General features: G+C 35.6%; 11 protein-coding genes, 1 non-coding gene and 1 pseudogene across 21 annotated transcripts; 8 read left to right on the top strand and 5 right to left on the bottom strand.

Moving 5' to 3' along the window:
• The first annotated feature begins 7,436 nt into the window (after positions 1-7,436).
• Positions 7,437-10,873, top strand: LOC140011290 (uncharacterized). Its single transcript, XM_072060072.1, has 4 exons — positions 7,437-7,502; positions 8,021-8,703; positions 9,040-9,312; positions 9,418-10,873. Exons 1-4 carry the CDS (start codon positions 7,437-7,439, stop codon positions 10,871-10,873), a joined length of 2,478 nt encoding a protein of 825 aa, XP_071916173.1.
• A 111-nt stretch (positions 10,874-10,984) lies between these two features.
• Positions 10,985-11,578, top strand: LOC140011289 (uncharacterized). Its single transcript, XM_072060071.1, has one exon. The coding sequence runs from the start codon at positions 10,985-10,987 to the stop codon at positions 11,576-11,578; it is 594 nt and encodes a 197-aa protein (XP_071916172.1).
• Positions 11,579-26,035: 14,457 nt separating this feature from the next.
• Positions 26,036-26,822, top strand: LOC140011288 (cytochrome c-type biogenesis protein CcmE homolog, mitochondrial-like; annotated as a pseudogene).
• A 513-nt stretch (positions 26,823-27,335) lies between these two features.
• On the top strand, positions 27,336-33,083 carry LOC140011149 (psbP domain-containing protein 2, chloroplastic-like). Of its 3 annotated transcripts, none has more exons than XR_011818410.1 (3): positions 27,336-27,862; positions 30,060-30,370; positions 32,793-33,083. XR_011818410.1 is itself a non-coding variant. In XM_072059616.1 (3 exons), the coding sequence occupies exons 1-2, from the start codon at positions 27,359-27,361 to the stop codon at positions 30,318-30,320; spliced, it is 765 nt and encodes a 254-aa protein (XP_071915717.1). In that variant the 5' UTR covers positions 27,336-27,358; the 3' UTR covers positions 30,321-30,344; positions 31,107-31,514. The 3 variants fall into 3 exon arrangements, 1 of the variants encoding a protein (XP_071915717.1); XR_011818409.1 differs by lacking the exon at positions 32,793-33,083 and adding an exon at positions 31,107-31,514; XM_072059616.1 differs by lacking the exon at positions 32,793-33,083 and adding an exon at positions 31,107-31,514 and having other exon boundaries at positions 30,060-30,344.
• Positions 33,084-34,571: 1,488 nt separating this feature from the next.
• On the bottom strand, positions 34,572-42,829 carry LOC113698404 (lipase-like PAD4). The gene is made up of 4 exons (XM_072059615.1): positions 42,617-42,829; positions 42,159-42,489; positions 35,862-36,581; positions 34,572-35,580 (listed from the first exon to the last, which is right to left on the bottom strand). The coding sequence occupies exons 1-4, from the start codon at positions 42,634-42,636 to the stop codon at positions 34,753-34,755; spliced, it is 1,899 nt and encodes a 632-aa protein (XP_071915716.1). The 5' UTR covers positions 42,637-42,829; the 3' UTR covers positions 34,572-34,752.
• A 12,902-nt stretch (positions 42,830-55,731) lies between these two features.
• LOC140011287 (uncharacterized) lies at positions 55,732-56,648 on the top strand. Its single transcript, XM_072060070.1, has 2 exons — positions 55,732-55,824; positions 56,082-56,648. Exons 1-2 carry the CDS (start codon positions 55,732-55,734, stop codon positions 56,646-56,648), a joined length of 660 nt encoding a protein of 219 aa, XP_071916171.1.
• A 1,073-nt stretch (positions 56,649-57,721) lies between these two features.
• Positions 57,722-68,447, top strand: LOC113698317 (polyadenylate-binding protein RBP47B'-like). Of its 2 annotated transcripts, none has more exons than XM_072058926.1 (8): positions 57,722-57,913; positions 58,755-59,244; positions 62,733-62,806; positions 62,877-63,007; positions 63,412-63,508; positions 63,806-63,940; positions 67,982-68,082; positions 68,195-68,447. In XM_072058926.1, the coding sequence occupies exons 1-8, from the start codon at positions 57,737-57,739 to the stop codon at positions 68,310-68,312; spliced, it is 1,323 nt and encodes a 440-aa protein (XP_071915027.1). In that variant the 5' UTR covers positions 57,722-57,736; the 3' UTR covers positions 68,313-68,447. The 2 variants fall into 2 exon arrangements, with proteins under 2 accessions (XP_071915027.1, XP_071915026.1); XM_072058925.1 differs by having other exon boundaries at positions 63,782-63,940.
• A 2,687-nt stretch (positions 68,448-71,134) lies between these two features.
• LOC113697983 (origin of replication complex subunit 1B) lies at positions 71,135-83,321 on the bottom strand. Of its 3 annotated transcripts, none has more exons than XM_027217622.2 (16): positions 79,254-83,310; positions 79,012-79,147; positions 78,414-78,566; positions 78,178-78,318; positions 77,929-78,080; positions 77,753-77,852; positions 77,521-77,643; positions 77,282-77,443; positions 77,110-77,167; positions 76,831-77,009; positions 76,613-76,721; positions 74,119-74,189; positions 73,583-73,678; positions 72,799-72,875; positions 72,162-72,245; positions 71,135-71,490 (listed from the first exon to the last, which is right to left on the bottom strand). In XM_027217622.2, the coding sequence occupies exons 1-16, from the start codon at positions 80,018-80,020 to the stop codon at positions 71,427-71,429; spliced, it is 2,472 nt and encodes an 823-aa protein (XP_027073423.2). In that variant the 5' UTR covers positions 80,021-83,310; the 3' UTR covers positions 71,135-71,426. The 3 variants fall into 3 exon arrangements, with proteins under 3 accessions (XP_027073423.2, XP_027073422.2, XP_027073424.2); XM_027217621.2 differs by having other exon boundaries at positions 76,607-76,721; positions 79,254-83,308; XM_027217623.2 differs by lacking the exons at positions 71,135-71,490; positions 72,162-72,245; positions 72,799-72,875 and adding an exon at positions 72,887-73,464 and having other exon boundaries at positions 76,607-76,721; positions 79,254-83,321.
• LOC113700279 (small nucleolar RNA snoR28) lies at positions 78,429-78,506 on the bottom strand. The gene has a single exon (XR_003450621.2). It is a non-coding gene; the product is annotated as a small nucleolar RNA snoR28 (small nucleolar RNA).
• On the top strand, positions 82,820-84,125 carry LOC140011286 (uncharacterized). Its single transcript, XM_072060069.1, has 5 exons — positions 82,820-82,952; positions 83,007-83,191; positions 83,283-83,555; positions 83,655-83,694; positions 83,779-84,125. Exons 1-5 carry the CDS (start codon positions 82,820-82,822, stop codon positions 84,123-84,125), a joined length of 978 nt encoding a protein of 325 aa, XP_071916170.1.
• Positions 84,126-85,960: 1,835 nt separating this feature from the next.
• Positions 85,961-88,024, bottom strand: LOC140011285 (small nuclear ribonucleoprotein SmD3b-like; the record flags this gene model as incomplete). Its single annotated transcript, XM_072060068.1, has 4 exons — positions 85,961-86,254; positions 86,550-86,606; positions 86,692-86,758; positions 87,939-88,024. Coding segments are annotated over 4 exons (273 nt in total), but the record flags the coding sequence as incomplete, so codon positions are not given.
• A 2,221-nt stretch (positions 88,025-90,245) lies between these two features.
• On the top strand, positions 90,246-95,915 carry LOC113702229 (dolichol-phosphate mannosyltransferase subunit 1-like). Of its 4 annotated transcripts, XM_072059641.1 has the most exons (10): positions 90,248-90,443; positions 90,595-90,672; positions 92,526-92,665; positions 93,658-93,757; positions 93,856-93,889; positions 93,962-94,038; positions 94,809-94,834; positions 94,923-95,087; positions 95,169-95,283; positions 95,518-95,915. In XM_072059641.1, exons 3-10 carry the CDS (start codon positions 92,556-92,558, stop codon positions 95,620-95,622), a joined length of 732 nt encoding a protein of 243 aa, XP_071915742.1. In that variant the 5' UTR covers positions 90,248-90,443; positions 90,595-90,672; positions 92,526-92,555; the 3' UTR covers positions 95,623-95,915. The 4 variants fall into 4 exon arrangements, with proteins under 4 accessions (XP_071915741.1, XP_071915742.1, XP_071915744.1 ...); XM_072059640.1 differs by lacking the exon at positions 90,595-90,672 and having other exon boundaries at positions 90,246-90,443; XM_072059643.1 differs by lacking the exons at positions 93,856-93,889; positions 93,962-94,038.
• Positions 95,916-98,950: 3,035 nt separating this feature from the next.
• On the bottom strand, positions 98,951-102,836 carry LOC140011053 (small nuclear ribonucleoprotein SmD3b-like). 2 transcript variants are annotated; one of them, XM_072059033.1, is made up of 7 exons: positions 102,555-102,836; positions 101,402-101,491; positions 100,959-101,156; positions 99,816-99,868; positions 99,664-99,730; positions 99,522-99,578; positions 98,951-99,228 (listed from the first exon to the last, which is right to left on the bottom strand). In XM_072059033.1, exons 3-7 carry the CDS (start codon positions 101,115-101,117, stop codon positions 99,166-99,168), a joined length of 399 nt encoding a protein of 132 aa, XP_071915134.1. In that variant the 5' UTR covers positions 101,118-101,156; positions 101,402-101,491; positions 102,555-102,836; the 3' UTR covers positions 98,951-99,165. The 2 variants fall into 2 exon arrangements, with proteins under 2 accessions (XP_071915134.1, XP_071915135.1); XM_072059034.1 differs by having other exon boundaries at positions 100,959-101,181; positions 102,555-102,816.
• Positions 102,837-113,783: the final 10,947 nt, after the last annotated feature.

Genomic DNA, 113,783 nt, shown 5'->3' with positions numbered 1-113,783 from the left:
TCTAATGAAAAAGTATTTAGAAACACTTTCTAAGACGTTTTCACTTAACGCTAAGAATTTCGAGTAATACTTTTACAAGTAGTTAATAATGAGATAACTCTTTTTACATAAGAGATGGTAAATTCTTATGGATTATTCACTATCTTTAAGTGTATCATATTATAGTCAGTTACTAACAATTTGAGTCACTCGGTTACGAGAAGCAATCGAGTAGTATTAAAGCATGGTTGTTCATAGTCAAGATACAATGATAATTTTAAATCCTATGATCACTTATACAAACATCACTTAGAGAATAATCTTTTGACACTTAAAGATTTTGCTATGCAGATCAGCCTAGTAAACTTTATCATCTTGTCAAACACTTATATACTAGTTTAGATGTCTCACATCACAATAGATGAGATCTACTACTTATCATATAGAAGAGGTATAGTATATGTCAGCTTAATCATATTAATAATACAATATCTTGTTAATATTTTGATTGGAGATATTTAAGAATAAAAATTAAGTTTGGTTAAATGAACCTCATCATTGTAACTCTTACAATTTTATCAATTAGGTTTATTCTAGGAACTTAATCATTCAAAAGTAAAACATACACAATTAAAATGATAAATTTGTCATTCATTAATATATAAAAAAAAAATACATAGGGAATCCCTAAAAGTCAATTGGCTTTAGGGCATATATACTATTATGAAAGTTATAGATCATTTTTTATTTGTCATAGGGCAAAAATTATATAACTTGGTCAATGCAATAATAATGGTGGATATCCTTATACACATAATTGTCTTGATAAAATTGACTCCAAATGAACGTAAAAACACACAACACGAAGTAGCTAATCACATTCTAACTTTAATTCATCAAAATATAAGCTACTTCCTCCGTCATTTTACGGGACTCCAACTTATTATCAACAGTGTTCAAATTTTGAAGAATTCATCCGTGTTTTCCATTTTGCCCTTTGTTTGAACACAAAAGCTGGACAATGGATGGCCAAAACATGACAGTGGGGTCCACATATTTATTGGTTGGCATATGACTTACTCTAGTTAGAATTAGAGCGTGAAGACATGGAAGGCAATCATTTCAAATTGGTTGGTGCGTGCATAATAATCAACTTAACAACAAAAGTTGTAAGCCTTGATGGAAGAGTTTCTGGCTCTAATAACACTTGCTTTTTAGTCAGGTGAGATAGGGGTAAGCACTGAAAATTATTGATAAAGTTCACAACCATTTTTGGTAAGTGACAAATATTTTGGGACAGACCAAAATGGAAAGCATGACGCTTTCAATGGAACGAAGGGAGTACCATTTTAGATCTTAGAATAAATAGTTTATAATAATGGTCAATTACTTCATTTTTTATTCACATGATTAGTAAATGATACAAATTGTGCAATTAATTTTTACTGAATTATTAGGTTCAATCGTTCCATTTTGGGGTAAAAGTGGAACAATCTTGATGAGTGGGTAGATGTAAATCATTTTTTACTTATCATGGAATAAAACCCATATGACTTGATGAATAAAGAAGTAACTATAGATGCCCTTATATACATGGTTGTCCAGATGAAGTTGAATCTAATTGGATGTAGGACCACATACTATAAGGCAACCAATCATATTGTTACTTTAATTTCTCCAAATGTAAGATGTCATTTTTGTTGAATCACCAAGTATAGTAGTTTCATTTTGTATGAGGAATGACACAAATATAAGTGAGAAAATGTAGATCACTTTTTATTTGTTATAGAGCAAAAGTACATGATATAGTGAATGTAGTAGTGATAGTGGATGTCTCTATTCACTTGATATCATGATGAAAGTATGTCCAGATAGATGTAGGATCATGCATTGTGAAACAACTAACTATACCTCAACTTTATTTGCTCCAAATATGATATGTCATTTCAAAATCTGAGATCCAATGGGTTTATAACAATGGTCAATCATTTTATTTTGATCCAAATGACTATTACAAAATACACGATTAGTTTTTGTTCAGTCACTGAGTGTGATAGCTCCATTTTGGAGGATGAGTAGCACAATATTAATGAGCGGGACTATGAAGAATGTTGATCATTTTGTACTTGTAAGGGAGCAAAAAGTATATGACTTAGTGAATGTGAAAATTAAGATGATACCTTAATACATGCTATTGTCCTTATGAAGTTGGATGTGGATGGATATAGGATCATATACCACAAAATAACTAACCACATCTCAACTATAATTTCACCCACTATCAAATGCCATTTTAAATTTAGAGAGTGTATAGTAATGGTCAATTGTTTCATTTTAATCTAAATTGTTGGAAACAAATAGTACAAATATGTGCAATTGGTTTTGTTTGATCATTTAGTGTAATTTATAGATCATTTTTAATTGATCTTGAAGCAAAAAAATATATGACTTGGTTAATGCTGGGATGCCTTGTACACACAATTGTCTTGATAAAATTGAGTTTGAATAGATGTAGGTCCACACACCACGAAGCAACTAACAATATTTCAATTTTAATTTCTCAAAATTTGAGATGCCATTTCAAATTTCATATTCAGATTGTTCATAAAAATGGTTAATTATTTTATTTGATCTAAAAGATTTACAACAATTGGTACCAAATGTATAATTATTTTATATTCAATTAATGAGCATAGTGGTTCCGTTTAAATGAATAAGACAATGTTAACAAGTAGGAGAATGAAGATTATTTTTTGCTTACCATGGAGTAAAATGTATGTTTTTTGTTGAATATAGTAGTGATAATAGATCCCTTTATAAATATAGTAGTCCTGATAAAGTTAAATGCGAATAGATATTAGATTACGTATCATGGCACACCCCATCGCATTCCGACTTTAATCTCTCCATGTCATTGTGGATCTCAAATTTAGTGAATGTGTAACTATAGTCATTTGCTTTTTTTTTATCTAAATGTTTAGCAACAAATAGTATAAAATGCTTAATTAAATATATAAAAGCAAGCTAAACTGAATGAACAATTCTGAGTGATTGGTCATATTGTGCTATCTTGTTTGATGGTGGGCATTTGTGACATTTAAATTCCATATCTAGGGGTCCTTTAGGGATGCAATGTTTGGATTGGTATTCCTATTGACAAAAGTGAATAGGCGGCTAGTTGAACATGCGGCGTTGAACATGTTCTTTACCTCTTTTTTTGTATTCTAGCTCTCATTCGCAATTAGGGCAACTAGAGATTTTCACTTTAATATGCGGGTTCCTTTGATGGAGAGCCATGCAATTGAAAAGCCCAAAACTTCGTTTCAGTTTGACTAAAAGCTACTGATTGACAGCCATACAATTGCAAGAGTTTGGTCCTAAATCTTTGTTTCAATTAGACTAAAAGTTAGGCAACTTTAGATGTGAGTTCCACTGAGTCACGAAGCTTTACCTTTAGTGTTTATCATTGATTTTGGGAACACTGTGTACTGTTTTGAACACTTTGGCATGCGAGTTTCCTTGATTGAGAGTTATGGAATTGAAATGCCTAGACCCTAATATTTAATTTGAGGTAGATTAAAAGTTATGCAACTTTAACTTCAATATTCATTATTGATTTTGGTAATATCATACGAAAAGAGGCATCGGTGGTGAATATATTCTCTCAAGTCCTATGCTTCTACCAATTCGGTATTCACTCATTTCCTCACTCATTTCAACTCCTGTTCTAATTGTACAACCGCCTCTACCAAAAAGGTAATTATTAATCCATCATCAGACAACCTCTCCCACTACCATCTCTTCTTCCTCCAGCAAAATTTTTCTCCTACCCATCTTTCTCTAATTGCCCTACTGACGCCAGCTCCTAATCCATCATCTTTTCCAAGAAATCTACTACAAAATTCCCTCTTTAAACTCCCCGTTTGTTTTTACTTTACCGTTCAACAAAATCTACTGCGGTTCCTCTCATCAACGTCTTCGTCACATAAGCAGAAGCATTGGCCATTACATATAAGGGTTGGTTTAGCTCAATTTTGAATTTCAGCTTTTTAAATAATTTTCATCATTTGTTTTGTTTCTTGTTTTAATGTTATTTATTCAAAATTTTGTAAATTTTCTCTTTCTGTGTCTCAACTAAAGCACAATTGTTCAAGAACATTCATATTATTTTGTTAAATATTACATATGCATACACAAAGTTGCTTTGATGTGAAATTATTTCAAGTGTTTTAAATTTATTCACGGACATAATTATAATTTCATTCTGCTAGGATGACATTCAAATTAATTTTGAACGATGCAATTTGTGTTAATTTTTAGTAGGATATCCATGATATTTTAGTGAAAAATTTGTCAAACTTTTGAATTTTCAATTTTTTTTTTGTTTTAATTATATTATGATAAACTTTTATTGAAATATTAACCAAAGTATTATATTATATTGCCGAGAGACTAATGAAATTAGCTTAGGTAGTAGACCAACCTACAACTCCTTTAAAATAGTTGATATTAAGAATGGTGAATCTATGCAATGCATTTGGTTTGTTGGTAAAAATGTGGCACACAAATTTTCTCTAGATTGTGTGATACTACGATTGCATGTGATTCTAGGCACATAGAAAAAGATCTAAATGATTGTCTTGTTTTCTTTTTCTATTTATTTGCGTTATTTGACTTTTACAATTTTACTAAACCCCTCTCCCCCCTAAAAAATGTATAGCATTAAAGTATTTCAATTAATGTAATTTGATCTCATTTGCAAGGATATTGGCAGCATTTGAAGCATGGTTGATAACATTCAATTGATAGTTTACCTTGATTAGCCAATATTTCTTCCTATTATAGAGGTAAGGTTTAGTATCCTTAAATTGTCAATGTATTTTTTTGGTTTGATGCATCTTTTTTAGGAATTCTGTTTATTTTGTACAGATTATCATCATGAAATCTTATTTTCACAAATTACTCAAACCTAGCAAAGTGGATTATCCAATGCCCTTTGTCTTCTTTGTTTTAAGTCTAAGGTAATGAAGAAGTAGATTTTGAATTATAGATTATCATTGTTTTTTCATATTAGTTATAACTAGAGCTTTATAGAGGTGTTAGAGGCAATTTGTCTAACTTAGAATGAGTTAGCAAAGATCACTATATGATTTTTTCATTCATTGAAACTGGATGTATTTTCATAGATGTTGCCTTTGATGATTATGTTATTCAAACTAGAATTGAGATGTTTCAAAATGTCAAATTTCGACACCACACTTTTGGATGTAGTATTTCATGTATGAGTTGAAATTTCTACTTCACATGCTAAATCTAAAGTAATAGTATAAATATTGTAGATATTAGCAATCATTAGTGTAAGTGTTTAATGCAAAAAGAGATATGAATTGCAAGATGAAAGGTGTTCTTTTTACTGAATTGTAATTTAATCTACCCAAGTACATGCAAGTTTTGATGTGCATCAACTATCTATATGTGCATGAAACAACTACCAGTTCCTTTTTTCCTCTCTTTTTGAGAGCTTCCCTCTCTACGATGAGAGCCTTGCCTCCTCTTCAGTGGGAGTAGAAAAACTCTTTAGAACTCTTAAACTCAACTCTCATCGGTCCCTCCTCTGTAGCTTTTCAGTAGTTCTTCCAGTTTCAAACAAATCTTCTCTTTATCCTTTTATTGTAGCTGATCTTTGGAAAAAAAAACAAAAAACAAAAACAAAACAAAACAAATCTTCTATTTTTGAAAATGTCTTAAACTCTCTGCTTTTAATTTTTTAATTTCTTACTTTCTTGGCTCTGGGGTTAGGGGGTATATGCCTGACTCAGCATCTTGATTTTGTTTTCCCTGCGCAGGTCGGTAACGTAGCAATTCATCGAGTGAGGTGCCTGGAATACCATTGAATATCACAACAAAATCATGGCGGAAGAACTTGTGGAAGTGTTTGACAGATTTGATCTATCCAACAGAGAAAGCTCAGGAATTAGCTTGGACGGGGTCGATGTGGATATAGGTAAGAAAGAATGTAGGAAAAGTCTCTTTGGAAGAATAATAGGGGAAAGGATCACCAACTTCACAGGAGTGAAGAACTTTGTCAATCAAGTGTGGGGTTACCCAAGGAATTTGGTGGCTGTGGAGCTGGGAGCAAATCTGTTTCAGTTTAATTTCTCCGATGTGATGGATATGGAAAAGATACTGAGTGGAAGACCATACACAATTGACAACCAGCTCCTCAACATCAAGCCGTGGGAGGAAGGCATTGATCGCCAGATGGAGGCATTCCAAAAAGCCCACATCTGGGTTCAACTATGGAACCTTCCAATACATTGGATCACAAAGGAGATAGGGGTTAAGATTGGTGGTATATTTGAAGATGTGGAGGATATCATTATTCCAATGGGTGGAAGCAAAGAAGGGAGACATATAAAGCTGAAAGTGGTGATTAATACATCCCTTCCACTGTTGAGAGGAACGGTGGTGAAATTAGGTGGTCAGAGCATCTGGGTAGAGTTCAGGTATGAAAAGTGCCCGGATTTCTGCTATGGATGCGGATTAATTGGGCACAGTGACAAATCTTGCAGGCACAAATCAGGGACAACCAGGGGCAATTCCAAACCTCAAATTGGACCTTGGATGAGAACTCAAGCCAAGGGAGCATCCCCAAAAAAGAGAACAGAGTATCGGTCTGATACCCCTAGAGATCCAAAAGAATCGATGAATGCGGTTGCACAGAAATTACTGTTCGAAGGAGAATACATAGTTCACCAGTCAAGGGGGCTGGGATCCAGTAGAACTGGCATTGACGAACTGAAGATTGTCAGGAAAGAGAGGGAAGAGGACACAGTCTTGTCAGGCAAAGAGCAGGCTCAAAAAATCCATGATCAAAATTCAAAATTGGGCGCGGCGGAAAAGAAAGTAAGTGAGCTCACCTCTGAAAACACAACAGAACAAGAAGGAGGCAAGTGGGTTCAAGGGGAAGTCAAAAGTAATTTAAGCCCAGGCCCAATTTGTAGCTTGAATCCAAAATGTCCCCAATATAAGCAGGATTTCAAACAGGGCCTGGAGGATCAGATGGACATTTTAGTTGAAACTAACGAGGAAGGAGGAAATAACACCTCTCTCGGACATTCTCCTGGAGATCAATCAGCTGCAAACCAAGGGGTAAGCAACCTAATACCAGCAGGTAGAGAGATGGAAAATAAAGGTAGGAAGCACTTTAAGGTAGCCAGGAAAGATGGTAAAGGGCTACAAGGTCAGCTGGGTAGGCTCCCACTATCAGATATGGACATGAACATTGAAACTACATCAGTAGCTGCAAAGAGGAGATTACCAGAGGAGGAGGAAGAAGCCAACCATATGCAAATTGATGGGGGCCTAGCTAAAAGAGTTAAATGGAAGCAAGATTGCAAATGGGAACCAAATTCTGAGGTCATGGAGGCCAGCCTTAATTGGTCTCCCAAGTCCACATGATAGTTGCGGCGTGGAATTGTCGAGAGGCAGAGAGCTCCTTCACTATTCCCTGTCTTAAGGAGGTAATCCACCTTCACTCCCCTGACATTATTTTTTATGTGAAACAAAAAATCAAAAAAAGTTTTTGAACGGGTTTAAAAGGAAAATAGGGTATGAGGAAATGGTTTTAGTAGAACCTGTTGGTAAAGCTGGTGGGCTTACTGTTTTTTGGAAAAATACCACTAAGGTTTTGAATGTTTTATTTACCCCTTTTACCATTGAACTTCTGTTGAATGATGACAATGATTCTGGTAACTGGTGGTGCATTTTTGTTTATGCTAGTACTGATGATAAAATTCGGAAAAAGCAATGGGATTGTTTGTGTAGTAGGAACAATATCTGGGGTAAAAACAAAATTTTAATTGGTGATTTTAATGACATAATTTCCAATGATGAAAAATGGGGGGGGCAGAACACGACCAAATTGGACTTTCTCTGATTTTAAAGACTTCATTAACAAAAATGAGCTCCTGGATGTTGGTTTTGAGGGCCTCCCATGGACTTGGAGTAACCTTTGGGTGGGGGGGATGAAATTAAACAGAGATTGGACAGAGCTCTTGCAAGTGTTGACTGGTGTGAGGTATTCAAAGATGCAAGAGTGACCCATATTGAGGTTGAAGCCTCTGATCACAATATCATCCTTTTGGAGACAGAACCTAGAATTAGGAAGCCAAAAAGAAGATTTCACTTTGATCCCAGATGGCTACAATATAGGGAAGTAGAAGGCCTAATCCAAGAGGCGTGGGGTAAAAATCAAGTGGGGTCCAGAGCTGTGAGAATCAGTAGGAAGATCAAGCAGTGTAGAATGTCTCTCTCGGCTTGGAGCAGAACACTGAAGCTAAACAGCAGGATGGAAATTAAAAGGATCAAAGAAGAAATTCAAGCTGCGAGGACCAGAAATGGAAGTGATAATAAAGAAACCATAAGGATGCTTAGGAAACAACTCTCTAATGCCTATAAGCAAGAGGAACTTTATTGGAACCAGAGGGCAAGAATCAAATGGCTTCAAAATGGGGACAAGAACACAGCTTATTTTCATGCGGTGGTGAAGGGCAGAAGGAAAAGGAACAAAATTTCCAGACTGGAGAAGGAGCAGGGAGGATGGTGTGCAACTGAGGAGGAAATTGCTCATTTTTACAGCCAGCTGTTCACATCCTCGAAGCCATCAGAATTTGATGAGATATTAAATGGTATTCCTAAGACTATCACGGAGCAGATGAACCTGTAACTTACCAGACCTGTCAATGAGAAGGAAATCAGGATTGCTGTGTTTTCCATGCACCCCAACAAATCCCCTGGCCCAGACGGTATGTCCCCTGTTTTCTTTCAAAGATTTTGGGATATTATCAAAGTAGATGTAGTGGATGCTATTCGAAGCTTTTTTCACACTGGTTTCCTTCCGAAAGCCATCAATGAGACCTTGGTCACCCTTATTCCTAAAATAGACAACCCCCTCAACCTGGTTCACTTTAGGCCTATTAGTCTATGCAATGTATTTTACAAAATCATCTCTAAGGTTTTGGTTAACAGACTCAAACCTTGTCTTAACTCTTGCATCAGTTACTCCCAGGCTGCTTTTGTCCAAAATAGGCAAATTCTGGACAATGTCATAGTAGCTCACGAATACATGCATTGGCTGAAATCAAAAAGAGAGGGGAATGAGGGGTACATGGCCATTAAGCTTGATCTTTCCAAAGCCTATGATAGAGTCGAATGGAATTTCCTTTATGCCATACTTTGTAAAATGGGGTTTGCCCCTCTGTGGATTAGATGGATGCATGGGTGTCTGTCCTCAGTGTCTTACTCCTTCAATGTTAATGGTGTTAAGCGAGGGTATGTTAGTCCTACGAGAGGGATTAGGTAGGGAGATCCCCTTTCCCCGTATCTTTTTTTGTTTTGTACTGAAGGACTTTCTAACCTCCTTAATAAAGCTGTCAGTAATAAACAAATCACAGGAGTCAAGATTGCAAGACAAGGACCCAAAGTTTCCCATCTATTTTTTGCTGACGACTCACTTATTTTTTGCAAAGCTAATGGTGATGAAGCAGGACATATAAAAGCAATATTGGAGTGTTATGGGAAAGCATCGGGGCAGCAAGTCAACATCAACAAGTCTGTGGTCTTCTTCAGCAAAAGTACAGGTAGTAGAAAGAAGGAGGAGGTACTACAAAGGCTAGGAGGAATCCAACAGGTTACACAAGGGAAGTATCTGGGCTTACCTTTAGTTGTTGGAAGGTCAAAAAACAGTGTGTTCAGGTTTATTAAAGAGAATTTGATGACTAAAATCCAAAGCTGGAAAGGGAAACTTTTGAGTAATGCTGGGAAAGAGGTTTTGCTAAAATCAGTGGCTACTGCTCTCCCATCCTATGCCATGTCTGTTTTCAGATTATCCAAAAGCTTGTGCAAAGAGCTAAGTGGGTTAATGGCCAGATTTTGGTGGGGAAATGATCAAGGGGAAAAAAGAATGCATTGGAAGAAGTGGACTGACTTAGCTGAGAGGAAAGTGAATGATGGACTTGGGTTTAGGGACTTACTATCCTTCAATGAAGCTTTGCTAGCCAAACAAGTTTGGCGAATTCTCACTTGTCCCAACTTGTTGGTTAGCAAAGTTATGAAAAGTAGGTACTTCCCTAACTCTAATATCTTTGAATCCAAGGTAAAGGCTAGGGCATCTTGGATTTGGCAAAGTTTGCATAGTTCTTTAGAGATGCTGGATAGTGGGATGTGGAAGCAAGTTGGGGATGGATCCACGGTGGAGATCTGGAAAGATAGATGGGTAGAGTGTTCAAAAAGTGGAAGAGTCTCCTCTCCTAAACCGAATGGTTACCAACTGACCAAAGTTTGTAATTTGATTAAAGGGAGGCAATGGAACAAGGACATCATTCAAGGACTGTTCGCAAAGGAGGAGTCAGAGGCAATCATGTCAATTCCACTCAGTGTATTCCAAATGAAGGACAGGTTCAAATGGAAATATACAGCAAATGTCTGTTATTCTACTAAATCTGATTACGCTAGGGCCAAAGAGCGAATCAAAGAGATCAGTGAGAAGAATAAGGCACAAGATAACTCCAGCACAAACAAAGAGAGATCCAAGGTCTGGAACCAGTTTTGGGGACTGAACATCAAACACAAAATTAAGCACTTTTTGTGGAAATGCCTCCATTGCATCCTTCCAACTAATGAGGAAATTTTTAGAAGGACGGGCAAGGGTGATCCGCTTTGCAAATGCTGTGGGGAAGAACAAGAAACTACTGAACATGCATTACTTCTTTGCAAAGCTAGAAAGTTGGCTTGGGCAACATTCCCTGTTTCATGGGATGGTATTAAAGACTATAGTTGGAACTTTTGGAAATGGTGGGAATATATGCAGGAGGCCAGATCAAGGGAAGATTGAACTAAACACATTGAACTCACAGCAAACTTTCTCTGGCAAATCTGGAAGGCAAGGAATGAGGGAAACTTTCACCAGGCAAGGACAGAGGGGCACCAGATAGCCAAAAAAGCAATGGATGAATGGTTAAAATATGAGGAAGAAGGTAGCAATGCTGAGAGGGACAAGGAAGTTAGTTCCCAAACAGATGACAGGCAGGGCATGTTAACTGGTCTGGTGGAACAGCATAGCTCCATTATGTACACGGATGCTGGAATGAATCAGACCAAGAAAAAAGCAGGAGTGGGGATCATAGCTAAAGATAACAATGGCAGGATCCTGGCAACTTGGTCCATTCCGTATTCAGGAGCCAGAGATGCGGCAGAATTGGAGGCTATTGCTATTAGAACAGCCTTAAGCAAAGCCATAGAGAAAAACATGTCATCCTTGTTGATTCTCTCTGACTGCAAAGCTGTTGTGGACAGAATCAATGTAGGATGTCAAGGTCTAAACTCTCTGGACATGCTAATTGAAGATATAAGGCAACTGAGTCGCTCATTCTGGAAATGTTCCTTTTTTCACATTAGGAGAGAAATGAACCTGTGTAGTCACAGGTTAGCTAAGTTAGCAGTTAACTTGGTACAAGAAACTAGGTGGAAGCAATCCTTCCCTGTGTGGCTTAACAAAGAAGCCCACAATGATTTCCTGGCAGTTGCCAGTCTTTTGTAAATCGCCTGTGCAGACTAATTTGTAACCCTTTACCTATATATTGAAGTTGATATTTGACCAAAAAAAAAAACTATCTATATGTGGCGTAGAAACTATTCAGTTGGTCATAGACATTCCTTTTGACCAATTGATCATGCCAGTATCAACTCACATGATGTATTTATTTGTGTGTCTCCTATTCTATACTTGTCGATGAGTTATTACCTTGCAACTGATATTCCTCTATACCTATTGTTAATGAAGATTAACAGCTCGATTGGGAATTCACATGGTCCAGAGGAAACTTGCTCCGGAAAATCATGAACAACTTGTTCTCTAACGAAAGACACTGTAGAAGTATGTAAGGGCCAGTTAACTATATCAAAGACTTCAACATTAGTAAGTCAACACTCGTTACACTAATTGATGAAAAAAGTAATATTCATCTCATGCTACAATTAGATTCTAAGACGCCAACAAAAAACTATCTCGACACTAGCTTAACGAGTACGGATAGTAGTGGCAAAGATTCATCATTTGCCTCACAAGTCCACAATTTGGAGAAGTAGTTGTAATCCTAGAAACAACATCTAATTTCGACAACTTCTTACCCAGTCATAAGGTAATATATAAGAAACTATAAATATTACATTACGTTACTCAATTCAAATAAAAATTTGAGAGAATTCAATGAGTCAAGGATGCATAAAATTTTGAGTTGGCATGTGTTAAGTGTTGAATGGTGACTTTATCTTTATTCAGAGTATGATGATTGATCTACAACTTATTAGGTATTTGATAAACCTAGTAACGTTAGGATCAAATACATGCAAGTTATTTCTAATGGTTGTCTTTGCATTTGAATATGCAAGTCAATGCTGGGGTTCCTCTAGGTCCTATACAATAAACCTAGATTAAAGAAAAGTTATTCAAGAACATTGAAGTCGTATTATTATTTACTTTTCTATTTGTCACTGTATTTCTTTGTGATTATCTTTCTATACAATCAACTGTGCTATGGCCTTTGTGGTATATAGCACATTTGTGTGTGGTTCTTGCTGACAGTTCTTTAGTGGACGTTATCTTGGTAGAAGTTGAGCAGTTAGATCCTATAGTTTGAATTTCAGCCATTGATTTCATCCTTCAAATGACAATGGGCTACCACTTGTTTACGGCAGATTAACTTCGGTGTTGCCAACTCCTTTAGTCATCCTATCTGCTGTGGTTTGCTTTAGATGCTTTGCTACCCAATTGCTATGTTGAGTTAGGGATAGAGCAACTATGGTTTTGGTTTTGCTAGATTCATGATATGTGACTAGTAATTTATTTGTAATTCCTTTAAGGCAAGTTAAGATTTCTTTAAGCCAAGTTAAGAATTGTTTGTTGGTTGTTTGTGAGAAATTTTTTTTTTTTGCCAAACATGGTAACATATCTTGTATTAAAAAAGCAACTGTACAAAGTTCATAAATCTGGAGCAACTGCTCCTACATCTTCTTTGACTAAAGTAACTAGCCAAACTGGGAAGGAAGACCTCCACTCAATCTCATATGTTATGGTAATGGCAAATTTTGTGAGAATTACTTTCTGATTTTTTGAGGTGTATCAACTTCATTATTTGTAAATTTAAGGCAAATGGAAAATTACCTTTTGTTTCTTTGTAAGAGTTGCACTTGGTTTTCTTGTGAATTACTTTATGGTACTTTTTAAGAGTTGCCCTTTTTCTGTATGTGTGTGTATGAGATTGTGTCACTGGATTTGCTTTGTAGTTGTTTTTAAGAATTACTCTCTGGTTGTTGTTGTTGGTATAGAGATTTTGTTGATTCCTTGTCATTCTATCCGATGATGATTGTTTTGCGGTTGAGTTTGATATAGGGATAATGATTCTATACTTTGCATGTGAAGTACAAAATTAAGACTATCTATTTGATGTATGTCCTCTTTGAAGTGTTAAGATTAAGATATGTGCTTGGTCTTCAATCTCCCATGATTATTTGGAGTTAAAAAAAAAGTAGTTAGCATGTTCTAATTGATTGTGAGGAGTTAAGATATTTTAGTCGGACAAAATTGAGCACTTTGAAACTGATCTAAGTAGATCAATACATATTGCTATCTTTGTAATTCTTATTGCTTACGATTTTGTTTTTAGTTCTTGCTCAGCCTTTAACTGCTTATGATTATTTAGAAAAAAAAAAACCTTAGTTAGCATTATTGTGTGATTGTCGATTGATTATGAGGAGCCAAGATATTCCAGTTGGATAAAGTTGTGCACTTTGAAATTATGCTAAGTGGATCAATACATATTGCTATCTCTCTAATATTTTTGCTTATTATGTTATTTTCAGCTATTGCTCGACATGTATGGGTTGATGTAGAAAGTATGCCACCTTAGAGAAATTATATGCCGAGAGAAACCATAAATGGCCTAACATTGGGTTGCGTCTAGGATTAACAATAAGTAGGATACATGTTTAGATTTATGTACAATAGTTTTAGCAGCTTTCGATATTGAGAAATCCATCACTGCCAGAAGGAGGATCTTGTGGCAATAAAATTACTAGTGTTTTGGCCCTTTAATTGGCTCTTCAAACCAATCACTAATGGGGATAATCAGAGCTAACATTGCTGAAACAATAATTAAGGAAGAACCTGGTGCTAGAGGCACAACTTACGAGAAGGCCAAACTAAGGCCCCGTTTGGGGTTGCAATACTTTTGGTAAAAAAGTACTTTTAAGTGCTGAAAGTACTTTTAAAGTGTTTGGTAAATATCATCCCATAAAATTAGGAGTAAAGCTTTTGGTGTTAAAAGCACTTTTAGAAAAAATTCAAATTTAGTGCTTTTAAAGTAGCTTTTGTGATTTAAAAAAATATCAAATTTAATCATTTTATCCTATATTATGAACCAAACAAAGAGATAAATACTTTTAAAAATTTTCAAATTACATATCATCCAATACAAGAAGTACTTATTGAATTATGTCTCCAAATAATATATTTAAAAGCACTTAAGCAGTTAATAAATACTTTTATTAAAAACTCTACTAGATAAGTACTTTTTAATATTGCGATTGAAGCCTCAAAAAAATTTTAGTTTAATTTTTCTAACTTTTCCATTTTTTCAATACCTTTCCTTACTATCTTACTCGTTTAGTGTTTTTCACTTAGGTAATTTCATTGGTAAAAATTGGTTGAAATTGCCTTTCATTGTATAATTTTTAGTTCAACATAATTCACCTCTTCCTCTCTCTCTCTCAGGTTATTTTTGGATCTTACAATTGTTAAGAATGGTTGAATTTCTGTTAATTGTCTTAAATCTATTTAAAAGTAGAAACTTTGAGGATTATATTTATTTTAGTTGAAACATTAGAAATTAGTTTGGCACACAGATCAAATATTAAGAATCAAAACTGCATTTCTCCCATAAAGAAAATCTATTATGTGTTTAAAATTTTGCAACATAATGGCTTCACAAATTCAAGAAAAAAAATACCCTATTAAACAATTCGACAATCAACACGTAAATATAGAAAATTAAACCACTATAAAAGAACAAGACATATAGAACTCCCAAGATTCAAATGGAAACAAAAGATATCCTACCATAGAATTTGACAAGCAATCAAAAGTAGTTTGTATATGAAACTTTTAAGTCTAGTTATTAAACTTAGCCCGAAATATGATCCGGATAGGGTTGGATGATTCAACCGCACATTGTACAATAGTTATATAATATAATATAATAATATATTTTAAATTACAAAAAATAATAAAATTTTTAAATTAGTGGTTCAACCGACAATTTTTTCCTAGTTCACCGGTTGAATTGCCAGATCGTTGACTAATCAACAAGTTTGTTACTTAATTGATCTAATTAGTGACCTGACTCGACCTTATGGTTGATTCATTAGATTGATCGATTCAACTCCGGACTAGACGGAGTTTTATAACAATGCTTTCAAGTAAAATAGTAACAAGATGTCAAAATCCAAACCTTTACTTATAAACAGTGTCTTTTAGTCTCTTACTATTCACCAAAGAATACATAATTATTTTAAGAACCAACATTACAATTTTCCATGATATGTTGCTTATCTTCCTCCCTCATTATACGTCTTTGAGTCTTTAAAAAGAAAGAGAAATTATTGTAGCAACATCTCTTTTTGCCCTGTGTGTAGCCTCTTCTTTTGACAAATGGCAGTTTTCACTTTTAGTTGAATTTTTGCTCTACTATTTTCTTTGGTTAGCCAAAAGTCAAAAGCATCTCTCCTCCCAATTCTTTTTTTCTTCCTCTTTTTGCCTCTACCTTCAATCCTCATTTCCTTCTTTTTTCTTCATCTTTCATTTTACCCTTTCAAATTTTTTCTTTATAATTAATTATACTAAGATTATTATCTTACCATTTTTAGGTGATTATTGTTAACCATGGAGAGGTAATGCAACAATCAACTACTTTATACTGTCACTTCTTCCTCCATCAATTTTAACTCTTTAATCCAGTATTTTGCTTTTTCCCTTCTTCTTTTCCTTCATCCTAATTTTTCTCTGTCTTTCCTTCTTCCATTCAGTCGATGCATTTTTTTTGCTTTTTCCTCTATAATTAACTGAATGTATGTTTTTTCTTGCGCAAGAATGGATATTTCTTTTCTTTGTTCAAAAATCATGATTCATAATCATCTCTTTTTTTAGTAGAAATATAGACAATAGACCTTTTACCTCCACCAATCTTACTATCTAATATGTTCCATTTTTTTATTCTTATTTTTCCCCTGTTTCACACTGCCAAATTTGGACTTAAGTTTTTTCATTAACTGTATTTTATTTAGCCTTTATCATTTTTCTTTTTTTTTGCCTCTTTATCCTGTTACTATGGTGTATTTATTTATTTTGGTTTGATCTCCTTGATATTCATTAAAGCTTCCATTATTTTGGTTCTACTAGTCGATTCTCCTTTTGTGAGATCTGTCTTAAATCTAATTGCAAAATTTGTATTTTGCAATTATGATGTTTTAGTTCCTTTTCAATGCATCATTGAATCTTGCACTTGCTATGGTAATTCTTTGGTACTAAATTTTTGTACCTTTTTTATGCATTGAAACGCCTTCCATTCGAATTTCTTGCAAGTTGTATTGTGAATTTGTAGGATGGAAGTTTTACATGATGGTGTCTTGTTTGAAAAAGAAATAGTGGTGAAATTTTATGCAGTTATAATTATAACAGCATGATATTTGAGTTTTATGAAGCATATATCATTTATGTTAGCATTTAACTGATTTGCATTTCTCATGTGCTTGGTCTTTCAATTCTTTGTTGTTGTTTGCTTGTATAATACAGTAAGATGTATCACTATTGCATCACAATAAGCAAGTTGGAGAAAACTTTTGGAACATTCCGCTAAATATAATCTTTATTTTTTAGGCTCATTTTTTGACAAGTATAATTGCTCTTGCTTTGAAAGCAAATTATAGTGTGATGATTTTTGGCCAAAATTTTATAGGTGAACCCAGGCTATACTTGCACAACCTGGTTCCTTCTAGTAAATTATATCAATGATCATATAAAACTATACAGACTTAGGCAAACATAACTCATTTTAGTTGTCTTACTGAGCTAGGGGGTCTACTTCAACCTTGCTTTTCATCATTCGATATATATATATATAGACACACACACACACACACGAGAGGTACCATGGCTATGCAAGGCACAAGTAGAGCCCCTTAAAAGCTTAGTTACATAATGAATAGAAATATAGGAGAAAATTGAGTATCAAAATAATTAAAATTTGTTATGAAGTGAAATGCCATTTATGATGTTAGCCCCCAATTTATTGTGATTTGGACAAAGATTTTTTAACCAATATTATGTGTACATAATGATATCAAAAAAGAAGAGAAAGCAAATCCATTATAAGTGCATTGTCGGTTTAATAGTAGCATACTTTTAGTTGTAACTAAACAAAAAGCAATAATAATGTTTCTATAGCACTTTAATAATTAGAAAAAACTTAGAAAGCCACCAACACTTGTCGCAATCTTCAACATCAATAAAAACACACAAACTTGCACATTTTTATTTCTTTTTGAGAGAAAAAAATGAGTTAATCCGTCCATTTAAATCCTGCCTAATAGCATTACAAACAGATGAAAACATTATTCACCAAATAGGTCTATAATACAAATAGTAATTTTAGATAAAAATATGCATTACCATGTTTCCAAATCGACATACACAAATTTGAAACCAACAATTTGTTTGATTAAAAAAATATTTTCTTAATCAAAATTGAATTTTCTAATAATATTTTGTCGAGTAACACTCTAGGCTGAAAGCCTTAATGCTAACTTCCACTACCAATTGCAATCCTTTGAAAACCATAATCATTTTAACTAGTTAAATCAACAAAATATTACCAACTCTTTCAACCAAATAGTGATGATATGTCTAGTTCCATACTTAGCAATCACCTCCAACTCTAATTACATTATTAACCATTAGTGGCAATAAAAAAGGATAAGTGTACGAAGTCATATAAAACTAGTTTAAGCAAAAGATTCTAAAATCTAATTTTACACTTCTTTTATTCTCAGGCTATCATTGCTAAAATTAAAATCCATGAAAATAAATTACCTATCATGAAAACAGGCTAGTAATTCAAAATGAAGAGATATGAAATATTTTCTTCACATCCTTAATTGCTAGCCCCAATAATTATTTTACATACCATCCACCTTATCCAGTAAATAAGCACTTTTCACTATTAAGAAACTTTATATAAATCAAAATATCAAAATATAATTAATTATCCATAAATTAAGAGACTTTGATTAATTTTTAATTCAATAGGCCTCGCCATTTCCTTGCTGATCATCCTTTACCTTGGACTTTCACTTGTCAGATTCCTCCTCCTGCACTCTTGCACTGTCACTCTATTATCAAATAACAATTTTAATAAATAAAAAATTAAAATTGGAATGAATATGTACAATGGCGTTCATTATTTTATGGGGGGAAAGTAGTCACAATTCTTTCATTGTCATCCTAAAGATTCTTCATGTAATCACTATCCATCCTTTTCTCAACATTAGGAAATTTTTTTCCAAAAATGAAAAAGGTCAAAAAGTAATTTCAAAATAAATAAAATTGAAAAAAAAAACACGTTTCTTTATATTTGGGGGGGAAAAGTATTCACAGTATCACATACAAACTTCAACTTGCCTCTTTTAGGGAGAGAAAAAAAGCCAAATGAAAGAGGAAACGGCGAGAAAAGGGATAAACAAAGGTTTCTGATTAGGAGCCAAAAAATAACCAAAAAAAATTAAATAGTACATACTAGAGAGAGACGTTAAGAGTAGAAGATCATGAATCATAATTATTGGACTAAGCAAAAAAGAAATAGCAAACCCATCCTTGATCTCCTGCAACAAACCATTCATTTGGTTAATTACAAACAAAATTGAAAGAAAGTGTATCAACTAATCCAATAGAGAAAAAAGCAGAGTAAACAATTAGGATGAAGCAAAAAAAATAAAGGAGTACAGAGTCAAAACTAAATGAAGAAATTGCAGTGTATATGAGGATTTGTTTAGTTGTCTTTAGCCGGAGAAAGGAAATAAGGTGAACAAAAAAAAAGACAAAAAAGAACAAAAGAAAAAATGAAATGCCTTCCTCGAAAGAAAATTGTGGCATGTAATAGCTTCTTCAAAAGAAGGGTATGGCATGTGTCAAACTAAAAGAGAGCTATTTAGCATTCATTGGGTTGCTACAATAACTATCCACTCTCTTCTTATATAATAACTAGGAGGAGAACACCGTGTGATGCACGGTGTAATTTTCAACCTTGCCAAAAAATGGCCAGTTATTCAAATTTAGATATTAAGTATGAAAAATTATATAAAAATGAACTTAAATCTTTGTGGTTAATTTTTGTAGTTTTATTAAACAGTGAAAATAAATAATTTGTTAAGGAAATGCAAGATAATATAATGAATAGATTACTAAGATTATTAAGATGTCCCTTGTTTTTTGATACAATGAAAAGAAAATAAAAAAAAGGAAAGATATATTTGAGGAGAAACCGATAGTTTTGTTCGTAAACTTTTGCATGATTGAGTTGGATAATCATTTACTTGTCCTGGAAATAAAAGAAATTAGAGGAGAAAAAATGAAGATAGATGATCATGCACTTTAGCTTGACAAAGTCCTCATATTGGCTCCTATAACATGGAATAGCAAATTCATAACATAATTGAAAGGAAAAAAAAAGAAAAGAAAAGTTGAGAAATTTTCATTGTTTGCTCTGACCTCAACAAAAAGCAACCAGTACTCAAGTTTCGCTTAATCTGCAAAACAAATAAGATGGAACATGTAAACTTAAACATTTATTTAATTTTAATTTTATTTAATTGTGTAAGGTAAGCTAAATTTATAATAAAAAGAAAACGAAAATTACATTTCTTTGTACATGCTGAAAGAAATAGGATAAGTGTAAGGAAGAATCATTCTCAATCTAGAAAAATTGGTGACTTTTGAGCAAATAAAAAAAAAATCATGGCCAAAGTTGCTTACCAATATGAGAGTAACCATCACAAATTCGGTGAGTTCAAAGCAAAAGCCCAAATAAGAAAATGAAAAGAAAAGAAAGTCAATGTCAAAAACCAGAATTTGAGGGGAGATCTCTTGGTGATGTCAATAGTTTCTTTTTTCCTTTTTAATAAGAGGAAAAGAGCAAATTAGCAATGCAAACAAAGCAAATATTAAAATAACTAATCTCTAAAGCAGAAAATGGAGAGAAAAACGTCAGAATTATGGAAACTTAGTAAATACTAAAACTTATGGGCACTTAAGCGCTATGGAGATAAACAAACATTTAGATTTTTCAAATTCCTAAATTTCTAGTCACATAAAACATTAGACATCAAAGAAGTAAAAAAAATTTAGCCCAAGCAATCATCAACAAACAAAAACCTTTACATTATATCTATAAACCAGAATTCGAACATATTAAACTGTATAAAAAAAATAAAAGAGAAATTCCACCAGGCATGATATGAAAACAACATATTTAAAAAACTCTAATTATTGCACATTAAATTTTTTCCCAAAAATAATTTAAAAAATGCCTACAAATGTCCTACATCATGCAACCAAGCACAAACCACATATATATGTGTGTGTGTGTGTGTGTGTATGGAAAAAGCTAAAAAATTAAAGGTCAGTAACATAAAAAAGAATAGTCAAAGCAACTCATGACAGAATCCAAACAGAACAAAAAGCTACGAACAATACAAAAAAGGTATAGTGATGCAAAAGTTATTGACAGAAGAAAGGCAAAAATGGGATTTCAAAGTCTTAGAAAAGCAAGAAAAATTTAAACCCACTCAACAGATGCACCAGAAGGAAGAAAAGTAAAGGAAAAAAAAAAGAAAGAGCTAGAAAAATGAAGAATAATCTTCTAGCAACTAATTACTTACCAACAATTGAGCAAAAGAAGATGGTATGCAGAAAGCAGTTCGAGAATAGCAAGAAAAAAAAAAAAAAAGCTCATTGTTTACCTTAGAAGGGAACCAAGAGCCGAAGAGTAGAAAGAAAAATGTAATAGAAGTCACAAATACCACTAATCATCATAATTGTGACTCCAAAATCTGGTTGGTAATAGATGGTGATCTCTGCAATCCTCTCAACCAAATGATAGCTCTCCAATAACAAGGAAGGAATGAAACTGCATAAGCTAAGTCTCTATAGTTGTTGCTCCTCATGCAAAGTCCATAGTCCTGAGTTTTGTAGCATCCTGATATATAGTAGCAAGCTACATACTCAAGGTTTCTGAGCATCATTCCCTGATCAATTTAGATATGATGAATTCAGTAGATATAGCAGAGATAATCATAGTAAACAAGACCTTTTAAGTGTGGCAAAACCTCTTTTAAAGTAATGAGAAAAGTCACTGCAAAAGACACATGTAGTTGAGCTAACCTAGCTACAAAGTTGATCAGCCATGAAAAAATCTTGCATGACCTTGTACAGAGAGGATAAAATGACATTTTTTATTACACAAAAGAAGTAGCAGTAGATTGATTTATTGATAATGTTCAGAGAACACACCAGCATTAATAGAAAAACCTATGGGAAAAACATCATTGTGAAGCGTCTAATCTGAGAAATTATAAATGTAGAAGTATTATTTAAATTATCATGTTATAATATTTTTTATTTTAAAGAGTTTACCAATAATAGAAGGCATGGGATTGCTTGAATTTGAGCATAACCCTTTGCTACGAGTAATAGATGTACAAACAAGACCCCTAGTACAACAATCATTGACGCGGTACAGATCAAAAACACATCTCTATACTTGAGTTCTCTTATTGGGGACCACTCAAAGATAAAGCTATAATCAATACGGGTTTTTCTTCACATGAAAATGTTACATCCATATAAGAAAAAGTGCAGAAAATAGTAGGCTGAACATGCTGCACGAATGTAAACAGCTTTCATATTAATCAGTGAATCTTACAGTGGTAATTGAACGAAAACCATAAACATGTCTTTTGCCTAATGCACAAAATGTATACATCAGGTATGCCCAAACTTGTGAAGTAAATATCCCTCAAATGAAAACTCGTTTATTGTCTTAATAGGATAAAAAAGAAAAAGTCTAAATGAGTAAAAAGATATAGATCAAACCTCTTGAGTGGCAATAGGAATTAAAATGGTTTGCTGCAATAACAGAAAAACTATTAGAACTTTTAATAAAGAAGTTAGTAAGCATTAAGTTTAGCATATTTGTGTAACCCTAATGCTTAACAATAAAAGTCATCCAAGCTTTTTGTTTTCTCCTTTCCTTGGCAATAACCTCAAAAAACATAGACAAGATCACTTCATTTATCAACAATATATCCAAAATAAAAAAAAACTACCTACTTTAATTTAAAATCAGTATCTACCATTCAAAGTAGTGTTAGCAACGTTCAAATAGTAAAGCACTTAGAAAGCAAAAATCAAAGAATTACACTGTCCAATAATGAACACCATGCTTAGACAGTTAGACCCAAAAGCAAAAGAATTCATAGTGCACAATGTTTTCAACATAAAAACTTTCCGATTTCATGACTGGTTTCCGGAAGACTGGATCATTAATCATTTGTTTGCACCTATAACACGTAAAAAACACAATAATAAGATGATGAAATACTAAAGAACAAAAACAAATTTTTCTGAAAATAGGATGAATCCTTGCATCTTTTTGTTATTTTGGCTTAAGAAATTCTCTACAAAGTACTACCTTTTCAATGATTGATGAAATTGAAAAGACTAAAATATTACTATACCCAACAATAAAAAAAATGCAAATAATAGTAAGTCCTTCTTATGAGTTATGAGAAAAAAAAACTCAAATAATAGTAAGCCCTCTTTGTGACCTCTCTCTCTTTCTTTATGCATCATAATAACACAAGACCGAATAACCACTACTGCAGACTACGACCAAATGGGAAAAATACTAAAAAAATACCATTCGTAGCCAAGAAAAAAATACAGAATAAAAGAGAGGATATCCTTACAAAACACCTGATTATAGTGCAAAAGATTGACTTTTTTCCCTTCTGTCCTAGAATGCTAAGCGAGAGTTTGGTTAGGAAGTCCACTGCAACAGGAAAACAAACAATTTTAGAGAAAATGATATTTGCCAGCAATATTCTTGATAATGTTGATTTTGTTCTCTTAAAAATCGTGTTCCAGATAAAGCATACAAGAAAAAAAATTTGGAAAAAAATTGGGCAAAAAAGGGCGAACAAATGTACAACATACCTGGTAAAAAAAAGGAACAAAAAATGGAAGTTTTGAGTGTTGTTAGTTTGTTTCAAAATATTTTTCAGAGAGAAGATCATCTTTTGGAGGAAGCATACCGAGCTTCCTTCCCAGAATGTTAAGTGAGAGTCTGGCTAGAGAGTTCACTGCAAAAGATAAAACAAATCCAGAGAAAGTGACACTGACAAAGAACTTGTTCTCGATAATTTTATTTTTGTTTTGCCATGCTCCAAAAAAAGCATACGAGGAAAAAAATGAGAAAAAATAAACGAACAAATCTACAACATACTTGAAAAAATAGAACAAAAAATGGTGGGTTTTGAGTGTTGTTGGTTTCTCCAGGATAGTTGTTAGAGAGCAGAAAATACTTGAAGAGCATCTTTTGAATAAGCTGTAGTCGACTTCGGATGAACTTTGACAAGGGGGAAAAGGAAGCAGGGATGGGAGGGAATGGAAAGAATGGAGCTTTGGGGAAATTGTTGCCTCAAGCCCACCCCATGATCCATATGCTTGAAAAAATAAGGGGACAACAAACAGGTCTCATCATCACAAGCACCTAATCCTTAGGACTCGGCAGACGAAGTGTACGGCTGGAGTGGGTAGACAAGCAAACTGACTATGAATAATCCAGTCTGGAAGTAGTTTGGAGTGGGTAGAGAAGGACGTCTGGAGCGGGTAGAGCTGGTGGAAAGGCAAAGAGAAAGGCGAAGGTAGAGCTGGTGGAAAAACGGAAGGAAAGACGAAGGGAAAAAAATTTTCACATGCAAGAAAACCAAAGCTGCCACCAATCACGTCGCGCCACGTCACCACGAAGCCAATCACATCTGAATAGGTGGCCGACGACCACGCTAGCACAATTATTGTCACTCTTTTGAGTGGGTTGCATGCAAGCAAAACATTCGGTGGCTCACAGAACAGTCCAATTTGCAAGTGTCCGGTCACGTGCACAGGTCGTGGAGGACGACAACTTTTTAGCCAATTCTGAAATGACACATCAGCCGCAACCACAAACATTTTGGCAAGTTCCTAAGCTCTTAGTCTATATATGTTTGATAACTAGATTCAACCCTATGCATTTGCACAGGCAAATATCTTTGGTTGGAAGCGACGTCATAAAATAAAACATGTCATTCTTATATTTTTCTTTCCATAAATATAACTTAAGACTCATTTGTTAAGAATTTTGTGATCAATCCCCTTGATGTAGGAATAAACAATATTTTTGTCTAACTCTTTTGCTTCTTCACGCTAGCTTTGTGATAACTAAAAGGCAAAAATAATTTAACTAAATCCAGAACAAAAAGCTGGGGAAAAAAAAGCAATAGCGTCACCATGAAAAATTTTAAAAACGTTTTCTAAAAACTTGTATAAATTATTTATGTAAGCAAAATGATTTTCAACCATATCACAGTATAATTTTCTATGTATAAAAAGTTTTATATAATTTCTCTATACCACATAATTATTACAAACTCCAAACTTCAAAACGTCTCCAATGGAATGAAAAATTCTTTATACTTCCAAATGTAATTATTTAAAACTACAATACTTGAATAAGACAGGTTTCGGATTTGCTTACAATTGCTAAGAATTTATAGTAAAAATTATGCAGAGAACTATAAATAAATTTTTTTTTTTGGGTAAGTGGGAGGTGAGGAGGTCTTAAATTTGGGATCTCTCACTTACACCCTTTTCCGCCATACCATCCAATGTATCGCTCATTCGAATGAAACTTCGATGATAGACATGCCTATAACTCCAAAGAAAAAGTATTTGAGCCTGTAATAAATAGAAGTTATATAATAAGGATAATGTTCGTTTCAAAATTTAATTTGAAAAATATTCTAATAGGGTCAATTAAAAATGAGCCATCAAGAGAGAGAGAAATTTATTAGAAGAGACATATCAAGAATTCAACATGACAATACATGTGATAAAGATAATAATAAATGTTGGGGTTGGGTTTTATCCCACCAACCATAAATTTTAATATATTGGTGCAAAGCTTATCCAAAATTGATAGGAAAAAAAAGGAACAAAAGGAAATCGAGAAAAATAATAGCTAATCAAAAAGTACATAGATTTTTTTTTTTTTATCAATTATCATCATCTACATCTACTTCTATTCCTACTCTTAATTTAAGGTCACGAGGAACTGACTAGGACTAAACCACCACCGGATCACATGGATGTAAAACACCCATATGGATCTAAACAAAGCCATATTAAGTGTCAACTTTTTGATGAGATGCAAGGTTTGAACCTTGACCTCCCACCCCATATTAAAGGTGATGACCAATTCCACTAAAGAAAGTTGGTTAAAAAGTACACAGACATTGATAGAACAAATGTGAACTCCCTACATAAGATAGCGATGAACCCAACCCAACATATATATTAGAGTGAATGGTCGAAACGGTCACTCAACTATTCAAAATGGCGCCCTTTGGCCATCAAAATTTTTTTGTGGCAAAAAAGGTCGCTAAACTCGCATAAATGCGCCAGTGGAGTTATTTACCGATTTTCAGTGGTGTCTGATCCGGTTACAAGGGACTTGAGTTGAACGAATATTCTGATAGGGGCAAAAATGTCCAAAAGGTTATTGGGACAAGTGAACCCATAGATTGTTTCCAAATGTACTCTCGAGTAGCCTCCCATCTCCTCCGCCGACTCTGACCAGCCGCCGCCACAACCACAACCACCACCTTCATCCGTCACCACAATTATCACAACTCTTTTAGCACCACCACCTTCTCGAAATCTCAGCCAATATTCTCCCTCTATCCTCCCAGCCACCACAATCTCTCCCTAAACCTCCGCTTCTTCTCCACCAGGCCAACTCTACCTATTCGTCCAAACCGATCCGACATCGAAGCCCAAGCCAGACAACTTCAAACCCATCGGCTATGGACTCATGCCCTGACCTTCTGCTACATCGCAGGGTTTATAGTCATCGTCCTCAACCAATTTCAAGACCAGCTCGTCTTCTACATCACACCAACCGATGCCCTAGCGAAATATTCCCAAAACCCTTCAAAATCCAAGTTCCGCCTTGGCGGGCTCATTCTGGAGGGCAGTTCCCTCGTTGCCGGAGATGGAGTTCATGATCACATACTTAATGACGGATATTTTGGTGAAGTACGAGGGTTTGTTGCCTGATTTGTTCCAAGATGGGCATTCAATTGTGGTGGAAGGGTTTATTAGGGCGTTTCCGAAGAAAGAGAAGGATGAAGATGTTTCTGGGGAGAGAAATAGTAGTAGTAGTAATCATGGGAAGGCGTTTATGGTTTCGGAGAAAGCTAGGAGTAGGAAATGTTATTTTAAGGCCACTGAGGTTTTGGCTAAGCATGATGAGAAATATATGCCTCCAGAAGTGGCGACGGCAATCGAGAAGAATAAGTAGGTTTTGATTCAGAAGCAACAGCAATAGCACGGAGTAGAGGGGAAAGGAGCCGGAGATGGGGCTGTTGGAATTGCAAAGGTTTAGGGGAATTGGTAATGATTTTGATTTTGATGTGAGTTTCTATGGGTTCACTTGTCCCAATAAATTTTTGGACATTTTTGCCCCTATTAAAAAATTCGTACAACTCAAGACACTTTTAACTGGATGAGACATCGCTAAAAATTGGTAAAATGACTCCGCTGACATGTTTACGTGAGTTTAGTGACCTTTTTTACCACAAAAAATGTTTAATGACTAAAGGGTGCCATTTTGAAGGAGTTGACGGCCATGATTAGGCCAAAAAAATTTGTGTGGCTCAGATCACTCCTCGTAACTCGATTTTCACGTCGTGTGGGACTCATAAAAATGTTATTCTAGTGTTATTCATTGTTGTTCTATTGTTACACATTGTACATATAATATTACACTGTGTGCAAATGATGTTACACAGCCGTTCCAGCCCCGGATCCCAGTTTGAATAGCTGAGTCACCGTTCACTCTATATATTATGAATTTGGCATTTGGTAGAACATTCTCTCCACTCCATCCCACCACTAATGACAATGCTGGTGCATGGTCTTACCTTTCCCTTCTCCATCTCCAGCCACATTCAGAATCTCACGATAGCCTCATCCCCTTCTACAAGATCAACAGCAACTCCATCTGCATCCCTCTTTTTCTCTTCAAATTCTGCTTCTCCATGTCGTTCTCACGCTAGCAATGACTTCAGTTCAGTTGTTTTCTTGGGCAGGAGAGTTTTATTGAGCATTTCCTCCTTACTGGTATGTAGCGACCCTTTTTCTAGAAGCTTGTCTATGGCCATGGCTAATCAAGTGTTGACACTGGAAAGATATACTGATTCTAAAGAGGGCTTCACTCTCCTCAGGCCCTCTTCTTGGATTAAAGTAGAGAAAGCTGGGGCGACTGTTCTGTTTGAGGAGGCAAATAAAGGGTCTAACAATGTTGGGATTGTTGTCATCCCTGTTCGAATTTCAAGCCTTAGAGATTTTGGCACTCCGCTGTTTGTGGCAGACAAGCTCATTGAAGCCGAAAGGCGCAAGGTCTGTTTATTTCTCACTTGAATTACTGGTTTTCTTTAAGACAGCTAGAAATTTGTTGGTATTTTTTGAGTGCTTACTTGGATTTGTGGATTTATAACAATTTAGTTTCTTTGGACTGGTCTGATGGAATGGAAGAAGGAAATGCATCGGTGACAAGAAATTTGCTGGGGGGATTATTTGAAAAAGTGTCTAATTGGAAGAAACAAAAACACTGATAGCACAAAAAATTGCACAAGGTGTACATCCAAACACGGTTTGGTGGGCTCCTGCACAGCATGGGAAAATTATTTGGTCCATCAGAGCGGTTAATAGCGCAAATAGTGGTGATTTACAGTGGTCCAGGTCCCTAAACCTGCAGAGTGTGTGATTGTGTACTATACGGGTAGTTGAAGTTGATTTATTACATGCCTTGCCCTGTCAGTATTAAGCTCCTGACATGTTTCTAGGTCAGAGACTCAGAGTAGTGATAGTGCTTTTCTGATTTTCTGTTGCCCATTGAGAAAGAAAGTGGCTGCTGATGGGCATTTGGAGTAGAAATTAGATCTTCTGAAGTGGAGAGTTTATTGCAGTTCAAATGGATTTGCCCAAGTCTTAAGGCAAAGATACGAAGTTTGAGAAATGTGGGATATGATAAGTCATCTGTCATGAAAATGTTGGATATGAAGGGTCACCTGTCATGAAAATGGAACAGCAGTTTTATGAATTTTGGAAATCTATTTTGGTAGGTGTCCAAGTCTGCAAACAGTTGAAGTAATGGTTGAAGTTATAATTATGGCCTGTATTGCCCATGGGAAATTATGTTGGCAAATAAACAGTTTAATGTTAGATAGAAATGTGATTGAGAGAAACCTATAAGAAAGATTGGAAAGTTAATCAACTAGTATTCAATAGGATTAGGAAACTGATACCAAAGAAAGATGAGGACATAGATTGAATATGTTGAGTGATTACCACCTTAGTCTTGGCTAGTTTAAGACACTCATTTTGAAGATTTTATCTGATTTTTTTTTCTTTTTAATACCAGTATGGAAAAATTGTTTCCCAATTCTATGCAAAAATTCTTTGATCCCTTATGGGTTTTACTAGATACAATAGTCAATCTTATGTGTTTTTCCTGCAGCAACTGGCATGAAGCTGAAAGTTGTGGTTCCTTCTTGATATGAAGAAGCTCTTTCTTTGGTCCTGTGCTTTTTAACTATTTGAACATTTTCCATCTGAAACATTAACTTATAGAAGAAAAAGAAATGTTTACTAAATGGATTTTTTCGAAGTAAAATCTGCTGGTATAAACTTCTTCAAAAATCAGAAAGGAGTTCATGCTGCAAGGTGAATGCTTGAACTCTTATATGAATGCAGCCACTGGTTGAGAAACAGAATTTCAATAATAAATAGTAAATGTGGAGAAGCACAGACAAGAATAGTCAGTTGTTGTGTTGACAAATCATGTTTCATCATGAAAATGAAAACAAAGTAAAGGAAGGATGTGAATAATCCATTTGCACCAATCTGGTTTTGGGAGTCTAAACAATTTCATGTATCGGTAGTTTCTAACAATTTAAAGGCATTAAATCTTTGTCCAAAGCTCTTTGTTGAATATTCTTTTCAAAGACATTGCACAATTGTTGTCAAATGGTAGTATGGGCTGTTTGATAATTAGGAGTAGTTCTTTTTTCCCTCGGAAGATTAAAGATATGGTTCATGTTTGTGTCCTTGAAATTATTTGGAATTGACAAGTGTCTGATGTAAATCTGGTCCGAAAATTTTACGAGATCCAGTTCATCTTCAATTACCAGCAACAGGAAACTCCAAAATTCTCTAACTAAACCTCGTTCATTTAACTATTATTTCCAATGATAGCTCAATTAAAAAAAGGAGATTTCTCTTTGCTCCACAATGATTGGATCATATAGCAGCATTTGTAATATAGATCAAAATAACACTTGTTCTCATAAAATGAACACATTCCCCTTAATTTTGTAGCTGATCCTTCTAAATGCTTATCTCTTGCTTAATAAATCAGCATAAATCAGACTTTTGAGTGACACTGCATTTTTTCCTGTGCTGCCATCACTGCAGCATGTTCAGCCATGCTAATATGTGGTGCTGAAACTTCCTACTGGTTTCAGATATAAGAATGCATGTATCTGTAGATACTTGAACATTAGATTGAAGCTAAGCCTTTTTTTTTTGGGCGAAGGAAAGTACAAAGGAAGCTCAGTTTATATCAGTTTCAGAGAGATCAAACAAGGAAGGCCTTCAAGTGTATGAGATTGAGTACAAAGTTGATAGCACAAGGGGTGGAATGAAGAGGATATTTTCTGCCGCATTTGTAGCATCGAAAAAGCTTTACCTTTTGAATATTTCTCACTCTGATGGATTAGAGGTCCCTCTTGACAAGGATAAACGAATGATTCTGGAACAAGTTCTTCATTCTTTTGATGTTGCACCTTCAACATGAATAAGCATGATACCAGAAAATAGGGTATGTTTGCTTGGTTGAGGTTTCAGGTATGTTTGCTTAGTTTCTATATGTTCTCAAGAAAATGGGGTTGCACATATCATTGCACTTGTTGACTTGCTTCAGTAGCTTTTGCACTTCTTTTCTGATGGCTTTAGAAAATCTGGTTAGCTTTCTAAGTTTTGGGGTTTGTTAATACCTTCGTTGTTTAATATTATTAGTTCTGCCTTGAAATTTGCCTGAAGTGAGTCTACCTGCATTGCTTTGAAGCATTATATTTTTGTCTGTTGGCAGCTTTGTTAGCCCATGGGCTAGCATTCTCCCTTCTTAATCCCAAGTAGTTTAGGCTTTGCTTGAATTGCTAGTCTAAGACTCGGGGAATAGAACGGCAACCATTTCTGTTGTCCAAGATTAAAAAAAAAATAAAAATTGCTGAGTGACCTGATTGGGTAGAATATTTTAGAAAAAGTTAGAAGACATAGCATGCGAAGACTTTTAACTAAAACTTATATCAGCACAATTGAGGAGACTAAAAATGGATTTTCCTTTCCTTTTTCCTTTTAGAATTTTCAGGAACAAAATAGTAAAACATTTTTTGAAGTGAACAATGAAATATAGATCTTTTTGATGTGAGTAAGTGGTAATGTTCACAAATTAATTCCATTGAGTAAAAACCTTTAAGTGTTATTTGGTATCATTTGCTATTTGGATGCTACACGCACGTTTTTTCTTTTGGCATGAAATTCACTTGTAGTGGAGTTTCTCAGAATGTATGATGATGCGTAGGTTCTTGTAACTTATGGATCACCTGTGCTTGGGCATCACCTTTTGGATAGCAACAAACCAAAAGTTGGTTGTTTGATGTCATCTTCTTACCTTGGCTACACATGGATCTTGGCTATAACTGCAACTTATTATCAAAAAACTCAGTTTTGACTTTGGAGAGCAAGACAAACAGGCTTAAAATTAGGGGCGCAGTGGTTGCGGTCAACCAAATTAATGTTGCAAAAGAGAATCTTATAGGAGCTGCTTTTGTAGGAATTTGGTGTACTGCAGCAAACAGCTCTTGCTACTCAATTCCAATGCATTATTTGCTTCTGTTGATACTGTGACAGTAACTAATTTGTTTCATGTGTATTGTTTCACATCCAGTGTAACATTGGTTGTGCAATGAGAGAGCTTTTTTGCAGTCCAGGACTTTCTCATGTCATGTGTTTCTTAGCTCATTATCTTGTCAACCATATTTTTTTTTTAACAAAAATGAGAAAATTGTCCATGCTTTCTTCCCTTGGGAGAGTTCTACTTCAGTTTATACCACTAGAGGAGCTGGGGCCTTTGTTTAAGGGGTGCAATAATTTTAGCTTAAACTAAATTATTTTGTGTGGTTTGTGGATTTTCACTGCAACTCAGTATATGTCTTTTGTTAGAGACAAGCAAATGTTTTAGCTAGTGATGGCTATTTTCTGTTTCTCGAAAGGAAACAATTGTGATATACAACTTTCTCTGAATATCTCCAAATTATATAGATCCATCTGATTTGACAAGATTTCATTATGATTTTAGAGAAATTTTCATAAGGTAAAGTGTCTATTAAATAGTTGCTAACTAGTTTTTGTTTGTCAATAAATTAACTACTCTGTTATGGTTTTTGTAAGATTTGCACATTACTATAAAAGTAACTTCAGTAGGTTTAACTCATCTTTTAAATGTATTTTTCTTAAAAAATTGTCAAATGATCTTCCAATAACACCCCTACTTAAGGATTTTGTAAATTTATAAGTGAAGACCATGATCACTGGTAGAGTAAGCGTTTAAGTTAGCAAGTTTAAGCATGATTGTCATGTCATTGTAAAGTAATTTTGAACCTAATGTGTAGAAGATTTAGAAGCTCAAGAACAAAGGCATGTTTAAGTTCCACATTTGAGAACTCACACAAAAGGATAATGGCTTATCTTTTGTCTGTTAAGTAAATTTTTGTGAGAGAACCTTGATTAAACCTATTTTCGATTCTATCAACCTTTGCTGGAAACTTATTTAAACATACAAATGGACCATGTAAGACTCTTTTGTGTGATTTTTCAGTTTAAGCAAATCCAGTAAGAGGCATATTCTGAAGAGGATTTCTGTGTGTGCATTTTTGTGGTTAGTAACATGAACCAAAGCATGTTCTACTGGTCATGAACACTCGGAAAAGATCTAAGTTCCACTATGTTAAATTGTGAACTATGTGAGTTAGGATGGCATGGCTAAGCATCTCAATGCCCTCCCTAGCAGGATTAATTGCTAGGTTGAGTACTCAATACTAATAATTATGGCATCATTCTCTTTATGAGCTTGCTCATGTTAACCATGTAAATGAATAAGATATGAATCTTGATCTGTGATGTTAATGCCACCATGACACTTGTGTGCTTAGAACTACACGAATCACTATTCTATCCTTTTATGGTTGATAACTTAGAAATATGACAGTTGCAGGAGGTCTTAACATGAGAATGTGGAATACCCTGGACTGCTGCAACCGTTGTCTATACCTGAATATTCTTGGGGTCATGTGACCATGGAATTTGTAGAAAGTTTTCCAACTTTTGAGAAGAAAAATGTCATTGTGGTAGTGGTTTATATACTCCCTAGTCATTTCATAGGTTTAGGTCATCCATTTACAGCTCTTATTGTAAATTAAGCTATTCCTAGATAATGTTGGTAAACTGCATGAATTTTGTAAATATGGCATTCAAAAAAGATAAGATTCTCAGTAGCCAATTCTGGAAAGAATTTTTCAAGCTTCTTAGGTCTGAATTGCAGCTGAGTATGGCTTATCATCCTTAGTGTACCCAGTGAGAGAGTGAGCCCACACTTGGAGATGTACTTGAGAAGTATGGATGTAGAAACTAAAAGCTTTGCCCAATGATTATCATTGGCAGAATGGTAGTACAATTCTACCTAGCACGCTTGTCTTAAAATGTCCTCTTTTGGAGCATTTTATACATCCAAAGCTCCACAATCGGCTAGTAGGCTATTCCAACCGAATAATCTTTGCATAGGAGGCAGGAGATAGAGGACTTAATTATTTAGTTCATGCTCAAGCAAGAAAGTAGCATGCTTATTGTACAGGATCAAAAAGAGATTTTGAAGTGGGAGAATGCATGTATCTGAGGTTGCAACTTCACAAGCAATCAGCTTTGGCCTTGGGAAAGAACCTCAAGTTACCTGCAAAGCACCGTGGACCTTATGAGATCATAGAGAAAAGTGGCTCAGTATCTTATAAGTTGAAGTTGCCTTAAAATTCTGAAATTGATCCAGTTTTTCATGTTTCAAAACTCAAGATGACAATGGAAAAAAGGCAGTTCCAGTTTGTCTTCCCTAAAGTAGATGAAGAGGGGAAGATGAAGGTTCAACCTATAGCTATGCTGGAGAGACAATTAGTTAAGAGAAAGAATGAACCTATGGTGGAATGGATGGTGCAGTGGGCAAATGCTGGAGCTGAGAATGCAAAATTTGGTGGATGCTGATTTCCTAGTGGAAAAATTTCCAGAACTTAAAATACTTGAGTACAAGGTTCTATCTAACAAGTGGATATTGTCATGCTGTTGGATTAGTTAGTTAGTAATTGGCTTAATTATGTCTGAATGAGGTCGTTCTGCTACATAATAGCTGTATCAAATACTGCACTGTTTTCTTGCCTATTTATTCATGTAAAGTTGCGTTTCATTCTAATTGACATTTCTTGGGAAATCAACTAGAGTACCTGCTCATCAGGGTTTTTATCTGCTTTTGTTTGTTTCTGCTTGTAAGATGAGTATAGAAAGCACTAGAAAGGATAGCTGAGGGCCTGTGCATTTTTCTGAAAAGAAGTTGCTAGTGGATGGACCTGTCTCCTTTCTTTGCAAGTTAAACTTTTTTCTTCTTCCTTCATTTCTCCGCACATTTCCTTTCTTATCCAGAGTAATTCAATCTGATTCTTAGCTACTTCAGTTAGATTATTAACTCAAATCCCATTCCTCCCATCCCTCTCCCTGTTTCTTAAATCCCACCTCTCTCCTACTACAGGAAAAAAAACCACTGAAATCCCATTGAAACCACCGTTCCATTAGTTTTGCAAGACTGAACCATGATTATGGTTTAAGAGAGAGACCTATTAGGAGTATTATAGATAATGAAAGGTTTAACATATATATACATGGCAAAGTCGTTATTAATGGATAATCCATCTTTCTTTCTTCTGAAGCAGCTGCAGCATTGGACACCTAGTTTCCATGTAACTAGAAGAATTGAACTAAAGAATAACCCTCATACATAAAGCTTTGTAATGTCATCAATCCTGTTCTACGATCACAACCTTTTATTCATAAGTGAGCTACCCTTCCTATATATGTGTAGCACAAAAGGTCTGCATAATTTCATGGGGTCAAGAAACTTTCTTTGAGTTCTTTCACTTCCCTACAATATAGTCAAATGAGCTACTTCCTCCCCCATCGAGTAAACTGGGAAAATGAGGTGGGAATAGCTGCAGCTGAGATTTCAAATCTTTCCATTCTTCTACAAACAAATTGTAGCTTGAATTTTTAGCTAAAACATCTATAGACACCTCTTTTCTGTCAACCATTCCTCTCGCATACTGATCAAATTTTTCAATATTCTCCCACAACAAAGATTGTGTCCTTGTATCGCCTTCACTTCTAACACGATTCAACCAGTCTCTTGCCTCCTCTACTCTAGCCCAGAAGCACGAATCTTGAGTCAAACTTGCAAACTTGCTCCTTGAATTACCAGGATTTCCCTCAACCTTTCTGTCCCTCCACCACTTGTCGAAGATTTTATACCTCCTCTCCCTTCCGTGCTCCATGTAGTGACCCTTCTTCAAATGCTCCCCAGATCTGTAGTATTCTGCAATATCCAATGGCTCAACTAAGAGTTTGTAGAACTGAGAAGCATTTACCCATTTTGATCTCTTGTGAAAATCATGAGGTAGTTGATTGTGCTCTAACATTGATATCACATCATCCCAAAACCTGGCAAGCTTATGCCTATTCATGTTGACTTTGGAATTTTTCTTTGAAGCACCTCTTCGCTTGAATGAATCATAATATCCCATTTGATCATCAGAATCATCGCATGTTGCTTTGTACCATTCAATTTGTGCTCTGAGTGGTGTGATCTTAGACAAAGCAATTGCCAGATTGGCACTGTTGAGGCTGGGCGTGCGACCCATTTGCTTTGCCAATTTCAGGCAATCTTTTGCTGGTCCAGAAACTGCTTCCTGTTTTGGGAGCAAAAAATTAAACCCATAAGAATGATCATATTATTATCAAAACATTTCAAGCAAATAATAGATTTACGGCATTATGCACTTAAAACTTTTGTCCGACGACTCAATTCTTGAACTTTTATTTTAACCATTTTGATTGAATTGGTTAGATGAAGTAGAAAAACCTACAATTACTGAATGGTCAGAAATAGCAGCAGCTGTGGAGTTGTACCTAAGAGACCAACTTAGACTAGTATGAATGAGAAGCAGAATCTGTCTGATGAAAGTCTTACACAAGGAGTTATGTCTGATGATTGTAATGCCAGTGCAATCCCAACTTCATAGCTTGAATCAGGTAAATCGCCTTCCTGGAAGTTGTTACTGCTTAGAATTTGCCAATAAACTTGGCCCACATAATTCTCATAGTTAAGATGATCCTCAATGCTAGAACTGGGAGAACTCTTTGCTAACATCAGGTGTAGCATTTTGATGACAGATACTGCATTATCCAAACAGATGGACCCCTTGCTAGTACAGAAAATATAGCTCCCAAATGGCCAAAATAAGTTCCCCTGGCCAGAATTTAGACCTCCTGCTGATAATGCTTCAAGAGAATTCAGAACAATATGAAGAAATTGAGCTTGCATTTCATCAGGGCATTGTGCCAAAAGCTGCTTGAAAGACGGATTTGACATGGATGAATGCCAAAAAGGAAAGAAAGAACATAAATACGGAAACAATGAATCTGAGGGAGCAAATAGCAGCCTTGGTACAATATCATGTTGTGCAACAACATGGAGAAAGTTTCCTCCCCATCTTTCTTGGAGGATGGCTTTGGAAAGTGATTCATTTCCTAGCATAGGTGAGCCAAAAGTTACACAAATCACAGAAAAGGAGGAGGGAAGTGATTGGAGACATGAGAGGAACCATAGAGCTGAAAGAGAGGCAACAGTTCCTCCAACTGAGTGGCCTGTGAATACTACTGATTTGCTGTTGCTAGTGATCTCCCTCATCTGCATGTGTGCAAAATGGCGTGAATATAAGATGTTACTAGCTTGATTCAGCACTAGAAAAAAATATGAAAAAAGTTGTTTTATTGATAATTAAGAATGGTAAGAGAGGAAAAGATGCAACGTTTAGTGCTGAATCAATTGACATTGGCATTTTAAAGGTTAATCGGGTAATTTAATTCACCACACATCACAGACAGAAAAAAATTTTCATTTTATTTAGACAAGACATTCTTGGAATTACTAGTTTAACATTGGCTAAGGGTTTTTTTTTCAATCTATTTTTGAATCCTAATGGCATCAAATAACCAATTCAAAAAGAGCAAGTGGACCGGTTATATAACCCCTAAATATTATCATTCGTCCTCTGAGTTTTATACACTTTAGTGGACAAAATTTACAGTATTACAGACGATATAAACCTGAGCAGCCTTTTGTCATGTGTGCTTTGTGGCAAAAAAACAGAAGAATATTTGTCTAAACTCTAAACCAACTTCTGTCTTCTGTTTTGAACTTGTATGTAAGCAAGAAATAAATGGGTAAAAATTGACCTAGCCCATGTCATATCATAGAGACACTGCATCACGCTTTTGGTAGTCCAGCAACCCTTTTCTCAGCTAATTCTGCTAACGCTAACCACGCTTTACTATTTCTACTTTGTATAAAAAAAAAATCAATTTTAACATTTTAGTACCTTATACCTTCATTTGGTGACACATTCTTCAAATCAGTTGAATTATATTTTTGTTTACTATTTGGTAAATAAGATTTCAGCATACATTTGTTGACTGAAATTTTGTTCTACAATTTAGGGATACCAAAGATTTTTAATTTGAAAGCAACTATCAAAATTTACTGATATTCAATCAATTTAAGCAATGTGTTACAAATATTGTATAAAGTCTACTCAAATGCTAAGATTGATAGTTTAGGATCTTAGTACTATCCATTGGGAAAAATTGCAATTAACCCTTAAAATTAAATTGAATTAGTAGTACTAAAATGATAGGTGGCATCATTTTTGTTCTTGGCAGAAAACGTCAAGTTTCATGAAATATTCATCATCTTAAGAACCTTGTGTAATCCCAATACCATACATCATCCAAAGATCAATTTAAACATAATAATATATATACATATATCTCTACAAATACATGCGCATATATAAGTATACACATTATTATCTTTCAATTTTTGTAAAATTTTATTCTTCATAACATATAAGTTTTTTATTTTTTTATATTTTTTTTACTACTTTTACGAGTGTTAAACTTATTACATGTGGTGAATATATTACCATTTAGAATACTAATATTTATGTTGCATTACCGTGAGCAAAAGTGAAGCCCTGGAAATAATTGTTTTGCTAACAGGGAAAAAAATCATAGATTGACTTTCAACTGCATGGAAATTATTTATTTCTCTTGTATCCAAGAAAAATGAGGATTTGAAGAATGTGTTTATTCAACTCCTATCAATTTTCTCTATTTTACTTCAAACCTACTACCTATGAATTTTAAGCTTGTGGGTTCTGATAGAACCCTCAATTACTTCCACAATTGAATGAAAAAAACAATTAAAGAAAAAGAAAAACATCCCCAAAGATTAAGTTGAGCCCTTAACAAATAAGATAGTCCGCGGTGATTTAAATTCAAATTTTGAAAAGATTCAATTGAACTTAACAACACTTATGATTCAATTAAGTTATTGACTTGACAAGGCTTGAGTAATTTTTTAGTAAATTATTGACAAATTTTTTTTTTTTCAGTTAAAAAAACAAGAGAAGGAGCTTTTAAACTGAACTTCAATCTATAAAATATAGGATTAAGGTTAACTTAAGGTTCTCATCCCAAATCAACCATCCACCTATTAATGTGTTAATACGTGGTTTTGCAGTCCTCTCATATTCAATGTATTAATTAGAACCAGCAAAGGAAAAAAACCAAAAAAGTTAGCCATGGTCTGGTCCAAGACTCCAACCGACAATAATTGTTTCATTGGATTGACCTCAAGTCAACTTGGATCGCCATTGTTGACCATCCAAATCAAACAGTGCTCTCTATTTCTTTATAAAATGAGCATTTTGAGCCCACCACTTGACCACCACATGTTGCAGATATTCTAGAAAGATTCATTCCTATCACTACAGTTGTGAAAAATTTTATGTCGGTGCGGAGTACTCCGATATTTAGTTAAAAGTATTTGAAACCAATAGGAAAGCAAAAAGGAAAAGAAAAAAAAAACCTCTAAAGGATAAAGTAGATCAAAACTGAAGAATAATAGTATGAAGTCTTTTTCTATTTCTTTATTTCATATATATATATATGTATATATATATTTCCTATACTATCCGTGTATACACAGATCTGGATGTATGCTACATTATCTCATTTCAAATTTGAACACTAAATTTTGTATATATGATTTATATTTAGATCTGCTAATGTCTATATTGTCACTTTGCTAGTATAAAATATTTATCACATGTATAGATTTTTCATATATATATTTATATATATACATGAATATATATATATATATATATTTGTTTGCTCTTTTCCATGTAAAAAATTAGTTTTACGAGTTTTTTTTGTACGATAACGACATTTCTATAATCTAATCTATCTTAATGTAGAGGAAATCTTAATGTTAAGAGAAAGGAACCTAAAGAAACTATGTATAAAAAACTAGTAGGTATAAAACACTAACCAAACCAAAAGGATGATTTGGTACCTCTCTTAGATTGTTTTTTTCAACGTATGTGGGTTCGAACCCCGGCCCCAACTATAACTCAACCCTTTTTTGTGGGCCACTGAACCTTGGCTCAGCTCAGTAGTTTTTACTTTTTACGAGTCAACAATGTTGATTCTAGATTACCCAAATATATGTGGGTGTTTAACTCAAACCGTACGCGAGACACTATATGTGGTTGTCGCGTCACATCACTTTCGTTTTGCTCATCAAAATCAACTTGATAAACCGGGAAATCGACAAAGTAGATGACCTGACTGCCTAACTTCACCAGAAGACGAAATAGCCCCGTGGATGATGGGATGTGTAATTGACCTTATTTTGGTTTCTCAATAATGCCACCTGGTTGATCAATTCAATTCACAATTGTCACGTAAGTTAGTCATTCAATCAGCAGCCCCATCAAATATACTATCAAACTATTTAATATCTCTAAACATATTTAAACATCACAGATAGACCGACACAGCCCCGAGAACATTTGTAGCATATATCTGTTGTAGTTTTACGATGAAAATTTTTATTAATTATTTTAAATCTATATTATCGGTTGTTTTTTCGGGTTTGTCGTACCTATTATATTTGCGTATGTCTCATGTCTTATAATTTTTTAACAAATTTCATTATTTAATAAAATTATAATGTGTTTTATAAAAAATGAAAAATAATTTAATACCTTTTATGAGACCAAAAGGCCCTGTTTAATAATCCAATTCAACACTTAAACTTAATATATTTAAATCTTAATATGTTCAAATGAGTTTGATAACGAAAGACAGAACATCTGAATGAATCAAGTGACTAAATTTCTTACGCAAAACTTGCTCTATAAATTAGTGATAAACTATTCACTTATTATTTAATGTGAAATACACTCAAACATATTAGATTCAGTATTTAACAATTCAATAACTTAATAAATTGAGATTTCAGATTCTAGTTTTTCGACTTCAATTTTATCGAACGCACGCTAAATAATTGGTTTACTTTTCTTTTTTTATTTCACACATTATGTGGAGAGTTAGGGGTAGCCGCACTTCGCTCGCAATCAATAAGCACTTCGGATCCAATAAGGAATATTCTATTCGCACAACATAATCAACATAATCTTTGACTACTATTCTTGGAATCACCTACGTATTGGATTAATGAATTAACTTGATTAAAAGAGTTTAGTTATCTAAAATGTCACTTTCAATGGTAATTCACATTCTAAATAGGGGATTTTTAATATCAAACTAGGTTCTGTCCTATAGATGCTAATTGTAAACAATCATTAAAAAAAGGTTTTAAACCACATTAATAAGTGAATTTGGATATGAAATGATGACTTAGATGGGTTACTTAATTAAACCCATTTAATTAGTGAATAATAGTTTGACTCACATTATTCATTTATACCCATTTAAAAATAATTACACGTCTAAACTTAATTTTTAGTAAATGTTAAGTAGATCAATCCAATAACAATAAAATGTTGTTAATTCTTATCAAACAACATCTGCAAAAAAATTATTAAAAATAAATAAATTGAATTTCAAATGAGTCATAAATGGGTAATTGAATTTTCCCATACCATATATTAAATAAGTATAAATAGATTGATCTATTGTTGACCTATTTATTTATTAATTAAATGAGTACAAACGAATAGACCCAATTATACCCTAAACTCATTTAAGACCTGACCAATCTAACTAAATCATCCATTTGACACCTCCACTTCGGAGGCTGAGAGAAACAAGTAAAGCCGTGTTTTAGAAGTTCAAACCAAATTGCCGTGCCAAGCTGGGAAATGCTATGAATGTGAGGACTGAGGGGACAGTATCATGGTTATGTCTAGTGGCCACACGTGTCAACATCCATTGACTTTATCACAGTTGCCCATTCATAAAGTGAAATGTGCGACAAAACTATCATCAATTACTCTAATAGAATAAAATCAATAATGAATTTCAAAAGAGTTGAAAGAAAATACTTTGACACTCATATATTGAATTTCTTTGTTAAAATATATGAGTACTAAAGTCTTTTTATCCAAAATTAAATAGCAAATCGATTAATTTTCAAGCGATTTGAAAAATATTTTAAAAATTTATAATGAGAGAGACATAGTTGCTATAATTGAATGTTCAGAATCAAACCACCAATTAGTGATAATACAATGGTGCAAATTGCAATTGCCCTCACATAATTAATTGTAAATGGGCTAACAAGTGGAGGCGGAAACTTAGTAGCCGCCACCCCCAAGTTCAAAGAAATATTATTTTAACCCCTCAAAAGTTCTAAAATTTCAAGAAAATTCTTTTCAAAACAACAATTTGCTCGCACAAAACTATAGAAAATTTAATGTTCAATCTTCTAAATTATACTCCACTAGCAAAATTGCTTTGAGTGTAGCTATCTTGTCTTTGATACTATGGACAATTTCTTATATTGAAATGGTGAAATAAAGAAAACCAACCTTGAGAAACAGACACTCTAAAGATGCAATTTAGCCCTATATTGATAGGCGAAATCTATGAACTACATTAAATTGCTTAGTGCACCATGGTGAAATTGATGACTCAGAGGAGATTGTATCGACTCGATCCAATCTGAGTCGTTCATTAAAATTTTTTAAAAAATTTAAATGGATGGTTCAGATCGGACTGAAGTATTACGTTCTATCCAAACCTTCAACCTATTAGTACGGTTCCGCCGGCAACCGTACGACCACCGGACCAAGCTAGCAATACCCCAGCCTCATGTGTGTGTCTCCTCTCATCCTAAACGTCTTCGTTTCAAAACCAAAATGAATTGAATTTGAATTCTTAAACCATTGCAAACCTGGTTGTGGAAAATTGGGGAGCTGTAGAAGGACAAGAAGAGATGTAGCAATCCAGCATGAACCATAACTGGCTCTTCACCTTCTCCATGACGGTGCAAGGAGGAAAACAGCCCATTAGCAGAGCTTTCAATCGGCACCAAATTGCTGCAACTGGGATCCAACCCTGCAAGCATTTGGATCCCTGAAAAGGCTACGTAACTCACATGTCCCATCTGCTTTGTGCCATAACTTTGCGGAGCTTCGGCGTTGGCTTGACCGCAGAGCTTCCATGACTCCTCGAGCAACGGTGTTGAAGCTAGCAGTGTTGCTAACATCTCACTGCACTCGAACCTGCCAAGGGATTGTTAGTTTAAAAAGAGGGCAAGTAGAATAAGTAAAGTTGATTTCATGGAAATTTTGTAGAAATTTCAGTGACAAGTCTGGTTTTGGTTTATTGGTATTGGTTCGCTTTACTTACGATGAAGCTTCGGCCTCCATTGATTTTTCTTCCACCTTTACGACTTTTCGGTGGATATTTGGAGAAAGACAATGGAATACGAAAGTGAACCTTGGAAGGAAATGTTGGAATGCGTCAAAGTGTCACAGGATTAGTGGATCCTTTCGCTTTTTAAATGGGGAAATTATCAACATTGGTTAAAATTGCGTCGGTCCCATAATCACTTTGGAGATTGGCCTACAAAGTGAAGTTATTTTGTAAGGATAGATCTCAGGGGTTTGTTCTTTAGAAAGGTAAAATCAATTCGAGAAAGTAGTATTAAGGGGCTTTTGAGGATAAATTTAGATATGTACATTCACATGGGTTAAAAGAGTTAAAATATACATTCACATAGTATTTGGGTTTTTCAACATTATCCCTTTAATTTTTGGTGCCTCTGATAATTTAACTTGTAACGTTATCTACAATCACTGACTCCCTTTACATCATGCTAGCTGGCTGTGTAAAATTATAATTTTATCCCTTAGCACTTCGAGCACGTTAATCCTTGCACTATTTTTATGCTTTTATTAATATTAATATTTTTGCCTTTTTAGTCTCTTATGAATGCTAACATCAAATTACAGAATTTTGTGAAGGAAATTAAACCAAATTGTATTTGGTTTCTTAATTCATTTTGGTGTCCTATTTGTTTAGTTTTCATATTAGATTAGGAAATCTCAAGTTAGTTTCCAAGTAAGTTTTGGTTTATAATTGTATTTGTTTTAAAAAGTTTTGGAGTCGATAAATACTACCAATCTAGTAGGTTATTACTTGAAAAGTTGAGTTGAGTATTAAAGAATAGATTTGAGAGTTCTGGTGAGCGAAAAACCTACGACCTGATATTTGTTATTATTGAGTTTTGAGTTAATTAAATTATTGAGTATTTGTTCTCCTCCTATTCTTACATATTTTTATATGTGTCAAAATCGCTTCTATTGTGCGTGCTTTTTTTTTTTTTGTAATAACAAGTGGTATCAGACCCTTAGATACCCTTAGATTCAAGAGTTTGATCTTGGGGTGTCTATGATGCTTGGAGAGAGTGCAAAATTTTTTGATAGAGAATCCTATACCATAAAAAAGGTATAGAGGTTGTGGTAGAATACTCATATATTGAAAAATTAGACCACGAGAGTTGGTCTTATAGTACTCGCTCGTTGATTGGAATTAGGACCGTAATTGGACAGAGGTCTTAAAAAAAACAAGAGGGACTCTGTCGTGATTATTGATGTTATGCAATGATCAAAAGAAAAAGATCCTATCAGATTGTTGATTGTCACGGTGAAGTTTGATCAAATCTGAAGCCAGGGAGGCCAAGAAATTCAAGCAGGGAATGAAAAAAAATATCTGTCAAGGTACTTAAATTATTTTGGATTGCCATGGACAAAGAATTTGTGAATGGTGAAAAATTTAAAGCTTTACACACACTTAGTGGTGATAAAGAAAATTCTAAATGGTCAAGAATAATGCACAAATATCTTAGAAAGTGTGGTTTGGGTGAATTTCTTAAGATCAATTTAAATAGTGGTCAATCAAAAGAAATTAAGAAAAGGAAGGCCAGATTATTTTTCAAAATAATGCGAAAGTCAATGGTTGAAGAGTATTATAAAAGGCTTATCATCTCTACTCAATCGCCTTAGTGGTTTTGGTCGGATTTCATTTATATTTTGGTGATAGAATTTTCATATGAATCCAATTATAAGTCAAAAATTGGTTTAGAATGGGAGGTTAATTTGGAAGAGGATGTATTTGTTGATGATAAAGAGACTTTTGAAATTTTTGATAAGGTTGATGATAAAGAGACTTTGTTTGGGGTGTTCAAAGAAAAAGAACTTTTTGATGAGTCAAAGAAAGAAGAGATTGCAGAAGTTGTGAGTGCACATGAAAATGAAGAATTTGTGATTCAAGAAGAAATCTCATGTGTGGTTGAGAAAACAGGTAACTTCATTGGTGAAGTCAAATATGTGCCTGAAGATCATGGCAATGTAGAAATTGTTAATTTTGTCAAGATTGATGAATTTGAAAAAAACAAGTGATGGACTTGGTTGAAATCAATTGTGAGGTGGACAAATTAATTGAAGGTTGTGGTACACTTAAAGTTAATGCGATTATTAATGTGGAAAAAATAAAGGAAAAACATGGTGATGTTGAAAATCTTAGTAGTGAAAATTATGATTTTCTAGTTTTGGGAGATTTTATTGGTGTCGTGGATGAATTGAAGTATGAAGCATTGGATGAAGAATGGTCGGATAAGTTTGAATTTTTTGACAAGAGTGATCAATTGAAGAAATTGATCGAGAAGTATAAGATTCGTCCATTACCACGTGTAAAGATGAAGTTAAAGACTAATCATATGCTGAGGTTGAATCTTGTGTTTACTGCAACTAAATTTTCTATGGAGATTCAAGCTCAAGATAGAGTTGGACCTGCTTCAATGAAGAGCTTGGTTTAAGGGAGGCAATGAAGGAAATGAAACCAAACTGTATTCGGTTTCCTAATTCTTTTTGGTGTCCTATTTGTTTAATTTCCATATTAGATTAGGAAATCTCAAATTAGTTTCCAAGTAAGTTTTGGTTTACAATTGTATTTGTTTTAAGAAGTTTTGGAGTTTAAAAATACTACCAATCTAGTATGTTATTACTTGAAAAGTTGAGTTGAGTATTCAAGAATAGGTTTGAGAGAAAATCTCATAATTGAGATTTGTGAGTTATGGTGAGCAAAAAGCTACGACTTGATATTTGTTATTATTGAGTTTTGAGTTAATTAAATTATTGAGTATTTATTCTCCTCCTCTTCCTACATATTTTTATATGTGTCAAAATTGTTTTCGTTGTGTGCGCGTTTTTTTGTGCCAGCATTTTGTATCAAAATATTCTTCATGACAAGTAATTCACGAAACCAACACCGACTAAGATATCAGCATAAATTCAAGCCCAAAATATTGGATTATATATATTTCCACAATATTATTTTCACATAAGGGACGTGATTAGGCATCAAAATCTATGCTACATATAAAAGTGCTTTGAGCGATCTTTGCCTTTTTTTTTTTTTATCTACGTATGATAGCCCATAAACTAAAAAAGATTACAATTTTTTTTTAAAAAGGACAAAGCTGTCGTATACACATTACTTGGTAAAGATTGATTTGCAAAATGACTCGTATTAGCCACTCCTACTGAATCAATAATCCTTATCCTTTGTATGAAACACGTTAAATTAATGACAGTATAGACTTAGCTGATATTTGTCCAAAAAAAAAAAGAGAATTGCAATTTTGATCTCTAATGTTTGGCCTATGTACAAAATTGGTCTCCAATATTTTGGAGAAAACAAATTTAGTCCCCAAAGTTTGTGATTTTAGGCAGATTTAGAACAATTAGTGGAAATTGAACAATGACTAAAGGTCAATATCAAATTGCTGTTAGTCAACAACTTTGACTTCTCCCCAATATTTTGATTTTGAATCATTATATATATATTTTAACTTTTAAATAGTGATATTAAGGGTTTTTAGCATGAATTGAGATGTAAATTAGAATGAAATAGCATTAAATTGCTAGTAAGAATTCTAATTAAACTTCTTTTTCTTCTATTTTTATTTTTATTTTATTTATTCATGCTAATAATATATCATATGTTTTTTTTTCTATTACATAGTTAGCCTCAAATAATTAGTTGATAATGAGTTTTATTATTTTTATTTCTAATGATAATTAAAAACTTAATTAAATATCCCTTTACAATGTAAGGAATATATGCCTTTTGTAAATTAAGTTGATTTTTTTGGCATTTTACTAGATTATCAATTGAATTTGAAATGAAGTTGATATTTCATACACATTATATGAATCAGCCATCCTTATCCTCTGTATGAAACACAATAGATTAATGACACTATAGAATTGGTTGATATTTGTCCCAAAAAAAAATACAGACACAGTTGATAGAGTTTTTATTTATCTTTTTCTTTCTCAACTTGGTCTCCTTGCAAGATTGATTAACGGTCTCATTCATCAAACCCGCATCAGTAGCAGAAGAAGAAAAGCACAAAAATTGAAAAAGGAAAGGTGTTTTGTCAATATATATATATATATATATATATATATATAACAACTTCAAAGAGAAGGAATATCACATAGAAGCATATTGCAAAAAGCTTTAATAAATTTGCAAGGTAAATCTTGGAACTCAACTTCAATTATCTTGAATTTTATGGTATAGAACAATCCCTTCTCAAACCCCAACATTTATGAGACCAACAAATAAATTCAAGTAAGGAAACAATAAATTTTGTTGTATCCAGAAGACTTGGTAGTCCCTCTTGTAGGTGGGTTACTTTCTCTCTCTAAGTGGGGAGCCAAAATCACCTTGGGTGGGTGTTTTGAACTGGTTTTTTCAAAATTTCAAATTTCCCGTACTTTCATTCAAAAAAACAAACAAAAAACAAAACAAAAATCTCTTAGATCCTCATTGCCTGCTACATCAATGGTGAATTCAATGGAGTAATAACGAGTTATCATGATGCTGTTATCCTCTTCGTTTGGCATCCTCCTGTCCGTAATCTGCAGTCATTCCACGGTAGGATGACTGAAGATGGCGATCTAGAAGATCTAAGCTAAGCTTTCTTCGTCTCTGTTTTGAGCTTGTTTTTCTGTTAGAGTTTTCATTCCAGGTTCATTTACCATTTACAGGTCCGATTTTCCATTTCAGATCCTTATCTGGTTCTGATTCCATTCTCCATTTCAGTTAGCTCGTTACTAGGTGTCGGTTGTTTTTTCCTATTTTCCTTCGGATTGTTTTGGTGCTTCTTATACTTTCATAGTTTTCTGGTTTTGTTTTTGGATAGGCTACTGGTATTGAACTTCATTGTGTCTGTGTTGACTGGGGAATACTCTTGGTAGTGGTTAGGATGGCTGAGGAATTAGAAGAAGTGTTGAGGAAATTTGCTCTGACTGAAGAAGAGGTCGATGGTGATGAATTGGATGGATCAAATTTGTTTCAGGGAGTGACTGAATGTCATATGAGCATTATTGGGAAAGTGGTGGGGGAGAAGTCTGCAAACATATCAGGTATTAAAAGCTTTATGAATAATATGTGGCCTTTTGCAAGGAAATTAAAAGTAGTGGAGATTGGGGTTAATATGTTTCAGTTTATATTCAATAATACTCAGGATATGGAGCGTGTACTACGGGAGAGACCATGGATATATGATAACTTGCCTTTAGTAGTATTACCATGGAAGGAGGGGTTAGAACAGAGTGATGAAGCTTTTAATAGGACTTGGATTTGGGTTCAGCTATGGAATTTACCTATCCACTGGATTACCAAGGAAATTGGTAGAAAGATTGGGGAGGTTTTCAATTCTGTAAAGGAAGTTATAATTCCAAACTGGGGGGGGGGGAGGAGGGGAAACATCTAAAAATTCTGGTGGAGATGGAGTTATCGAAACCATTGCTGAGGGGAACTATAGTGAAGCTAGGTGGTACTGCTAGATGGATAGAATTTAGATATGAGAAATGTCCTGATTTTATTGCTATGGGATTATGGGGCATAGTGAGAGAAACTGTAGGGGTGAAGGGAGTTAATATTAACAAGGAAGCTCAGTATGGAGCTTGGTTAAGGGCAAGTAATAACCAGAAGACAAAATACTACAAGTAATCCGGAAAGTAATGGTGGTGAAGGCTCTCAACTGAATAGGAATTGGGGAGAAAAGGAGCAGGACCAACTATTGTTACCCTGGAAGCTGGTGGAGGTTAGTGTTGATACAGCAGTGCAGGAGACTGTGAAGGAGGAAATTTGCGAGGACCCGAAAATTCCTTTAGAATTTCCTCCCATTTTTTTGAAAAATTAATTTATATTTCCTTCTATGTTTCTTTACTTGATTATTTAACTACTTACTAGCCCTAAATTTCATGATGGTTTCATTAGTTGAGCCAAGAGTTTACTTTTACTTTTCAAGTTAGAGTAAGTTAGGATTTTGGTGTATTTTGGTAGCGTGATTAATTAGTGAGGTATGTGTATTAAATTTGGTGGTTAAGAGTGAGTTTTATATATGAGGAAGTGTGTGATTAGAAGTGCTATTAATAAGTTAGTGAATCATAAGTTAAAACACTAGTACGCGCGAGTTAAAGAAAATCGGCTTGAACCGACGTGTACTGTTTGCTACCGATTGAGTACACCACTTGACCAATAATTTCTTACCCTAATTTTGTTGTTTTTATTTCATTTAATTTCCCCTAAATTAACCCTTAAGTCAGCCACCATTTTTGACCAAAGAAAAGGAAGAAAAGAAAAAAAAAAAACCATCTTGTGGTGCCAAGTGTCGGAAATTCAAGGAACTTTGACCAAGTTTATTTCTTTCCTTCTTATCTTGCATTTTGGCCATTTTTGCTTCATTTCTTGTTAGCTTGGCTAAAATTTTGGAGAGGGAAAAGAGAGGAGAGAAACCTTCCATTTTCAACCTTGAATCAAGCCTTGTTTGAGTGAAATCAACAAAATTAAACCGATTAAAGTTTCATCTTGGTGCTTAGGAAGCTTGGTGTGGTGAAATTTTTGGAAAATAGTGGTTTGTTTTTCACTTGTAAGAAGCTTTTGGAAGGTATAAGTCTTGAACTTTCTTTTCTCTTGCTTAATCTAGTTAAACTTGGTATAAAAGTTTTCAATCTTGACTTGCTATGGTTGATTTCCTAGTTTTTTATGGTGTAGTGGAATTTTTAGCTAGGGTTTTATATTTTCCAGCTATGATTATGTTGTTTAACTAGCCAATGTTGGTATTGAGCATAGAATGGAACTTGTGAAGTGATTAGTGGCATGTTTATTACTTTTTATAGTGGAAAGTTGCATTTCCAACACTTGGGGGTGAAATTTTAGTTCTGCCCTTTTTTGGACTCAACTTGGGTTGCAAATTTCTCCATGTTTTTTATTGAATCAGTTCTTGCTCAAAACATGAAAGTTGTAGGGAGTTGAGTTATCTTTCTATCTAGAAAATTTCAATTCAATCAGAGCACTGTAACTTGTAAAATAACTAAAATACCCCTGACTGTCCAAATGCCCTGTTTAACCGACAGCTTTCTATTTTCTCTAAAATTTCGATTTTTGACCATGAAAATGCATGATTTGGCTTTGGAGGTCTTCATAATAAATGTAGGTCTATGTCTTAGCTTCGAAACGCCATAAGATTCATCTCAATTTGATAAGTGTAGCTTCACTTGTGATCAAAATACCAAAGGATGGCAAAGTTGCCATCTTCATTGTTTCTCGTTGCCTTTCTCTTGTTTTCCGTTTCCTTGGTCCGACTTAACATGTATTTCTCAAGTGTTCTAAACCTGATTTCTAACATTCTAAACAAGTATTCAAAACATGGTTTTTAGTTGCATATATTGGATTTGAACTTAACCGTTTTTTATCATTTTCTTTACAAATTATGCGTACACCTTGCCTATATCATTTACTATACTTTTCATGCCCTTTACATTTGATATAGAAATATAAGTTATGCAGCTTGCACTCGTGTATGATTGACTCTTTGTGGGACAATATTTGACTGCAGATTTCAAGAGTGGCCAAGGTGCCGGTCCTAAACCGAATTTTGATAGAACGTGACTTGTTTAGGGTGAGTGTTTCTTGCATGTTTGTGTATTAAATGATTGTGTACTTGTTGTGAATATTCGCTTGAGTGTTAAATGCTTTCCAATGATTGTTAAATGGATTTTTGACGGGCGAGTGTGTACTTTATCGCACTCGACCCAAGCAAAAGTGAATTTTCAATGATTGAATGCTACTTGTGTATAAATTTAAGTCTTTTGGCTGAACTGGACCCTTGCCCTTCGTTGCTAGTCGACTTGAGCCAAAAGCGGATTTGATCAGGCGGCTGGTGACCCTGGGACAATGTTTGGTACACTCGAGTATGACCACGAAAGTTGGTGAAGAACTGGCCAGTGAATTAACTAATGGCGGGAAATAAAATCAATGAATGAATGTCAAGAACACTGAAGGTATTTTCACTTACAAAAAAAATTTTTTTCTAATATTGGAGGGATAAAGAAAATGATTGGCGAATGAATGAACGAATGGCTCCACGTGAGCATGTATCCTTTTAACGAGTGTGTTCTTATTGCTTTTATATTGTAAATATTTTCTCGATTGATTGTTATTAAATGACTAATACCCTTGTTTCAATTGCTTGATTATGTGTATGGGAACCTCACTGAGATTTAGTTCATCCCTCTATTCCGTTACATTTGTTTTTCTTATAGGGTTTGAGAGCAAGGACGAGTGATTAGAGAAAGACTAAACTTTTGACTAGAACTTTTGTTGTGTAATAGTAATAGTATTAGTAGTTGGTTGGATCTTGAACTTTTGTACTTAACCTGGATGATTGTATATATGTTAAGTTTGATTGGTCCATCTTTACTTGCTCTTGAAGTAATATGTGAGTGAACCCCAACGAAAGCTGGGTAGGCGGTCCGCCGAACCCTTTAGTTCGTCTTAGGGAGAGGTGGGGTCATCACAAAATTAAGGACAGGAATCAAGGTAGTTTGATGAAAGTTTCTAAGAAGGAGAGTTCTATGAAATCTGGTTGTAAAAAGAAGGGGGATGAACTGAAGGAAAGGAGCAATGTTAATAAAGAATTAAGTTTAAGTGCTGAAGGGGAGATGCTGAAAGATAGTCAGAGAGAGAAAATGAATGACAAGGAATACTTTGATTCTATGTGGATTGATGGATCAGCTATAGACAACAAGGTGAGTGAGAGGGAGGGGAAGGGAATAGGTTCTGCAAATAAAAAACAGGATCAAACCAATAGTATAGGGATGAGTGCTGGTAAGTACAAGGGGAATAGAAGTTGGAAGAGACTAATTCGTAAGGTGAGTAAAAGAGTACCTCTGAGTAACAAAAATGAGGTCATGAAAATTGACAATGAGGGGGGGGAAGGAAACCGAATGAGAATGCTGATAAAGAGAATGTATGGGGAAAGGGGAAATGCAAGAAAAAGAGCAAGACAGGAGAAAGTGGAGCAAGCCTGGAAAAAACAGTTGAGGTGATGGAGTCCTACCTTAATGGGGCTCCCAAGTCTCAATGAGAGCTCTGGTGTGGAACCGTCGAGGTGTAGGGAGCCCCTTGACAGTTCCCCAGTTAGAAGAGAGTGTCAAACTCCACTCTCCTGAGTTGATCTTCTTGTCTGAAACAAAAAATAGAAAGGATGTTATGAATAAAGTGAGCCTGAAGTTAAGGTATGATAAATTGTTTATGGTTGATCCAGTTGAAAAAGCTGGTGGACTGGCAGTTATGTGGAGAAATGAGCTACAAGTTTGTAAAGTGCTATATACTGACTTTACTATTGAAATGTTGATGGAAAGGAATGGTGCTAGAGCTAGATGGTGGCTGATATGTGTATATGCCAGTAGTGAGAATCAGATTAGGGAAAAGCAGTGAAAGACTATAGAGGATAGGAAAAGCTTGTGGGGCCAGAATTGGGTATTGGTAGGTGACATGAATGATATACTGTCTAATGATGAGAAGTGGGGAGATAGTAGAAGGCTAAAAAGGAGTTTCCAAACATTCAGGAACTTTGTTAACAATAATCAACTTATTGACATAGGTTTTGAAGGAATTTCCATGGACATGGTCAAATAATTGGAAAGAGGGAAAGGAAATTAAGGAAAGATTGGATAGAGTTTTATGTAGTAGACATTGGAGGAGAGAAAATGAGAAGGCTAAATGCTTACATATCCAGAATGATGCCTCTGATCATATTATGCTGCTGTTGGATACTGATTCAAAGGGTAGGAAGTGGAAAAGAAGGTTTTTCTTTGACAGGAATGGGTAAAATATAAAGAAGTAGGTGAACTAATTAGTAGAGAATGGGGAAAACAACAGGATGGTTCAAGATTTTTTAAGCTACACCAAAAGATAAAGAGCTGTAGAGTTGCTCTTTTGAACTGGAATAGGCAAAGAGATACTAATGCAAAAAAGGAGATTAGGGAGCTGAAGCGGAAACTTGCAGAGGTTCAGGGTGACGGGTATGCCAATCAGAATGGAAGGGTGAGAGAGCTTAAAAAGAAACTGTAGGAGGCTTATAAGAGAGAGGAGGTGTTTTGAAGACAGAAAGCAAGAATTAAGTGATTGAAGGAAGGTGATAAGAATACAAAATACTTTCATGCAAGTGTTGCAGAGAGAAGAAGAAGGAATAATATCTCAAGTCTAAAGAAGGGTGATGGAACTTGGTGTGAGTCAGAGCAAGAAATTGAAAATGAAATAAATGGTTATTTTCAGGAGCTTTTCACTTCCAGTAATCCTCAGTAGGTTGAATCAATACTCAGTGGTATTCCCCTAGTGATCACAGACCAAATGAATGCAATGCTGGTTAGACCTGTATCAGAAATGGAAGTCAGAAAAGCTATTTTTTCTCTGCAACCAAACAAAGCCTCGGGACCTGATGGTATGACTCCTGTTTTCTTCCAACAATTCTGGAATGTGATAAAAGATGACTTGATAAATGCCATATCTAGTTTCTTTCACTCTGGTCAGTTACTGAGGGCTATCAATGAAACTATCATTACTCTTATCCCTAAAGTTGATTCCCCAGTATTAGTGTCTCAGTTTAGACCAATTAGTTTGTGTAATATAGTCTACAAGATCATATCTAAAATCTTGGTCAACAGATTAAAGCCTCCGTTCAAGCTTTGTATCAGCCAAAACCAATCTGCTTTTGCTCCAGGAAGACAAATCATTGATGATGTTGTTATTGCTCATGAATTCATTCATTGCTTAAATAACAGGAGATGTGGATCTAATACTTTTATGGTTTTAAAACTGGATATGTCCAAAGCTTATGATAGAGTTAAGTGGCTTTTGTACAAAAAATTATGGAAAAAATGGGCTTTTGTCAAAAATGGAGAGACTGGATTCTAAAGTGTATGCCCTCTGTTGTTTACTCCTTTAACTTGAATGGGGAAAAAAAGAGGCTAGTGACACCTACAATAGGGATTAGGTAGGGAGATCCTTTATCTCCATATATATTATTACTAGTCTCTGAGGAATTATCCAGTTTACTTAAGAGTGCTATGTCTAATCAGGAAATCTCTAGTCTTAAAATTGCTCAGCATAGTCCAGCATTATCTCACCTCTTTTTTGCAGATGATACGTTGATTTTCTACAGAACTAACAAAGAAGAAGCTGAAAAGGTGTTGAAGCTGTTGAAGATGCATGGAAAAGCCTCAGGACAAGTCATAAATGCTGAGAATTCATCTGTATTTTTTAGTAAGAATACAAGGGAGGAAAGGAAGGCAGAGATTTTGGAAATCCTGGGAGGCATGAAGGAAGCTAGGCAGAGCAAATATCTGGGGCTTCCATTGGTTATAGGAAGACCAAAAAGACAAGTTTTCAACTCCATTAGGGAGAGAGTCATCAACAAAATGTATGGATGGAAGGAGAGGCTACTGAGTAATGCTGGTAAGGAAGTCCTTTTAAAATCTGTCATCTTAGCTCTACCTGCTTATGCTATGAGTTGTTGCAAACTGCCAAAAGACTTATTGATGCGGTTGAGCACGAGGCCCAAAGTGTACAAGTAGACCCTGTGAAGGTGCCCCAAGGCCCAGTGACACGAGCACGAGCTAAAAGATTCAAGGAGTCCCTCCAAGCCTTGGTACGTGCCATCCAAACCCAAGAGAAACCGGGCATTGAAGGAATTGAGTTGGAATATCCTTGCACGACTACTAAAATGCTGCTTACAATTGAAGATGCGAGTGTTCAAGCTCCAAATGGCGGGCTGAGCCGCAGTTAAGTACCCTCGCTGAGCCATACGGGGATCTCGCTGTCCGGTCAGCGAGTCGGGGGTCCAAGGGGGCGACGCGCCCCTGGCTTGGGGGCCCGGGGGCCAGCGAAGCCCCCGGTGGGGGTTCGGGGGCAACGCCCCCGAAGCTTATGATCTATAGTTAGTTGGGCTAGCTTTCGGTCAAGTATAGGCCCAAGGGGCTGGCCGAACTTTCCTTGTTATTTTTCCAGTTTATTAGGTCTTAGTCACGGCTATTAATAGCCTCAAGCCGCATGTTACATTCAGTTTTTTAGAGTATTGAATAAAATTTCCAGAATTTCGTCCATTCCTTGTGGCAAATTCCCTTAGCTTGTAAAAGCTAAGTTGAACATCCTAGAGTTGATCCTAGGCTGTTCTTGACTTATCAATCAAGCACACATACTTGATTGTGGCGTCCTCTACCGTTAAATCTGTTCTTGAGTGGTCCAAGTTCGGGTTCAACTCCGTCAAATCTTCATCGTGTTCCTCTAGATCCGAAGTAGCTTCCGCGTCTCGTATCACTTATGTGTGGATATTTGTAAAGAAATGGCAAAGTTTTGGTGGGAGGATAGTGAGGAGAATAGGAAATTTCATTGGGTGGAGTGGAGGAAGTTATCTGAGGTTAAAGGGAAGGGAGGGTTGGGTTTTAGAGATCTCCAACAATTCAATACTGCAATGCTTGCAAAGCAACTATGGAGGATCTTGACAAGGCCAAATCTATTAGTTAGTAGGATTGTTAGGGAGAGGTATTTTAGAGGATCTTCCATTTGGAAAATGAATATTAATGCTAGGGATTCTTGGGTTTGGAAAAGCATTCCAAGTGCAAGGGAGCTATTGGAAGAAGAGGTGAGGAAGAGAGTGGGGGATGACAAGCAAATTGATATATGGGAAGATAAGTGGCTACTAGATCAGGAAGATGGTGAGATAAGATCAAGAAAACCTCAACATTGTCATTTACAAAGAGCCCATGAATTGATTTCTGATGGGAATTGGGATATGGAATTACTGAGAGAAGTTTTTGAGAAGAAAGACTGTCAAAGAATAACAAAAATTCCAATAAGTGAGTGTGGTGATAAGGATAGGCTAATATGGATGTTCTCTAAATCAGGGGAGTATACTGTGAAAACTAGCTATGTGGTGGCTAAAGAGTTGTAGAGTAAAGGAAGGAAGGAAAGTCAGCAACAGGAGAGTAGTAGCAGGAATGAAGCTAATTCAGGGGTGTGGAGATTCTTATGGAGCCTGAACGTAAAGCATAAGCTGAAACATTTTGTATGGAAATGCCTTCAGAGAATATTGCCAGTAAATGAAACAATTAGGAGAAGGATTGGACAAGGAAATGATAGGTGCTGCTGCTGTGGAGAAGGGACGGAAACTCTTGAACACATGTTCTTTTTCTGTAAGCATGCAGAGCTAATTTGGAAGGCTACCCTAATTAGCTGGGATAGGTTGAAGGAATACAGATATAGCTTTTGGCATTGGTGGAGTAGCTTGATGGAAGCAAAGGTTAGAGAGGATGGGAGGGAACACATTGAGCTGACCATAAATGTGCTCTGGCATATTTGGAAATCCAGGAACCAGATTCAATTTAACAGGGAGGGGAGATGTCCAGGCATGACAGTTAATAAGGCAATACAATAATGGCTAGAATTCCAGAATGTCAGCACAGAGAAGATAGAGGATGAAGAAAAGTATAGGGGTGTCAAAACAGGAAAGGTGAAATGGGAGCCACCTCCAGAAAACTTCATGTGCTTAAATACAGATGCAGCTATCAAACAGAATGATGCAAAAATCAATTGGGGAGTTGTGGCTAGATGCAAGGAGGGGAAGTTAAGAGGAGCTTGGGCTGGGTGTGAAGGCAGAAAGGGTGTTCCACCTGTTGAGGAGGCAAGAGCAATCCGGAAAGCGCTGCTGTTTGTCAACAAGAATGGATGGAGGAATATTATAATCCAATCCGACTGTAAGAGAATCATTGATCAAATTAGAGAGGGAAACTTGAGTGACCATTTAGCATGTGCTGTCCTATGTGACATTTTGGTACTTAGCAAGGACTTTAGTTCTTGTCTTTTCTCTTTTGTTAAACGGGAAGGGAATAATGTGTCCCACCATTTGGCAAAGTTTGCCTTAAATTCAGTTTCTGAGATAGCTTGGATGGAGTCATTTCCAAGTTGGCTAATCAGTCTAGCCAAAAATGATGTAGGAGCCTTTGCTCCAAATTTGTAATTTTTCGTTTCAAGTAATGAAATCTTCTATCGTTTGGTAACAAAAAAAACAAATAAATTGAGGTAAGTCTTATCTTAATTTTACCTCGTTGGGAATTGAACATTGTACACTTGCAGACACAGATTTATTATTATCCATTGGAAAGCATTGCTTTCTCTATCCGTGGTATTAGAGTTTGGAGTATGTTAGTGTATTTAAATAAAATTTCAAATCTCTTTGATCAAAATTTACAAGGAGTTGTAATATAATTTAATTTGGAAGCCATGGGGATTACAAATCTTAATTGGGAGTTATAGTATATTTTTTGAATGGAGTTATAATACAATAAAAAATAGGAGATACATTTATTTTGGTCAAATGAGTTACATAGAAGAAACATTGAGCCATTATTTGTGTCTATTACAGATTCTATAACTTAATTATTTTGGTTACAATAACATATTAACTATAATTTATTAAAAAAAAGCCATTATACATTGTACTTGGAAATGTAATATATTTTTTTAAAAGAATTGTGTAGCCTATAAAAATTGAAATTTTCTAAAGAACTTTATACACCTCTCTCAACAGAAATCTTCTTCTAAACACAACTCTTTTTTAGTCATTTCTACTTCTATTACTCTATTTTCTTTGGGCAAAGTAAAATATTAAGGAAGCTTTTGCTTCTTTTGAGTGCAATTCAAAGAGAAGCAACAATTTTTGAGTTAGCTTGTTGTATTTCAAAGACAGCGTGCTAAATTATCTTTTGAACTTTAAACTTCACTCTTACAAAAAATTGGAAGAAATGACAGTTAATGTAAACCATTTTGATCATTTTTTGAACTTCCAACTTCACCTTCACGAAATTTAATTTTTGCCATTAATCATATTTTGTTTTCATAACTACTCATAATCACCCTAATCTAATCTAACTGCCAAATTACTATAAAATTATCAACTAAAGTTTTTAATAAAAAATTTATATCAATTTGGTTTATGTGAAAAAGCAAAATTTTTGTATAAAATTAATTCATTTTATAATTAATTATTTCTAAATTCCACACACGCTCTCACCGTTGTGAAACTTCATTAAATATAGTCGGAAAAGAATGAGTGCGCAATTGCACCACCAGCAACAAGAGCAGGCAATGGCAACTGCACCTTCTCAGGGGCCGCCATACCATCAACCGGCAACCCTCGAAGAAGTCCGCACCCTTTGGATTGGTGACTTGCCCTATTGGGCTGACGAGTCCTATCTCCATAGTTGGTTCTCTCCCACCGCCGAGGTACTCCCCCACTCCCCCCCTCCCCAAACACCCAAAAAAAAAAAAAAAACTCTTTCCATCTATTGGTGAGGCTTATTTAGGTTATGCTTTGTTCTTTTTATTTGTAGAAACAATTGTGTTGAAGCTTTGTAAGGTAGTTTTTACACTACAATTGGTTAATTTTCAAAGTGCTTTTGATGTGAAGAATGGTTTTTTTTTTTATAATGATGTGAAGAATGGTTAATCGAGGCTTAGAATTTTTTGTTTTGTTTAATTGGCAAAAGTGAGATTGAATGGTGCCCTTTGATTCATAGCAACAAATATTGTCGTTATAATGGGGAAAAATTTGCGAAAAGAGGGCATACTTTTTCTCTCTCACTGTGAAGACAATTTGCAGCCATGTTTGTGCATAATGTATTTTGGCTGTCATTGTAAAGGGCTTTTGTGCCCATTTTTTGTAAATGAACACAAAGCAAAAGTTAATAAGGTTCTTGAAACCATGTTAAGACTTGAGATAACTTTTGTGGTTTCAAATAGACCTTGCTGAGCTGTGAATTTCTCTTTGATGCATGAGTTTTCATATACGCATTGGATTTTGAACATTCAGTGCATTCTTAGACACATTCTATGAGGAAGTTAGATTAGCCAGTGATTTTGGCAGATGCTTTAGATGAGAAAAATTTTAAAGTGAGCCATTGCTGATCCTAAAGATATTGGTATGTTTATGTAGACACTTTTATGGATATCAATGGACCAGAGCTGTTAAAATAGGTGTTCTTGTTATGAACTGAGAAAAATTCTCTTCTGTGGGGAGGAGATTATTTCATTTAGTTAAGTCTGAAGCCCAGTTTGTTCCTTGCAGGTTCTATCAATAAAAGTTATTCGAAACAAAATCACCGGTCAACCAGAGGGTTACGGTTTTGTGGAGTTCACTGCACATGCTGTCGCTGAAAGGATTTTGCAGTCCTACAATGGCAGACAAATACCTGGGACTGAGCTGAATTTTAGGTTGAACTGGGCATCTTTTGGAATTGGAGATAGACGCCCTGATGCTGGTCCTGAGCATTCAATCTTTGTAGGTGATTTGGCACCTGATGTCACTGATTATCTGTTGCAAGAGACGTTCAGAGCCCATTATCCATCAGTTAGAGGAGCCAAGGTTGTTACTGATCCGAGCACTGGGCGTTCCAAGGGATATGGATTTGTCAAATTTGCTGATGAAACTGAAAGGAATCGTGCTATGACTGAAATGAATGGAGCCTATTGCTCAACCAGGCCAATGCGTATTAGTGCTGCAACACCTAAGAAAACTAGTGCCACAGCAGTGCAACAACAGTATGCTGTAGCTAAAGGTAGGATTACGTCTTGTCTGAGCTGTGAAGTTTATCTTTTGGTTTGAAAACTTTTCAAGAATAGGCTGTTGAACATTATTTTTCTCTCTCTTCTTATGCAATTTGACTTTATATGAGATCCATTTAACACTTACAAACATGGATTAGTGTTAACTGCTGCCTGAATGTAAGAGGAAGCAATATTTATAAGTGAGATTGAGAAGTTCAATGTTTATCTGAAACTAAAGAGCACTGATACTGTATTGAAGACAATATTACCATGCTTGTAAGACCTATGGAGGGAGCTAATGGTTCTATGATCCAGTGTTTTGTTAAGTTTGGAGTTGTGTATCTGATTTTAGTACAGAGTGGAGGAATATGTCATTAATGATTTTGCATCAAATTAGTTTTGAGGTTTTTTTATTAGTCAAAAGGATCAAAATGGTTGGAAAATAAAGTGGAGCACGTCCATCCTTCGGTAAACAGTGAGGGCCAAAATGGTTCTACCTCTTAATTCTTTAGTTATGTTACAAAGAGAGGTTTTTGGCTTTTTCTGCCTTATCTAGGGATGAAGGATACAAGTCTCTTTGCTATCCCACTTGTTCTGAGAAGCCTATTTCCTGCCTTTGGTCTATGTAAAATACATCAGTGTGTTTCAGTGATTACCAATCACCTTCACCTTTTCTCACATCTTGCCGAAGGTTCCTTTCAGTTTTATGCAATTCACCCTTGAGCTACTTTACATGTTTGCAAAGTTAGGTAATCTTGACCATTTGCCCAAAAGGAAAGGGGTACGGGAGTTCATTATTCCCTTTTTCACAGGAAGCTGCTTTCTTTGACATTAAGCAATAAAATTAGCATAGTATTAATCCCTCGAATGAAGAAGTCTCTGTTTAGGCTCTCCAGCAAAGAGCTATGCGCATTCCTGTTCACTAGATTGAAGAAGGGCAATGGAGAACTTGGGATGTTCTAAACACTGGATTAAGAGATAATATGTTTAGTGTTGTTTGCAACAAATTGGGGGGAATACGTGTACCATTGTATGATAAACCATTTAACAATCAGAAGGTTTTTCAGCTTGGGAAGCTTTAAGATTTCTTGGGTGCAAATGTGCGCAGAATGGTGGAAATTGTTATCTCTGAGTGAGGCTTAAGATGGTCTTCACGAATGAAGAATGGTATATTTAGAACTATGTAAAGTAGCACTGGATTTAGAAAAGATGAGGGACAAATAGGAAACCGAGGATGGTACTACTCAGTACTTATCCTCAAAAGTTGAATGCTATGGTATAACCTCAATTTTCCCAACTACCAAACCCCTTCTCCATACCCAGGGCTCTCTCTTTTACTCTAACTTTGTCCTGCCACTACCTTTTCCATTCTTCTCTCACCTACCCTACACATCTCTCTGCCATCACCTAAGCCCGCTCCTAACGTGCCTAAATACCTTTTCATACTCAGCTACAGATCCAACTTACTTTCACCAAAATTATGAAAGAACACAAACCAATTTACTCAGCACTATATAGCTCCTTCATTAGCCCGTCTTCTCTTTGGCAGGAACTTAAGCCTAGACACAGACATTCATCTTTCATACATCCGAAAGTTAAAAGGACCACAAAGGAAAATGAATGTCTAATCTTTTTGTAGCTTTTGCTCATCCTAATTTTGGCATGGAAACAAATACAGAAAAGTGTGGTTGTTGAAGTGTGCCTGTCTTGGAAAGCATAGAAAAGGCTTTGAAGAAACAAGAGAGAAATTGGAACCACTGGGAGGGGGAGGGGGAAGAGGAGCAAGAAATAAGGGTTTTGGAAGATGGAATGTATGGGAAAAAGGTTAAAATCATATTGGCATGGAAAGAGCATGGATTTTTCCACGATTTTGGGTTTTTGGGTTGTTTGCACTGCTGGATTTTGGAGGGGGGAGGAGAGAGCATGGAGTTGTTGGGATTGGGAGGTGCTGTCTTTTTGTTAGTTTTGCATTTGTTTTTTTCCACATATGATTTTTGGCCAGTTTAAAATATTGAATTATTTTTTTTCTGGCATCGGCGATTTTAAAAGAAATATAAAGGGATGGAGTTAGATTTATTGATACCACAATTGAACTTAGTGTTATTGTCAGAAACCTCAGGGTAGGTTTTTGAAATGATCCATTTAAGTTTGACTTATCTTAACTGTACTCTGTTCAATCTGGTTCACTTATTAGAATCACCCTTTGAAAAAGAACTGGTGGAATTCTGTAATTAAAGTTCGATAATGTGATTCACTATGCATTTAATGTTACATGGACTCGTGGCTTTGCTTTGCAAGTAATGGTGTTGATAAAACATAACCTAGATACAGGTGCACGATAGTGACTTGACATGGCTGGTGTAACGGGAGGTGAAGTAGGAGAAGACAGCTAATTTGTGCCATTGAAAGGAAGAGAAGAGCTCATCCTTTTTCTGGATCATGCAACCAGATGAAGAATGATTATAGAATGGTTGTGGGGGGAAGAGAATCCGTTGCCGGAGCACTAGAGTGGTCATTGTTTCCTAATTGTTGTAAAAGAGATCTGAGAAGTGATCTATGGAGGAGAAGATAAGATAGGTTGCATGGTGTTTCTAAGTTTTACCCAAAAATTCTTTTGGAAAAAAACATAAAAAACTTTGAACATAATTTTTAAAATTGACTAGAACTTCTCAAGTAGGTTGTTCTTCCCAGAAAATTCATGTTTTTTAGTCTATCTACCTTGGTAAACTATAATGTGACCCCTCATACTTTTAAAATTTGTCAGACATATTATATCTTATTCCTTCCAACAAATGTGCTGTGTTCATACATATCTTCCATTGATGTTGCAAGCAATATGTCTGTGTTTCAAATCTTCAATTTCAAAACAGTAGACCTCAATCTTTGGAAATGCAGCCACCACCAACACCCATACTTGAGTCCATGTAAGGATAGAACAGGACAGGTTCTTAGATTTTGTAGCACATAAGCTTATTTTACCTTGAACATTGCGAAAGAAAATAAACTGACCAATCTGCACTCTCTGTAGAAATCAATATTGAATTTCCTTTTTTCTAGTTGTGTAAATTGAATAGTGACATCTCGTTCAAGATACACAGAATGAATTTTGAAATTGTGTAACAATTTGGAAAGCCAGTGGACAGTAGCCATTTCAACGTTAACAATGATCTTTGCTATTCAGATTTTTGTGCAGTCTCTTGATAGTATATCCTAAAAGATTTGTTCAGAATAGTTAGTCATTGAGTTGTTGGCAATATGATTGTTAAGCGAAACTACAAATAACTTGTTGTAGGAATAATTTGTCTTTTGTGTCAATTTGTGGCATGTAGGCAGGTAGTTTATGAGATGATTTGACATTATCTGGTATTGATATTTGCTTTTTGAGCGTCATATGCATTTTGGATGCTTGTATTGCCACAGATGCATAGTCCTTGATTTGGTTTTGTGCTTTAGTATGTTGTTTTGGTAAGCTCAATTTTAAAGCTGGTTCTTATGGCAGCTATATATCCAACTCCAATTTACACTCCACCCACGCAGACAATTCCTTTCGACAGTGATGTAAACAACACCACTGTAAGTCAAACACTTGGCTTTTGCCCCTTTATTTGTCCTTTCTCTCTGTAACTATCTTTTTCATTTGCAGGCATTTGTCGGCAATCTTGATGCGAACATTACAGAAGATGAACTGAGACAAATCTTTTCACAATTTGGGGAAATTGTTTATGTCAAAATTCCAGCAGCTAAGGGATGTGGTTTTGTGCAGTTTGCTGCAAGGTGTGCTTAAGCATATGCACTTGTATATCAGTCGCTATGAAACATTATAGTGACTATTTGAAATTGAGATTCCTAATTATTTTCTTATTGTCCCCTTTCCTCCCACTCAAAACACAAAAGAAAATTCTGTCTACTCCCATTCCCAACAAGAGAACTTAAAAGATAAGAATGAATTATTCTGGTAGTGTAGAATGACTAATTAAGCTTTGAGTTTGGTTGTTGGATTTCTTTAGCCATCTCATCTCATGCATTTAAAAGCTGTTTATAACTAATATAGTATGTGTTTGTTTTGGCATACATAGAATGCTGTCCTTCATTGTCATGATTTCCTATTTTCTCCTTTGTACGCATTTAGTCAATTTCTTTCTGGACAAATTTCTGTCTTTTGATATTCATCTTTGCAGGACATCTGCAGAAGAAGCAATTCAAAGGATGCAGGGTGCTGTGATTGGGCAACAAGTAGTCCGTCTTTCTTGGGGAAGGAGTCCAACGGCAAAGCAGGTGTCTGTCATTAACTTTCATTAACTTTCTTTTTTATCACACTGGCCTGGATTGGAATGTATTTTTTATGGACTGGATAGGATACTTTTTTCCACTTTGATGTTATTTTGATAAGCAATTAATAAGGCAGAGAACTAGGACACTTATTGATCCTTTAAGAAGGCAAAGGTAATGGGGAGTCAAGTGATGAGTACTATCTATCTACTGAGAGAAAGAGCTTAGTGTTGTTATGGACTTTATTAAATGATGTTGATTATTTGATACCACTGACAGGATCTACCTGGTACTTGGAATCAGCCTACAGATCCTAGTCAATGGAGTGCTTATTATGGTTATGGACAAGGTTATGATGCATATTCATATGGAGTCACACAAGATCCCTCATTATATGGATATGGTGCATATGCTGGTTATTTACAATATACTCAACAGGTAAGCAAATATTTGTTTGATTTATGAGTATTTTGATTAGTTATATTCCTTGCTTTCTGCTTTGCTATACCACTTTAGACAAGTATTACTCTTTGAGGAAATTCCTAGTTCAAACATTTTTATGGATTCTGGTATCATGTTGACAATCATAGAATGTTGTTCCTTTCTATAGGACTAGGTAAGGATTAGTAACTTCAGTTCAAGTAGGGAGTTTTTAAATTTAAAAGTAACGTAACTGCTCTCTGCATAATTTCCCTCCATGTGCGTATGATCTGCTGTAGAAGGATGAAGATTAGTATCACAACAAATAGAAATGAAGAAAGGAAAGTTGCATCTTGAAATGATATAGGGCTTTTTCTCATTTGATTATTTCACCTGGTTATAGATTCTGGTTTTCAATAGTCTTTTTTTTTTAAATAATTTTGTTGTTCACCTTTGCATCTAGATTTTAGATTTTTTTAATTACAAAAAAACTAAAATCCATAATCTACCAAAGAGTAGCTTTAGCTGATTCTGATGACTTCTAGAATCACTTTCCACAATCAGCTTTTGCAAAATCTACAAAAGACAAGAACAAGCCCATAGTTTTGGGTGTTTTAGGATTTTGCAGATTGCTAGCTTATATATATATCCAAGAAGAAGTTAATGTAGTAGAACTGTTGGTGTATTACTGGGCTTCTACCTGTAAAAATTAAATTCTCGCTCCAATATCAAATGATCTAATATATTCTTCTAGTATCTTCTCCAAGTACATGATTTACTGCTGTTATAAGTCAAGGATGATGCCCCTTGATGGTGGAACCCAAATCTCTTTAAGCTAGAACCTAAAGTTTTAAGTAAACTATTCCCATTTCCTGTGCTGGACTTCTGTTGTAGGTCTACGGCTCTGTGTATCATAATAGAGGGGGCAAAAGAGTGAGAAATGCAAAAGAAAAATGGAAGACATAACTTTCTGGAAAATTTTCTTAGAAAATTCATGATTGATATCTCTTTCATGGTTCAAAGCTTTCTGAGGTTTTACAGCATCTTTAATCTTTGCTTGCACTTAGTCTTGATAGTGTTGACTTACAGAAAAAATCAAACTGGCACAACCAGTGCTTTCAAAACTGGGCTGGCTGAGGTTGAACAGGCCTTGATACTGGTCCAGTTCTGTACACAGAGAGGAAATAGCAAAATCCCAGACAATACTGGTACAAACTGGTGCAACTTGACTATATTGATTTGCTCACAAAGGGCTAAAACAAATTTAACGGTCCAAATCAACTCCAAAACATCAACTTCCCCTTATTGTCTTTTGGCCGTCAGTTTCCTCTTTTTGACTAGATCCTTCTGCTCCACCCTCTCATCACTCAGCCCATTGCTACAACATCCCTTGTTTGCAGCCCTTCTTAATCTCTCATCTATTTTTCTTTTTTTTTTTTTATAAATGGTGAAAACTATGATAAACTTGATGAAGATTATATCCATAATTTTTTAGCATAGAAGACATACTAGTGGTGATGAAGATGATGTTGGACAATAGAAGATGAGGTGGGGATGATGATTGGCATGTTTTTAGATGCTTGATTTTTCTTCTCTTTTTTTTCCCCATTTTTCGATTTGGTTGTATAAAGTTTATTTTGATTTATACTTAGACTTGGGAAAAGTAGCATATCTTTGTTGTTAATATGAGAAACTGGAATTTCTTTTCCATAATTTTAAAGAAATTATGATGAACTTTTTTCTTTTCTTTGGTGGATGGGCATGGTCTTGTTTTCTAACCCCCGTGCCACAGGATTTTAAGGCATATTCTTGTGAAAAATTTAGTTTGAGCAAGCTATTTGAAAATTTTCTAGATAAGCTCTTCTTAAACATTCTGTCTTAACATCTTCTTATGCTGGTTATTAAATATTAATTATTGTAAAATAATTTAAAAATCAAAGAATCAGTGAACTGGCCGGTTGGAAAAAAACCAGAATTAGACAATCAGCCGGTTCATGTTTAAAAACATTGGGTACAAAAGTATATAGTTGTCTTGCAGGAACGATACAAGTGATAGCATTTACCAATGAATGTTTGGTGCATTAAGTGGAGTTGTCAAACTTCAATACCTTAACCATGCTTAATAGCCAGTTATAGGGTGATCTTGCAGTGCCCCATGGGGGCATTGATTTCTATTGCATCCCTCAAAACAAATGCCTTTACACGTCTTCCTTTGCCCTGTGGAAAAATATCTGGGAAATCATCAAGACTAAACTGTAAGAAATCCCTTTTGTCTAATTTTATCAAAGAAATTAATGACAGTGAGAGCCCTAGTGATGTAGGCGAAAAAGTATGCTTACTGAACTACATTGTGTCATAATCAAAAGTTGTGTACTCGAGAAGATTTGGTTATAGAATCAGACATGCCTGTTTGAGTACTTAGAAAAATACAAGTTTATTTGCCTTCAAATATGTTGAATCTTATTAGGATGACTTTGTTTCAAGAAGAATTGTGGTTGTACCTTGTTTTCCATTTTCCCTTCACACAGAAATCTATTATCTGTAGATTCATTTGCTTATGCTTCCTTGTTAAGGTAATTCTTTCGAAGCAAGAGACTGGTGAAAAGTAAAGAAATTGCCTAAGAAGTTTAGACTTCGTGGCCAAATACATTATATTTTCTAAAGTGTACTTACTGAACTACATTGTGTCATGATCAGAAGTTGTGTACTCGAAAAGATTTGGTTGTAGAATCAGACATACCTGTTTGAGTACTTAGAAGAATACAAGTTTAGTTGCCTGCAAATATGTTAGAGTCTTTTTAGGATGACTTTGTTTCACCAAGAATTGTGGTTGTGCATTGATTTCGGCCGTTTATCCTTCACATAGAAATCTATTGTTTGTAGATTCATTTGCTTATGCTCCCTTGTTAAGGTAATTCTTTCAAAACAAGAGACTACCGAAAAGTTAAGAAATTGCCTAAAAAGTGTAGAATTCGTTGCCAAATACATTATATTTTCAGGTTATGTAACTAGAATTATCAAGTATGTGGTTGTATTACAGATATCATGATTGAAGTCAGGCACTATCTGTAAAATTAAATGGCAATCCAAGATCAAGATCTAATGAAGTGGGTGATAGTGTTCTACTCAAAGCTTTATTAAGCTATTTATGTATGGATTAATCTGAATTGGCAAGTTCTCAAGCATGACATATCTGAAAATCCATAAACTTGACTTTGAGAGGGGGGTCTTCTTGGAGTCGCAAATTGAGACTTATCCAGGGAAAACTGTCTACAGTCTGGCTGCCAAGTGTGATATTGAAGATTAATTTAGCTGTGATATTCTGTAATGTATGCTAATGTTTCAGTAGTATTTAGGATAAAATTTGCATCTCGATAACGTTGTTGGTAAATGTACTAGCATGTTACCAAAGTTCATGAATAGCTCGAATATGAAGAAACAAATATTTACTGCACAACATAATCGATGTTTTGTTGATTAAGATCAACAGAGGTTAGGCAGTTGGGGCTTGGGAGTTCGTGAACTACCTTGGGGAAGCCAAGCTTAAAATAGATTTGCCTTGAATTTAGTTAGATTGAGTTCCATCAAAAATTTTAACTCAACCCGCAAATCTGCTGTTATAACTTCCTTGCTCCACCTGGTGAGGTAACGTTGATTGGAATAGAGCTTCAATCAATGTTCTTCCATCTTAAGCAGTGATGGACTGCTTTGATTGGGAGAGTTGAAAGATGCTGACTCGGATTGCACATGAGCAACTTCTGTTGTGTTTGTTCCCTTCTTTTCCTATGAACTTTTGTTGGTGACTGGAGCATAGGCGACGATTACGAGGATAATAGAAAGATTTACTTCATTGGCCAATGTGCCATCTTTTCACACTTTGCCTCTCTCAAAACCTTCAGTATGTGACCACCACCAAGATTTCTGGATTTCCATAATCTTGAGATACGTATTATTCCTTCTGGGAATTTTTTCTTGTTAATCTTGTTTTTAGAATATATTTGGTTGCACATCTTGTTGATTTTTCTTCTGAAAAAGTGGTTTATGTTGTATTCTTTACAGGGTGAAGGTTCTCAAGATCCTGCAGCAATATCAGCTGCTGCTCCTGCTTTAGAACAAAGAGAGGAACTATATGATCCTTTGGCTACACGTGGCGTTGACAAGTAAATCCCTCTTTTGCAACTTCCTTGCAACAATGTTGCAGTAGTCTTTGTTCCTTGGATGTCCATGTGCTCTGTGGTTCTTTTAGCTGAGAATGTTCAATTTTTGAAACAGGTTGAATGCCGCCTACCTTGCTGTCCATGGAAGTGCCATTCTGGGCCGGCCATTGTGGCAGAGGACCTCCTCTTTTACGCAGCAACCTGCTCTGAATCTGCAGCTGTCAAATGCATAAATTTGCAGTTTTGTGTTTCGTAGTAGGATTAAATTGTACTTCATGAAGATAAATGCTACAGTTCGTAAAAGGTAATTGCTTTAACATCTTGTATGATGCAGTTTTCTCCTGCTGTAGTATGAGTGGCTTCCAACATCTTCCTCGTTCATGTTTACGCGGTTAACCTTCTAGCAAATTGTTGATTAAATGCTTAGAAACAGAATTCAAATTCGACTTCAAAAGTAGATGGAGTTTGACAAGTTAAAAAAGTAACGACTCAGATTTGTATACCAGATGCTGCATGGATTATCTTTTTATTACTATTAGGTATACCCACTATTGTAGGTTTTAGCAAGTGTGTGTAAACACGCACGCGAAAAGTGTATGTAGACTTTTAATCTTGACATTTTTTATTATAATAATCATTATGGTTACATGTAACTATTCTAAAATTAATTCTACCATTCTTACAAAATCTGGAACAGATAAAAGCTTATGCTCAAACAGCGCAAGAAATTTAAGTCAATAGTTTGTTGACGAAAAGTGCAAAGCTAATTGGAAAAAAGGTCGTAACTAAGAAATGAAAAAAAATAGTAAAAATAGAAAAGATAATCTTATCGTTGTATTAAGAAGACAAAGGAGTACATCTCTGCTGTGAAGATAATAATTTGATGTATAGAGTGTTGAAAAATGAATCAAATTACTCGAGACTTAAATCAAGTTCGGTTTGATAAGAGTTTCGTATGAGATTAGTCATTGACTAGTCAAACTAAATTTGAATAACATCTTTTATTCGATAACATTCAAATTCAATAAAGAAACTTGTTCAAATTCTGTTTGACAAGTAAATTAATTAAATTTGAACAAAAATTCAAGCTCATAAAATAATCAAATAAGATTGAATATTAGGGTGTTCAGCTTAATTAGATTCGTTTACATCTCTAGTTTTGTTAGTTATGGTGCAAACATATTATTAAATCTTTTAAGTAATTCACAAATAAATGCTTCACAAAATGAACAATTTAATTTTATTAACATCAACAAACTAAATGAGAAGGGAAAGATAAATGTAGGCTCTTGAGTTACACTGGTTTGGTCAACCTCATTAGTGCCTGCTTTCAGTTTCAAGTTTGGAGTTGTTCTTTTTTTTTTTTTTTTTTTCTTTCAAACGATAACAGTTTGGAGTTGTTCTACTAAACATCTGTGTAAAATCTGGTGAGACCAGGATTCTTGTATAATTGTCAGCTCTCCTATAAATGATGTCCAAGCTCGCTTATCTCTGCTCTCATTGAGTCTCAAGATACTTAGCAATAATCTTCTAACGGTACCAACAAATTGAATAGAAAAAAACTCTCATGATCACGAGTAAAATGAGTTCTACATTTTTGTTTAATGTGTTTCCTGCTGCGTTAAGTGTTGAAAAAGATTCCTAGCAAAGAGAGAGAAAAATAGGAAATCGTGCTTTAAAAATAAACCTGGAAAATGCTTATGACAAATTTGAATGGAGTTTCATGAGAGGCCTTAACTTGAACCATTGGTCTAGTGTCCATCAAGAGGGTCTTTAAGTTCCTATTGGGATGTTGGTTGGGAGATCAAATCTTCTTTGTCAAATATCAAACACTAGAAATTCTTAACCTTTCAAATTCACCGGGTCCTTTAGTGCACACATATTTGGTTCAGAAGTATTTAGATTCCTTTGACATGTTAGTGATCTCGTTGGACCTATCCCCTTCTCTTAAAATATAAAAATACGATTTAATCCCTTTTGACTTCCCCTTCTCTTAAAATATAAAAATACGGTTTAATCCCTTTTGACCTCTTAATAATCCCGTCGAACCTGTCCCTCTAAATGGATAATTCTTTTTAGGGTAATCAGACAAGGGGGTCCATTTCTCCATATGTATATTTCCATATGTATGACGAAGCAGCGAGCCAGAAAAATGGGAGCCTTTAAAGATTGGGCCTGTCATCTCACACTGACTGCATGATTGCAGATGACCTAATTTTGTTCTTTAGTTGTGGAGAACGTTCTATAAATACAGCAAAAAGTGTTCTAGACAATTTTTACCTAAGGTTTGGCCTATCTATCAACCTAGAGAAATGAAAGATGTTCTTCTCCAAGAACACATACCCACATGCTCAGACTCAGAGCCTAATCTTCTCTTCTGGTCTAGGAATCGACAAATGACCTTTGATAATTACTTGGGTATCCCCAGTGTCATAACAGAATTTCCTAACAGCGAGACAAGTATGGTTTCACTTTGGAAAAGATTAGAAACAAACTTGCATTGACATTTTGAGTGCAAAAACACATACTAACACTAAAGTTCTAAAGGTTCAAATTCAAAACCTCTCCTTGGACGTGCTAAAGATTATTGAGAATAAAAGGATCTGAAATTTGCATTGTGCCTAATATCATAATGGATAAAGATGACACAGGAAATTGTTAGCTCAAGTAGAACTTGGACTCCATGCAGCACAAGTGCTGTGATGACAAAAATACAGAAAAGCTTCTTGGCATTACTTAGATGGTCCAGAAGCCTTGTCGACCTGAAAGACTACAGACATGGGAGTCTTATTTCCCTTTCTTTAAAGATAAACCGTGTATCATGGATATAGCGAAGACATCAAAGGTGCTAATGCAGGCAAGGTGCTACATAAACACTAGTTTCTATAAAACAGATCTAGATAAACAATAAGTACCCAATCCAAACACCAGAAAACACCTCACATTTCCATCCTTGCCACCCTATCCCTGTAGCAACGGATCCCGACCCGTAGATTTTTTCAGAAACATCTATGATAAAGTTCCGTTAAAATATTTCAAGAAACACCCAATGCACTGACGCTAAAATTCATTGCAACTAAATACTCATCAATTCGATATAAAAAGTTTAGTCATTTGCAGGAAAAAGCATATATAAATGCCTATCAAAACTAAGAAGTGCACATCTGATAAGTGCCTTGCCATGTGGAAGGCCGATAATTATAATCCCACTTCTACAATCATAACAGGGATTTAGATCCCAAAATAAAAATGAATTTGCAAAATTGAGAGGGTTTTAGAAAACGTAAAAAGAATAAATCTGTAGTACACAAGCGGGAAAGAATGCATTAGCATCTCACTATTTGTGATTACAGGTATTTAGCCAACCATGGTAGGTCTTTGCTGTCTTTGAGGGCAAAAGTCACATCATCACTGCAAAATTCAACAGAAACATCAGGACTGTAATCTAGTTTCAATGTACATAATATTCAGATGCAAAAAAGTGGAATGCTGCAGGCACATATATTCATTGTATATGAAAAATTGAAATGTTGCAGGCACAAACTTTGGACCATTATACTAGTTCCATCCTGAATGAGGCCAATTATATTTGTCATCTTAAATTTTTGTTACACAAACTAAATATCAAATCAGAGGCATAGACAACGTAACTGTCGACCTGTCATGTAGTCTCCCACACACCTAAATTCGGTTTTTATTTTTATTTCTTTTCTACAATTGCCAGCTTCAAGAGATGCTATGCAGGAGAGTCATCTAACTGAATGGTAACAAAATGATATCCTATGTCAGCACCAGTCAATCCATTTATCCATTTGATGGCCGGTATTTTGATTTGCAATGATGTGGCATTGAACATACGTCTTCAACTAAAATCACAAGTATTGACCAAGCTGACAAAGTTTTCTGCCTTTGGCTCTTAGACACCCTAATTAGTAAAACTGGATTACACTTTTTTTCAAGACCTCTGGATGCCACAAGCACAGTATCAGACAGCAGTTAATTGAAACTTGTTAAAGTTGGGAAAGTAAGCTCAGAGGAATAATGATTATTCAGTTAAAACAAAGGGCTTGGTGATGACTGACCTTGGGAAATTGAGTTGCAATTTTTGCAATTTGTGTCTGACTCCCGCTTCACATAATATAATTCGACATTCCCCAAGCTTACATCTGCCACAATATTAGAAACACTAGAGGTAAATAGGTTTTAAATTCATCTGACATGGACTCAACACACATAGATTACCTCACTACATGTCAGCTCAAGTTTTTTCACCATCTATAATTTTCTAATGGAGAATTCGATGCTCACTAAAATGAAACGAAGATGCAAATTCCAGCAATGTACAGAGACACTCTTATGTTATCAATAACAATAAGCCTCTGAATGATCAAGGTAACACGGAAAAAAGGTCTTTGATTTTTCAACTACAGAAGAAAGGAACAAAAACAAAGAAATCCTTTTTAGATCCAATATCAAACACAAGGAGTGAAAAGAAAATTCCTCAACTTTAACTCTGGGGCACATTAGAACTTCAAATTCGGTCTAAATCTTCTTTGCTAATTAGTAAGTGCATACATGGCAACGACACAAATGTCACACTTATTTCGTGTCTTTGAGCACATAAATGAAGTCATTTCAATACAAGGTCTACAAGAATATGGCTGACAATATACTTTGGTTCACATGATTGAAGGAAATACAACTATTTACGCATCTTACCCAACTCTAAAGAGTGTGTCAAATCCTGGAAATGCTTCACCGTTGCTTGTACACAGGCATGAAACTGTCATTGCCAACTGCATATACAGCAAGCATTTACGGACATTATGCTGAAGAGCAATATAATATTATAGCCTCTCCCACAGAATATAATTTAAAAAAAATCTTTAAAAACTTAAAAGAAAAGTCAACACAAAACAGAAACAGTAAAACCTGATAAAAATGGGAAGATTCAATTTTTGAATGACACTGAATGTAATCTTTTACTTTCCAGCTGCTGCTGTGGCATCAACTAACATTCAACAACCTCTCAGCAGCAGCTGGAGGCTGGATGCAGAATATCAGATTTCATACCAAACAATATAGTCAAGCTACCCTAACAGCCCGAAAAAGCTAAATCCCCCATCCCCTTTCCCCAACTCCTGGTGCCACATCCAAAAACAAAGAAGGAAAAAGAAATCCCAAGGACAGTTTGGCGGAATCAAAAATAAATCACAAAGAAACAGCAAGTTGTATCTACTATCTTGTGGTAATAGAAAAAGTAATAGATAAGACAAACAAAATATGATAGCGCTGTATGTGCCAAGGAAGCAATTGGCAGCTTGCAACCATGTGAAGATGCATAACTCAGGCATTCAGATGGTAGCACAGCAGCAAGGAGTAAGACTACAAAAATGATAGTAATAACAACATTAACTCTAACAACAACAATACTAGTACTGCTGTATTCATGACCATCATTCTAAGAAGAATAAAAATCAAAGAATGAAAGGGTCCATATAACCTTTTCAAAGCTGGTTTCACCCATTCCAGTTTTGTACAGTTCATGCACCATTGCTGCCAAGAATATTTTGCTCAGTTTGGAACAACTTTTCATTACCTGCGAACGAAGTCAATACATAAATAATGCCTGTATGAGCAGTGTATATGGTGGTTCTCCAGTAAGTAATGTATAGACTAGCTATAAAAAGAAAACTGCAGTTAATAAGTGAACATCAAAGAAATATGGACCACTTAATGATCTAAAGAATACAAAGGCAGAACTCCCTTCCCAGCCTCAAAAAAAAAAGGAAGAAAATTTTGGCCTTTTATGACCACATCTAATAATAAGCCAGCTGTATCAAGTTGCATTTCAATCAAAACAGACTTCATTAGTATCCATAACTTGATTACTCAAGCCCTGTCAGGGAACTAGTACCATCAAATACTTGGATCCACCCTCAAGACAGCGGCACAGCATTTCCTTGACATCACTGATGTATTCCTCTAAAAACTGTAATGGAGTAGTGTTCACGTGATACTTCACAGTTGTATACTTACTTGAATATGAGGAGCCTGGAACATTTCCTTTACTGCTGCTTCTACATCTGCCACACCAACAAGACTTCTTCCTGAACAAATGGCATCATGCAGGTTCGTCATCTGAGCACAAGTTTTTAAGGACCAGGCATAGTTCTTAATGAAATGAATTCTACACATTTGAAGTTCTAGTTATTCATCACCAACATTAGCATACCAGGCAGAACAGGGGACAATGCACAATGTACATCCTGAACCCCAAAATTTCTAAAGGAACGGGGGTAAAATTGCCTGCTTATTTCAGCAAAGCCAGGTTTTTTCATCATTAGGTGCTATAAATGAAGACCATATATACATATGTATGTATATTATATCAATCATCAAGAAGGGACAGTAGATGTTGTGCAACAGAAAAGACAGTGTAGATCACAATAATTAGTTCTTCAATGTCCTCACTGAAGCTTACAGCTATAAAGCTGTAAGGTAAGGTAGTTAACTTAATCCTTTGGCACCTGCTAGCTGACAGAATCTATCTTCACAAAGCTGGTGGTCGATGTTAACAGTTCATTAGCTAGTTGCGAGAAGGTGTAGAGATAGATCAAAAGGAAAACTGTAATACCAGCATATGGTGTCATTACAGCTCCATACAAAGACTTTTTTGTTAACTTTTCATACATCGCTTGCTTCATTTCAAATATCCCGATGATATGGCTTTGATTTTTTCTTTAAATGTTTAAGGGATGCAAATTACCTTTCTTCAATTTACACAAAATTTAAGTTCGTCAAAAGAATTGACAGCTAATGGTAAATGAATCAACCTTCATTGTGATGCTTAGAAGCCTTATTAGGGTTTGCATGAGCAGTAATACCAAAAAACCCCACAAATTGGTTTACTTGGGATGACTTGAAAGAAAATCTCAGACGACAAGATCATGAGAACAAGGTCACTAAATGGTTAGTTACTTTGAAACAAATTTTATAGTATGAAATATGTTTAACTTTTGAATTGACTGCCTTAAGCCTATATTAGTGCCTGTTTTGATTCATTGAAACCTGATAAGTTCACAAAGAAACTGTGAATCCACATTTTTCTGGCGTGGAACAAATAAGCAGGATTTAAATATCTTAAACTTGAGAACTTAAAACTGCAAAATCATTAATAAAACTGCAGTAACTACAGGTACTTTTACTACTTTCACATTGTGGATTAAACTGTACTTTTTCTCTTTCAAAAAGGACAGAAACTGATTTTAGTGTAAAACTGTACTTCTGACTACAGCATCAGGTAGCAAATCGTTCACCAAATCATGTGAGGCTTAGATGCCATAAGAAGCTATTGGACATCCAATTTGGTATATCTAAAGAGAGGTGCAGACCTGAAATCTTAAAGCCATCTGTTGCAGAAAACGAGATTATTGATGTCTATTTGTCCTAAATATTATCACATCACCAATTCTAAGTGTGCAACTTATCACTATTAATCTTCAAATAAATTGCCTGCCTCTGATGAAAAGGTGTCACAAAATACACATAATACCAGCCATGTTATTGTGCTGTCAATGTCCCCAGGTCTTTCGACAAGTACTATAAACATCACTTCACTTATCTAGCCACATAGATAGAGGTAGGACAGGCAGAAGTTTCATCAATGTCTAAATTCTTTTCCTATATGTCTCCACAAATCCTGAAGCAAATTTTTCATCGTTGACTCTCTTTTCCCTGCATTTTAGCCTAATAAGTTTCTGTAACCAAACTAAAACTTTACACATCTACATTCTAAGGAATTAGCCAGCATTTCTAGAAATCTTTACAATATTAACATTGTAAAAATAAAAAATAGGAGTCAGAAAGTACTTTATGTGGGCCAATACCAAGTCCATCATTTCACAAATTGTTGTCTTAAATTCTTTTATTTACCAAAAGTTGAATAGAAGGCCAGCCTGCTCTTATCTTGCCTCTCATACTCGATGATATAAGTAAATGCTGAAAGATGAAAAATGGCAATACTTGCATAACCATGATATCTTGCAGAAACTTCAAGGACACTAAAACTTTGGCTTCATCAATTTTGGATTAGAGAAAGAATAAGCAATATTACTGAATTTCATGCCATAAAATTTTTGCAACACAATCTACCATGAAATGCTTTATTTTCAGATCTGATTACAGGTTATATGGACTGTATATGTCCTTTCACGGATCATTCTGAACCGGGATAGCAAATGCCCATGCAATTCATAGCAGTCTATCTGGATATTGTAAAGTGCTTAGAAATTGTCGATTCATTTGATGAAAACAAAAATGGAAAAGATTTATTGCCAAATTTCATGAAATAGTTCAAGGGTATTTCTTATGCAGATTCTTCTTAACTGAAAATGAGAAGCACAAGAGCCAATAAGTTGGTATTCCTTTTTCTCTATTGGTACAATTCTTCATCCGATGCTGGATTGACATGCATTCTAATTAAAATATCTTCAGATTGATGAAAGCAACATCTAAGAGGTCTCACTTGTACCAGCGGAATCATTAAGTGATTGTGATTTTCTTAAGCGATAATCTGCAAGTTCTGCCGCTCGCCTACATATCTCCAGTGCACGGCGAGCATCACCAGAGACAGCAGCAACCTAAATTTAGAAACATAAACACCAATAGTAATGAAAGCTTCAAAGCAGGTGAACTCTTTATGAGGTACACATAAACATAATTCATTTATAAAAAGAGAAAAAAAAAAACCTTTCTAGAAGCAAATTCAATTGCTGGTTTTTCAAAAGCATCAATTCCTTTGAGGCGACTAGATATGATTTCTTGAAGCTGCTGGTAGTTATAGGGCCCAAAGCAAAGCCTCTGTATGCCCATCCGACTCGAGATGCGTGGAAGCAACTTTTCAGGAAGATCCATGGTATTTGCTATACCTGGAATGATATTCAAAATGCAGAAATACTAAATCCCATTCTTTTGTTATCATCAAATTGTGCCTGCCATGTTGAACCAATCAAGAATGTGGGTGTTTACCTATCACAATTAGTTTGGAATGTGGCTTGGTAGGCCAATCAAGAATGTTGTACAAAACCTGTGATTTACAAGCCAGGACAGGAAAAACAAGGTGGTTATGGGTGAAAAAATTTTCTAAATTTTGTAGAAAGCTGATGTTAACGTAGCTAATCTTAAATCTCCTGCCAATTACCGATTGATTTCTGGTTACTAAAAGATCAAGTTCATCTATGAGTAGGATGCAAGGCTTGTTATTTTCTTCTTCCCAATTCGTCCCATTTGAGAATCGCTCATTCAATAAGTGTAGAGCCTTTTTCCAACTAACTCTGTGTCCAGTTAAAGCTTCATAGATTACCTGAAGATAATTAAAGAAGAGAATGTCATCAGGCAATAGATGAATGTCCTAAATAAATTAAACGTCAAAAACCTTACTCTGTAGATATTTTCAGGTGAGGCTAGCTTTAGACCATTGATCTCAACGAAGCAATAAGGCTTGATATTCCCAGAATCAACTTCGATTTTTAGGGTCCTCATTACTGCAAGGACAGTCATTGTCTGTTGGTTGGCAACAACAAGAATAAGTTTATACCATTATGTGGCTAACTTTAATGTGTTGTCTAGAACCAATATGACTGTTGTTGCAATAATAGCTACTAGATCTTACCTTCCCAGTTCCAGGAACTCCATGAATATAAAGACATTTTCCGAGGCATTGACCATCAGATACAGCTCCTTTGATAAATGCAGTTATTTCTTCCATTTCTCTACATCAAATGACCTGTCATCTTTTGATAACCAAAGAATCACAAGAAATAAACAATATACTGCAGTCATCCTCACTTATTCCTACAAGGTGGAGACTTAGGTAAGCATGCCAGTAGAAGCATAGCTTTTGCTTTTCCAATTTCTGTTTGTTTGTGGCATCTTGTGTGTTCTGGTATTTTCTTTGCCCCAATCTTTTGAAGTCCAAAAAATTGCCCCTTCCGCAAGTTCTGAGAGAGTTTAAAACAGCCTATCAGCTTCAACTAGATGCCATTACCAATAAGTACTTAGGAGATTTATAAAAAAAAAAAAAAAGAAAGATCATACAGCAGCCAATGAATGACCAAATGAGGGTCCACGCTGGGAGCCATTAATCTTCTCTTTTTTATAGTCTGTGTCATCTTCAGAATCAGAGTCCGTAATTTCGCAAGAATTCCAGTCCTTATCACTTTCATCCTCTTCAGCATCCTATTAATCATAAAAGCATATATCAGTCTCAATCAAGTCCAATGCAAAAGCATTACCATCCCCAATTATGTTGTTCAGAGTTTAGGAACACTTACCTCTTCATTATTTGAGATTTCTGCAATGCGTTTGAAACTGTGCCAACATACATCATACTCATATTCACACAGGAAAACGTCGTCTCCTTCATCAGCAGCCTTGCTAAAATCTTTAGGGTTCATAACATAACAATGCCTAATGATAGATTCCATCTAGAGAAACAAGTACTACAGAGTCAATGTCAACACAGAAAATTCCATGTGTCCTAAAAGAACCCCTTAGAAACATGATGCCTTCATAGTTAGAGAAATCCAGACTCTCAACAGCCTTTGTTTAATCTCATAAAACAATTGTTACATTCCACGAAATGCCCACAAACTACTCTTTACCAGGTTCTATGTGCATAAAAGAAACAGTCTCAGTACACAATGGTAATTAACAATGCAATATACAGTTATCCAAGCATTACAAAAAAGAAACACAGCATACAATACTGAGCAACACTTTGGGACTATGCAAAACATTATGCAAAAATCATGGCATAAACCTGTTCTTCTCCAACATCTATAAATATGCAGTACGCTATCATGAAAGCATAAGCAATTGCATCTGGAAAAAGTGAACCTATACGGTGAATTAGGGGATTGCAGTTACTACCTCAACATCAGCAAATTCATTAGTCCTGTAAAGCTCCCTCCTTAAATTGTGTGGCTGTCTCCCAGCAGCAGTCTCCTCAGGAATAATATACCATCGAGACCGAAACCAATAAGTACCATCCACTTCCTTCCACATACTATGCGATATTCAAAAATCACCAGTGTAAACGTAATCAGGAATCATTAACCAGTTGAGGCATAATCATCAAAACATAACATTGGTTGGAAAAGTGTTTTCCAAACCTTTCAATATGGGCTGCCCACAAATCACTCGAAAGAAACTTCTCCTTAGCAGTCCTAGCCCTCTTCTTCCCTGCAGGTGGCACAGGCAATTCAACATTTTTCCCCAACTTTGTTGCCTCGCAGAACCTGCAAATCCAATCCCCCTCTGGAACCTCCTTTAAAGGTGGTTTCAAACATTTGAGATGAAATCCCCCCAAGCATTCATCACACTCAATCATCACCGCCCTCCCAGCCTTAAAGCACATCACACACTCCTCCACTTCAGGATCCTCATTATCCGATTCAGCATTCTCTCTCCTCTTCACATAGACATCATCCCCTATAGAAAACTCACCCCCATCATAAACCACTTTTCTATAATAAACCCTTTTCTTCCCCCCTTTCAAATCCTTATTTTTCGCAAGACCCGCATTCTTTTCTTCATCTAATTTTCTTTTTCTCCTAGTTTCATATCGATCGGGGGATATAGGCGAAATCTGCTTAGCAGCATCTTCTTGACTTTGGGGAGCTGGTTTCTTGGGGGTTTTGGGGATGGGGGTGGGGGTGGTGGTTGTGAAATTGAGGGATTTACGGCGGGTGAAACGTGGTGGTGGAGGAGGTGGAGCAGTGGCCGCTGTTGGGGTGGTGTAAAGGCGGGAAGATCGGCGGACAGGGGTGGGTTCTAGGGCTACTGGGGTTGCAGGGATTGTAATGGCATTTGAGGAAGATAGATCATGCTGTTGGTGCTTAGGGGTTTGTTTGGATCTTTTCTTTGGAGTTTCAGCCATGGGAGCTCTATTTCAGGAGGAAACCGGTGGCTGCTGCGGCGGCGGCGGTAGCAGGCGTGGACTTTGTATTTATTTTTGGTGTTTTGCTTAGTTGGGGGCGGAAATAGTAACATGAAATGGCGGGAATTTGCAGCTTGGCTTGGCTTTCCCGCGTTTTTTTAAAATGCCTTGGATCCTCTTTCTCTGTCTTTGATACCAAATTAAACCGGGTAAATTTCCTTTTGACCCCCTAAACTATACTCTGTTTTTCACTTCAATCCCTAAACTTGTAAATTGGACACTTAAGTCCCCAAACTACTGAATCCGTCCCAATTAAGTAAAATCGTTGACGGACTCCACAGAATCATTAGGGTTCTTCGAGCGTGCAAAACAAGCACCGTTAGTGAGACTAGATAAGTCATGAAAACTAAAATAGCTAGCACATAATTGTAATTTCGCCCGTTAGGTATAAGGGCAAAAGCAAAATAAGCCGAAACAGCTTTGTTTTTGTTTCTGCTGTCTTCACCTTGGATTTGAACACACACAGAGAGAGAGAGAGAGAGAGAGAGAGAGAGAGAAAAGGTGTGAACAATACATTATCAAATTTCTACTAGTCTATACCCTTGAAATGATAGTGACCGTGAGTCAGAGGTGAAATTTATTGTAAACATGGGAAATTCAAGATCGCCATTGAAGAGGGTTTGATGGAGAAATGAGGTTGCCATTGAAGAACAATAAGAGAAAGGCCGCCCCCAGTAAGAGAAATGATATTACGGTCATTGTTTGCTTGTTGGATAATAGCGTATATAGTAGTTGGGTTATTTGATTGTTGTCGGTTAGGTTTAGTAGTGATATTGTGGAATGTAAAAAGGGCCAGATTGACCTCTATATGTTATATGTTAGTGATAAATTATGGTAGACAAAATTGTTTAATGTCGAATGTATGGGCTTGAAAATGATTTGGGGTCTTTTTTAAGTCAATGTTTATCTTGTCCAAACCCTAATGTTCCCTGTATTAAAGACATTGTGGTCCCCGATTCACTGTAAAAGGTGTCAAAAAATTAATTATTGAATTAAAAAAAATTTTCTTTGAACCAGGAAATGGTGATAGTGGAATTTGGCCTGAACCTTTCTCCTTAAAGATACACCATCAAGGGACCTTCACAGACTCTCCTAACAAGCAGTATATAGGGGGAAGGGTTGATTTTATAGGCAGATGCAACCCAAAAATGTGGTCATTAGTAGCTCTAGACAAATGTGGAGAGAGACTTGGGTATGATGTAGAAGATGGTTTTGGGTGGTATTATCTGCTACCAGGGATGACATTGGATACAGGCTTGGTCTTTTGTATGTGTGATAGGGATTGTGAGATGATGGTGAACATATTACCACCACATAGGGTGGCAAAAGTGTTTCTTAGTGTTTTCTCACAAGGTTATCCACAGGTTGCAGCACCCTTAAGTCAAGCTAAGGGAGATGAAGCCGAAAGGGATAGAGACAGTGATATTATAATCATAGAAAAGGGTATAGACCCTGATGAAGTGGAAAAAGATGGTAGAGAAAATATTGACATTCATCCAGTAAATTTAGACACTACAAAAGGGTGTAGTAGCAACTGGACACCGAGAGTACCGAATTTGTTTTCTAAAGATTTAGACAGTAGTAATGGGCCAAAAATAGCACCAGAAACTGCAGGCAAGCAAGGAAAAGGTGCTGATGTTGAACCAAAAAGTGAGGATTTTTATAGTGCTGCTACTGAAGATGAACCAGAATATGAAGAAGTGAATAGCAAAGCGACTGAAACTGAAATTTTGGTAGAAGAGAAAGCTGATAATAGGAGTGATGCTGCAAAGGAACCAAAAGATGTTGAAGGCTATGATGAAGCTTTAAATGCACAAGTCAGAGAAGAAGATGAATGTAAAAATTGCAATGAAAATGCACAAAAGGCAGCCAGCAATGAAGGTGGTGTAGGGGAAATATCATGTGATATTGCCAGACAAGAAGAGAAAGAAAATGGAGTCAATGTTGATGAGAAGATGGCAGATTCAGACTATGAGGATCCAGGGGGAGACAATGACATATTAGATGAAGCCATCAAAATTGGTCAAACTATTGGAGGAGACCTAGGTGCACATGAAGCTGGCCCTTCGCATTGCAATAAACTTGGTCCTTCTCATTGTAGTGAGCAAAGAAAGAAGAAGCCAGGAAGGAAGAGAGACCCACCCATTGAAATTAACTGTTGTGATGACCCTGATATGATTAATATTGATGACATTGAATCAGAATATGACTTGGATGGTTCATTTGAATTGAGGAGTCAAAGTGAATCTGATGAAGATGGGAATAGTAAGACAAGGAGGCCTAAATTTCCAGTTAACAGACATGAAGAAACCAAAGTTTGAAGTTGGTCAGAAGTTCACATCAGTCATTACATTCAGGTTGGCTGTAAGAATCCAAGCAATAATGGATGGGAGAGATGTGTGTTTCAAGAAAAATGACACACGTAAGGTGAGACTGAAATGCAGAAATTGTGACTAGCAGCTATTTGGGTCTAAAATGCAAGATGAAAACACCTTTCAAATAAAAGCACTTAGTGATGAGCACACTTGTGGAAGAGTGTTCCACAATAAAAACATGACATTTAGGTTGGCTAGCAAACTATTTGTTGATGAGGTAAGGAAAGCGCCATCTATGACAGTGCATGAGTTGATGGCCAAAGTAACTGAGGAGTTAAATATTGATTTCAGCCTTAAGTAAGGGTATAGAACACTTAGAAAAGTGAGAGACACTATTCAGGGGTCCCATGACAAACAGTACACCATGTTGGAAACATTTTGTGGTGAATTGAGGAGGGCAAATCCGGGATCTACTGTGTTTGTTGAGACTGATATAGATGAAGATGGTGTTTCTAGGTTTAGAAGGCTGTATATGTGCTTAGAACCAATAAAGAGAGGTTTTTTAGCTGGCTGTAGATAGTGGATTGGGTTAGATAGTTGCTTCCTAAAAGGTCCATATGGTGGGCAGCTTTTATTAGCAGTTGGAATGGATGGTGATAACAAAATGTTTCCGTTGGCTTTGTCAGTTGTTGGGGTAGAGAATTATGATAACTGGAGTTGGTCTTTAGGATTACTTGTACAAGATTTACAAATTTCAGACTCTAGTACATGGTGCATTATGACTGACAAACAGAAGGTAGTATTTATTAATTTGTTACCCATTAACTATTTATGTTAAACTATTGATATTAGTGTGGCATATGTGATTGTTGTGCTGTGTTGCACAGGGTATAGTTCAGGCTGTTAAGGACAAACTTCCACAAGCTGAGCATAGGTGTTGTGTCCAACACCTTTATACTAACTTCAAGCAAATGCATAGAGGTCTTGCTCTTAAAGATAGGCTTTGGAGCTGTGCAAGGGCTTCATATATGACTCAGTTCAAAGCAGAAATAGAGATGATGAAGCAAGAATCAAAGGATGCATATACATGGTTGGATGAAAAGGACCCTAATACTTGGTCTAGGGCTCATTTCAAGACTGGATTGGATTGCGATATATTGGTTAATAATATGTGTGAATCTTTTAATTCAGTTATTTTAAAGGCATGATCACTGCCCATCATAGGCATGTTGCAAACTATTTACTTATATTTGTTGAAGAGAATGGAGAAGAATAGAGAGGCAATGTCCAAGCATGAAGGTTAAGCTACTTGCTTACTGTTTTTTATCATCATTTTTAAAGTTACACTATGTTCAATATCTAATTTGCCCTTTTATTGGTCAGATCTCTTATGTCCAGCAATTTTTGACATTCTTGAGAAGGCCAAGAAAGAGCAATGCATGTGCATCTGCTATTATGCTGGCACAATGAAGTATCAGATATGCTGTCATTTTGGTGACCAGTTTGTCATTGATTTAGGGAGCAAGACCTGCACTTGTAGAAAATGGCAACTGAGGGAAATCCCATATGGCCATGCAGTTGCTGCTTTTAATAGGAGACGTGACAAACCAGAAAAAAATGTGGCACCCTTCTATTGGAAGAGTACATACATGAAGAGTTATGAACCTGTGTTGAATCCAATCAATGGTCCTAATCTATGGGCCCCAGAGACTCTTGTTTGTGAATTGTGAATCAAACACTTGGGATGGATAGGATTTGATTTAAGCTGTAGGGAAGTTCTGTTGCATCTAATTCATAGCGTGACTACTTGTGCTAGGAAGATTTTTATTACACAATTCTGTCTTCATCATCGGGCTTTCATCGACACCACACAATCTGGAGAACAATACTAGTACTGTTAACTAACGTCTTTTGCGATAAAGAAGTCCTTTCCTTTTTGGGAATGACAGATGTGTGAATTTCAATCTTAGAATTGGTTGGTGGAACATTAGATTGGTTTGTGGCGACTAGCTTTGTGGTCATTGTTACACGAGAAAGAAAGAGTACTACGGTATTATAGTAGTATAACAAAAGAAGGTATTATTGTATAACTTGCTGTTATTTCAAAACCTGAATCTCGAGTGAATCGAGAGGAAGGGGGCCGGTGTGAAACATAAAATTAGGAATTTTTTGCTAATAATATCCTTACAAAAGTCTACTTTCGAAAACAAATGCATCAGGCGAAGAAGAAAAGAGATACGAAAAGTACCCTTCTTGCTAACACAACTTTTCTTAAAACGCATCTTCGGCGAAATCAAATTTCCATCATCAGAGGTCAAGATGAGTTCGATGAAAGTTCAGCGAAAGAAATTCGAGCAGAAGCGAGCCAGTGAGTCAGGAGGAGGGAGACGGTTGATGACTATTCACTGGTCTATTTTCTATGTCTCCAAAAAAAAATTTTTTAACGGAGACGATAAATCTATTCTATCCTACATTAGGGGGAGGGGCGGAGCTAAAGAAGTCCAAAGGTAATTCGGAAGGGACTGAACCACCACCGTGCACCCGACTGAATATTTTTTAAAGCAAAACCACTTAACGTGGCAATTGAAGCACTGAAATTTTGAAGCACTCAAATCTGAGGACACTAAAATTTTGAAGCACTGAAAGTGAAAACCCACTTAACCTTAGGTGGAATACCTTACCCCAAAAAAAAAAAATCTTTTAAACCGTAATTTTGTTCGCATCAGATATTTACACCTTTATCCACCAACTTAAGAAGGCGTTAAAACTTTTTGAAAATGCAGAAGTAAACACCTTTGCTCCATCACTCATAAAAAGGAGTGTATTTTAAGGCGGAAACGAAATGTAGCCTGCAACTGTTCCAGATAGTCAGTCACATATTGTTTTTGGCTACTGGATCCAGCAAATGGACTTGGAAAATCAATCATCCTGCTGCATACAGATATAGTGAGTGAGCATAAATAGACGGAGTAGGAATGTACAATCCAGGCTATATCTCGTCATAGCCCTCAATCAGTAGACGAAAGAGGAAAGATTTTCCAAAATGGAGAATTTCAAGCAGTATGTCTGTTTTGGTGCACATTGGGCCAAAAAACATCTGAGTTAGAATTGCTCCATTTCATTTAAAGGGCCATGAGTTGGATAGGGTTCCAATTCGCATAATTTAATTTCTACTTCAAAGGTAGTTCAATTTGTCAGAGGCATAAATAATCTGCCTAATAGCCGCTCATTCAATATAACCACGAAGTTTTGGATCTTCCAACCAGTAGGCAGTAAAAGGTGTTTCCGTAGCAGCCCGGGCAGCGGTTAATGAAAGGGTACACGCATTTCTGGATTATCAACTACGTTTCACCACCAAAAACTAACCTCTCCTCCATAGCCTTTGCAATCCTGATAACCATTCAAACTCTGGATCCATCCTTTTCAAAAAGCTTATTGCATTGCTCGCTATTTGCATCCGCACAAGTAATTACGGATGGAGGCAATTTGCTATTTCCACGTTACAGCGGAATACGACTTCCCACATCGACTTCTTTCGCTACATGACTAACAGACAGCCAATCGATTTGGTTTACATCAAATTTTAGAATCAGCTAAAACAGAAGCGTAAATTGGAAAACCATTCACGTCTCTAAATGAGCACTAGCCAAGTTCAAAAGCGTACATAATTCTTAAGGTCTCAAAGGCCAAATATTATCCTATACCAAATTGGGCTGCGGAACATGGATTTGATGATCTCCCGTGCATAATATACGAGCTTTGATGCTCTTAAGATTACAATCATATTATGGAATGATCACCTCCTTACAGGTGGCACAACGCCCCTGCCAGGTGGACATCCACGACCAGCAGCCTGAGCCTACATACACGGATGGCACAGTCAGGCAAACTTCACCCCACAAAACTTAATTTGTAACCCCATATATTTCTCCAAGCTAATCATTTTACATACTCCGTACAACTAAATTTTCTTTGTTTTACAGTATTTATTAAATCCCAGTTCTAGAGAGGCCATCCAGCATTGCCTTTTCTTGACAATAGATCATAATGCATTTCAGAACTTACAATAAAGATATGGTGTGTCATTCCTAACTTTTGGATTTAAATAAATGATCTTGGAGTATAAGATGCAAAAGTCACGAAATAGATCTTACCCTGGCTCTCATGGCAACAGCACGTCCCCATCCAACGCCAAGTGCTGAACCCTTGTCCTTCAAAAGATAATATAAAAAGTGTAAGCAGAGCTGTGATGGTCACAAATACACTCTAATACACATGGGCAAACTGGGAAAGCACCTTGATTCTAGCTTCTAAATGTTTGAACATTAAAGCATTCTTAAGCATATCTGGAATCACCATAAACCTGATAAAAATTTGTTTTACCCGCAATCAGAACTCAGAAAGCAGTTGAGAGAATCAGAAAACATTTTATCAAAAAATCCCACTATTAGTTCATTCTTCGCCGAATTATATAGATGATCTAGCAACGATGGAATTTATATTCTGTTTACTGAATCGCATGAAATTTTACCCAACTCCATATCTGGAATAGGTAATCAAAAACAATTGAAGTCTTGAAGCTAATTTGCTTCAGTTCAGAGGTTCAAAAAAGAAGATATCAGGATTGAGGCGGCTGAAGATGTAAATTATATCAGTGCTTCAAAGATCCATGAAAGGATAAGAGATTGTTCATAAGCTATCAACAATTCAAAAAGAGATCTTACATTTTGTAGCCATTGATGTAGAAGAAATTATATGGCACTGGAAATAATTGCTTATGAATGTCAAAAATGACAGGTCCAATTTTAATGAAATTATCAAGGGAGGAATACTCTTAAAACCAGCTGTCAGTTAAAATAAGTGTGATAAATGAGCATCCACAGGTCAAAAAGTTCCTTACAACCTCAACCCCAAGTAGTCCTGACACTCTGTGAACTCTAAAGCATGTGTGCAGAATACACTTAATTTGTTGTAAAATCTGAGACGTGCATCTGACACCTAAAGGACACGTCATAAAATAAGATGCATAAATCTGCAATAAAAACACATATTAAAGACCTAACCCACAACAAAAAAAAACACATATTAAAGAACGGTTTTGCATGTAAGATCAAAGAATTTAAAAAAAGAAAATACACGACCTGGAATTTAGTTGGATAGAATTCTGTTATATGAGAACATATTGCCAATAATAGTTTTAAAATACTTTTGCCACAAACATGAAATTCTTACTAGGAAAACCTATATAAATCATTTTTGAGCACAAATACAACTGACTGTCCCCGTGTTCTGAATAGCATTCACCACCCAACCCATGTTACCCCCTTAAAGAGTGAATAGATTTCAGTTCCAATTTACTAACATCCCATAGTTTCAATTTTCCTGCCACAGAAAATCATCGTAGGCTTCCGCCCATCATGCATTGGAATCAAAGTGAAAGAAAAAGGCATTACGAAGCTCAAAAGCAGCATAAAGACACCGGAAACAGAAAAGCACTTTCACAATTCTTAATGAAGGGCAGAATAACATTGGAACGAGAGTACCTTAGTCGTGAAAGTGATGTTCTTGAGCTGGCAATTCCAATTGTCTTCGCATTCAACCATGCTGCCTCTGTAGAGCTCTCCGCTCTTCAACTCTACGGTCACGATGTGTCCTTTGGCTTCGTGTAGAAGCTTCACCGATATACCTAAGCTACGACTCATTGCTATTGCTATTTCCTGCTATGCTCCTTACGCAAAACCCTAAACCCAAAGTCCAGCAAGAAAACTACTAAAAATTAATTAGCAGTAACTATATACCAGTAAATCCAGCACAATGCTTAGAAAAAAAATTTAAAAAATCGTAGACAAACGTAAAAATAAAAGTTTACAATCAATTCTAAGAATTATAGCAAAAAAAAAAAAAAAAAACAAAGATGCATACAAGAGTACAAACGTAAAAATAAAAGTGTACAATCAATTCTAAGAATTATAGCAAAAAAAAAAAAAACAAAGATGCATACAAGAGATTGAAATTTGTGAGATTAAAAGTAAGTAAATAAATAAAAGGCGAGAAGAGAGAGATAAAATAAAGTAACGTTACCGAATAAAGAGGTAGAGAAGTATATCCTCGCCGTTGGCTGCCGCCGGAAGATGCTGCGTTGTGGTTCAGCTAGGAGAACTGTGTCTTCACCTAGCGGCGAGGATAGGGAAAGTTAATACTGTGGCCGCGTACAAGTGAGATCTGCTATTTGACCCGCCCATGCTTCCTAATCTTTTCCTAACTTTTTATTGCTTGGGGCCTTGGGCCTTGGACTTTTACTTGGTTAGAGACCATTACTAGTTACTAGTTAATAGTTACTACTAACTAGGTATTAGCTTCTCTATATTTTTACTTTAGTAGGAATAACACAAAAAGGAAAAGGCTTTTCGAGTTGGAGAAAAAAAAACTAAAGGGTAATGGCAATGGTTTTGGCTTGAAAATAAGAGGTTATGCAAAATTTAACAAGGGTTTTAAAAAAATAAAAAGCAGGACAAAGTAAATTTTGCAAGTCCACGTGTTATGGCAAATAGGCCCGCATGAAGAAAAGATAACAAGATATTAAAACTACTTTTAGTTTATGAGAATTTGTGAAAGTAAATAGTTTTCTTTTTTTTAATAAAAAATTACCTAGAAACGGTGTAAGGTTGGACATAAACTCTGACCTATTTATTAAAAAATTCCAAAGAGTACATGATAAAGAGGACATACACTTCTCAAATTTAACTGATTGAAAATTTTACAAACTTTTAAATGGTTTCGACATACTCCACATTCATAGTATTCTGAAGGTGTTAGAGTTTTTTACTTTAAATTTTGTTGCATTTGTATTGTTTTACTGCTAGTTTTGAACTTCTTTGAAATTATTTGGATGAATTGATCATCATCGATGTATTGATCTCTATCACTCTTTGTGAGTAGTCTGCTTCTTTATTGTTGTCATCGTTGATTATTCGAAAAACACTTGAGCAATTACCTTCAAGAAATGAATATGTTATGTAATACTAGCACATAAATGAAGTAAACAAATTTTGGATTACCGTTTCATATACAAGGAGGTCTACATTTATGATACATATAAAAGATTTCAAATGTGAATACAGATAATGTGGTGTAAATTTAAGTTAGATCATATAAAAATATATGTACATTAAACGTTAATCTAAAACTTTACAAGGGATGATGGGAGGAGATGAAGAATCCGCATTGGACTATACTACTTACATACAAGCATAGCAAGCTTCTAACGCAGATTGTCAATGACCACTAGGTTAGCCTCAAGGGTCAAACTCATATCCAAATGGATAAAAACCAGGCCCAAATAACCCGCCCAGTTCATTAATTAACACGGGTAACAAAGGATTGACTTTTATATTCCCACGAGGCTATTACAATTTTAATTAGCCCATCGTCATGGATGAAAAACCAAAAATTTCTCCAATATCAAGTTCATTTGACCCATTTTGTATCACTCAAATGTTGTACAGGAATGCTACAACCTACACTTGATTAATAGAAATAAGATGCTAGATTCAGTAGTATTAGTTGATGTAATCACTCGATCATGCAAAATTTCACCAAAATCAAGAGAGTTGGTTTACAATACAGTCTATCAATTAGATGTGGAGAGAGGAAAACTTATGAATTGGAGTTCAACGTGTTAAGTATCACAAGCACAATAATTTGTACGTGCTTAATAAATTATTACAGTGAAATAGTATACTGTTTTTAGAAATTAGCAAACTTCTAGGGGTCAAAAAGAAATAGCCTTGTACCATTATTTTAATCAAAGCAATTATAGTAGCGTAAAAATTTTCCGAAACACAGAAAAGACTAAAGAGTAAAGTGGAGAAGTAATACCGCCAACAAACCCTGCGTTCGTTGGGCCTCTCCCTTAATTCCTTGTCACCTTAAAACCTTTCTTCAGACAACGCGTGTTGGACCAACGTCATCATCGTCCACCACCACCCTCCTCATCTCTCCTCTCTCTAAACATTTTCCGACCTCTCCCATTTCCCTCTAAATCGAAGGTGCTATACTCCTCTGGCTTTTTATTTGATCTCTCTCTGAGTTTTTTTTAATTAATTTATAATTGTCGTATGCCAGTGATACTGGCCCTTTTAATCTTTTGGTAAATTGGGTTTTATTTTTTTAATTTCCTTTTCTTGTTTCCTGTAATAGTTGTGATTCGCGTAATGCCACAAAAGATTTGGGCCACCTGAGGCATTAGGGGTTAATTAAGAGAGGATTGACCATTTTGTAAGTCTTAGATTATTGAGGATTCATTTCTTGTAATGCCGTTGTATTTCTCTGCTAAAGTTGGGATTTTTCTGTCAGGGTTGTGTTAATTTAACCATTGAGCTATAGAAATTGATTAGCTTTTTATGTTCTAAGAAGATTTGGTGAAGATTGATCTGTGGACCATATTTCAGTAACTGCGGTTCAAATTTTTCTCACTTTAGTGCTGTGGCGATCCTGGTGTTGCCAGTGTAGCTAAAGCTTAACAGCATAGTGTAATTTTACTTTTGAACTTCTTTGAAATTATTTGGATGAATTGATCATCATCGATGTTTTGATCTCTGTCACTCTTTGTGAGTAGTCTGCTTCTTTATTGTTGTCATCGTTGATTATTCGAAAAACACTAGAGCAATTACCTTCAAGAAATGAATATGTTATGAAATACTAGCACATAAATGAAGTAAACAGTTTTTGGATTACCGTTTCATATACAAGGAGGTCTACATCTATGATACATATAAAAGATTTCAAATGTGAATACAGATAATGTGGTGTAAATTTAAGTTAGATCATATAAAAATATATGTACATTAAACGTTAATCTAAAACTTTACAAGGGATGATGGGAGGAGATGGAGAATCCGCATTGGACTATACTACTTATATACAAGCATAGCAAGCTTCTAACGCAGATTGTCAATGACCACTAGGTTAGCCTCAAGGGTCAAACTCATATCCAAATGGATAAAAACCAGGCCCAAATAACCCGCCCAGTTCATTAATTAACACGGGTAACAAAGGATTGACTTTTATATTCCCACGAGGCTATCACTCGTTCATCAATAGTTGCTTTCTCGGTTTTTTGAAAGAGACGAAAGAAGAGAGAACTTCTCTCGTTAATATTATCAAACTCCCAATTCGAAGCCCTAAACCCAATAATTGTCTTCTCAAAGTCTCGGCCATTTGCGCATAATTCAAGCTTCCAAACCATATAAAGTTGCCGTCTTTAAGATTAGATCGTTTCTGATTTTCAGTTCAAGTTGTTAAACTGATTGAATTTCCTAGCTTTTCATTACGCTTCTTCAGTTAGTTTAGATGGAGAGCTGAATTTGTATGGGAATCTTTGTGTAATCGTTATTGACTGTTTTATACATTTTGGGTACCTTATGTTAGAGCTATTCCTTCGAACAGTCTCACGTAGTTACAGCAGCTACCAACCCGTATCGAAAAGTTTTGGATATATTCTTGGACATCAGTGATATTTTACTGCTCTTACTCAGCATGAAATATGTAATTTACTTGAACTAATTGAAATTGAACTTGAAAAGATGGGCTTCCTTCATATTGTACTAAAAGAAGATTTTTTTTAATCAGATCGGTCGTGTTATTCCGTCAAATTTTAAGAATTTGTTAGAGCTATTGCTCACTGATAAGGAATTAGGATAGTTATACTGCTTTTGGAAATTCGGCTGACACAAAAGGGAATTGAAGAGGCATAATTTGACAAGTAGAAGAATGAGCTAAATGAAAATCTTATGCGGTAGAAAAATATGCATTTTAAAGCTGTACCAAAATTGTTTTGCTATCCAATTTGGTTGATGGGATCAAGTACCTAAGTGGAGTAAGCTGCTGAGAAGAACACATGAGCTCCATCTTTTCCAGCTCAGTCTGAGACAAGTGGATTGTTGGGTATAGCTCTTTAACGTATTAGAGGGTTGAATTATCACAAACAACCAAAACTAATAGGATGGAACTTTAGTTTGAATTGAAATACTAACAGTTGTTACCTACAACTTGCATTAGCTGTAAGTGTTTTTGTTTTTGCCTTCCGTCTCTCTCTCTAACCCAGTTCAATAAAAATTTGCGCTTTCTAGGGGTTGGAGGGATTTTGATGCAGAAAGAATATGGGCAATGAGCAAAAGGAGAATAGCAATAAGTATAGTATAATCATCCCCACCTACAATGAGCGCCTCAACATTGCTCTCCTTGTTTATCTCATCTTCAAGCATCTCCCGTACCCTCTCTTTCTCTCTCTCTCTCTCTCTCTCTCTCTCGTTACCAAGTTATCCATGATGATGCATGTTCTCCTTTTCCTTTTCTGTGAATATATGTATAAAACAGATGATGCATGTTCCATTGCCTCTGCTTTGTTTGTCTAGTGGCTTCTTTCATTGCACTTTTGGCTTTTACACTTATCTTCTGTGAATTTTTCATTTCACGTTCTAAATCTTTTGTTGCATGCATCAAAAGGTTTATTTATGTTTATTTGAATGAAGTGTTTTTGTTGATCTTACAGCTTATTACTTGGTCATCAGAATCATCTATGAACTGCTGAAATAATTATCTCCATGTTACACAGGAACAGTTCTTTGCTTTTATTATTATTATTAGTCTTTCTATTATTATAGCATTATTATTATTATTATTATTATTATTATTATTTGTGCTTTTGTGTGTGTGATTGACTTACAATTTGGAAAGAAGTGTTTCTGGGTATTTGATTTAGATATCATGCGAAGTATCAAAATCTTAGCTTCAGAATTGTTTGAAAATTGATAAGCAATGCACACAGTAGCACATATTTTGTATGGATACTTTTTTCTCTCAATCATGACTGGTAATTGGTAACAAAGTGTAGTTTTTCTTATACATATGCCCAGGATAAGCTGATTAAAACTGATTTGCTGTGAAAAAGTTTGCTTGTTTGTCCACTCAAACTTCTAGATGATTAGCCGTGAGCATATTCAGCTCTATAGTTATGAGTGGGTGTGGGAACCATTAGGTGTAAGAAGGTGAAGCTTTGGACTTGCAACTGAATATGTGAATAACATGGACCAAATTGTTGTACGAAATTAACTATTTGAGATTGTGCTTCATAGGTTTTGGTTTGACATTAGATGATAGATATTACTTAAAGATGTGAAAAACAGTACACTAAAACAATGACAAACAACATTCTCTTCATGATCTATACTTGTATCTGACAATTGGTCCTTACCTGGCTAGGAATGTCAATTTTGAGATTAGTGTTGTGGATGATGGAAGTCCAGATGGGACTCAGGATATTGTTAAACAACTGCAATCTGTCTATGGAGAGGATCGCATTGTAAGTCCTCTTTAGTATTAATTCGCAATGTTGTTGATGCTTTGCCTATGCTTATCTCTTTGAAAGGTCTACTTATGTAAGGCTATCTACTAATCCAGCTGTTGAGGGCTAGACCTAAGAAGCTTGGTTTAGGTATCTCTTTGGCCGGCCTTGGTTTAAGTTTTTGAACTAGCAAAAGGGATCATTAATTTAGTTAAGTTTCAGGTACGGCTTACATCCATGGCCTGAAGCATGCCTCAGGGAATTTTGTGGTCATTATGGATGCTGATTTATCTCACCATGTAAGTGCACTCCTACTCACTAGAATGATGAGGAGGACGCTCTATAAAACCCGCCCCCCCCCCCCCCCCCCCCCCCCCCAAACACCAACCACAAACCCACAAAAAAAAAAAAAAACCAAAAAGGCCGCCACCAAAAAAAAGAAAAAAAAAAGATAGTCCTCACCCCAATTTTTGTGCCTCCAAAAAGAAAAAGAGGAAGGGAGGGGAAAAAAAAGAAACACATTTTGTCCTCGCTTTCTTAGGATTTGGTGTGAACAAGGGGGGAAAGCAGCTTATTCTGGGGTTGAGCTTGAGGTTGGTGGAAGATTACGAAATGATTGGGAGATCTGAAGTGTATTTCCATTTCTAATAAACTTTTGGTGAGCTGTCTCTTTTACAGTGCATTTAGTAATCATAATAGTTTTAGCTGCTTTGATACTGGTCTTTTACCTTGGGTGTAAGTTTGATAAGTTGAGAAGATAATATGCGGCAGTGTTTAACAAACTGGAAAACTGAGTTCTAACAGAAAGTTATTTTGTTGAATTAGGGCCTTTGAGCACAGTGAGACTACATGGGTCAATTTTTAGTTTTTGTATTGCATCGCTTTTGGACTAAATGTGTGAGTGTTTGAGGTTTTCTGCAGGCATGTGTTTTATTTGTTTTTTCGCTTCCGCTCGAACTATTATTGATGTTCATTTAGCCTATATATCAGTGGAACTATTATTGGTGTTCATTTAGCTTATATGTTGCTTCACTTGTTATCTAATGCATCTCTTTTTCTTGCTTTACAGCCAAAATATCTTCCAAACTTCATCAAGTAAGAACCTTTCAACTCAAGTATTAGAATTTTATTTAATTTTACCAAGTTTTAGAAGTATAGTAGCTGAATATGTTTTGATGTTTAGGAAGCAGATGGAGACGGGTGCAGATATAGTTACTGGAACACGATATGTCAAAGGAGGTGGCGTGCATGGTTGGAATCTGATGCGCAAATTGACAAGCAGGGGAGCAAATGTCCTTGCACAGACACTCCTTTGGCCTGGTGTATCAGACCTAACTGGATCTTTCCGGTAAACCAATATACCAAATGCTGTAGTTGCTTCTGCCTAAGCTTCCACTTCCTTAGCTAACAACTGTTATTTTGCCTAAAGGCTTTATAGGAAATCCGTGCTTGAAGATGTTATAGGCTCATGCGTGAGTAAAGGATATGTTTTTCAGATGGAGATGATTGTTCGTGCTACACGAAAAGGTTACAACATTGCTGAGGTACTTGATCTCTTGTTGCTTATCATTTGGTCTGTTAGTTTTAATGGGTTGATTATCATCTTCTTCTTGGCAAATATCTATAGCTTCTAACTACACATGAGATTTAGTCATTTGGTTTTAAGATCTCTGATGAACTATTTCTTCTTAGTTTTGGCTCTTTCGTTGGTTTGCATCTCCTCCTTGTGTTTTATTGTGTTAATGGAGATATTTGAAATCGATTTTTTGTCTTCACAGGTTCCAATTACTTTTGTCGATAGAGTGTATGGGAGCTCAAAGCTTGGAGGATCTGAAATAGTTGAATATTTGAAAGGTCTTATATACCTTCTCCTCACAACTTAACAAGGACGAGAACAACTGTGCTTAGTAACTTCATGGTTCCTAGAAATCAACCATTTTTGGACAGTTTAAAGCCAATGATGATTAGCATAACCAACTCAAGGAAACTGATGAGGAAGCAACACCAAATTGGTCTTTTCGATTTAGTTCCTGTTTTTTTTATACCAACAGTTAACATTTACTGTACTTTTTTTTGTAGGCCAAAACTAAATGTGGCTTGATTACTTTGATTGTAGGCATCTAATTTTTCTGGGTTTTGCTTGAATAAGTAAAGTGAGTATCAACATTGAGAACAACTGTGATTCCAATATATTTATGTGATCTTTTCTAGTTGTTTCCTGTTTGTGATGTAGTTCGGTCTAGGTACTCTAGAGGGGGGCTTAGCAAATTCAAGACAATAATGTTAATAGTCTAGACGAATTTTTGTTCAAAAACAAAAACTGTTTGAATAGTGGTTTTTTTGTAAAATTATTTTGATTGCATTTTAAGCACATTTTGTACATAAAAAAAGTATTATAATAATTTTTAAAAAAATATTGTGCCAAAACAATCCCCTATCCAAGCACAGGAATTATTTCTTTGGTCCTACTCTTAAAGGAATTTACTTGAAATTTGTGGACAAATGAAATTCAAGACAAGGAAGGATCTACATTTACTTTACATCAATCAAAAAATTTTTTTTTAAAAAAAACCATGGGTGTCTAAACAAGCTCTGTTGTACTAATGCGCACTTTGGAGAGCCAAAGCCATTGATCGCTACTGCCCAAGAACTTCAATTCGGAGAACACTTTTGTTGTGCTTGAAGACTAAACTAAAATTATACCAAACGTTTGGTTGGTTTTTTGTGAGTTAGATGGACTAATGGTGTACTGTTATATGTTCCAGCTCAGCCGCCTCTGATACAGATGAATTTTGACAGTCCCTTTCTGTGGGCTGGGCAGTGTCCCTTTCTTGTTTGTGAACTGTGAATCAAACACTTGGGATGGATAGGATTTGATTTAGGGTGTAGGGGAGTTCTGTTGCATCTAATTCATAGCATGACTACTTGTACTAGGAATATTTGTATTAGTAATGTATACACAATTTTGTCTTCATCGTCGGGCTTTTCATCGACACCACACAATCTGGAGAATAATACCAGTACTATTAACTAACGTCTTTTGCGATTTTGCAATAAAGAAGTGGGAATGACAGATGTGTGAATTTCAATCTTAGAATTGGTTGGGGGAACATTAGGATTGGTTTGTGGCGACTAGTTTTGTGCTCATTGTTACACAAGAAAGAAAGGGTATTACGGTATTATAGTAGTGTCCCTTTCTTGTTTGTGAACTGTGAATCAAACACTTGGGATGGATAGGATTTGATTTAGGTTGTAGGAGAGTTCTGTTGCATCTAATTCATAGCATGACTACTTGTACTAGGAAGATTTGTATTAGTAATGTATACACAATTCTGTCTTCATCGTCGGGCTTTTCATCGACACCACACAATCTGGAGAATAATACTAGTACTATTAACTAACGTCTTTTGCGATTTTGCAATAAAGAAGTGGGAATGATAGATGTGTGAATTTCAATCTTAGAATTGGTTGGGGGAACATTAGGATTGGTTTGTGGCGACTAGCTTTGTGCTCATTGTTACACAAGAAAGAAAGGGTACTACGGTATTATAGTAGAATAACAAAAGAAGTTGACCAGATAAGGAATTTTCTTCTTTTGGGGGGGGGGGGTGGTTGGTGGGGTGGTGTGGATCGAGCAAATGGACTTAGAAAATCAATCATCCTGCTGCATACAGATACAAGATTGAGCATCAATAGACGTAGGCATGGCCACGGTTCCAGAACCGCCAGTTCTGATTTTTCAAAGAGGTAGAACCAGTACCGCACCATATAAGATGGTTCTGGTTCTGGTTCTTCAAAGAGGTAGAACCAGAACCGCATAGTTCTGATTTCGGTTCCTTATGGTTTTGGTTCTGGCTCCGTATGGTACCCTACAATTTTATTTAATTCTTTATCCTTACCAATTTTAATACGAATATAACAATATATTTAAAATTTCAAATAGAATGTACAAAAGTAAATACAAAATAACGATCATATTTTAATTTTATTATTATTCTACAAAGTAAGAAGTAATAAATAGACAATACAAATTTTATGAAAAGTACATTACATTGTCAAATTAAAAAATACATTACACTATCAAATGGTTGTCATGTGTTGACTTTCTTGAGTTGGACAATCATCAATGTTGAAGATTTCATTTGAAGAAATATTGCAAAAAATAATTTTTTTGCTTGCTTGATTTTGAAGATGAGCTACTACCATCAAAACTTGCCATTTTTTGATAGCAAATAAGTAAAAAAAAAAAATTTAAGTAATAATTTAATACTTACAAATTATAATGATAGACATTAGACGAATAGAAATAATTAAATAATTAGTAAAATATATAGAAAGTCTATAAAATTTAAACTTTCTTAAAACCTATTAAACACAACTAATTTTTTTGAATTATCTCACTACTTATATTAATTATTTTTAACGGTTCTGGTTCTGGTTCTATTTTTTAGAGAACCAGAATCAAAACCTTTATCCAAAGTTCTGCCACGGTTCTGGTTCCATGGTTCTAGTTCCGGTTCTGATCCGATTCCAAACAGTCCGATTCCAATCTGGTTCCCGGTTCCAAATGGAACCATGACCATGCCTAAATAGACGGACAAGGAATTGTACAATCCAGGCTATACCTCGTCATAGTGTTCAATCAATAGACGAAAGAAGAAAGATTTCTCAATAATGGAGGATTTCAAGCAATAATGTCTGTTTGGGTGCACACTGGGCCGAAAAACATCTGAGTTAGAATTGCTCCATTTCATTTGAAAAGCCATGACTTGGCTCGGGTTCCAATTAGCATAATTTAATGTCTCCTTCAAAGGTAGTTCAATTTGTCAGAGGCACAAATAATCTGCCTAATGACCGCTCATTCAATATAACCACAAAGTTTTGGATCTTCCAACCAGAAGGCAGTAAAAGGTGTTTCTGTAGCAGCAAGGGCAGCGATTAATGAAAAGGTACACGCAAGTCCGGATTATCAACTCCGTTTCACCACCAAAAACCAACCTCTCCTCCCTGGCCTTGCAATCCTGATAATCATTCAAACTCTGGATCCATCCTTTTCAAAAAGCTTATTGCATTGCTCGCTATTGCATCCGCACAAGTAATTATGAATGGAGGCAATTTGCTATTTCCACGTTACAGCGGAATACGACTTCCCATGTTGACTTCTTTCGCTACATTACTAACAAACAGCCAATCGATTTGGTTTGCATCAAATTTTAGAATCAGCTAAAACGGAAGCGTAAATTGAAAAACCATCCACGTCTCTAAATGAGCACTAGCCAAGTTCAAAAGCGTACATAATTTTTAAGGTCTCAAAGGCCGAATATTATCCTATACCAAACTGGGCAGCAGAACATGGCTTTGATGATCTCCCTTGCATAATATACGAGCTTTGACGCTCTTAAGATTACAATCATATTCTGGAATGATCACCTCCTTACAGGTGGCACAACGCCCCTACCAGGTGGAGCTCCACGACCAGCAGCCTGAGCCTGCATACACGGATGGCACAGTCAGGCAAACTTCACTCCACAAAACTTAATTTGTAACTATCTATTTCTCCAAACTAATCATTTTACATGCTCCGTAAAACTACATTCTCTTTGTTTCACAGTATTTGTTAAATCCCAGTTCTAGAGTGGCCATCCAGCATTGCCTTTTCTTGACAAGAGATCATAATGCATTTCAGAGCTTACAGTACGGATATGGAGTGTCATTCCTAACTTTTAGATTTAAATAAATGATCTTGGAGTATAAGATGCAAAAGTCACGAAATAGATCTTACCCTGGCTCTCATGGCAACAGCACGTCCCCGTCCAACGCCAAGTGCTGAACCCTTGCCCTTCAAAAGATAATATAAAAAGCGTTAGCAAAGCTGTGATGGTCACAAATACACTCTAATACACATGGGCAAACTGGGAAAGCACCTTGATTCTAGCTTCTAGACGTTTGAACATTGGAGCATTCTTAAGCATATCTGGAATCACCATAAACCTGATAAAAATTTGTTTTACCCGTGATCAGAACTCAGAAAGCACTTGAGAGAATCAGAAAACATTTTATATTACACTTTCTGTACCTGACTTTGCTTCCTCGAATGAAAACATGCTCCAGTTGTGATACCTTGCCATCCTGTAAAGATACAGACCAAAATTAGTCTTCCACAAGACTAAAAAACGCCAAAAGGGCACAACATAACATCTTAATCCAATGAAACTCTCTCTAATAGGCAGTCAAAAACAACTAAGTCTTGAAGCTAATTTGCTTCAGTTCAGAGGTTTAAAAAAGAAAATATCAGGATTGAGGCGGCTAAAGATGTAAATCATATCAGTGCTTCAAAGATCCATGAAAGGATAAGAGACCGTTCAGAATCTATCAACAATTCAAAAAGAGATCTTATATTCTGTAGCCATTGGTGTAGAAGAAATTATATGGCACTGGAAATAATTGCTCATGAATGTCAAAAATGACAGGTCCAAATTCAATGAAATTGTCAAGGGAATACTCTTAAAACCAGCTGTCAGTTAAAATAAGTACGATAAATGAGCATCCACAAGTCAAAAAGTTCCTTACAACCCCAACCCCAACTAGTCCGACACACTGTGAACTCTAAAGCATGTGTGCAGAAGACACTTAATTTGTTGTAAAATCTGAGACGTGCATTTGACACCTAAAGGACACGTTATAAAATAAGATGCTTAATTCTACAATAAAAACACATATTAAAGACCTTACCCACAACAAAAAAAAATACACATTAAAGAACGGTTTTGCATGTAAGATCAAAGAATTTTAATTTTAAAAAAGCAAATACACGACTAGGAATTTAGTTGGATAGAATTCTGTTATATGAGAACATATTGCCAATAATAGTTTTAAAATACTTATGCCACAAACATGAAATTCTTACTAGGAAAACCTATATACATCATTTATGAGCACAAATACAACTGACTGTCCTCGTGTTCTGAATAGCATTCACCACCCAACCCATGTTACCTCCTTAAAGAGTGAATAGATTTCAGTTCTAATTTACTAACATCCCATATTTTCAATTTTCCTGCCACAGAAAATCATCGTAGGCTTCCGCCCATCATGCATTGGAATCAAAGTGAAAGAAAAAGGTCATTAAGAAGCTCGAAAGCAGCATAAAGAAACCTGAAACAGAAAAGCACTTTCACAATTCTTAATGAAGGGCAGAATAACATTGGAACGAGAGTACCTTAGCTGTGAAAGTGATGTTCTCGAGCTGGCAATTCCAATTGTCTTCGCATTCAACCATGCTGCCTCTGTAGAGCTCTCCGCTCTTCAGCTCTACGGTCACGATGTGTCCTGTGGCTTCGTGTAGAAGCTTCACCGGTATTCCTAAGCTACGACTCATTGCTATTGCTATTTCCTGCTATGCTCCCTACGCAAAACCCTAAACCCAAAGTCCAGCAAGAAAACTACCAAAAATTAATTAGCAGTAATTGTATACTAGTAAATCCAGCACAAAGCTTTGAAGAAAAAGTTTAAAAAATTGTAGACAAACGTAAAAATAAAAATGCACAATATATTCTAAGAATTATAGCCAAAAAACACAGATACATACAAGAGATTGAAATTTGTGAGATTAAAAGTAAATAAATAAATAAAAAGCGAGAAGAGAGATAAAGTAAACCTCACCGGAAAAAGAGGTAGAGAAGTATATCCTCGCCGTTGGCTGCCGCCGGAAGATGCTGCGTTGCGGCTCAGCTAGGAGAACTGTCTCTTCACCTAGCGGCGAGGAGAGAGGGAAAGTTAATAGGGTGGCCTCGTACAAGTGAGATCCGCTATATCAAGATCCAGACCTATATTTATGATTTGAACCGCCATGTTTCCTAATCCTAATCTTTTCCTAATCCTAATCTTTTCCTAATTTCTTATTGCCTGGGCCCTTGGGCCTTGGACTTTTACTTGGTCGTAGGGGTGAGCATTCGGTGCAAATGCGGTTAATCGGTGCGCTGAATTCGATTTTTTCGGTTATTGCACCTATAGAAATCTAAACCGTTTTCAATTTCGAATTGGGCATTACCGAATTCATGCGGTACCCGATTTCAAATTCGAAAACAGTAATGAATTCGGTCTAACTGAATTAATCTATTATGTTAAAAAAAACCCTGAAGCAAATTAAGAGAATATATAATACCAATCTTTATAGTTCAGCAACTACCAACCCCCGCAAGCCATGAGAAAGCTACAAATATTAGACTGAAAATATGTAAAGAAGCTAGACATATGTAGGCCTTCTACTGGTTTGTAGTTATAAAAGCTAAATTGCTCTCTTCGATATGTTCTAGACTTGCTCCAATGCTTTTCATTACTTATTCAGGAGCTGATTACTTTTATTGAGCTTATTAAGGTGACCTTTCTGCTTATTTATACATAGATGTTTCTTCTTTTACACATTGAAGAAAATTCATATCCAGAATCCTAGGTACAACTTCTGGAGCCGTACTTTCACTAGATGTGCACCAGAGATTGAGAATCTCCACGGACAAGGAGGTAAAATTTTCATTTTAGCAAGTTTTTTCCTTTTTAATTTTTCTAACGGGTAAAAGGTGGAATTTTTCCCCAAGGCCTTAGCTTTTAATGGCTGCACAACTGGAGAGAGCTTTCTTGTGTATAAAATACAAAGCTTATGTTATATCACACCTAATCTAAACTACTACAACAGTTAGAGTTTGCAATTGGAAGCTCAGATTTCATCCCCTTATCAATTCAGGATAACAAATTTCCTAGTCGATCTTGGCCCATTTTAATGCCAGAGACACAGAGCCAAAAACAGAGGAGCACTTACCTAAGCGAGCCAGAGATGAGCAGTGATGAACCAGTGAGATCTTGGTGCTTCGTCTTCGACACTCGGCAGCGATGAACCAGCACGGCAGGACACAGCCGACAGGAGACGTAGAGCGCGGCGGACTGGCGGAGGCCGGAGAGGCGGAGGAGAGCAGCTTCGATTTGGGAATTGGGACTTGGGACTTGGGAGTGTTAGTGCTGTGAAAGCCCTAGGTGACGGCAGTCACGGCACTATGCAATATTGCAAATTTGCAATGGTTGTTTTCTCACTTTTCATCAGTTGAAGATGAAATCCGGCTTTTCCCAAATGAAGTGATTTTGTAATTTTTAATTTATAAATTGGGGCTCCTAAATTATAATACATTCATTATGCTCCCCAATGATTTAAAAATTATTACTGATTTGATCTCCAAATTTATTCATAATTGAACACATTACTTATGTTCAAATCATTTTGTGGTTTAATTGGTATTTATTTGATCACTTATACCTAAAATCCTTGGTCTACGATTTAAGAAACACATAAAAAGTGATTAATTTAAACTAATTTAGTTAGTAGTTACAATGAATTTATAATTTACAATGATTAATAATAAGTAATATTAGTTACAAACTTATAAATTACAATGAATCAATGATTAGTGATAAGTTACATTAGTTACAAACTTATAATTTATTTCAAATCAAAATAAAACTTATTTACTTGATTTGCAACTCACATGCATTCATTTACACTGTTTAGTTATTTTGTCTATACTTAAAGCTTTAAGCTTAGTAAATAGATAATATGAATTTTAACTTATTCGATCACTTATACCTACAATCCTTAATTTATGATTTAAGGAACACGTAAAAAGTGATTAATTTAAACTAGAATAAACCTTAGACTATACAATGATTAGTAATAATTTATAAATTTATAATTTACAATGATTAATAATAAGTAATATTAGTTACAAACTTACAAATTACAATGATTAGTGATAAGTTATGTTAGTTACAAACTTATAATTTATTTCAAATCAAAATTAAACTTATTTATTTACATATGTTATTGTGAAAGTCAATACACTAATACATTGATTTGCAATTCATATACATTCACTTACACTGCTTAGTTGTCTTATCTATACTTAAAGCCTTAAGATTAGTAAGTATGTAATATAAATTTAGAGTACACTAATACTTGCAAGTTATAGATTACGCATTCAAATATTCAATAATTCAAACATGAATGATGTATCAAATTACCAATATCTAAATTCTAATTACTAATTATGTTTATTGTTTAATATTTAGTATTATGCATATATGTATTAATTATTATCTAATTCTAGTCATGTTAGTATGTTACTCGTGTATAAAATAATAAGTATTATAGTTATCTTATATTGTAATGTATTACTATGCATTATTGTAGTCATATAACAATTAATAAATACTAAAATAATATAAATATATTGTACATTATTATATATTATTAGTATTATAAGTACATGATATGATGATAATACCATATACTAATTATTATTAATAGCATTTACCTATTTAATATAATAAAGTATTAGTAGTATATACTAATACTAAATAGCATTTATCTATATATTATATAATTTTATATATCAATTTGGTATTCGAATGCAGTTTTGTACCCGATTTCAATTACCGAATTTTGAATTCGAAATCGATTATTACCAAATTCATAATCTCATTATCTATTTTATACCATATTAGAATTTGGTGAATTCGGTATGCACCGAATTGGTACCGAATTACCAAATACCCGATTTCAAATTACCGAATTGAATTTAAAATCGGTTATGAATTCGGTACGAACCGAATCTGCTTACCCCTACTTGGTCGTAGACCATTACTAATAGGAGAACACCGCGCATCCTTTCAAGCTTGCCCAGAAACGTCCAATTATTCAAATTGAGCTATTAAATATAAAAAACTACATAAAGGTGCACCCAAATCTTTGTAGTTATTTTTTGTAATTTTATTAAGCATGAAGAGAAAACACAATTTCAGCCTAGTTGCTGACGAGTTATTTTTTGTTTTGAGACTAATTGGACAGCAATGACAATGTCATTAGTTTGAAAATAATATATCACCATTTGAAAATAATATATCACCGCATAATGCTGCCTTACATTTTCTATGTACACCAAAAATGTCTTGCTCATGAACAAATTCAACAGGAATTTATGAACAACACGAAAATATGTTGGGCCAAAAATCTATATAATTGTAAAATATAGTAATGGTTGCAGAATAGCAAGACACATAGGACTCAAAGCAATAAAGACAGGAGAATTGTATATGCTTTCTTGTCTATGATAAGATAAACAAACCATTATCTCATACTCAAAATCTTCTCAACACATATGCCATTTAATTTTTGTGCCAGCAACTCTTAGCATCACAAAAAATAAACATAAAATCTTATAGACTAAAAAAGGAGAGGTAAGAGCACCCCAAAAATAAAAACTAAGTAAGATTAATTAAATAACAAAAATTTTATTGAGATTAAGCATTAGAGAATCAAATTATACATAATCTAAGCACAATAATAGTAGTAAGGTCCACAACCGCAATAGCATGGTAGATCCATTTTTATTATTATTTTCAATCGAACCAAAATATGATAACTCAAGCCAATCCCCTTGGTACAAATCAACAAAAATTTAATGAAAGAGCCATACTCTTGGCAAAAGGACAAAAAGACAAGCAAGATTTATGCAAAGACATGAGCAAAACAACATCAATTATACCCATTTTTTTTTGTGACAAAAGGTGTCTTAGTTCAAACTATTGTTTTATCAAATGGAACAAAAAAGTAAGTTCACTACATTGACAAAATATACATCCAGTCTAACATGAAAACTTCATGAAGGAATGTCATTGAAGTTGGCAAAATCAAACTACATCCCCAGTGGCACTGGTAAGCTTAAGAATCATCGCCATCACAAAGATAAGCTTAAAAAATATCTTCATTACCAGTGGCACTAGTAACTGACCAGGTTGGCATTACCAACCGAAATAATTTAAACAAAAGGCAAACTACAAATTGCCTAAGAAAACTAACTAATTTTTTTTCCTTGTCAATATTGAGTTCATAAAACAAAAGAAAAGTAAATCTTACAACCCATCAATAAGATTGACAAATAACCAAAATCTAAAAAACAAAAACAAGGCTAGCATCTCTAGACAAAAGGAATGAGCAAAATTACAAGTTGAACAGCAAATGTACAATGAATAATATGGCCAAGTTGAATTCTGCAAAGAAGAAATTGAATTTTAGGTGCTGGTTGTGTATGATTCCCAAAAGAAAAACTCTAAACAGTAATAATGGAATAAGTAAAGCAAGACAGTAAAAGAAAATAAATTTGGATCTAAAGGAAATAGGATCCCATCACAAATTTTCATCTTCACTTTTCCAAAGACTAATAACAGGATAAAGAGGGCTGAAAGTTACAGTAACTGCAGGGAGAGAAATCTGTTCACACGAAAAAAAAAGAAGAAATCTGTCCACACAAAAAAAAGGGCATTAAAACATACCGTCAAGGCTTAATGAAGAAAAGCAATCTTTTTTATTTTTTTTTCTTCATCTAACAAAGACTTAGAATAAACAACACTTATTAGAAAAAAAAGGAAGAAAAAACCTTGGATCTGCACTAAACAAATTAACATTTTTCTGTTCAGAAAAAAAGCCCCTAAATAAAATTCACCTTGAGAAAACAAATTTCACAATCCTTTTCTACGATGGTGCAAATATTAATATCTCAGCCTGTAACAAACATATGTAATTTAGTAGAAAATAAAGACAGTTATAATTCTTATGTTACACCATGAAATCTAGCATAGCCTATGTGAGATCACAAAAGGAAGTAAAACAATAGGATTGAAGCACTAAACACCTGAATGTTTTTTCAAAGTTTTACATCCAGATCACACTCAATGTAATTAGTCATATCTATAGAAGGAAATTGACCATGAGAAAGTACCTTAAAGTAAAAGCCTTTAACAATTACTAAGTCATTCAAGCCAAGTGTGTTTCTCATTTAGGTTTTAACTTCCTAAGAATGTCCAACATGACAGTACCATGTGCTTTGAATGAAAGTCTTATGTACTTTATTCAGTAATGGACAAAGTCAAAAGGAACATGTGGGGCTTCCAGTGGGTCCAAATAAAGAAATTGTGGTAATCAGGTATGAGCACCTTGATTACTAACTCAAATTATTACCCAAACAGTATTTTGAATATCCTATGTTTTTTTTCGACGAATCTATTTACTGAAAAATGTTCATCTTTTATTTCAGATAAACCCTGATAAATTCATCTTCTTCATACAAAAGCAATAGCAAGACAAAAAGAAAGAATTCAAAGGATTTGAGAGCTGAGAGATAGAAATCAAAAGAACAACGTTATTATTAGCCAAAAAAGAAAAAAAAAAGCTTCAAATGTATATATCCTTAGAGAACAAAAAAGAATGAAAGTAGGTGTTGTCATCTTTCTTCATGCAAGGACAATAACATAAAAATGCAAAATCAGATGAACAAAAAATCGGTCACACAACAATACTTTCCTGAGATGCAAAAGATTTAATGAACAAAGGTCTTATTAATTGAAAAAAGAAAAGAAACCATGGGTCACTAAATCTAATAAACATAATCCACCAGTTGAAGAATGAGGGATAAATTACAAAAGGGACCAAAACTCTCAACTTCGGGCTAAATCTACCTCAATAGTACCTCAAACATAAGCCAAATATTCAAAAAAAGAAAGCACAAAACGAACTTATTAACTTGACATTGAAATGTACCAAAACACAATTAAGTACAAGAGAAAGTAACAGACTTCTCTAATTTATACAAAAAGATCAGCAACGAGATATGTGCTGATGGCAATTCTAAAGGACATGAAAATCGGGATTGTCATCAAATACCCTCTCCTGCAACAAAATTGGCAAAAAACTGTTTTATCATTTAAAATCAAAACATTTGAAGATGAGGGCGTCAAAAATACTCAAAATAAGACACACATGAGTAAAATTTTTACAAGCTCCAAAAACCTACCGCCATTCTTTAATAATCAACAGTAACTTAATCATTTTCTCATAATCAACAGTAACTTAATCGACAGAGATAGCTACTAATTATTAGTATACAAGCTTGACTAAGATATTTTTCTAAATAAAGTGTAACAGATTACCTGTCCAAAGCTGAACTATGCTAAAAGTCCAAAGCTTAGACTCACTGGCACTAAACGAACCATTACCCCTATAAAATTCACCCCAAAAAGTGGACAACAATGAATAGGAGGAAAAATAAGTTTTTCATATGCAAAATGGAAACAAATGAGAAAAAAAAAGGTTATAAAATGTTACACAAAAATAATCACCAAGTTTTTAGCCAAAAATATTGTGCTAAAATTTGAACAGACTATGAATCCAAAACAACCAAAAAATACACCAAGCAATTTTCCCATACATAATAGAAAATCACATAAGTTTGTATAGGTGTCGTAGAAGGCCAGAAAAAGGGACAAATAAGTAACATGAGAACTATTAAAAATGCGTGCAAAAAATAAAAAATAATAGTGAAAACCCGAGATCTGGAAGAATGAAACTCAAAGAAGCAAAATGACATACAATTTTTCTTGGTAATGATCTTCTCTTGACAGCCTCTGTCTCCTAAGAAAGCATGGATAGAAAATCAGGCATAGTTAGATGGTAACTAAGAGAAAACGTTGAGGAAAAAAATCAAGAAATATTGAAAGGAAATAAATTTAAGAGGCAATAAAGAACCTGAAGTCTCGAGTTAGATTCTTCAAACTTCCTTGTTTTTGGATTCAATTCTTTCAACCGTACTCTTTGTTCGGGAGAGCGAGAAGGGATCGGCGAGAGAAGCAGACGGCGGCCCTCTGGGATTTGGAGGAGAAGATGTTGCGAGGTTTCTGGTCACTGCTACGTGGGTCTAGTAATTGGGATAGGTAGATAAGGAGGTGAAATCTCATTTTTGTCCTCAATTCAATTCACCAACTCAATCAATTGCAGGAGGACTACCATCAATTGGTGAATGAGAATGCACCACATCAGCTATTGAAACTCAATTGAAACTTCTTGCATTCCCGCATAGGCTAGATATGTTAACTAGTAACTACTGACTAGGTATTAGCTTCTCTGTATTTCTATTTTAGTAGGAATTACACAAAAAGGAAAGGTGTGAGGCCCCAGTCAGTTCTTAAGTTTGATAATAGGGTTATTCATTATTCGATGCGGTAAGATTAGGGTTTTAGGGCTAAGAAGAAAACCCTACTCTCGGTCAAGATTGAAAACCCTAACTTTACTTATGATTAAACCCTAGTTTATGTATTATTCGTAGGTTCGAGCTATAGTTCATGTTCGGTATTCTAGTATGTTTTGGCACAAGTAAATATAGGATTCGTTTTAGTTTACAAAGGTTTAGCAAGTTTGAAATGGTTAGCAAACCCTAGATTAGTAAACCTTTAGTGTTATGATTTATTAGAAAGCTTAAGTTGGGTTTAAAAAAAAAAAACCCTAATTTTGCCAATGTTATAAAGGTTGTTGTTTAATTGTTTTATTTATGGAAAAAGTATATCTAAGTATAGGTGATTAAGATTGGAAAGTGATTAGTGAAGTAATTAAGTGTGATTACATGTTTTAGACTAGATTAAGTTATGACCTATGGAGTTAATTGAAGGATTATCAAATGTTTGAGGGCAAGAGTAGAATAAAAGCTAAGTTGAAGTGCAAGGGTTAAAACAACAAATAAAGCACTTTTATGTGATTGGTTAGCCTAATAAATATCTACTAATGTCTTTGACTATTTATTACCTTAGGAATTGTAGGATAATCACAAGACAAACAAGACAAAACTTGGAGAGAAAGAGAGAGAGGTAGAGCCGAGAGAGAGAGCAAGAGAAGGTGAGAAAATTTCTTCAAAAATCTTCAATTTTTAGCTTCCATCTTGAGTTTGGATCTTGGAGTAACCACTTGGGTGCTTGATTATTGAAGTTTAATCATCTACAAAGCCTATTTGAAGGTATATCCTCTTACTTGAAAGTTAAACTTTTGGGTTTTAAATCTTGAAGCTATGGAAGTGATGCTCTTATTGTGATTATACATTTTTATGGATTGTAAGATGATTATGGAGTAGTTTCATGGTTAATTTTATTGCTTTGTGGCTGTTGGAAATTCGGTAAAAAAAAAAAAGAAAAGAATTAGGGCTTCTTGTTTTAATGCTTTCCTTAGTTGTTTTGATTGAGAAATTGGCTTGTAAATGGATTTGTGATGTATTAATTGTTCTTGTATGGTTAGATTTTGGTAAAATCAGATTTTAATCATGGAACCCTAGACTCCATTAGGTTAGTTTAGCTTGGCTAGAGTTTAGTTGGTTAGGGTTTGGTTAGTTGGACGTTAGATCAAGTTCATTAGTACAAATAAAGTGAGGATAGGGACTTTAGTTAGTGTTTGGTGATTTTGTGGTAAAATAAGGAGAGAATTTTGGACCACTAATAGGCTGATATATGTATGGCTATTTGGTAGGAATTTGGTTAGAAATCTGGTATAAGAACCATAGAAACGGACTGTACAGTTGCGGTGCGCAAAACCAGCAAATCTGGAAAACCAGGGCAGTTCAACATCTGAACTTTGGCTTCATTTTTCTTGATGTTACGTATGGATTCAGAAGTTCCTCAAAACATGAAAGTTGTAGCCTCGTATGTCTTTAGTGTGTCTGCAAAATTTCAGATTAAACGGATTAGTGTATCCTGAGTTATAGATATAACGCTCAGGCCTGTTTTGAACATTAGTTTATGTTGCGTTTTAAAATTAGCCTCTGACCGTGCTTTTTCTGTTTTGATAACATATGATCTGGGTGTTGACTCCTTCATAAGAAATGTAGATCTTGATTTTAGCTTCGAAATGGTATAAAGTGGGTCGAAATCCAAGTTCCGTAGCTCCCGTTATGATCAAAACAAGATTGATCATCAGAACTGCCTTTGAATCTGGACAGTTCTGACGGATACTTTGACACTCAATTTGCGTTCTGTTCTGAGTGGATTCAGGTCTTGGTCAAAACATCAAAGTTTTAGCCTTATGTTTTACTTTCTAATGCCTTTGGAATTTCTTGATTTGGATTTGTGAGTTGGGAGTTATGGTCCAGCAAACATACCCTGTCCGTCACTCTAAAGTGCGAATTTCTAGCACTGTTCTCCATACTTTCGACCTATTTCTGTTCAGATCCGGTTTGAGGTGTCTTCATCAAAATTGTAACCCTTCCTCTTAGTTTCGCGATGGTACCTCATGTACCTTGATCCAACACTCGTAGCTTCGCTTAGGTTCAAAACAGTTTTTGACGGCAAAGCGATTAGGCCACCATTCCCATTTCCGTATGCCGTTTCCGCACTCGCATGTGCCAATTTTGCCGTTTTGCTTGTTTTAGGTATGTTGGTAGCCGTTTGTGATATTATGTGACACAATCTTCTATTTCAAACGGTGGTGAGTTAGGTGGAGCCGGTGGGGCCTACTAGTTATTCTTCGCGGCACAAATTTCGTACTTTTGCCCTTTTGTTCGTTGAGTAAGTATTCAGGCCGCTCTTATGTGTTAGTTGCTTATGTATTTCGATATGTATGAAAAGGATACCTAGGCGATGGTGTACTTTATCGCACTCGACCTAAACCCTAGTTTGCACACATATTTGTACATGACATATGTATATGAATCATTTTGGAACTAAACCCCTTGAGCTTGTGGCTCGGGGTGACTTTTGAGAAATTTTGTGAAGCTTGTGAAGTTTGTGAGTTTGGGGCCCGATCTCAAGATTTAGATGGACTATTCGAGCCGGTTAGGGTTGGTCGAAGTCAGTCCAATCTGGTTTGAGGTCACCAAGTTTGTGAATCCGGTTCACCGAGTATGTGGACCAAGTTTGTGACTCGAGCTTGTGAACCAAGCTCAATTTCGTTCGCTCGAGCAAGTTTGTAAGGTGTCCGGCCAAAGAGGGTGATAAGGTGTACGGTGGGAGTACAAGTGGAGTTCTACGGACCATTATTTGTGGTCGACGGAGTGTCGGCAGGAGGTCACGCATGGCAAATGATTTGGCTTTGGAGCCACCTGTATCCTTATCATGTGATGTTATTTTTCTGTTTTTGCTTTACTCCTACTGTGTAAATGTGGTTACGTGAAATTTATGCTTTTGCCCCTGTTTACTTACTAAGCATATAGCTTGCCCATTTTCTTTTATTTTCTTTAGCAGGGGCCGACGCGGGGAAAGTTTGGCACATACACTAGTATAGTTGGGTGTGCTTATCTTAGATAGACGTTTAAGTCGTTTTTCTTATTTTGATGGCCTGTATAAGAACCCTCTATCGGGTCTACTTATATATTCGGTGACTAACTCGTGGGGATGTAGTAAACTGAATATCTATTTTGGAGAATGTAATTAGAACTCTTTTGAAATTGTATATATTGTGTCTAGTGCTCTTTCGATTTATCTAGTTTTATTGCTTTAAGTTTTCGAGTCCTGGCGCGAGTTAGGCAGGCGGCCCGCTGATACCCTCGGGTTCGCTCTTGGGAGAAGTGGGGTCGTCACAGGTGGTATCAGAACGCTTAGGTTAGAGGACTTGGGCAAGTGGGATATACGCGATAGGCACTAGGCATATTTGATTTTTTTAAGTTGAATGATATATTTTAAACTGAAATGCCGGTGAACTGATGAATTAATATTTTGTAGGAATGTATCCAGCCAGTTCTAGTGGTGCGGGACCCAGTGGCGTGGGACCAGGACCGAGACCTCCTAGTGCGAGGGGCCCAGAGGATCGAGTGCTGCGTGAGCGGGCGATCAGTTATCGGCAGAGATCGGGAGAGCCATACACTTTATACTCCCCTTTTGATCAGGTGTCGCACCGACCTTGTGGGTGTTGATACACGTACGGTTACCCTGACGAGGTCGTCCTGGCAGTGGACGACGAGCGACGCAGCCTGATTAGACAACTAGAGGAGGCTAGAGAGGTTGGCCATGGGCAGGCATTGCGCATTAGGGATTTGGAGCAGGGTCTTCGAGATGAGATGGAGAGGACGGACGCTTTACGCCGTCAGTTTCATGACACACACCAGCACCTCTTCGCTATGAAGAGACAGCTGAAGGAGAAGGCCCGGAGCATGACATTCGACTGCGAGGTCCTACTAGATATGGCTGCGGAGGTACCGCCACGAGTCACCGGTCCAGAGAGGATGGACGAGGTGGACACGTTAGGTTCAGTTGGGAACCTGGGCCCTAGGGGAGGCGTTTAGGGTCGTTTTTGTACTTTTTGTCTAGCTGATGGATTACTTTTGTTAGAATTGGCATGACTACTTTCTTTTGTCATTCGGTTGACTGACTAGATTTTTGGAGCCGGTGCTCATGTGTATACTAGATTTTGTACCGACTGGAGGTCGAGTAATTTGTAAATCTTTTGGTGTGACTTTGTAAATATATGTATATATTTGGGTATCATTTTGAACTTATCTTTTGTGTGCCTTTTGTGCATAAATTTTGTGTCCCTACTTTTGCTCATAGTCTGGATGATAAGTATACGTAATGTTCTGATTTATAGACTTGTACTCTAATGGACTCCGGTGGTCAAAGTAGAGATAGAGAGCAAGGTCGAGACTCTGAAGGAAATAATGAAAATGGGTCGGATCAAATAGCTACAGCCATCCAGCAGATGGCCGATCTACTAAAGCGAATGGCAAATCAACCGGGCCAGGGGAGCAGTACTGGGAATCCTGGACATAATCCGGGTAATCATGAGGGAGAGGACCGTGTTTTAGAACGGTTCCAAAAGTTTGCACCTCCTAAATTTATAGGTGGACCTAATTCTGATCTAGCAGAGGGCTGGATGGACCGTATGCTAGATATATTTGCCGAGCTTAGGTATTCGAAGGAGCGACAGATATCTTTTGCTATTTTTCAGTTTGAAGGGGCCGCCCGAGCCTGGTGGAACGTGATTAAAGCCAAGTGGGAGCGTGAACAGACCCCCTGGACATGGGTCAATTTTACTCGAGAATTTAATGAGAAATACTTGCCGCCCATTGTGCAAGAGAAACATGAAGATGATTTTATCCGCCTGCGTCAAGGGGCATCTAGTGTGGCGGAGTACGAAACTCAGTTTACAAAACTCTCTCGTTTTGTCCCAGAGCTGGTGCTAACGGAGCAAAAGCGAATT

The sequence above is a fragment of the Coffea arabica genome, chromosome 7e (assembly GCF_036785885.1).
Source record: "Coffea arabica cultivar ET-39 chromosome 7e, Coffea Arabica ET-39 HiFi, whole genome shotgun sequence".
NCBI classification, from domain to species: Eukaryota; Viridiplantae; Streptophyta; class Magnoliopsida; order Gentianales; family Rubiaceae; genus Coffea; species Coffea arabica.
This window is presented reverse-complemented; position numbering and strand designations above follow the sequence as displayed.

Bases quoted from the DNA above. Each gene is read 5' to 3' on its own strand.
- LOC140011290 (XM_072060072.1), top strand. From the start codon at position 7,437: ATGATAGTTGCGGCGTGGAATTGTCGAGAGGCAGAGAGCTCCTTCACT. The intron at 8,704-9,039 runs GTAACTTACCAG...CTCTTGCATCAG, and splicing joins ATCACGGAGCAGATGAACCT to TTACTCCCAGGCTGCTTTTG. The intron at 9,313-9,417 runs GTATGTTAGTCC...TAAAGCTGTCAG, and splicing joins GTTAATGGTGTTAAGCGAGG to TAATAAACAAATCACAGGAG.
- LOC140011289 (XM_072060071.1), top strand. From the start codon at position 10,985: ATGGATGAATGGTTAAAATATGAGGAAGAAGGTAGCAATGCTGAGAGG.
- LOC140011149 (XM_072059616.1), top strand. From the start codon at position 27,359: ATGACAATGCTGGTGCATGGTCTTACCTTTCCCTTCTCCATCTCCAGC. The intron at 27,863-30,059 runs GTCTGTTTATTT...TTTTGGGCGAAG, and splicing joins TTGAAGCCGAAAGGCGCAAG to GAAAGTACAAAGGAAGCTCA.
- LOC113698404 (XM_072059615.1), bottom strand. From the start codon at position 42,636: ATGGAGGCCGAAGCTTCATC. The intron at 42,490-42,616 runs GTAAGTAAAGCG...ATCCCTTGGCAG, and splicing joins ATGGAGGCCGAAGCTTCATC to GTTCGAGTGCAGTGAGATGT. The intron at 35,581-35,861 runs GTAAGACTTTCA...CTCCCAAAACAG, and splicing joins CATCAGACATAACTCCTTGT to GAAGCAGTTTCTGGACCAGC.
- LOC140011287 (XM_072060070.1), top strand. From the start codon at position 55,732: ATGAAACAATTAGGAGAAGGATTGGACAAGGAAATGATAGGTGCTGCT. The intron at 55,825-56,081 runs GTAAGCATGCAG...CTAGAATTCCAG, and splicing joins TGAACACATGTTCTTTTTCT to AATGTCAGCACAGAGAAGAT.
- LOC113698317 (XM_072058925.1), top strand. From the start codon at position 57,737: ATGAGTGCGCAATTGCACCACCAGCAACAAGAGCAGGCAATGGCAACT. The intron at 59,245-62,732 runs GTAGGATTACGT...TTCTTATGGCAG, and splicing joins ACAGTATGCTGTAGCTAAAG to CTATATATCCAACTCCAATT. The intron at 62,807-62,876 runs GTAAGTCAAACA...TTTCATTTGCAG, and splicing joins GTGATGTAAACAACACCACT to GCATTTGTCGGCAATCTTGA.
- LOC113697983 (XM_027217621.2), bottom strand. From the start codon at position 80,020: ATGGCTGAAACTCCAAAGAAAAGATCCAAACAAACCCCTAAGCACCAA. The intron at 78,081-78,177 runs GTATGATCTTTC...AAACTCTCTCAG, and splicing joins TTGGTCATTCATTGGCTGCT to AACTTGCGGAAGGGGCAATT. The intron at 72,876-73,582 runs GTTATATGGACC...CTGTATATGCAG, and splicing joins GTGAAACCAGCTTTGAAAAG to TTGGCAATGACAGTTTCATG.
- LOC140011286 (XM_072060069.1), top strand. From the start codon at position 82,820: ATGTTGGAAACATTTTGTGGTGAATTGAGGAGGGCAAATCCGGGATCT. The intron at 82,953-83,006 runs GTTTTTTAGCTG...GCTTCCTAAAAG, and splicing joins CTTAGAACCAATAAAGAGAG to GTCCATATGGTGGGCAGCTT. The intron at 83,695-83,778 runs GTTAAGCTACTT...TTTATTGGTCAG, and splicing joins GGCAATGTCCAAGCATGAAG to ATCTCTTATGTCCAGCAATT.
- LOC113702229 (XM_072059640.1), top strand. From the start codon at position 92,556: ATGGGCAATGAGCAAAAGGAGAATAGCAATAAGTATAGTATAATCATC. The intron at 93,758-93,855 runs GTAAGTCCTCTT...CTACTAATCCAG, and splicing joins TCTATGGAGAGGATCGCATT to CTGTTGAGGGCTAGACCTAA. The intron at 95,284-95,517 runs GTACTTGATCTC...TTGTCTTCACAG, and splicing joins AAGGTTACAACATTGCTGAG to GTTCCAATTACTTTTGTCGA.
- LOC140011053 (XM_072059033.1), bottom strand. From the start codon at position 101,117: ATGAGTCGTAGCTTAGGAATACCGGTGAAGCTTCTACACGAAGCCACA. The intron at 99,869-100,958 runs GTACTCTCGTTC...GTATCTTTACAG, and splicing joins ACATCACTTTCACAGCTAAG to GATGGCAAGGTATCACAACT. The intron at 99,731-99,815 runs GTACAGAAAGTG...AATTTTTATCAG, and splicing joins ATTCGAGGAAGCAAAGTCAG to GTTTATGGTGATTCCAGATA.